Source organism: Pipra filicauda, unplaced genomic scaffold (assembly GCF_003945595.2).
Source record: "Pipra filicauda isolate LSUMZ 115617 unplaced genomic scaffold, ASM394559v2 scaffold18_size4552066_pilon, whole genome shotgun sequence".
Classification (NCBI taxonomy): domain Eukaryota; kingdom Metazoa; phylum Chordata; class Aves; order Passeriformes; family Pipridae; genus Pipra; species Pipra filicauda.
This window is the reverse complement of record NW_024104298.1, coordinates 1810243-1945337: the sequence shown is the minus strand read 5'-3', so window position 1 is coordinate 1945337 and position 135095 is coordinate 1810243. Positions and strand designations below refer to the sequence as shown.

At 39.9% G+C, this 135095-nt stretch overlaps 2 protein-coding genes across 5 annotated transcripts; one reads left to right on the top strand and one right to left on the bottom strand.

The window, feature by feature from the left end:
• Window positions 1–14140: 14140 nt before the first annotated feature.
• Window positions 14141–18237, top strand: RPL8 (ribosomal protein L8). Its single transcript, XM_027741990.2, has 6 exons — window positions 14141–14193; window positions 14343–14486; window positions 16171–16312; window positions 16541–16759; window positions 17733–17848; window positions 18037–18237. The coding sequence occupies exons 2-6, from the start codon at window positions 14349–14351 to the stop codon at window positions 18193–18195; spliced, it is 774 nt and encodes a 257-aa protein (XP_027597791.1). The 5' UTR covers window positions 14141–14193; window positions 14343–14348; the 3' UTR covers window positions 18196–18237.
• Window positions 18238–22782: 4545 nt separating this feature from the next.
• USP9X (ubiquitin specific peptidase 9 X-linked) lies at window positions 22783–129885 on the bottom strand. 4 transcript variants are annotated; one of them, XM_027741985.2, is made up of 46 exons: window positions 129154–129885; window positions 104216–104469; window positions 100257–100402; window positions 99861–99940; window positions 95699–95811; window positions 94742–94960; window positions 93475–93590; window positions 92973–93224; window positions 92757–92895; window positions 91074–91226; window positions 87480–87584; window positions 85762–85968; window positions 84784–84920; window positions 79628–79761; window positions 74989–75076; window positions 73079–73421; window positions 71547–71642; window positions 68328–68539; window positions 66389–66629; window positions 66030–66179; window positions 65803–65923; window positions 65205–65335; window positions 64666–64944; window positions 61912–62037; window positions 59444–59569; window positions 56094–56260; window positions 52818–52926; window positions 52665–52697; window positions 52098–52244; window positions 51835–51981; window positions 50837–51059; window positions 48219–48439; window positions 47630–47820; window positions 47013–47186; window positions 44736–44877; window positions 43814–44564; window positions 43188–43311; window positions 41698–41923; window positions 40483–40612; window positions 38510–38695; window positions 36599–36819; window positions 35438–35526; window positions 32843–32999; window positions 32210–32422; window positions 31665–31760; window positions 22783–30236 (listed from the first exon to the last, which is right to left on the bottom strand). In XM_027741985.2, exons 2-46 carry the CDS (start codon window positions 104309–104311, stop codon window positions 30102–30104), a joined length of 7692 nt encoding a protein of 2563 aa, XP_027597786.1. In that variant the 5' UTR covers window positions 104312–104469; window positions 129154–129885; the 3' UTR covers window positions 22783–30101. The 4 variants fall into 4 exon arrangements, with proteins under 4 accessions (XP_027597786.1, XP_027597787.1, XP_027597789.1 ...); XM_027741986.2 differs by having other exon boundaries at window positions 50852–51059; XM_027741988.2 differs by lacking the exon at window positions 52665–52697 and having other exon boundaries at window positions 50852–51059.
• Window positions 129886–135095: the final 5210 nt, after the last annotated feature.

The following is a 135095-nucleotide window of genomic DNA, read 5'->3' as shown; positions in this document are numbered from 1 at the left end:
CTACTGAGGGGATGCCCAAGCGTGTGAGAACCAACATAAATTAGAAATGTGAAGAAAACCCACACAAGTTCACTGTTCTAAAGCACTGAGCAGAGAAAATTGGGAAGACCAGAGTTATTGCATCCTACGACCTCGGCCTTCCGGACCCACATGCAGGTGCAGAAGCCAAGGGGGATGTGTGCTGTAGAAAGGAGCTGCGTGTTTCCCTCCAGAACAGCCTGAAAGCTGCTCAGGAATCCCAGCACTTAGGACATGTCTCAGAGAAGTCATTCTGTGGTTGACTGTGCCCAGCTCACATATGTTTTTAATAGAAGCATTTAAAATAATTTCAAGACTGAGGCGTATACAAGTTAAACTTTGAGTACAAGCTGAAGAACAAATAGAGCTGTGCTAAATTGGTTTCTGGTACAGCCTGACAATATACTCAAGACGCTACCTAATCCCAAGTGATCCCTGGTGTGTATGTAATCTTCTACCACCAAGTCAGTCTTAAATTTGTAGGTGAGGTTACTGCATTCTTAGTCTGATTTAATCTCTTTTCCATCAGGAGTTGGCAAAGCTGAGAAATACTTTATGGCTAAATTCATCTATATTTTACTTGTGATATTTGTACTTTTCTATTTTGAATATAAAATATAGGTAAATATAATCCCTATAAATGTGTAAAGTAATCATGCATTCATTATGAAATAATAATACTTACATTAATAAAAAAATTAATAACATTTCTCCATAACTTCATTAATGCAGAGTCAGCTGCACTAAGGGGCCTTGAGCTGGGCCAGAAGACAAGAAAGGACAAAATTCAACTCCAACAATCAGCGAACAAGGAGTTAAGGCATTACAAACTGAAGCTTCTGCAAATCCAGACTTAAATGCAGAGTTAAAAGCCTCTGCCAACTCTGGAACAGAAACTAAAGTCTGCTTCTACCACCAGGAAGCGACTGCAGCCAGGGGAAAATGGGAAGGGATAAAGGAACAGCGGGGTGAGAGACAAAGTCTAAAAGACCGTGAGGATGAAAGGTGAATTCACCGTCATCAAATGAATGCCCTGAGAGTCCTGGCAGTCCATCAGAAGGTGTGAGGTCCAGCAGATGGTTTCCTGGTCAGAGTTCTGCAGGAGGGCCAGCTGGACAATCTGGACAGTGTAGGATGTGCAGCTGGAGTTTGAGCACTGTCTGCTGCCTGCTTTGTGCCACAGCTGTAGCAGAGTCGGATGGTGGATGGGCAGGTGAGGGGCAGCATTGCTGTGGATGCACTGAGAAGGGAGGGACATGTATAATGATGGTGCAAACATGCCCTGTGTCAGCCCTGAATTGTAGGGGCACAGAAACAGGGAGCTGAAGGTACTGTCTGAGAAGAAATGTCTGTGGAAAGGGAAAAGGCAGATACCATTTGCATGTCTGGGCTAGTGTGAATTCATCAGGCTCTGTGTTTGAATGGGTGCCAGGTACAGCATACAAGTAACTCCTGTTTGCTGTGCCTGACCTAAATCCAAGTGTTGCTTTGTCAGGCTTTAACCAACACGTGTTCTGTCTCCCTACTGCGTAGTCACACTGCTGGAGACTGGGTGTTAGCACTGGGAACCTGATGATTCAAACACAAAGTATGAGAGGCTGTATTGTGGCAACAGGGAGGAAGCGGGGACATGTAACCTCACTGTGTATTTTATGGTGGTCAAAGGTTTCTGATCACTTTAAAAGAACTTTTATCTGGGAAGTTTCAAAGGACTAAATATAGACCAATTGCAAATGCTAGATGGCACTGAGGCTCCCCAAGCAACCCACTTCCCTGCTAACAATGCTTGTGGGGATGTAACATCTTGTTTGTTTGTTTATTAAATAGACCTTTTTCAGATCAACATCTATCAGAGCCCAGCCCTGCAACTCCATTTTTTCCCATTCCTTGGCAATGGGCCCCTGGCAAGAATGCACAGCCAGCACAAGTCCTGGAGCTGCCTCTGAAGCCTTGATGTTCAGTCTCACTTGTTTGGGGGGAAGACAGAGGAGGAGTGTTACACAAGAGGTCTTAGGGTGGTAAGATAAACATCTGGTATTTGAGCCTCTGCCTTAAACCACCACATCGCCATGAATGGATAAGTTTTCAGCAGCAGGAAGTCAGGAATTACACTCAGTAGGAAGAACTGCCAGCTCTTCTGTGATTCCTGCCTCTGGATAGGGCATGGGAGAAGTGCCTCTGGTAGGATATCTGTGTAAACACTGGATCCCACTCACTGCTGATACTGATGACGTGGTTGAACAGAGCAAATGCACTCTACCCACAGGTGATCCCAAGGTCCTCTTCTCAGTGGAAGAACAGCAGGTGAGCTTGGTGTTGAAGCAGAGAGGGTGAAAGTGTCATCAGTGAGAGATGAGATCACAGTCAATTGAGGTGGTTGCTGTGTAAGTCCACTAGGCCCCAACCATGGGATGTGAGATTTTTCCAGGAAGTGAAGACATTGTCTACACTGTTTCAAAGATGCATGTTTAAAACCTAGACAAACAAACAACTAAATAAAAAATAAGCAGTAATGAAAGGGAAAAGAAAATCCACAGGCTAAAAAAGGGGTGCCAGCAGGTAGCAGGGAAGGGAGCAAAACAACTTTTGGTCTAGTCAGGTGACAAATGTATAAAGTTGCTAAGAATCAGTGGTTTTGCTGCAGCAAGAAACTCTGTCTCAAGTCAAGAAGTAGTGCAGGTGAAGTGCAGTGAGCTCAGTACTGCACATTCCCCCTCATGCTATAATCACCACGTGTGGGGTACCATATACATCCAGTTGGCCAAACTCACACATCTGAATGCAGGTGTCACCACAGTGCAATGGTTACAAATGTTGTCACTCAAAGGAGTACGAGGAAATATCCGTAAAATTACCTTTTTAGAGGAAGGAGCAGGGGAGGAGGAGCAGGAGGTGGCTGTGACCACCCCAGCTCAAATGGCTATTTAGACCATCAGTATTACTCTCTATTCCCTTACAGGATATTTCAAGACAACACAACAGAAGTGAATTGATGAGAACATAGAGTAGTCCACACCTAGAAGCAGTCTTTGGGTTTCACTGGGACAGTACTGCTGTCCTGCTGGGGGGTCACCAGGGTCCTGAGGAGTTCAGTCTGGGACCCCCATCCCAGCGTCCTCTGGCCTGGATCTGCACCATGGCAGTGAGGGCACTGCCTGTTCCAGGGCTACCTGGGTCTTCCAGCTTACAGTGCCAATGGGAGCACCCCACTCCTGACATAGATCTGAAAGACTAAAACCAAAACCATCTCAAAAGCAGAGACTCTATTTATGAATGCTGTCATTCTTGCGAAGCAAAATCAAAATCAGTGCTGTTGCAGGATGACAGACGTGGAATAATACGCCAGGAAATGAAGGAAATATATGCCTACAGTACCTGAATCAAGATCTCAAAGTACAATGCCATAGGCAGAGAGGCTGTACAAAACCTTTAGATATTTAACCACTTGTATGTGTTCCTGTGGGAAGGGAAATGACAGATCAGTTTTCCTGTGGAGGATTCATTAGTATTCTGTCATTGGCAAGTCAGTATTTTTAGCTTAGTGAGCTCAAGATGTATTGTGGTTTAGGCCTCAGAAGTTATCAACTCTGGGTAAAGAATTAAAAGAAAAAAAATGTAGTGTTGTTAGGAACTGTAGAGTGATTGTCCAAGATCTTCTGAGAACCATCCTCCTCACGTGCTGGTTAACATTAAGCACCCATTAACTCCACTTCAGGAAGGTGGTGATTAAACTGGGTCAAATGGAACTGATTATGTTGGATTATCCCTGCCATGGAAAAATTCACAAGAAGATCTCAGAGGGAGACAAATTCTGCAGGAAGGTGTATGGCTTTCCTTTTCCTGCAAAAGAGCTTTGGGCCACCCAGGATCCCTCTGGATGCCTCAGACTCACTTTGAATTGAATTGTTTTCATCCAGGAGGTTCCTCAGGACTGGTAAGGAAAGCAGTTGCCCCAGCATCGCTCCCAGCTCTGTGTCTCACCCCAGGTCTACTTGTGCTGAATTTTGGAAGCATCCCTGACGACACTGAAAGGAAAAAAAAAACATGTCTTTTCATTTCTGGTGCTAGAAATTACTAAGGAAATGTTCAGATGGACAAGGAAGAATAACACCATGCCTGTTGGGAGGGCAAAATCTGCCAGGCCAGCAAGAGGGCCCAAAACAGAGAAAATAAATTTTGTACTTGGGACTGGACTGGGTTGAGAACTGGGAAGGCGTGAGGGAGCTTTGGATTTGCCCAGCCCAGGGAGCAGCCTGTCTCCCATAGCCCATGAGGTGGGTTTTGCACAGCTCCTGCAAAAAGGCAAGATCCAGCAGCCTGAGCCTGGATCTGTTGTGTGCTTACAACAGGCTCCTGAGAGCCAGGCTCAGGTGGAAGGCTCTGGAGCCCCAGATATTGTGAATGACATCAGCCCTGTGTGAGTATCCAACCTACACAGGCAACCTGTGTGTGATGCTGAGCTCTGGAGTAGAACTTGGAGCAGACACATACCCTGGCAGGCCCAGTTTAAGGCCACCCTCCACTATGTGATTCTGCCACAGAAAAACAAATATTTTGTGACTGCCACGGTTACTAAGAAATAAAATAGAATTTTATTGCAGAGACTGATACACAGGGTTTCCTGCTGGCCCAGGGGTGGCTTCCTCCTGGTGACATCCCTCGGTGCTCCCTGCATGCTTGGCTCTGCTGCTCTGCTTTAATGAGATTTTCAGCTGACACCAAGTCATCGACCCCTCTGTCATAACCCTTCACCTCTCATGCTGTCAGAGAACTGCCCTGGGGACACGGGGCTGAGTCCTGTGTGTGTGCACAAACATGGGTATGTGCATGCCTGCACTCACAGCTGTGTTTGGTTTATGTTGCATATAGGAGAAAAGAGGATTATTTATGTTCTAATCACGATGTGTTCCCCAAGCAAAATATTTCCTGCTCTGACTTATTGCTCACTTTAGGCCTGCCCTCAAGCATTGTTCTTATATTTGGAGCCAGTCACGTTTTTTTCCATTTGGAAATGGAAATCTTAAATATAATGACATCTTTAATGGAAAAAACCTGACAGTTATTTGGAGGGAGGAGGAGTTTTACTTCTCTATTTTACCATCTTATGTTTGTTTCCTTTCTCACCTCTTTCCTTTTATTCTTTCTCTTATCTCTGAAAAAGGAAGGAAAAACAGTATCTGGAGAAAAGGCAAGAGCAATATTTTGTTCTCATTTTCGGTTAAGAGATTAGAAAAGTTCAAAAGGTTTTACCCAGAAAAAGTCCACATGAAAACTGCCTGTCATTTTCTGATTAGCACTGTCGTACTATTGATCAAAAGTATCCAGCCAACAAACCTGTGTAAATTAAAAATGCTTTTGCACTATATGGAGCCAGCATTTCTTGGTAACTACAAAAGAAATGCTTTCTTTTTTTTTTTTTTTTTAATTCATAGAGCTTTACAAAGCTTATGCAAGTGGCCTTAGAGCTTGGGTTTCCTTTTTTCTCACAAATATCAAAACAGAGAGGTTCCCCAGCCTTCTTTTGCTAGAGGACTTCTCGGAGGACCAACAAAATCAAATTAGTTTTGTAGTCTGCACTTAGGAGATAGAGGAGAATGCAGATCTTTAACAAATTGAGATTTTGTCCCAAGTGTTTTGCAGGAGTTTTGATTCAATCAACCTCAGAAGAGTTTTTACACAGTCTGAATAAGAATTCTTTTAAAATCCTTTTTTTAAATCTTTCCCCCTTCCTCCATTCTTAATTCCCCTCAGTAGCTCAGGATTCCTTTCTGTTTTGAGGCATGAAATCCCTTTAGCTCTATTGCCTACAAGGCAAAAAGAGAAGAACAAAGCAAGAGAATATGAAAAATACCCCCAAGAAAATAAAATTTTCTTTTTTTCAACAAGCTCATCCATCATTATGCCATAAGAAAACAAACAAAAAAATTAATACCAAAACATACTCTTTTCCCCTCTCTTGTGGGTCACATCTATCAAGCAAGAGAGAATCCTGTGCTATTGTATTTGGTTTCTAAGCTGGATGCACAAACTACCCTGGCTGTAGCCTCCAGGGATGTTGTCACCAAACAAATGCTGCCAATAAAGTGCTGGTAGGAGGTCCTTTAGGAAATGCAAAGAGAAAAACAATTTTTTTTTTTTGGGGAGGGGGGGAGGTGCATAGGAAAAGTAACTAATAACTAAATGTGGAAGTACAGCTGGGTGCTCTTAAATTAGAAATCTTTGGGAGGTCTCCCACACATCCCTGCAAGTTTGCTGAAGAGTTTTTTGAGCTGTGCATTGCTGCAGATATGTTTCACCTCCCCCAGCTTTTCTATCTGTTTCTTGCTGAGCTGCTCCGTGGCTGTAAGCCTCTCTCAGTGAACTCCCCAGTGTCTCTCTGGCCAGGGCCTCACTTCTCTTCCATCTCTCCTTCCAGTTCTCTTAGTTCCTTGGTACAGTTTCAACCTCATATCTCAGCTGCTCAAGAGGACAGAAAATGAGCTCAGTGGATTTCTTCCCTTCTCCATCAGCTATCCCTGCTGATCTCATTAAGGAAAAAAAAAAAAAGCTGATACAGATGTATTAACTAAAAACCCACTCTTTTTTCTTACACATTTTCTTGCCTCACTCTTCTCCACAGGTAATTTTATTGTTGTTTTACAACACAGGCAGAAGGTAAGTTTTCTGTTGCTTGGCTCCCAGATCTGGTGGGTTGTCAATTTTTCCCTGTTTGCAGCTGAAAATAATTTTTCAGAAAACACGGTCATACTGCAGTCTGAGAGGTCTAGCACAGTATTTGAGCTCAGCCTTGCAAGGACTAGTCCACAAAGGCTGTGTTCTGCTAACACAGTTTAACTCACGTGTAATGCCTGAATCTTAAGCCCACATAACTTATATGCATGTAAGCAACCAGATTATCTCACCAGATAGGTGGGCAGCTTTTCCGGGATCAGTGATTAATTGAATATATTGTTAGAGATAAGGAAGAGAAGTAGTTCCTCTCTTACTTGACAACACACAAAGCAAATTTCTTGTAAAATGTGAATCTCCAGAATACCTACAACAGTTACTGTGCAGGCTTTGAAGCTGCTGCAAACAGGGAATGTGGGAGCCTTTCCTCCTTAGTGGGAGGAAAAGAATAACCATCAATTACTGTTCCTCAATACCTTCCCCGTTAAGGCTAAAATTAATCTTGGTTTGAAACTAAAATGAAGCAGAATTTCTGTGCTCATTATTCCAGGAAAGATCCTCAAAAATCAGGTGCTTTGGGCTCAAGGCCTCTAGAGGTCACCAGAACCTAATTAATGAACATTGCTAAACCCCATCTGTGAAGTGCAAATTGCTTTGTTTTGGCTGGGATTTTCCACCTCTGCAGCTCTGGGTCTCCCCTCTGCCAAGGAATCCTGGCTGTCATTAGCCAGTGAATAACAGAAAGCGCTTGCAAACCCATACCCTGCTGGAGAGCTTTGGCTGTGCAGGAGTCAGCTCCCTCTGGGGTGAGAAGGCAATCACCTAATCGGCTTTTTTCCCTCTGCATACTGTTCCAGTCTTAACCCACCTGTTTCTGTGATAAATCCTGCCCTAGCACAGCTGGAGTCTCTTGTGCACCGCTGGCAATGTCTTTGCCACACCTCTGTAAGCCCAGGGAATGCCAGGGGCATTACCAGAGGGAGGGGGGTGCCAGTTTTTTCCTGTGCTGGTGCAGTAACTCAGAAGGGAACGTGGGTTGAATGTGCAGGTTGGGTAATTGGCCAGGATTCTTCTACGTAAATTCTTGCTTTGCAAATTATAACCTGCAAACACAGGACACTGTAAACAAGTATGGTTTCCTTCCAGGTCATCCAGTGTTGTATCTACAGGGAAGGTTTTAGCTGCAATTATGATTAAGTGGTTGTCATGAAGTCAGAGACCTCATCTGCTTCATGCAAGACCAGAAGGGAAAGCTCACGTAATTTTCCTGGAACTCTCTCCAGGGTTTAGGAATGAGACAGGCTTGGGAGCAGGGATATGGGTAGAGTCGAGGGAGAGTGTTTCAAAACAGCAAACACAAGCAGATCCCTTCAGAAGGAGAAATTCCTCTGAAGAGAGCAAAAGTATTTATTTTGGGAGCAGTCAGTGAAATGAAGGCCTGTGGTGTCTCTGCAGAGGGATTTTTCTCTCCTCTCAAAAGCCAGGAGAGTTGAATACACACAAGTGGCCTGTGCTCGCCAGGATGCTGAGGGTGGCATGGGAGGGCTGCTGAGAGCAGATCCTCACAAAGGGCTCCTTTGCCTTTATATCCAGGATACTGCAGGCCCAGGACATTCCCCTTGAACAGCCTGTGCAGTAACTCCTTTCCGTGGCCCTTCCTTCGCCTCAGTGGCAGCAGGTGACCCACACCCCTTGTGCCCTGCCCTGGGAGCAGCAGCCTGCAGTAATAGGATCACCCAGGAGTGTGTTTGCCAGGGATTAGCAGGTGTGTTATTTTTGCAGACTGGAGCTGTGGTGCTGCAGCCCGGCTGGAGTGCACGTGTCAGTTCCTAATCCCACGGAAAGCCCCCGAGAGGTCAGTAGGACCATAAACGGAAGTATGTGCCCACCTGAAGGAGGTCAGGATTATTTCCCTTGTAGCACACCACTCCCAGAGAGAAAACACTTATATGAATCTTATAGCCATACTTTATTTCCTTCCCCTTCAAAAGATGCACAGAGTTTAGGGCTTCCTTTCTTCTCAGTTTCCTCCCAAGGTGGGGTCCTAGAGAAACCTTGCTGTTTCTTCCCTCTCTCCAAACAGCAATCTCATCAAAATTTCTTGGTGGCTGCCATCTGTTGCAAGCAGAACACCACCCCTTTTGCTATTTACAGTGCAATTAACCTTTAACAAATTAGCTTGTGACTGTCATGAGAGGATTAATTAAGGCAACACACCCTTGACTTGCTCCCACCGTGCATTTGCAGCAGCACACCCACAACTCTGCCAAAGCCTTTCCAGAATCTGGGGAACAGTTTTTATCCTTTCTGTATTATTCCATCAAATTTGGCAGCCCCAGGGGGATGCATGAGGAAGGGCTCCAGCAGACACAGTCCCGTGGAAGTAGCTGTGGGGATAGAGGACCTGGCCTTGCCCAGCAGTGTGGGTGCTTCCCTGCTGCTGAGTTGTTACTGCCCTGGTATCAGGATGTGGGTCCAAGACAGCCACCTCAGCTCAGTGTTGTACTTTAAGCAGCCAAAGGATAAAGCTGCTGCCAAAATATCAGGCTGTGATGTGCTGCAGCTGTGCTTTGGAAGCATCCCCTATGTTGCCTAAAATCACCAGACTTCCATCTGGATTCCCGTGTCTGGGAGGCAGGACGCATGTACACTGTGGCCAAGGCTTCCCAAGAGCCTTGGACCCCTGGACAGCACAGCAGAGCTGATCTGTGCAGATGTCCAGGATGTGCCTGGGTTATCCAGACAACCCTGTGCTTGCTGCCAGGCCTTGGAGAACCCTCAAGCAGGTGAGCCAGTTCCCCCAGCTCCCACACAGCCTGAGTACTGCTGGAAAAATAGGCCTTGGCCAGGGAAATCCAGTGTGCTGGCCCTGCCTCTGCTCCTCTTCCCATGTGGCTGTAACTCCTGGCAGAAAGGCAGGATGGCTGGTAAAGGCTGTAATGTCTTAAATCAGAACAGCTTATTGTTGTTTAATTCCAGCTGGCAACTAAGTACCATACAGCAGCTCACTCGCTCTTCCGTGCTACGAGGAGGAGAATTGAAAAAAAAGGTAAAACCCACGGGTTGAGATAAGAACAGTTTAGTATTTGAAATAAAGTAAACAACAACAACAATAATAATAATAATAAATAATATAAAAAAGAGTGTGAGAGAAAGGGGAATAAAACCCAAGAAAGACAAGTGTTGCACAATATAATTCCTCACCACCCACTGACCAATGCCCAGGCTGTCCCTGAGCAGCAATCAGCCTCTCCCAGCCACCCCATCCCCCAGTTTATGTACTGGATACGACACACTGTGGTATGGAATATCCCTTTGGCTAGTTCAGATCAGCTGTCCTGGCTGTGTTCCCTCACAGCTCCTTGTGGACCTTCTCACTAGCAGAGCATGGGAAGCTGAGAAGTCCTGGATTTAGAGTAAGCTCTACTTAACACACTGATGTTTTAGTTGTTGCTGTCAACATTGTTCTCATATTGAATCCAAGACACAGCACTGTACCAGCTACTAGGAAGAAAATTAACTCCATCCCAGGCAAAACCAGGACCCAGGTGCAGTTGCCAGATATGATGTCCTGAAGGCAAAATCTCAGGGCTCAGAGCTGCACCAGAGAGCAGCTGCTGCACAGCCGTGTGGATGGTGGGCAGTGCCAGGCAATACCTGTATTGCTGGGAGCTGCCTTTGTTTTACCATTGGCAGCCCCGTGTCTCACACTGTCTTGCCCAGCATGGCTTGTCCTGCTGTAGCTCTGCCACTGCCACCTCCTCCTTCCACAGTGAAATACCCCACAGGGGCGTTCTGGGAGATGATAATGGCCCAGGGGACGGGGGCTTAGTGAGGAGGGAAACAGCCTCTTTTCAAACCACAGCACCACCTCCTTTCCTAAAACTCTAATAGAATAATGATCGCTGGTGGTGCCCAACACTTGCATTTTTTCAGCACCAAGATGTGAAGGGCACGACCCACAGCGACACTGTTCCGACAAACCTTGGACAGGATTTTTTAATTGCTGTGCTGGTTTAGAGTTAACCAGCAGGGGAAATGAACTCAACTCAAAGGAGAGATTATAAGTCAGAATAACAATTTACTACAATAATACAGTAAGTACAATCATACAGACAAACAATTGGTGTTAACCCACAAAACCCAAATGTATAACCCAGTACCCTGGGGCATGAACAAAGTGGTGTTCCTTGGGCCCCACTTGAGTCCAAAGTAAGGGGAGAGGGGAAGAACCTGCTGGTGGGAGAGCGGTTGCAGTCTGGTCAAAAGTGGTGATTGCAGTGAGATGCTGGGGGGAGAGCTGTTGCAGTCTGGTCAAAAAGTGGTGATTGCAGTCCAGTGATGGTCTAAGTCTGGTTGAGAGCGATGAGATGCAGCCTCCCTCTGGATCCCATGAGGGGTAAAAATGTTCCAGGACTCCAAGATTATATATCCTGCAGTTCAGGCAGGAATGCCCAGCACTTCCCTCAGGGCGGGGAGTTCCACAAAGGGTGTGAGGACAAGAGCATCCTCCTATCTCACAGGCCTCTTAACACCTAGTTTATAGCCTGAGGAGTCAGGCTCTATGGGCAGATGGTGTAAATGGTTCATTGATAACAGTTTCTGGGAAATGGCATGGAGGCTATAGAATACACAGTTTTGGGTTACACCCATACCATGATGAACTGGTCTCAGTTGTCCTAACTAGGACATTGCCATCAGGTGTAAACTACTTGTTTACATTTCTTTGGATCCATGAAATTTTGAAGGCACAGCTAAAGAAAATAATTAACCTTATTGTGAGTTCAGTCCATGCTTGGCTGGGTCAGGTAATACAATGCTGTTATTCCTTGATGAGGAACATGTTAACTAACGTCTCTTATATAAGGAGAAATCAATTATAAAATTATACCATCATTGATGCAGTTCTGTTACCTATTTGCATGTCTTCTCTGATTCCTAAACTCCATCAAGGCCAGAAAACTTGGAGGCTTTCAGGGTTTTGCATCCATGTATGAATCCGAAAGAAACCATGAGCACACAGAAACCTAGATGGATACAATTCCCAGCCTCCTCCTGGTTTTCTCCGGTGGAAAAACACTTAATAATCAGCTTGGACAATACCAGCACTGGAACCCTGGGTAGCAGCATGCTCTGATCCTGAGATGTGCATAAACACAGCCTGAGGTGATACAAATAGGTAACAACCTTCAGCATTACTGGGAGGAAAGGCTGAAACAGCCTCTGTTGTGATGATGAACTCAGAACTCTTCACACTGTTAGGGAACAGACATTTCTAACCACATTCAGGACATCCCAAAAGCTGTCAGGGAGGAGAGAGAGGTGATCCTGGTTTCATCCTTGCCCTCCATGTTGCAGCAGTACCTGAGCAGGGAGGCAGCTGGCCAAGCCCACGACAGAACCAAGAGGTTGCAGCTTCACAGGTGGTGACAGCAGTGTGCAAGACTGCACCACGAATTAAATAATAATAAAATGAATGCAAAGGCTAGTTAATACAGGATAATAAAACCAATGAGTGTACTAAGTCATTACACAACTACTTCTTATATAATTGATTACTAAGTCCTTACTAAGAACGACAGAGAGGAGTGACCACTGTAATTTGCTGGTTATATGGGTGTTATTTGGAAATTGAGGTAGTTCCTCAAAGATCTGACTCTTGTCAGATTTAGCAGCAAAAACAAACAAGACTCCTGCTGCCACAGCTGAAGCCAACAGGAACCATAGAATCATAGAATCAGACGGGTTGGAAAGGACCTCTGAGATCATCAAGTCCAACCCTTGATCCACTACCACCACAGTTGCTAGACCATGGCACTAAGTGCCACATCCAGCCTCATCTTAAAAACCATAAATCAAAGTCTCTAGATACTGACATTCAGTGTGAATGTAAACTCAATGTAAACCAAAGTACATGGCAGTTTGTGATCCTACACTGAGCTGTCACGTGGGGCTCAGCCCGAGCAGCTGTCACACCGTCTGCTTGTTGGAGGGATGGTGACCTCCAGCAGATGGGCAGAGGGGACACCTGGCTGTGCTAATCTCTTTACCTGTGCAGGCTGAATCTGACAGGGATCACGGCTCAGAGCCCTCGGCATCAGGGTTTTTTACCTCTTAGGGGCATGTGACTTCCATTTGTCCTGGGAAGATTGTTGTAGGAAAGCTTATCTCTCAAGATGTGGTGGATGCTCAGGTTCTTCAGCTGAAGGCAAGGAGCAAAGGTGGGCCTACACTGATGAGCTTTTCCTAATTTCCAATGAGTCAATCTAAAGTCAAACAGTCTGTCTCCAGGGAATTGGGTCATCAGCAGTGACCTGTGCTGGAAGAACGGCCTCTGATGCAGAAAACCTAGTGGGCTGTTAAAGAAGTTAAGGCACTTTTCATTTCCCCTTCCAGGGCGTAGCACAGGTTGATTAGGAACACTAAGACGATTACCTCTGCTTTGCTGTATCTCTCAGTTATGCCCTAATTAATATTGATTAAAATCTGGCAAAGGCAGCTTAAAGCAACTGCATGGCTTTTATCTTCACTCGCTTCCTTGCCCAAAACTTGCAGCTCTTAAACTGCACGATGCAGTCTGATTATTACAGATCCAACTGTACCTGTAATGGATGGAGCCTCATCCTGCAAACAGCATCTTCAGTCCAGCTAATTAAGAGATGTTTTGGCAAGGCAGCTCTTGGGGGTCCCTGGTTGTTTATGCAAGATCTCCAGGCAAGAGGCTGTCAGCCCCCAGGGTTTTTAAACTCAATACCTCTCCCCCTGTACTTGGCACTGGTGAGGACAAGCATCGAGTGCTGTGTCCAGTTCTGGGCCCCTCAGTTCAGGACATTGAGGGGCTGGAGCAGATCCAGAGAAGGGCAGTGGAGTTCGGGAAGGGTCTGGAGCACAAGTCTTGTGAGGAGCAGGTGAGGGAGCTGGGGGGACTCAGTCTGGAGAAGAGGGGGCTCAGGGGGAGACCTTATTGCTCTGGACGACTCCGTGTCAGGAGGGTGTAGCCGGGTCGGGGTCGGGCTCTGCTCCCAGGCAACCAGTGACAGGAGGAGAAGACACAGCCTAAAGCTGTGCCAGGGGAGGTTTAGGTCGGACATTAGGCAGAATTAATCCACATAAAGGGTGATTAGACATTGGAAGGGGCTGCCCAGGGAGGCGGTGGAGTCACCGTCCCTGGAGGTGTTCAAGGAAAGACCGGACGTATCACTCAGTGCCACAGTCTGGTCGACACGGTGGTGCTGGGTCACAGGTTGGACTCGACGCTCTCAGAGGTCTTTTCCAACCTAATTAATCCTGCGATTGTGTGAAGAAAACCCCGGAGGAGCGGAGCCAGGAGCTCCGATACCCCTCACCCCAGCCCAGCTCCGTCCCTTCACCTTCCCCCGGCGTGACGTCACCGCGCCGTGACGTCGCAGGCGGGGCGGGGCTCTTTCGCAATCCACCAGCGCCGGAAGCGGCGCCGCGCGGCCGTGACGTCGCCACTTCCTTCTTTCCGGTGGAGGCCGCACTGAGGTAGGAGCGGCCCGGCCGCGATCCCGATCCCGATCCGCTTCCATCGGTCGCCCCCCGCGCCCGGCCGGCACGGGGGCTGCGCGACGGGCACGGGGAGGGCAACAGGGACCGGCTGTCGCTGACGGGGCTGTTCCGGTGTGTCCCCGCAGGGCGCCATGGGACGCGTCATCCGCGGGCAGAGGAAAGGCGCGGGCTCCGTGTTCCGCGCACACGTGAAGCACAGGAAGGGCCCGGCCAAGCTCCGCGCCGTGGACTTCGCCGAGCGGCACGGATACATCAAGGGCATCGTCAAGGTACGGCCGGGCCCCTGCTCCCGGGGTGTCCCTGCTCCCGGGGTGTCCCTGCTCCCGGGGTGTCCCTGCTCCCGGGGTGTCCCTGCTCCCGGCGTGTCCCTGCTCCTGGGGTGCCCGTTCCGGGATGCCCATCCCTCTGCTCCTCTTGTGCGGGATCCCAGCCCAGCCCATCTCTCCGCTCCTCCCGAGGGGTATCCAAAGCCTTTCCCGCTCTCCCCAGTGCCCTGCGGCTATTCCTTGTCCTGGCCATACCTTATTCAGGCCGTGCCTTGTCCTGGCCATACCTTATTCAGGCCGTGCCTTATTCAGGCATCTCTCTTTTTGTTAAATAATCAGGTCCCTCTGGAAGTTAAACTACTTGGGATTTATGGGAGCACCTAGGTAAAGGTGGCAGCACGTAGCCAGCAGTAGGATTTTTTTGTTGGAGCTTTGCTAGTGTAGAAATGTCAGATTTTATGTAGGAACATCAGGTTTTCTGTAGGAAATATTGTGGTTTTATGTTGTCTTCAGAATTCCCTGTGCCTGGGAAAGACAGGTGGGGAGAGGTGTCCGTGTAGTTGATTTCACATTAAAAAACCCAGTCTTTGAAATCACTAAGAGGTGTCCATCCTCTTGGTCTTGAGCAGTGGGGGCAGGGCAGTACTTTGGGGTGTGATAGAGTGGTTCAGGTGTGCTGCAGGTACTTTTTGGGTGTCAGTGACTGCAAACAGTGCCACAGGTACCTGGTTGGGTGCTCTGAGCATCCCTTCAGCTTTGTAGGGCACCGTCATCTCCAGGCTGTAGAGAGAACTTCATTCACTCTCACTGTAACTAAGGTGGTGATGAAAGGTAGGCAGGGAAGCTTGAAAAAAACAGAAAAAAGCATCAGTACTGGGCACCAACAGCATCTGAGCTGTCCTGGAAAATAGGCACATCTAAGAGGTGTGTCACAGTCACTTGTCTGTAAATACATGGTTGTGTGTTTTAATCTCAATGTACTCCGGGAGCAGAATTGACTTGTTTTTCCAAGAGTAAAAGAAACATTAAGTCATTAAGCCTTGTGCTTCCTGATTTAGGAACTTCTGTAACTTTGTTGTACCTGATATTATAAAGGTTAGAAACACTTTCACTCTCAAAAAAACACATGGAGAAATCCCTGCCTTTGCCCAGCTCTGTCTCTGCCCAGAGGTGACTGGGCAAAGTGAATTTCTCAGTAGGAAAATAAGGAACAAAACTGTTCAGACAGGATTAGTTACAAGCAGCACACTTAACCAGGGTCATTCTTTTGTGATCACACAACAGTTTGGGTTGGGCTGGAAGGGACCTTGAAGACCATCTTGTTCCACCCCCCTGCCATGGGCAGGGACACCTTCCACTATCCCAGGGTGCTTGGAGCCCCATCCAGCCTGGCCTTGAACACTTCCAGGGATGGGCACCCACAGCCTCTCTGGGCCAGCTATTCCAATGCAGGACCACCCTCACAGTGAGGAATTTTTCCCTGATGTGTTGATGTGATGCAGATATTGGAGGTTGCATCCTTACAGATGTGAATCTTCAGCTCATTTGTGTCGGGAGGAATCCAGACCCCCTTGAAAAGTGACAGTTATGTTGGAGTACTCATCTCCAGTTTTCCGAGTTCTTTGATTTGTGCAGAACCCATGGCAAAGCCTGTGTCCTGCTCTGAGGCAGCTCTACATTCCCACAGGACATTATCCACGACCCAGGCCGGGGCGCTCCCCTGGCCAAGATCGCGTTCCGTGATCCGTACCGGTTCAAGAAGCGCACGGAGCTGTTCATCGCCGCCGAGGGCATCCACACCGGCCAGTTCGTGTACTGTGGCAAGAAAGGTGGGTCTTGGGGGGGCTGCCTGGGCAAGGGCAGCACGTTGAGTGTCCCAACACCTTTCTCCACACTCGACATGGAACAGGTGTTCCAGGTCGAACCCTAAAATGTGCCCCGGCCGCTGCCGGAGGCTCCGTGCAGTGCCACCCTCTTGTGCACGAGGCCTGTGTTAAATAGAACTGGAACTCCAAGTACCCAAATGAAGTTGTGGCTGCTCTGGTTGCTCTTTGCAGCTCAGCTAAACATCGGTAATGTCCTGCCTGTGGGCACCATGCCAGAGGGCACCATCGTGTGCTGCCTGGAGGAGAAGCCCGGTGACCGTGGGAAGCTGGCACGTGCCTCTGGGAACTACGCCACAGTCATCTCTCACAACCCTGAAACGAAGAAAACCAGAGTGAAGCTGCCCTCTGGCTCCAAGAAAGTGATTTCTTCTGCAAACAGAGCTGTTGTTGGTAAGGAACAGAGCTATGAACTTGTCTGGTCACTGAGCTGCTTGTCACTGCTAAGGAACCTTTCAAACTGGGTCCCAGTTTGTAACAACCATCTTGAAAAAAAGGGTCATTTGCAGGCTGGACCCAGGGTTACACACCAGTATAGTCTGTGCTCAGGGCCTCCTTGGTTTGTATGTTATACCTGCACTGCCTTTGGGTAGTGGTGACCTAAATTTGGAGGTGGTGTGACCTAGTGAGAGGACAGAACAGTAGATGCTCACTGTCCTCCGTTGTGGTGGAATTGCTCAGTCTGTAGAATCTGCAGTCCTTGGGGAAAGACTTCTGTGAAAAGTGGCATTGATGCTTTTGGTACAGAGCAAGCCTGCAGGGCAGTGCTGGAGGTGGTGTCAGGTGGGTGGAGTGTTCTGGGAAGTCTGACAGGGAATGACAAGACAACTTCCAAAAAGCAGAGGCTTTGCCAGGTTTGTTGTACACCTGACTGACAGCTGAGGTGGCTGCTGGTGTCACTGGCCTGCTTCTGCGTAGAAGACACCTAAATGAGGAATCTGGTGCGTTACTCTGGTAAAATTGACTCAATAAATAATGAAGTAGGTATAAAACTCAGAGTTCTTCATAGTTCCCTGAGCTCTTTCGATTCATGCATTAGTTGCAAAACTGTTAATGTTGCACAAGAAATTTGAGCAGTAAAACTGGCAGTGCTTTAAAAACTCTTAAACCTTTGTGAAGGGGTTGAAAAGCAGTATCTAAAGAGTGTGTCCCCTTGCAGAGCCCTCAGTGTGTGGCTGTAGCTCGACTCTGATCTCACTGGCGATGGCTGGAACTTACTGGGTTGAACCCAGCTGGGATGGCTTGAGATTGGTCTTCAGAAACTCAGTCTTAGAACTTGAATGTCATTAGGGATTAGTGTTAAACACTTTATTTTGTTCTCTTATGTGTTCTATTTGTGTGTTACCATTCCTGCTGTTCCCTCCAGGAATCGTTGCCGGCGGAGGCCGTATTGACAAGCCCATCCTGAAGGCTGGCAGGGCCTACCACAAGTACAAGGCCAAGAGGAACTGCTGGCCACGTGTCCGTGGTGTGGCCATGAACGTGAGTCTGTTTGCAGTCACTGTCCTTCCTTGCACTTTGGAAAGGGTTTGTGTGATGCAGGGACGAGATAATCACTGCACCACGTGAAAAGCGAAGCAGTTAAACTTCCTGTCCCCTTGAGTTATTGCTGTTAGACACCCTTTACTTGTTACATGGTTACATTGCTGGCTTGCCTTCCCTCTCCACAGCCTGTAGAACATCCCTTCGGAGGGGGTAACCACCAGCACATCGGGAAGCCCTCGACCATCCGGAGAGACGCTCCCGCCGGGCGCAAGGTCGGTCTCATCGCTGCCCGTCGCACGGGCAGGCTGAGGGGAACAAAGACTGTGCAGGAGAAGGAGAACTAAACAACCTCTGTGGAGGTTACACAATAAATTCGTCCCAACAGAGCTTGTGTGAAGTTCGTGGTGTCTGCAGCTGCAGTGGGGCTAAAATAGGGATGATAAACAAGTTGAGTGGAGATAAAGGGTTGTTTTTCCCCCCTTGCCTTGAAGAGTAAGGGGATTCTCTCAGCCAGCAGTTTGTCTGTGCGCTGGTCCTGCAGGCTGGAGTAACACTTGGTGTGGATGCTCTTGTGCCCTGGTGTGATGCTAACACTGGCCTGGTTACGGGGTTGCTTAGGCCTGACAAAGCATTACAGACCAGTCAAGTTATCCCTTGGTTACCTGGCTTAACTTGGGAATTTGGATGAAGTGGTGAAAGGGTGCTCAGTTTCCCAAGTTCATAGTCTCTTAACATAATGGTTTTCCATTTTTATCTGCTCTGTTTCTTTGGAGAGCTCCTTACAGAGGTAGTGTTTCAGCTACTGTCACTGTAAGGTTTGGGCTTCCTTTTGGAATCATCGGGCTCCAGTCAAATCAAAGATGCTTCCTTTGAGCACAAACTCAGAAGTTTAAGGTATCACACAACCTGCCCCTTTACTCATCAGTGTTTAGAAAGGGCAGACAGCTTCAAAATTCTCCCCTGTGCAAGCTGTTCATGATGGCATGTTCCAAGGTGCTGTAGTAACATGGGCAGTAGCACTGAAGTCCCACTGGGAAGCTGTGTTCTCATAAGAACAGCTGTCCTGTGAAAAGTCAGCTTTTTGGAGGGCGGTGAGAGAGAAGTGATGGGGTTTATTGCAAAATGGCTTTATTCACAGCTTTTCTGAACTGGCCTTTGGAGGGAAAAAAAAGTACAAATCTCAAAGCAGCTGAAGCTCATTCACATCTGAGCACAACTAAAGCCAGGGCTCCTGCTGATCTGCAGCAGCTCTGGCTGTGCCACAGGGGTCAGTGCTGAGGGCACTGCAGCCAGACCTCACACGAGTGTGACTTACATTGGTGGGAATCCAGTGGAATGCAAAGCAGGAAAAGTAATTTCCTATATCCACCCACAAAACCAATAGTGGAGCTCGTCACATGTCTATAGAGAAGGAAATACCCTAGGCCACACACCTTGGAAAAAGGCATCAGATCCCCTTTGGGGGAAATAAAGAAAGCAATGACAGGTTTTGTTTCTGTTTATACTCTCCCAATACCATCAGAGTTTGTAAAGTTCACATCTCATGTTTTTGCCACGAGAACAGAAGCTGTTCATGTGCCTGTGTTCTCCTGACATGGACCTAATATAACATACCCTCCAAACACCATCTGAAGAACAGGTGCAGTATTTAATATTCCAGAACAATTTGCATTAAATGACCTAAAGGACTCGCAGAAACAATGGTTTCCAACCACGCTTGGGCCCCTTAGACTCCATATATTTTCTAGGGAAGGGGGAGATGGTTACTGACACTTGTCACCTCTGCTGCTGATCCCAGGCTCTGACAGCGTCCCACAGGTGTTCACAGCCAACAGCCAGGGGATCAGTGCATTAAATCAATGGGTAGGGAATAATTGCACAAATAAATAAACTAGCACTTTTTGGTGCTGAGGGCAGCTAATACATTTAATGTAAATATACAGGATGCAATGTTCAGTCTCTTTAAATTCACAGTGGTATGAGGATTTTGGAGATTTTGGTACAATCACCAAACCCCGTGTTGTGAGTAACTATAACAGTACAGTCTCCTGTTACAAACATGAACATGGAACTTAAAAAAGCCACAGTGACACTGGAAAACAACCACAAGATAAACACTCTCTCAGGGCAAAATTCTGTCCCCTAGCACCTCAGTGCTAAAAATGTATGAAAAATAGGAGGGAAGAGCAAATTAGATGAAGTGAATGACTGAAAAATCAGAGGCTTTAAAGAAGCCAACCTAAAATGAAAAATTGAAGTAAACTGAAATATATTTTCCAAAGTGAGGGTCTCATTTAAGCTCCAGCAGGTTACCTGACAGGGGAAGTTAAAGAGAACTAACAATGCAACAAGAATAATAAAAATATACTGTTGAGTTCCTAACAAGCTGGGAGGATCTGTGGAAGTACTGAATGTGAAAATGGGACTGAAGTGAAAGTCAGTCCTTGGCCTCTGCGAGGGCTGAGTGGAGTGTCAGGAGGTTCAGCTGAGCAGGGCAGTGGATCCTTCTGAATCCAGAATTTCTGTAGAAACCAGAAATTCAACAGGACAGGGACACTGCAAAGGAGCAGGGAGCCTTCCTCTCCAGCCATGGCTGGTGAGGTGGGCGGACGTCTGAGCTCTACTGAAGAAACACAAAACCACTTTTGAATGTCAATTAGCAAAATAAACAATGTTGCATACAAAACACATGGGACCTTAAAGATGATCTAGTTCCAAGCCCCCTGCCATGGGAATAATTGTATAATTGCAATTATACTTTAATTATATATCATACCCAGGAACCTCTGGCTCAAACGAGCAGTTCTCATCAGCGTGACAGAATGCAGTTGATTTGCTTATGTAGTTTCTGTCCAGGATACTTCACAGATGATTGTCTCCATTCCCAGCCCTAATGCTGCACAGAGGACATGAGCTACTACATGAGTGGTCAAATACAGCCGTGCTTATTATCAAAATAATAATAAAAAACTTCTTGTAAGGATTAGCATGGTTACAAGGACATCAGAAATCTTGAAATGAAGCCAACTCTGTTTTAAAGACAGATGTGAAGTGTTCCTGCAGAAATTTCAGAGGTTATTTCCAGTATAAGGCTTTGTTTGCTAAAAGAAAAAAATTAAAAAGAAGGAAAAAAAAAGATACATACCAGTGAAGCACTAAAAGGTCTTCCTTTAAAAGGGCTTCAAATTCTCACCTACGGAAAGACCAAACAGCATTTTCTTTACACTTTTTTAAGGGCGTATTGAGGAACACGAAGTGCTACCTAAGCATCAACACTTATCACAAGATCTTTCACAGTAACAGAACCCTCTCATTAACATCATTATCCCCTTCCAACACCTCCGCAGCCCGACGGCTCCTGCACAGACCAAACATTTCTACCTTGTGCTAAGACTCACACGGCAGGAGCAGGAATTCACCCAGGGATGGGGAAGGATCCCTGCTCCAGGGCTTTCCACAGCACCATCTCCCAGTCCTGACTGCCCACCCTTGATAAACCAGAAGGGGGGAGAAATTCTGGAGGATCCACAATCTGCCACACCTCTGGTGCAGGGAGGGAGGAAATGCAAAAGGAGATGAAAGGAAGCAGTGTGAGGTAGAAAAAAGTCAGAGTAAACACATCCAGAGAGTTTCTGCAAAAAAGATCAGAGGCAAACCAGCTTCAGCAATAAGATAACGATGCTGTTATGCTGAAGTTACCAGGTAAGTATCTGTCAAATCTAAGGAAAATGCTTTGGGCTGTATTTTCAGCTAATGTAAAAACCACAGGAGCCCAAATTCTGAAAGGTTTCAAGGAGTCTGGTGATCAATAAATCATTATAGCCTCCATAGAAGTTAAATTAAAAAAAGGCTTTTTTTGTCCTGTGGCATTAACAGTTTCTCAGAGAGAAATGTGAGAACAGAAACATTTGTAGGAGTCACTTTGCATTTTTGCTGCCTTCATCAAAAGCTTTCTTCTCCCATTTTACAGCAACCCCCCAACCAGCAGTGACCGGTTGGGATTCATCCAGAGTGTATCCTGAATTCTCATTTTTGCTAACACGTGGATGTCCAGGAATTCACAGGCAGGTCCCCTCAGATGGGTGACACTGACTGAACAGACCCACAAACTCAGGTGTTACAGAATCACAGAACTGTCAGGGTTGGAAGGGACCTCTGGAGATCCTCCAGTCCAGCCCCCCTGCCAAGGCAGGGTCACCTGGAGCAGGTGACACATGACTGTGTCCACGTGGCTTTGGAATGTTTCCAGAGAGGGAGACTCCAGGACCTCCCTGGGCAGCTGTTTGAGTGCTCCACCACCCTCAACATGAAGTTCTTCCTCACGCTGAGGTGGAACCTCTTGTGTTACCTGCTTCCATGATGTCTTGTTCAAACAGGTTTATTTAATGTCAGTACTACAGTAATTTGCATTTTCATTTACAAATCTTCAAGGGCAAACACAGAGAAGCAGAGGTTTCCCGTAGCTCTTTCACACCCACCTCACATTCCTTTAGGTGATGGCCTTGGCAGAGCAAAGCAACTGGGCAATGGGCACCTTGTGGAAACAGGGTAAGAGCAGCTCTGCAGCAGCTGCAGCAGCTTCTGCCAGCCTGGAATGTGAGAGGATACCTGTCCCTGGAATAACCCCTTGTTCCGAGGAGAGGCCAGTGCCACTCACGGAAGCCTTTGGCCCTCAGCAGGCACGAAGGTGGGATGATACCCAGGAGCATTTCCATGCATCCAGCTCTTCTCCAGCCACTACAGCACAATCAAGCTGGTCCTCAGGTGCTACAACAGGTTCAAAGGCAGCAGCAAAACCTGGCTACTTTCCCAACTTGAGGACATCCCAGCTATTATTTCCCTGTCTTCATCACAGCGAGTCTCCTCCATCAACAACTTTGTTAGATTGTATTTTAATAAATTCAACACAAGAGGCCTCCACTAGCCCATTCTTCAATTAAGTCCACATTTTATTTATGGTTTGCTGTTGGTACTTCAATCAGATTTATATATACATAATCTAAAACCTACATCAAAACCATGTTGACTGCTCTGAAGACCGAGAGAAGTGACACGATTGAAGTTTTCTTCCACAGCTCTATGGTAAGTCTACATTCCCACAGCAGGTTTTTGGTTCAGGTTGCAGAAGTGTTCAGAAAGCCAATGCCAGGTCTCTCTCAGACTCGGAGTGGGAGGGTTACACAGTCCTCTTTCAGCATTTCAGTCTTACACACAACCACAGTAGCAATCAGAAACATTTTTTTATTCTAGATAAACACCTGGGTTGATCTGCAGAACCCTGGCTTTTCACATTCTCACATCCCTCCCTTTCTAAACCCAGCTGGAAACCCAAGTTCCTCCCTACAGTTCCATTATTTGAACATTAGTTGTGAACGGATTTGATGCTACTCCACACGGGAACTGAGGCAGCACGAGAGGCTGAGTAAGGAGTGTTTGTGAGTCCATGTGGTGCCACCTGAAAAATGCCAGTTCCTCCACTTTGATGCAAACACAGGTACCCCGAATGATCCCGTACATCCCCAGGGGAGGCAGGGACTGCCCGTGCCTGCCCAGCAAACAGCCCCACCAGGTCTTTGTGCACCTGTGTTGGCCCGACCCACAGCAGCTCCCGCGCTGCTGGAGCCGCTCCCGGCGGAACAGCCGGCAAAGAACGTCAAGAGGTAGAAAGTATTCACAGAGGCAGCTGGGGAAGCCCCTCGCTCAGCCCACTCCCTGTATTTGCTCAGAGGATTCGACTTGGTACAGATCTTAAGAGGAGAAAAAGGATAGAAAATGCTTTTACATGCTACTTAATCTCAAGTTCCTGCCAGGAATCAGCTCCTCGGTTCCCGGGGATCCTGTGGTTCAGGACAGTTCACACCGGGAGGGCTCACAAGCTGCTGCCAGTGGGTGTGTGGGGCCAGAGAAAAGCCCATTTCCAGTTCCCCAGGGATTTCACAGAGCATGACCTCTCCCTTCAGGGAAATACTCCCATTTCTGCTATTTCACCTGTCCCTAACCACGCACAGGGGAGGCTGATAGAATTTCTATCATTAAATCCTGAAGACCTAGTCTTCACATTTCTAAGCTTTAGAATTTGCTTCCAGAAGACCTTCTGAGGACTTTAAAGCACCTACCAGATATTTAAATACAATCAAGTATATTGTGTCCACATTTTCAATCAGCCTTCTTTTCCAGAGTAGATTCCAGCAAAACCTACTGGTTTTGTTCATCTGTACAAACCAACTGTTCAAGATAGAAAATGAAGGGGGAAAAAAACCCAACCAACTAATCAGCCGAAGAAACCCAATAAGCCACGAGCTATCAGAATTCCTGGCTGCCATCAGGAGCACAAAGCCTTCCAATCCCACACAAATTACGAGGAGATTTGAGAGATGACAAAGCCCACCTGGGTCAAGGCTGCTGCTACTGCACAGTAAAAAGCTCTGCTTTGGAGGCTGCCTGGCAAGCACTTTTTTTTTGCAGCAGCAGCAGCAAACAGCAGGACAACAGGTGTAAGTAAAAAAAAAAAAAGGAGGTAAACAACATCATGGCAAGTGAAGGGATTTGATTCCAAGAAAATACAAAAATATTAAATATAAAAATGACCTTTACAATCCAGAGTGGAAAAACTCCGTAAGAAAGAATCACAAGAAATGATGGACAGGAATTTGGGGGTGGAGGGACAAGAACTGAGCAGCATTTCAATAAATAAAGCTACAAAAAGAAGGCTGATACTTTTAAAAGCTGCACCTACAGAGGTGTCACTACAGCAAGGGAACAGAACTGCTCGCTTAATGGCTCAGGTGAAACCACACTTGGAAAGCATTCTTCCAGCCCTGGGCATTGTATGGAAACAGAAACAGCACATCACAATGGAAATGACGATTTGGGGAAAAAACCCAAACATTTAAAGGCTTTCCTCTGGTGAGGACTAAAAGGGACGTCACTGCAAACCCATCAGGACGCTGCAGGCTGTGCAGCTGACACCACCTTGGGCAACACAAACCAAGTTACTGGGATAGCTGTTGCAAACTTAAGAACAAAAATTAACACTACCAGACATTTTGAATAGTACAGAGACAGAGAAGAAGGGAATGATCTTATTTTTCTATGATTAGATTTTGGACGAATTCACAGACCCTTTTTTCTCTTATTTCCATTCCTCAAGGTTAGCTCATGGTTAAAGACTAGGAGACATTTTTTGCACATTATTTTGACCACTGAAGAATGACCCTGTCACTTCAGAATTGTGCTGATGTGATTAAGGCTATATTAATTCTTCCAAGGAAACAGCCTGTAGGTCAGTTTTATTATCAAAAAGTGGCTCTAAGGAATTCTAAAGCTAAAAAATACGGAATTGGGTATTTAAAAATCCAATGAAAAGTTAGCCCTTATTCAGGAGAGTGTTTTTCTCCTTCAGAAACTCATTCCCTCGTTCTTGTTTTGATTTCACTGTCTGCAAACAAGAGAGAGATCTGTCTTTTGTGCCACCCACTGACTGATCTGGCTTGACCCCTGCAACACGTCACCAACTTCCACTCCTGCAGTGCTTAAATCAACTGAACTCACACAAATGCTGTTGAAATCCAGGGATCCATCACAACTTGCATTAGAAAATCAGATTACAGGATGAGGATTTCTGAATTTAATGGCTGGAAAATACATCAACACAATTCCACGAACAGCCTACCCTAACACACACTGCAGGAGTGGGACTGAGCAGTTGCTCCAGTAGAAAAGGACAAAGGAATGGCTACTGGACACTTTAAAACAGTCACCCCGAGGGAGCTGACTCAGAAATAAAAGGGCATTTATGCTGTGAACCTTACAAAGCTCCACAGTGTGAAAAGTGACAGTGCTGGGGTTGGTTAAAGCCCTTCCAGCCCAGCACAGCTGTCCAGGCTGGAATAGAGGGCAAGTCCCAGTGTAAGTGACTGAACTGACATGACAATCCCCAAAGACCACGAGAAGGTAGGGACATGGACACCCTGGAATGGCACAGAGGGCACACACAGGGAGGTCACTGCTCCAGTGTGCTCTGATCCCAGCTGCAAACCAGGAGAAAGTGCACTGAGCCTAAAAGAGGGGCTTGCTGTTGTCCTCTTCATGAGACCACCTGGAAGAGGATCAGAAACTCTGCAGGAGAAAGCAGCTGGGTTCCTCTGCCCTTGCTTTGTTCCTGCAGCACCACTGTGCAGCACACAGCACGTACAAGACAGCTCCTACTGCTCCCCAGAAAGCCTGTCTTGCCTGGCCCTATAGAAGGCAGGACTTTGTTCCCAAGACCTCATGGCTGTGAAAAAAGTGGTATCATGAACATGATGGAGAGCATAGAAAGTAAGAAGATGGGGAGCCAAAAATTACTGTTGTCCTGATTACACTGTGCTGAAGCTGGGCCACAAAAGGGAAACTCCCTCACCTGTCTTAAGAAATGTGAGGTCAGCATCAGCATCTCACCCTCCCAAAAATTAAGGTGTGTGTCTTTGATCACTAGGAGGAATTTGCTTTCAATGTGTATTCGCAAGTGTGAACTAACAAGGTTTAGTTAAGATATTTAAACACTTAATTGGTTACTCTTCAAATTTACTAACATGCCACTTGTTCCCCTAATTTCTACAGTCAGTCTTTAGCTTTCATTTGAAGTTAAATCCATTGCACTGAAAGCCTCCCTGCAACGCCCAGTAACTGCAACTCACACCAACAAAAACATTGAGCCACTTTGCCATGACACAGTTTATCAGCCTTTCTGGCAAAAGACTCAGAGGTAGACAAAATTTATTGAAACCAAAAATGGAGGAAATTGCTACAGCAGCCAATTTTTGCCCATTTTAGCTTTGGCAGAATGGCTAATCTCATTCTCTCCTGGAACTCAGGAAATATATAGGAAGTTTTGGAACCATAAGTGCTTTTTCATGATACATATGCTAAAACACACAAGCTAGGCACAACAAAGTGGCTGAGAAGGCATAACAGCAATTATGATAACACAAATCTCTCATGTTGTCTGAAGTTTCACTTTGGGGAAAAAAAAAAAAAAGAAATGTCATTGGGGAATTTATTTTCTTTCTGGTTCCATTTCAGTAAGATACACCAGCTTGAAAAATAGAGAACTCAAATTTTCAGAGCTGGCAGTCAGCAGGGAGAATAATGTGAAAAATTCCAAGTCAAGCAGAGTCCTGTTCTGCTTGTCCATCACCACGAGATGGGGTCCTGCAGGACAAACAAGCTCTGACTGAACCCTGAGCCCTCTCCTTGTTGTCAAAGGGTAACACAGGTGCAGGTGACCAACTCTGTGACTGAAACGCAGCACATTTACTGATACGCCAACAGTGACTGAACTCCTTTTATATATGGCTGTACTCTTTTTAACACTGACAAGTAGCAAGTGTTAAAAAGCTTATTTTAGTCACTAAACAACCACAATCCAAACGCACAAGAGAAGTAGTTAAGAGGGTTAAGTTTGACCCTCGAGGTCAAACTACACATTAAACCCCATTTAACATCACCTATGGATTTTCAGTTTCTATGTATTCCGTGTCACACTGCCAGGAACACGAGTAATTGCTTTACTATTTATTGGCTCGTTTTATGGAAGACCAGAGATTCCCTAGAAACTGTTCTGAACAGAAAAACAGGACTGAAATTAGTGAGGGGGGAATTAAATCTTTAGGCACTTTGAGGACGACTGCTTTAAAGTGTGTGCCATCACCAACGAGGTATCACCAGGTGTGTCGCCTGAAAATCACCTGCCAAGATGCTGCACCAGTAACATGCATATCAAACTTTTTGCTTGTACAGTATTTGTTAAGTACAATTCAAAACTGTTTTGCCCAGAGTGAAGAAAACATTGCACCTTACACCTGTTCTAAAAGCAGCAGCTGCAGCAAACAAGACGGGCTTATCCTTCTTCACGTCACAAAGATGCACAACATTCTCAATTTGCTGCCTGAAAAAACAACTGCCACTGCAGCCATTCCCAGTTCAGGGACGGGGTGGGTACGGCTGAAGAAAGCCACAGCCTTAAAGTGTCACAGGTTTGACATGTCTCTACAATCATTGCACTATTAAAAGCAAACACATTTGGCAAGGCTGAACTAGCACATTATATATTTTACCTATATCGTAAAAAATACGTAATAATTGCCTCTGAGATAGCTTGTTTAACAATTACTGGTCCAAATAAATATGAACTATTTCAACTTGAGAACTCAGGGTAGAATTTTTTTTTAGTTAAAACCTCCAACAAGCATTCCCAAACATAAATGGGAACACTTTATTCAAATTTACTAAGTCCAGGTAAAATGGTGTTACTAAAAAACTATGAAAAAATCTGAATTAATTTTAGCACTAGGAAAAACATGGAAGCATAAAAGTGATCATCACTACACAAGCATATTCAAAAATCTTCTGTGTCCCTCCCTTGTTACACTAAATGCCTAAGAATGCACTTGCAACTGGATTTGCCATTGTTCATTTCAAAACTACAGACCTTTAATTTGATAAGCAGCTTTGTTTCTATCAACTCATTTGTAAAAAACACCATCAAGCTTGTGCTCTTAAATATATATATGTATATATAAAAACATACAAAAAGTACAAGATAAATCACATTAAGAAACTTTTACAGTGTAATTGTCCTGATTATTTTATTCTTAAGGGCCAATTTTTTTTTTTTTTGTGCACAGAATCTCAATGTGACTGTTGTTCCAGAATTCAGCATAGTGCCACTGCACAGAATTCACCTTTCTGTGCAGTCCATTAAAAAACAAAACCCCAAAAAACAACACACACCACAGGACAAAACATTCTTCTTAAATCAAATCTATTTGTGAATTCAGCAAAATAATTTCTATAAAATAAAACAGCAAAATATTTAAATAGTATAGGGTGGGCTGTATCTGTTTTGCAGGGGTATTTGGTTTTTAGACAGGTTCCAAAAAAATTACACACATTCAAGTTACCAATTTTCATTTAAATACAGTATTTACTGATGCGTTTCTTTAAGTCTTTAAACAAATGTTTATTCTGGAATAGAGATACCTCAGAATTGTATTTGACTAACCAGTAGTTTCTTTTATCTTTAAACCCTGCTTCTAATGTTAAGATTTTCTGTATAATGGATAAAGAGCTAAGACAATTCTCGCTTTCAAGTAGAACTGTGAACGAGCAGAAAACCAGCAAGTTAACTTGGTGCAGTGGCACTCACAAGTACTCTGTGATTTTGTTGACTTCCACTTCACTGGGATGCAGTAGAAGGAAAGTGTTAGAAATTTATCTAATAAGCTCTACCAAAGAAACAAAACAAGCACACCAAATACAGTCTATTATGCTCCAGGCATCCTGGCATAGCAAATTTTTGCATATTTGTTTTAAATCTTTTAAATTCCTATTACTGAAAACTAAGTGTTCTTTATCCCACCCAGAGAGAGAACTGTCAAACATCAGATGTGAGGAACATATGTGAAACTGAAAACCACTTGTTTGTCACATTTTCCCTCCCCATTTTATAGTCTAGGTGTAAGAAGAAAAAGTTCTGAGCAATACAGTTGTCACATTGGGACAACTGCTGTCACGTTTGTTTTTGTTTTTTTTTTTCCCCTCATTGGCTACACTAACTTGGTGTGAAGCCATGCTAAATGTTACAGCATAACTATAGCTTCAAAGTGATTAACCTAATACCAGAATGAAAAAGGCAATGAAAAAAGATCTAGAAACAATGTTACATCACCAATTTTCCACATCAACCAAATAATTAAAAGGTTACCAGCCATTACGTTGCTCATAGTAAAATCGACTCCAGTGGCAAAGAATTAACATGAAACTATTTTTGTGGTTGACATGGATAGGCTTTTTCATAAAGGAGTTGATCCAACTGCCATGAGGCAGGCAACACTGGTTGCAGAGCGCAGCAGATATATCAAGAAATTATTTTTTTGTTTTTGTAGATCTGTGAGTCTCATCAAGACAAAAAAAAATGTTTCTTGCTCAAGAATTAACAGTCAAACATTAATATACTATATACACCTTTGCCATTTACACATTAGCATCAGGCCATTTATTACAAAACACTATACACTTTCCACTGCAGGCGGGTTATATATTGACAGCAAATTTTCTGCAGATAAGACAGTGAATAGACTCTCCACTCCATGTTGATTAGGAATAGTTTTTCTAGTTTTAAATATTAGCCAGACACAGAGAAAGGTTGGACTGTAAGGCCTGGGTGCACAGTCTTGATGGAGCAAGTTAATTGATTATGTGCATTTCACTAATCTTTTGTCTGAGGCGGGGAAACTTCTTCACTGCCTTCGTAGTTTTCTTGTGCTCGTTGGCCAGTTCGCTGAGGGTTGTTCATATGATGTGCTGCCGGGCCCGTATATGGCTGTCCATGCACGTGGTTATTCTGCAAGAAAACAGAAACAGTTTAAAGGGGCTTTAAACCTGTGGGATGTTTCCTCACTCGTTTGCTTTCCCCCTTTCCATTCAGACCACTGAACCGTATCCTCAAGCACACCGAACTTCTCCTGTGGCAACGTCTGCATGAACACACATCCCAGCTTCTTCATTCCTCTGATCCACACCTTTCACTTACCTTTCTGATTTACACAGAAGGTAAACAAACATTCAACTGTAAAGGTACAAGATCAGCTGAAACAGCAATCTCAGCTTTTGAATAACAAACAGTTACATGCAAAGCAAAAAAGCAGCAAAAAAGAAAGAAAAGGAGACGAAGAGAGGTTGCCTACGTGCTGCCACATTAAACTGTGCATATATTTTATTAACAGATTCAATCAGCTTGATTTTTTTTCCTAAAACAATGGAAAAAGCATACCTGTATTTATGCAGCACACTTTAATTTTTAAAGGGGAAATTCAACATTACAGAACTGAATGAAATCTAGACCAGCAGTCTTCTGCAGATGCTCTGCCCCAATTTAAGAAGTCGTACACAGATCTGGCCAACAAAAACACCTCATTTATCTACTGTTTTGCAGAGTTTGTGGAGAAACCAGGAATATGAGGATTGTGTGTGTTAGTGAGAAATGCCATCTCTTGCAAGAAAGTGAACACATCACACGGATAATGGTGAGGTTACAGAATGTGTCTGAACTTGGGAGCTCAGAAAGGAGTGGGAAAATCTGCATGACTTACCAACTGCTCTGCTGAGAACATCAAGTAAGGAAAGCAAGATGGAGGGGAAAATGGATTTGGGCAGGAAAGGAAATTAAATTAGCAGATTTGGAATATATAAAATGAATTGGAACAAAAATGGCAACTAAGTGCAGGATCTAATAATTAGCCAATTCGATAAAAAAAAACCTTGGTAAGGATTTCTTTCAGATCTGGCTTTCCACTGGAAAATATTAACAAAGCAGGCATTTAACGTAAAAACAGATTTAGATTTTGTATGTACTTAAGATTTAGACATCATTGTTCATAGCACAAAGCCATTTGCTTTTTTCCAAAAGCCTTCCAATTATCCAAACTGAAATTCAGGTTTTGAGGCTTGATTTTATATTTGAAAACGAGTAAGCAACTCACTAAATATTATCAATGTCAATAAATATGACAGAATCAAATACAGTCACTGTGATGACATCAGTCCCTCAGGTCTTTCTGTGGATGATTAATCCCTGATCTGATAAAATTCTCATATGGTGTAACTGCTCCTGGCAAAATGGAGATGTACCTTTATCTTTATTCCTCCAAGTGTGATATTTGACAATAATATGCTTCTGGCTAAATGCCTATAATTTAAGTTACCACACATGCTAAAAAGAACACAAACAAACCTGAAACTCTGAATAAATGGTTCAACTCAGAGCTTTTACCTGTTGATACTGGGAACCAGGTGAATGGGGATACAGTGGGGCATCTTCAGGTGGAGAAGACTCATGTTCATCTGGGGCATCAGGATCATCTGGTTCCTAAAGTTTGAAAAAAAACATTTAATTTACTTTGGTAAAACATATTACAATTATTCTACCCAGAACAAGTCCTACGTGGAAGTGATTGTTTCAGACATGCCTGGAGAAAAATTCCACTCCACGGTGTCACCTACAGCTTGTACTGTACTACATAAAAACTCCCTGTCAACATATTACTGGAAATACAGACCCATTCATAATCTACTTTAAATGTTCAATTCCAGTTCCATATTGCTAATTCTCCAAGTGACAGATGCCTACAGAAACACTAATAAAAGCTGAAAAATACACAGGAGTATGTAACTGAAGTCAATAAAAATAGAAATCCGCATTTAGAAAACACTTATGAAATCTGTTGCCTCTTCAATGACCAGAGACTGTTGCTAAGGTTAATTGTTTACAGAAGCATTTTACTCAATTTTTTTACTGAAGTCAAATTAATTCTTTACCTCCTCTGGGCAGAGTTCACAAGCCTTTGCAAGAGTCATTCTAGCACTGTGTGACCTCTCTAGGAAGTAGCCATTTGATGTTTCATTGCTCTGTATTGGTGGAGACCAGTTATTGTAGGTGTATTGGGGATTGCCAGTGTATGGTCTACGCTCGAGCTCATCTCCAAGCCATTCTACTGCCCAGGTCCATTTTCTCTTCAAATCTCCATTGCTCTGCAGATGGAAAAGAAACAATTCAAAATTATTTCCTTTAATCTTGAAAAGAGAAATAGTTTTCCTTTCTTATACATCAGCTATTAGAGAACAGGCCACCAACCCATCTGCTGCTGTTTTGAAAGAGTCCCCGGATATCCTATACTGCACAAAGAAAACTTCAAATTTGAAATGAAGTCTGTGGATTTGCAGCTGCATCACAGAATCATGAGTGTGAATTTAAACAAATTGCTTTCAACCCCATATACTGACTTTCTGATACAGGAAGGTTCAAATGAGTTGTACTTCAAAGTTGCAATTTCATCAAAGTGATAAAAAACAAATAATGGTGGGGTTTGCTTTTTTAATTGTTAAATTTTTTTAATTTTAAAAACCACAGAACTAGGAAAAAGCAGCAAGAAACAGAATGAAAGGTATCACCTGAAGGATCTGGTAAGCTACAGGACAGTTGCTGAAGAGAGCTACCATGCACTTTATACACTGGTAAGCTCTTTTCTGATAATGATTCTTCGAGCGCTGAATGGTGTCAAATAGTCCATCCCTGTCATCTGGGATTCCCTTAAGTGCATTGTGAATCCTACAAAAAACCAAACCAAAACAACAACAACACTTCAGGTGTTAAAGAGTCTCAGTGTTTGAATTAAGGCTCCACTTATATTGTAATTATAAAAGGGACAGCTTGTGTTCTGACTTCTGGTGTTAGTCGAGGTTTTTTTAAAATAAGACAAACTTGACATATCATATATGTAACATTTTTAGCATGTTTGGTAGTATTTAAACTAACAGAGCAAGACATATATAAAAATGTAAGTATGCTTAATTCTAATCACAGTAATCAACTGTAACTGGTTAATTTTTACTACTTATTTTAAAAGTATACTGCACTTACAAAACAGTCCTGTTAACCCTTACAGTCCTTACAGAACTAGAACAGTTAAATCCTCAACAGAATGGTTACTTACACTTAGTTATGCTTCTCAAAGATGCACTCTTTTACATGCAGTTCCTCTGAAGAGGAACTGGTACATATTTGTCCCTGGGAAAAAGGGACTGGGGCATTCCCTGGAACTAAGCCCAGTTTCTCTGCCTTCTGCTCTCAAACAAGGGGTAGGGAAGTTAACTGCCACCCTGAAACTGTGCAAAAACCGAGAACTGACATATTTTTGGCTCTGAAAAAGAAGTCTCAAAGAGCTACGCTCATGGTAGGAAAAGCAACTGCCCTCTTTCCTCACAGCCCTGGCACAGGCAGTGAATAGACTGCAGGCAGCTGTGAGCCCAGGCTCCATCCAAAAGCCATGATGAGCTTTACTTCAGCTACTTTAACTTAACGGCACTTGGAACATTATTATCCCAAACTAAGCACTCGAACTTGTCAAATCAAGAAAAATTTAAGAGAGTGGGTCTGACGCCAAGGAAGGGCAGCAGCGACCTGGCAGTGCCAGAAGAGGAGGAGCACTGAGGGACACACACACTGCCTGAGGTCACATGATGTTTGTTTTCCAGGAGTTACAAGACCCCATTTACCATGGACAGTTTTGCTGTTTGTTTGGTGGTGGTTTGTTTTTTGTTTGTTCTTTTTAAAGAGAAGACAAAGATCATTTAAACTCTCTGATTATCACAGCAAAACCAAGAACAGCACCAAACCAGTATTTCAGTCAGGGGATGACTGTAGGTGGCCATTTAATACCCCTCTGCTGAAGCCTAACACAATTCCATACAACAGTGCTACTCCTCAGACTGCAGTCTTGAACATGAAGTGATGTACTTTTCCAGGGAAGCCACACTACAACATTCAACACCCTTCACACCCTGTTACTTTAAATGTAGCATTATCCACAACAACCATTTACTGATTTCTCACCTGCAGTTCAACCCTAAAAATATACTATTTTACTTCATATCCACTTAAGTACGTCCATCCTCCAGCATTCTGTGGACTTAAGACACATCCTATGGAAGTATTTGTTTATCAAGAAGAAAATATAAGCAAACTGCATACTATGTGCATTACATACACATATACATGCAAAACTGGAAAGCCTGTGTGTAAAAGGTATTTCTGTCACTTTCCTAAACTGTAATTCCTCTAAAGAAAAAGAAGAAATTCCTACAACTCAGTTGTCATGTTCTGGAGTGTGGTTAAGCCAAACCACCACCCTCCCTGACTCCCTTCTAAACTAAGGCCAGGCAACTCATAACATCCTAAAGGAGCAGTCTAATTCCACAGGTTAAGGACAGGAGTCCACTTCCATACCTTCACTGCACACAGCAAGTGTGCTCTTATTTCAAGTCTTTTAAATGTCCTATGAGACACAGTTGGAAATTATTTAGTAAATTCAATACTACCTATAACCACTTATTATGAAACAGTGACACTGAAATAATGACAGGTAGCATGTTGATGACATTTATTTTGTGTTATCTCACCTATGTCTTTTACATAAAACTTTTGAAAAATGGACTGTTATCACAAATAGCCAGTATTTTCAATAATTACATTTTTTTAATCTCAGTTTTGAAAAGCTTTATTCTGTACACATAAAAACTAGGTTTCAAATTGGATTAATATATAATATGTTGAAGTTAAAATTCTCTTGAAATGTGACCACACAGAGAAGACTTATGTAGGAATGCTCTGGTCCCACGTTCACACTTTATAGATCCTCTGATATCTCTCTTGCAACTGATGTGCTCCTTAGCAAGACCAGGCTGGGACTGTTTCCAAGAATCAATCTAGGCACCAATAAGTTTAGCCTAAACTGTACATTCTTTTCTATATGAAAAATCTTGGCTTTATAGGACTGCACAGCAAATGTCTCAATAGTAAGGAAGGTCAAGGTGAAAAATAGTACTTATCTCAAAATTTGTGAGAAAAACAAGAAAAAATGCTTTATTTGTGTGTTTTGATTTAGGATCTATTTAAAACAAACCTCTTAAAGGATTAGCAACAGAACCACTGGAAAAACAATCTGTACAAAACAATACTGAATTATAAAAAGACAGGTAAATACTGACCTGTGAGTTTGCCAAGAGTCCTCAATTAACAGGATTTGCAGAAGCAGATCCAAATAAGGTCGAAGCTCATATGTATATGAATATGCAACCTTAAAAAGGGAAAATGCAGAGAACATAAGAAAGTATTTCTTGAAGCACTTCAGTGTACATGGTGCAGTACAAGAATAAAATTAATACGAAGATTAATTCAAGATACAAGATACAAGACTTTTTTTCTAAAAAGTGCTGATTGTGGCAGGAATTTGGGGGGTTGTGGTTTTGTTCAATATTTGTTTTGTTTTTATATATATTTAGTTATGTAAAGGACAAAATGTTTCCTCATGACTTCCTTATACAATTGATCTGGTGCCCCAAGCATGACATACTGAAGAAACTACCTTTAAAAATACCTTTAGAAAAGCAAAATTGCAAAATGGCATTTTGCACTGGTATTGCTACTTTTAGGCAATGTATTCAAAGGTTATCTTCAAAGGCTATCCTAAAATGTAAAATATATGGCTAGCAAAATATCAGTAAAGTGATTTTTATTATGATTCTTTCAAGTGCCAAAAAAAAAGTAGACATATTGAAATGTGATGTTTACATGAAAAAAAAAAGGGGTGAATAGAAAGATGTCCTAATAGAAGTCAGAAATTTTATTGGGAGTGGAAAAGTGTGACTGACCTCACAGATATTAGAAAGGAAATATAACACAGACCTTGCTGTGTTATATTTCTTTGCTGAGGTTGAAGCCAAGTATGTTCTGCAAAATTGTACAAGAGAACCTTAAGAACATACTTGAAATAAATACAAGGAAGATCTTAAGAAATTATTCTAGCTTTCCAAGTAATTTAAGAAGTTCTTTTATGGATAATGACAGAAAGTCTTTAGGTGATACTCTTGGAATACATAAAGGCCCCACGTTCTACTTTCCATCCTTAACACAGCATTCCTGACTCATTAAAGGTTGACTGCTTTCCTAAACTCACAAAAGGACTTCTCTTAGTACTTCAACATGATGTACAGACCTAAGAGTGTAAATACTGTCAGAGGATGCCATCATAAGGAACATTTATTTATCAAGCACCCGTTCAGTATTCAATACAACACTCACATCTAAGTACAGAATCTTATATCGTACACATTTATATTCCCATCTTTCTCCTGGCTTTTTATTTTTACCTGCCAAAGTAGTTCACTGAGGACTGTGGAAGAGAACTGAGGGTTCTCCCAACAGCAGAAACGAAGCAACTTGATGGTCTCTTCAGAGTTGCTGCAATCTTCAATAATTTTCTTCACATAACTAGTTCTCACAAACAGAATGTCTGCTACGTTCTGCTGAAGTGCCATTATAGGCTGAGATAAATTAGGATCACCATAAGGGTTGGCAAGTGGGGGATTACCTAGAACAAACAGTTATTACAGATTAAAAGGTACTGAAGTACTCTCAAGTGTAGTCACTCCAAAATATAAATTGGTGTAACTCATCAAAAACAATAGATGGAGAAAAAGCACAAATCCTCCCTTCACAGATGATTTTCTTTGAAAAAAATATCATATGAAATAACTAATTTTCATGATTGTGAAGCTTGACACTTGCTGCCTGAGAGAGCTACTTCTCCCTCTTTGATAAGATTATGCAGTGACAATCAAAGCAGAACAGCTGGAGACATGTTCATATGCCAGAGGAAAAATCATTAGTTTTTCTCAGTGAAATCCTCTTATCTCCTGAATTTATCTACTTCAGTGCTTGTGTAACACAGCCCAAATCTGTCATATTTTAAGGACACAACATCTATTTACTCCACAAGACAATGCAAAAGTGTTCAGAGGAATATCTATGTCAGAACAGTCCCATCTGAATCTCTGGAGTGTACAGAAGTAATATACTTTTGAAAGAATACAAATTAATGCATCTTATTTAGTAAGCTTTGTTTTGTGTAAGGAAAGACTGTTGATTTGCTCCTGATGTTTCTGAATTTCACAGTGTTTTGAATTATTGTTTGAAGATGCCCATAGTCCAAGGGAGAACTTCTCTATCTTAATATGCTGAAGCAAAAAATAACTTTATTCTGCAAACGGTAATCATAATTAGTAGTCAGAATGATGTTCAGACAAAGTAAATTTTTCCACTACAATGTCATGAATACAGTGAATATACAATTAATTTTCATAGGCAGAATATCTTTTCAGTGTAAGCTTCATATAGTGCTCTGGAAACAAACCCAATCAAAACTGCCAAATGATTCTGAAGCTTATTATAGCACAGTAAAATTTTCAGTTCATTAATCTCACTATAGCACATTCTAGCCTATTGACTTTATAGCCTGACACATCAAGCTGTAATGAGTTTGCCATTAAATAGCTTCTCTACAGATTTCTAATTAGGTTTTCTAAAATATGCTTAACAGAACATGTACATATACAGGCTATAAAGTCCACATGGCCCAATATTCTGTCACCATTTCTCAAAAATAACTGCACTCTATTCAGCCACTGGAGATATTAACGATTTACACTGTGGTTAATCAATTTCTAGGTGATTCTTTATCTTTCATAAATTAAAGTGCTGACTTCCGTTTGTCATCTTGAGTGTGAACAAGCACCAAATCATATTCAAGAGCTACCCACAACATTGCAACATCTCTTCATGATAAGCATTATTAGCTATCTCAGAGCCTACTACGGTGGTTTTCCTGTACAGATTACTTTTATAATCTATTTTTTATTGCCTACTTGCAATAAAAGTATCTTTATGCAACTCTTTACAATGTGCTTAAACTATTCTAAAACCATTATTATTTTGTAATCAACAACCTCCTGCTTTATGAATCAGTTATTTTCCTGTATCTTTAAGGAATAAACCATGCAGCATAAAATACAGAACAGATTTCTGTCCTGGGCTTTTTAGTACAGCAAATCAGTTTTGCTTATGAGAAACAAATTTCTGCCTTTAAATGAAAGGAGTTGCTAAAACACAAAAGGAAAACGTTTTTCCAGCTAATCCACTTTACAAATAATAGCTAACTATGCACAAAAAGATATTTACTGATCCAGTCAGTTAATCTAAGGAAAACTTAAAATCCACTGTACCATTGATAGAAGACTGCATCCTCGATGACACGTTGCAGCAACGGATCAGTTGTGACACGACTGTGTACAGCTTCCCCAGTTCAGCATACTGGTATTTAATTGGAGGGCCTGGACCTTCATCCAGAGCCACAAGCATGAAGGTTGCAGGAACATTTAGTTTCAGAAGTTGTGTCTTCTCTGCTACACCTTTACGGGGTAGGGAGAAAGAAAAATACCTTGTTTCTGGCACTGACAATACTTGATTTTCAGAATTTTTTTAAAAGAAAAAGAACCAGTGTCTACACGACTCGCAACTTTTCACTTCATGGGTTTTATTAAACCATCACTTATGCTTTCTGAGGAAAAAAAAAATTAAATCAATAAAGATGCACACGAAAATTATGTTCAGCTGAAAAATCACATTGAAGCAGAGTTGTAAATTACTATAATTTCTTCACAGTGCTCATTAGCACTTAAGTAACTCACTAGTAGCATCTGTGTTAATAGCAAAACCTCAGAGAACTCTTTTGGACAATGAATTCATCCTTTTATTTTGAGGGCCAGGATAGGATAAACATCCCCCCCACTGTATGTTATGTTATTTTCCCATCATGTCCTCGATAGATCAATTAGAAATGTGTGAAGTTTGTAACTGTGCCATATGCTGCAATAAGTGTAAAGAAGCAAAACCAATGAGAAAACCTCCAAAATTAACCAATATCCAAGCCCACCAGAAAAATCCAAACATAAACCTAGTTTAACTGCATGAATACCTTGCACATACTACACAAGTACTTACCAGGAAATTCCCTATGTCCCTTCTGATCCTATATTGTGTTTCTTATTTTGGTTAAAAGTCACAATTTTCCATACCTTTCCAAGCTTTTTCTTATTCTAAAATATAACTAGACCTTCCCTTCTATCTTTCTGATAAGAAGGAGGAATCTAAGAGCTTTTATTTATGGTATTTTTTTGATTATGCTAGATAGTTTTGTAGTTACATCCTTTGTAGAACTGAGCTCTTGCTTTGATGTAATATATTATTTGACTTCTCAAAATGTCAGACAATTTAATCTTTTACACAGAACTTGGGATACTGCAGGAATGATGTTATTGTGGCTTTTAATGAATGAGGTCTACATCAATACAGAAGCCTTCAGGTAACAGTAGTAAGACAAGCACAACTGCTTAGCACTGTATTTCCAGGTTTATCTTTGCAGGTAGATTGTGAAAATTATCAGACCCACAAATAAAATTGTATTTTCCCTGGGTTCTGAATGCTCTCCTGCTTGGAGACCTCAACTGTACTGACTATGAAAACCTAGTAAAGAAGAAAAGAGAAGGCAGAGCAGAAGAATTGCATCTTTCTTCTCTGTATTGACTTGAAGTCCACTCTGGGGGTCATGGTGGAACCTGCCTGACAGAGAATGCTTTGGTAGACAAAGTATATGAAAGCAACAGATGTTACAGGTGTAATTAGATTAACACAATTGTCCAGATTAATTTTACAGATAGGAAATAAATTCCTTTTAAAAGTGTCTACCTACTTGGAAGAGCTTCCAGAACTCTTGTGTCTGCGTGGGACAATCCCATGTGGGAACTCTGACATAGCTACCTTTGGATTGATACACTTGATTAACACTTTAGCCACAAAGTAATCCAACATTTATAACTTCCTGCAGGAGCTGATAAACAGCAATGGACAAGCACTTAATAAAATGTTACCTAACCCCACCCTCTCTCAGAAGGACACAGTCTTATTGCTCCCACCTTCCCATGTTTATCTTCCAAGGATGGCAGGAAGACTAAAGCCCCAAGCTCCAAACTGGAGGAAGACAGACGCTCTAGGGAGCATTTATACGACATATAATGATAACAATCTACTCGAGGATGGAAAACTGGATTCTCCTGCTGTTACACTTCTGTAAATGGATCATTAATAAAAAACCAGTTTATTACAGTGCCATGAGTAAAAGTGTGTGCAGTGTCCTTACCTAGATTGGCATACATCACAAACAGGTTGAAATACTGCTGCAAGTGGCGCCCGTGTTCAGATACTTCCCTTCTTAGCAGATTTAGTACCGCTCTCAGTAAATGATCACTTAAACTTAAGTTATCATAAGCCTATTGAAAGAAGAAGTTTTCGTGTCAGTGGTTGAACATATCTGTATTTAGTTTATACTTCCTACTACGACAGAAAACAGAACTGGTTTAAAGGTATGGGATTCAGACAAGCTCCAAAATACCAGCAGCTGGTTAATCTTCTGTATCTCACACAAGACAAACAGACATACAGGGAACAAGACTCCCATCACTCAATACCATGTTAAGTCCAGGAAATTATACAAGTAGAGAAGCTTTTAACTGAGTTTTTTCTCCAACAGCAGATAGGCTGAAATACTCAAGAAACACACGTGCAGTTCCACTGTCAACTTCACACACTTAGACAACTAAATCACCCCTACAGGTGTATCTCTAACACTTCACGAAACAAAACACTGCTAAAGCCTATGTAACTTTAACTTAAAACAAATTCTTTAGCTAGATATAGCAGTGATAACATTCTGAGAAGGTAAGTGGAAGCGTACAAATAAGAAGTGTCTTGCTGTAGACAGTAAAAAAATGATTGAGAAAAGGCTCAAAAAGGTTCATCTTTTAAATTTTAATAGAGTCCAAACAAAAACATTGTTATGACAAGTATATTAAGTTATAGGCTTTTTTTTTGTTTGTCAGTTCTAGGTGTATAAAACTAGGCAACTCATTGCCTACTCCTCCTCAAAGTTACAATTTTAACTGTTGCAGGATACAGGATGAAAACTTAGGGAACTCCTGCAGGTTTTCAGTTATATTATTTTTGTTTGCTTTTTTGTGGGGCTTATTTATTTGTTTAAAATTCTAAATGCAAAGCAAGGGTTCACTTCTCTACACATTACTTTAGTAAAAAAGTCACTACTTCTATTTTGCAGATTTCACACTTGCAACTCGAAGTTCTCACTGCTGAGTCTTCACAGAGATTTACAAATGAGGGGAAACTGAACCCCTTTGACAGCATCTCTCTCACAAACTCGCGGAGTTACATCCTGCTCTAGTGCAAAATGGCCTGCAGAGATTTCCAGTCAACATTGAACCAGAATTTATTTAGCATTAAATGCTTATAAATGAAGAAGTAAGAATAAGTTGAAAAACCTTTTTGTTTAAAGATTAAATACCTGACTAGAAGGTCCAGGAGAGGCAAAAGGTGATGGACATGGTCCGTCTTGCAATGAAAAATGTGCAATAAATACTATAAGTTTTGCAAATGCACCCCTCACTTCTGCACTAGGGCATTCCAGAAGGTACTCAGAGAAGCGGTTTGAAACATTAAAAAGGACATTGTGTGCAAACCAAAAGCGTACATTCTTGCTGTGACGAAGGAGGATGCACAATGCATCATACCTGAAACAGAAAATGGCACAACTGAGATTATGACCAAATGTAGATATTAATGAATTTGGCAGATGTGTTCTTTTGCAGAATTTCAAGAAATCACACGTTAAAGGTGATTCCCAAACATTAATGCTTCCAATTACATAAACTGTACTTTCTATAGTGATGTTCTGTTATGTGCAATCACAAATTAAAGATACACTCAATTAAAACCTAACATTTAACTGTAGCATTTTATTTCTGTCAACTATAAGAACTAACTAAAGAACCCCCAAAGGGGGTTCCTGCTCAAAGGAGGTCCTATTTTGGCAGCCACTCTTCCCTCTGTACTAGAACTGGGGTAGAAGGTGAGCAGCAGAGAAAACAAGGTGGATTTTATGAGCTGGGTATGAGACAGGTAACTAAATATGTAACCTAACAGGAATTCACACTCTCATTTACAGATCTAAAAAACACACAAGCCAAAAAAACCAACACCCAAAGAGTAAAGTATCTGTTTCAGACAGGGCCTTGCATGAATCTGTCCTCCTTCCTGCAGTAGTATTTGAACTCTTCCTGATGTCTTAAAATAACTGGAGTAACTCAGCTACTCTGGAATTTGCTATTGGAGATATGTATTTGCCCTGTATTACAAAACTACTTACTAGCAGCTGGTAAACTACTGGTCACCATGAATACCAGATTTTCTCTTGAGTTTGACCAGTAGTAACCCACACTTCTCCCCCTAGCACAAAATAACTGAACTTAAAGACTAATATGTTGTGGTGCAGTGAGTATAATTTGTCTTGTTTGTTGTACTGTGGCTTTGAATTACAGGCCCTGTAGCAATGTACACAAAGCTCTCTGCTAACAGGGTCTCAGAGACAATACACATTACACAAACAATACAAATATAAGCTTTGTTCAAAACTACTCAAACAATGAATAAACTATTCTGAATTTGTCAGAAAACATAACCTGTTAGTTTTGTGCTACCGACAGCTTCTAGTCCTTTATTCGTTTTACAAGACATACAAAAGGCAGATTTAAGCTGTGTCTGAAAATGAATTTTGAAGCTGGTCACCTCAGCAAGCTTATTTTAAGGTTCGGTTTCTTCCCAGTATTTTCTGTTTAAATTTTCCCCCCTTTTCATGTGCACCTTCATCACATATTTTGTGAAGAGGAGAAAAGAAGACAGACCACATACACTTTTTACTATCATAAGTATCTAAAAGAGATCTTTTAACAGATATCAAACTTCCAAAATTGTAAGTGTTGTTAAAAGACAAGATACCAATCACTAGCAGGGCCACGGACTATTTTCTTTGTATGAAATCCTGTGGTGAAGAGAAATCTAGCAGCAAGCTGAATACTAATCATAGTTATTTCTTCTGCTTCAGGCAACAGATGATCTTGTCCTAAAGAAAAATCAAAATACTCACATGTAGACAAAATAAAAGCAACTTATAATAACGTAACTGATTTTGTCTAACATGGTGTTCCAATTTTAACAAGAAACTTGATCAAAACAGCCTCTATCTTCTATAATGCATCATTTGAAAATGTAAGCTTTAAGACAGGTACCTGGATGTTAACATCTCTCTGATTTTAGAAATTCAGCATCTCACCTTGAGAACTGCTTTCAGCACAACAGCCCCCAAACTTCAGTAGTTTAACTTGACTTAATACATAAGCTGAGTAACAGCTGATAGCTTATCAAAGTATTTTTTCCTAAATATTCTGGCAACTTATCCCTTATGCACAACTCAACAGCGGATGTTTAACTGCAGAAGTCCAGGAGGACAGAGTATTCAAAGCAGAACACACAAAATTTTCATTGGCTTGACAAAATATTGACCACACGAATCAAAACTCTTCTTGCAAGAAGTTAATCCATAATTATCACAGTAACATACTAACCTGGAGGAGGATTTAGGTAGACACTATTACAAGTAAGCAACTTCTTTATGAACTGGAAATATTCCAGGCTGTACTGCATCCGATTGTGCATGAACTGCACGTTCTGCTTCCTCACACTTCGCTCGATGGCTGATGGCATTTTAATCTGATGGGGTTTAGTGGTGATAGCTATTTCTGAAATATATTTTATTAGTTCATTGTCTTTGTCTATTGTGTCCATACGTTCATAAAAAAGGATGTAAGCGTTCCACCACCTCTTCTGGCGCCTGTAGGACATGCGCTTCATCATGTGATCAAACACTTCTCCCATGTATTCTCCACCAAAACACTGATTTTTCATTTCTTCATCGTCATCCATTTTACACTCTGTCACATCTCCGTCATCAAATTTATACCACCGGTTCTTCTCACCGTCTCCACCGTTCCTCTGGATAATATAGGAATAGTAATGTCCGCCGCTGGCCTGGCCACTGTGCACAAGCACACCCACAAGCCTGTACTTTGTGCTCCCAGAGTGTTCGTTTTCCGACTGTTCATTTTGTATTATCTGATTTTCAGGATTCACGTCATCCCCTTCCAATTTTGCTACACCTGCCACCGTGTAAGGCTCCATGTCCAGTTCTCGTGGAAATTCAAAATAATCATTGAATTTGATTGCACATTCCCTTTCCCAGTCATAATCAAATCGTTTCAACTGGATGGCAAGAACTGGAGGCAACTTCTTAATCAACAAGCGTTTCACTGTATCAACCTAAAAAAAGACATGAACAGCTCTTTAAGTTTCCATTCATATACTCTCAACCAAATACCAAATTCAGTAATCAAAGGGTGACTTTTTCCCCCTGAACACGAACTAAGACTGAACTTAGTACAGCTGTAACATCACAGTTGTACACAAATTCAAAACATAAGGAATCATTACCTTTTTGTTGCATTTTTCACAATGATACGCATTTGCACCTTCCAATAAATCTCCTTTGACGTACTGTTCCAAAGAATCAAGAAGGTTTTGGTGATTTCTTATATCTACATTCAGAGTTGTGAAGGATTCCTCACATTCATACCTACCAATGAACAGGCAAATGCATGAGAAAGATAGAAATATGTTCTATTTTCATGTTTTACATGTGCTACAGTGTGAAAGCAGTAAAAAAGGAATTGAACTCTCTTTTATTTCATTCTTCCTACAATTACATTACAATATGTGCACACTGTATTTTTTTCATCTGCACTAACTATAGTTACTTTATGAAGATCATAAAAATGACTTGTATGTCTCAAGTTCACTGAAAAGATCATGGAAGTTGATTTTTTTAGCACATCACATTTTTAAAGCAGCTAAAGTAGCGTGACAGACTCTTGGCAAACGAAGCGAGTAGGAAAGCACAGAGAGCAGAGCAGAGCACTTTTCCATTGCTAATCTTTACAGTCAGGAATTAGACTGATAAACACAAATATTGTATCACATCTAAAGACAACAGTTCAAAACAGATTCCAATTAAGCAAACAAACAAACAAAAAGCCTTTGTATTTTCTATCTGAAAAAAAAAATGAACAGCTGTCTTCATAAAATCACTTTGCATATTTATGACTGCCTTTGACGTACTGTGTTCTAATATAACCTTCAAACAAATGTCTAGCAATGAATCAGCAATGCTTGAGAGACAACCAGTTGATACATCTTGGAAATATTTTTTTGTTTTTAAAGATAAAGAAGTGATGAATAAATTAAAAAAGTGGCATCTATTCCAACATAATCCTGAATGGCTTGTTCCTCTGACATGCAATCAAACATTCAAGGATGAATAAATAAATATTTAGAAACACTTCCACCAACAGTAATATACATTCACCTATTAAATTACTTACAAAATACAGAAATGCTTTTAAATTTGTCATACCCAAATCCACAGTTTACTTATCATCAGTTTTCTCCTCCCTAAACTACAAGCAGGGTAACATTTTTATTAGTAAGTACAATCATACATCCAGTAGAGTTCTAAAAAGATAGGCAATACTTTAGGATAGTACATAATAACAGGAATGATTGGTAACTCTTGTTGCTTCAGATCTGTATTTGCCATTTAATTACCCACTGCATATGAAGTAAAATCAGTGCTTTCATTTATCTTGCAATATTTTCAACTTAATTCTAGTCACATTTTAACCCATGAAACTGAAGATGTGCCACTTATAAATTCTTCTAATTCACACATGAGCTCAACCAAAGCTGAAAGATTACCACAGTATAATCCATTTGTATCATTTTTCCCCTGTATTTTAATTGCTAACTGAAGGCTCTAGTAAATAGCAAACTTTCACAATAAAGAGGATTTGCAACAGTAATGTGCAGAGATCTATATTTTTTAAGAACCACACATGATCTGAACAGTAAGGAGGCCAACTGATAGTGAAATGAAATCAAACACAATAATATAAAAGCAACTGCTGAAAAAGAACAAGTTCACCATTAGATCATCCTGAGTCTTGCATGCAATTTTAATCATCCACCTGAAAAGGGATATATGATGGGATATATAGGGATAGGTGAAAAAGTCTAGGGAATTACAACTTTACAATGTCTGCTTCTATTCCTTCACTAATCACCATCACCAGTGAGCTACAGACTTGCAGTTGGATTTGGTATGAGTGTGTTTTTACATATCCTGTACGAAGCTGAATTTCAGTATTCACATTTAAAGTTAAATACAAATACAGCAGAAGTCTTAAGAAAAAGATTAACCTTCTACACCATTCTTCTTAATTACAGGTTACATTGTGAATATGAACAGTTTACTCATTGGAACTAAAGACTCACACTTGGGTCAGCTCTAAACACACAGTATGGAAGACTGAAGACAGTGACAGTTGTTGGCCAGGTCTTAAAATTTTCTACATTGCATTTGGTCCCTAAATTGTTTTCACTTTTAACATGAAAAAAGCATTATCTTTTTCTGCCCTGATCAATACACAATGCTTCACATACAGTCTGCAAGGTAGAAGCAATAATAATTAAGAAGGCACTTGAACACAAATTAAGGCTATAAAAAAATAAGAAATAAAAGTCTATTAGCTTTAAAAAAAAATCCAACACCCAAATCACACAAAAACCCCACTCTTGACTCTAATCACTTTTATAAGAACACAAACATAGGTGGTTTTCCTGTAAAAAAAAAAGAGAAAAATCTTAAACACTTACCGATGTGGGCATCCTTGACAAATCTTCTGGTCAGCAAAGGACCCTCCTAAAACTTTACTTAACATTGCTGGATGGCCCAAAGCTTTTAAAGCTTCATCTAAACTGTCCACCAAGGAATTAAAAAATTCTAAAGCATCATGTTGTTCACGTAGATTTACAGGTTCACCCCAAAGTCTGAAAATGAAAGCACATTGTTGTCAAGTATTTTTTTGTTTTGTTCTTTTTCTGCTTTTCTAAAAAAAAAAAAAAATTATTCAAGCTATTAATCCCTTCTTACTGAGGGAAACTATTGGTTTTTGATGTAGTATATCACCTGTTACTCTGTCTCTAATACTTTCTGGTAAGTAAAAAAAAAGCTTTTGTGTGTAACTTTACACTTAATTCAGTCTCAATATCAATGTCAAGAACTGCTAAAATTCAAAATAACCATCCTGATGTAAACTTTGGTTTATTAACAGACTTTTACAGAATGGTGAGAAGGTAGGGTAACAAATACAATGCTGCACAAGTTCTGCTAATTTACACCTTACATCACTGTAAATCACATATGCTTTACATCACCACCATTTCTGCTACTGATGCAGTGAACAAACATCAATACTAAATTTTCTACTTACCTAAATTGTTTCCAAAACCCTCTTGGTACATAGTACTGTAGCCTGGAAGCTGCTAAATGACCAAAAATTACTTGGAGATGCCTCAAAACTCCAATATTGTACTCTTTCCTATCTTCTGTTTTACTCAGTGCTGGTTTGTCTTCATACTGATGTGGGTACCCAAACACATCATCTCGTGGGTCAACATTGCTCTGAAAAGCAAAAGAAAATTTGTGCCATTAACACTGATACGTAGCTGGCTCAAAGCTTGTTGTACCTCTTGTTTAATTTGACAATCTAGGGTGTTTCATACTGTCAGCTGAAAAATCAAATACTGTCTTTGTATGCATTAACAGCGTTCTGGTGGCAGCAATAAGACACGTTCCTTTCCAGTACAGATCCATGAGGAGGAATTCTGCAAACCTTGCTGCTTGGATCTTCTGAACGGCCCCTCTGGTAGTGAGCCTAGTCAAGTAAGAAATATTATGCTATTTTCCCCACTGCTATCAGTGGAAATCAGTGATTGATTAACAACTGAAATTTGCTATAACCTTTTCATCAAAAAAGAGTTACTATTAAAGATAAGCCAGTTCTACATAACTAAATTTACCTCATTGTCCTGCTTTTCATCCCCAGACATGTCATCATCTACATCACTGCCTGTGCCTTCAATGGCAAGAATCCCATTCCTGATGGCTGGAATCATGTACAGCTGCTGAATGACAGAATTCATGTAACAAGTGGCACCAGCATTTTTTAGCCCTACAAATCCCTTTGGTGGTCGAGGCCCAACAGGTGGTAGATATTCCCATTCTGTAAGAGCTTCACAAGCTAGAAGAAAAAAGCAGAATATGATTAGGGAACTATTTTGTCATAAAATAAAGAGAATATCAATGCAACATAAAGGGCAGTTGTATAGAATTGTTATTAGTCTGTATCACACTGCAGTTTATTAAAACAAATGTTTCACCAGAAAACTTAACTGCTAAAATCAACACAACTTCTATGAAGGACAATTCTATCTGCAATCTTAACATTATATAATTTTCTTCTATTGCATAACTAAAGAGGTGTCCAGGTAAAAATTAAAGTCTATTTAGATACGAAACAGAAGTCTTTCCTCAATACCACCAAGCTTCTTAGCTGAAGAATTCAGCTGAATGAATCCAGAATATATAACCAATTTATAAGCCTTTAAGAAATTTATAATCCTTTTAAAATCATTTAAAATTATTTCACTTAAGCCTCACTTTCCATTGCCAGGATGGGAAACAGTTTTAGGAAATGCTATCTTTATGACTTGTAAGGGATCTGAGAGAGAAGACTCAGGAGGAAAAAATATGTATCACATCTCTTCAGAGTACATTTATGATCACAATTTCCTAGCTAACCTGTAGTCCTGTAGTTTTAACACAAAAAATTCTGACATAAGAGAGCATGCATGTTTGCAAGCAAACTTGGTATATGAATCACAGAGCATGCAGAGTTCATACATGTGTTGTCTCCTCTCTCTGACCACGGAGATGTGGTGTTCTGTCGTGCTTATCAAATACCGGAGTAGAAGGAAATGTAATGAAATCCTTCTAATTGTGAAGTGACAAGAAACACACTACTTCCCAATAGAAAAGGGTGAAGAAAAAAGGATGAGGTAGAGGGGAACACCATAAAGCTGCCCTGTTCATTTACTGAGATGGAATTAAAAATAAAGAGACTGAAAAACCTCAAATGACTCACTGATAGCACCATCTGAGCAAGTAGCACTGCCACTGTGAGGGGTAACAGACAATTCCCTCCTTGGGACACTATTTTTAGTTGCTCACAGTTTGGTTGAACCCTCTGAGTTTAAACATTCTGTTAAATCACACAATGGCTTGGGCTGGAAGGGACTTTTAAAGATCTTTTAGATCCAAACCCCTGCCATGGGCTTCTACCAGACCAGGTTGCTCAGGGCCCCATCCAACCTGGCCTTGAACACTTTCAAGGATGGGGCATCCACAACTTCACTGGGCAACCTACTCCAGCATCTCAGCACTCTCATAGTGAAGAATTTCTTCCTTGTGTCCAACACAAATGTACTCTCTCTCTCAGTTTAAAATCATTGCCTCTTGTCCTGTAACTATAGACCCTGGTAGAAAACTCTCTCTTTCTCTTTCTTATAAGCCATGTTTAAGTAATGGAGGCCACAATAAGGTACCTCAGGAACCTTCTCTTCTCCAGATAGAACAACCCCAGCTCTACCAGCCTTTCCTCCCATATGAGTGTGGGCTTGCTTGGTTTGATGGTGTTTGGATTTTTACTTACTATCGGTGTTGAGGTTTTTTTCTTTTTTCCCTTTCCCTGTTAATATCACAGCCAAAATGGCTTCGTTATCCCACTCAGGGCTGGAGAAAATATTTTCCTGTTTGTTCATTTCTAAGAAAGTCTTATATACTTTTTACTGACAACAAAAATCCGTGTTAAAGTATGAGCCTTTTGCCATCCTTGTGAAAATTAGCTCAAGTGTCACCTGACTACTAGCTTTTGAAGCACTAATCATTATCATGGCTAGGCTTCGCAAACGAAGATTTGGGGAAGCACTAATATTGGCAGGTTTTTGTACATACTGCAATTGCTATAATCTTTCTCCAGTGAGAAGGAGAAAGCTCCTTCAGTGCAGAGGAGTGCTGAGACAAGGCCAAAACTGAGGGAACAAATGCTTGAAAAAGGACTATGACAAGCAGAGAATGAGTTCAGAACTAAAAAGAGAAACAGGACAGTGGACCTGTGTCTGTGTGTGGAAAACGATGACAAATTAGGTGAGCAACCAAGAGACTGGCACTAAAACTGAGCCAAAGATACCTGATGAGGTTCTGGGATTGGTTAGGCAGAGCCTGAAACGATGAGACAGAAGTAGAAGATAGAGACAGAATGAGGTTCCTGGGAGCTGGCATGGACAAAGGGGAGTAGTCAGAGATTGGGATAGGAAGGGTCAGACAGTGTAAGTGGCTGGGGCTGGAATTTGGATGCAACTATGTAACGCAAGTCAGTACATTTACTGCATAAAGAAGAACAATAAAGGCTACACTGACAAACTTTCCTAGATTCTGACATCCTGATTTTGCAACATTAAAAGCAGACACAAACCACAAACTAAAACACTCGACATTTGCTTCAGTGCATAATAAACAAAACCTATACATGATATATATATTAAAAAGTAGAAAATAGATAATTAAAAGTATTACATACTAGTGATTGCTGTACCTATGTAATACATTTCAGTCAACGTGTCTACTATCTGTTTGAGATTTCGCACACATCCAACTGCTAGTGCAACTAGGAGCTCAAAGCCAGCATTAATAGTAGCTGGTGAACTACAGACTGGTATGGCCTGCTCAGCAGGCAATTCTCCATTTCTCATGTATTGTAGGTAAACGTTGGATGCTGGGAAGATGAAATCATCTATCAACTCCTGAAAAAAAAAAAGAAAATAAATCACCTGTTACCACGGAAATGCACACAATTTTATAAGAGTGTAAGAGTTATTATGTTAAATGAACGTCTGAGAACCAAAGGGGTACTTAAAAAAAAAGTGAGTCAAAATTGAGACCAACACTATAATGAGCTTTTAAATTTAGAACTGAGTAACTCCATTCTAAAGTGGTTCCCTGCAAACTCACCTCCCCACTGCAAGTTAAAAATAAATTTGTACTATTCTTGATTGGTAAAAAATTTCTCTTGCCAAACCAGTATTATCTAAAAAGCTCTCTATCAGTTACTGCTGAAAAAACCCAACATTCCTGCTGTATAATATCAGAGGTACAAAGAAAACAAGTCTGATTAAAGAGGCATTCACATGTGATGCATTTGTTCAAACCTGCTATAAGCATTAATAGCACTAATTAAGAACATGTGCAGAAAAGACAATAGGGGGTAATGAAGGAAAACAGTCCTGTATCCAGCTCACTATCCTAGTGTGATGTTTGTCAAGTACTGGAATACAGTAAGAATGAGAAAGCTAAGTACAGTTTATGAATGAAACATGTAATTTTCAAAATTATTTTTAAAGAAAACATTGAACTCCAGAAGCACTTTTATGGATACAGACCACAAGATGCAAAGCTTTCTTTTTACTTACTTTTGGGTAAAAAAAAACCTAACAAAAAACCAAACACCTTTCCTCTCCCCCCTCAAAAAACCCCACCTAAAGACAAAAACCCCTCACTGGTCAACAAACTTCAACTTACTTTAATGAGATTAGCACCTCCTTTTTCACAACCAATATGGTATTTCTTTTCAGGTGTCTGGAATGCTAACAACTCTTTTGTTACTCCAAGGTGACCCTCTAAAATAGTTTCTTCAACACCTGTTTCCCCTGTTCTTTTTACTTCATCCTGCCAATTTAAGAGAAAGGATACTCCAAGTAACACATTTACCAAGCTTAAAACTGTACTTTACAACAAAGTAGCAAAAAGCTAATTATTGGGAATAAACTGATCCTAAGACTTACCCTAATCCTCTTAAGCCAGTCAATTTCATTATTGAGAAGAACTTCAGCATTGGGTACATTAATATTACTGTTGTAAGCATAGTTAAGAAGATGTCTTAGGAGAGTGAAGTAGTCTCCAGAATGCTTAGCTCTCTCTCTTGCAGTACTCTATGTAAACCAAAAACAAATGATAGAAAATTCATACACTCTTCTACTTACAGTGCAACACCAACACATCTTCCCTAAACCTGGCAGTAAACATGAAAGAAAAGTAATTTTTAACCCTTCAGAAGTTTACAATTGTATTTAGCTGTTAATGAATGAATACTCGACTATTTTAGTAGCAATTTCTATACCTGAGTGGGAAAAAACAAACAGTGAAGTGATCAAATTCAAGAGGGCCACAAGCATGTGGAACAGAAAAGCCCCAGCAGGCCCAGTAAGAGAAGGCACTGACTGTAGGTATCTCTCTAATCTGCTAATGATTTTTACTTGAAGGTCAGCATTCGTTAAAGGTCAAATGCAGATATTAAAGCTTATTATTCAAGTTCTTATCAGAAAATACAAAAAAGTCCCCTTTCCCCTCACCTGGTTCAAATGGAAATCAACTGTGCTGCTTGCCTGTGGGTCAAAAGGAATCTCTATTTTAGTGACTGCTGCCAATAGCAATTTGTCTTTTCTTGCAGATATTTTCTCCTGTTACTTCACGTTGTACTGAAGCCTTTATCTCTAAAAACTTACCCCTAGAACAGTAAACAGCAGGGTAATGAAGAACAGGAGAGGTCTCTGTCCCATGCAACACCTGGTAGCCATTAAAAAGAATTGCTCCTGTGCCATCTGACGAACAGTTCTGGAAAGCATTTAATAGAAATATTAAATTCAATCTCCCTATCCAAACAGGACATTAAAAAAAAATAAATTTGTGCTTATCTGCTTAATGTCATTTCCTAAAGCTGAACATAATGTAAGAAATGGGAATATTTTAATTATTCACGGCCCATCATATTGTTCCTCCTTGAAGTGAAATTTCAGACGTGAATTACTATTACAAAACCTGTTCCACAAATCAAATATTTAAAGGTAAAAGAAACTTGGAAGCACCCAACCATTACACCTTTGCAAATGTCAGCAAATATTGCATAACACAACAAGCAATTTGCAACACTAAATAACTCTTTCTTTCTAATCAAGCACCAGTTGTACCCCACGGACAAACCGAACTACCACAGTAAAACTGCTCTTATGTACCACTACAGCATCTCAGCATTTGCTGAGCATCTCTGAAGTGATCAAAATTTATCATTAGTAAGAAAAAAGATGACCCTCCTGAAAATTCAAGTAGTTTTAATTAAAGGAAATTTTCCATCTCAGAACTTAATCTAATCACAGGAATGGATAAGCTGCAGTAAAAAAAACATATTTAAGGCAAATCCTATTCTTTCAAGCTGTAAGATCAATTGTCTGAGCATTATGTCTTGCAAAATCTGTTAGGAACAACTCTGCTTGTGTAGGAAGAGAATACACATGAATGCCATGCTTTATGAAAGTATCTCAACATATGAAAAACTGGATTTTGCAGTGTCTGGTGTGGCTGCCGTTGTTTTCTGCCCAGGAGGTCAGTGTGGAAAGCACACCAAAGAATCCCATTCCCTTGAGAGTTCTTTCAAGTGTGGTTAACTGTGTTTCAAAGATACACAAGAATGACCTTGAGGTCAGAGCAAAGATGCACCTGGCTGAGCACCCCATCTCTGTTATCAGCCACAAAGGAAAGTGCACAAGAAGGATGAAGATGCAGCAACACTTCTCCAGAATCTTCTCTCTGCTTCTAACAGTTTGTGGTTCAGGAAGACTACCAAAAGCAGTATTTCATAGCCTTCACTGGACAAGTTCATGAAAGAACCCCTCAAACCATTTCCAAACTGAAGGTTTACACTGCTTAAATGTTTTGCTCAAGAAGGTCTTACACAAAAAAATAATGTTCTCTATTTGTTCTCCCTTTGCTACTTCTGATTTTAAGGGTCTCTGTGGTATTCTCCTCCCACCATTTATCTCTCCTCCAATATGAAGTGCCCCCAGCTATTCAGCTGTTCCTCAGATGGAAGTAATTTCAGAGCTTTGATCTCCCTTGTCACCCTTCTCTGATCTTTACAAGTTCTCCTCCACTGCTCTGAGTTGCAGAGGACCATGGGGTGGGAGAGCTCTGTTTTGTTCTGAACAATAACTGACATTTCATGGGACCCCACTGCTGAGCTGACGTTTTCATAGAACTTCTCACACAAGTTTATTTTAAGATACAATCCTTCAATTGCTTTGGACACATCACACAGACAGTCCTGAGGTCCATGCATGTACATGCAGAATGAAATAGATAAAGGTGGCATTTTCCTAAAGTGAGAAATGTGACCTAGCAAACACATACCTCTGAGGAGTATGCACTATTTGAACGCAAGTATTACATTTTTGTGAGGCTACAACAATCTAAGGGTTCTTAAGGAATCATGAGTGGGAAGCTGCTGCCTGAACACAGGCTATATCAGACACAGGACAACAGCAGAGCTGGCACACAGCACACGAGCTGCAAGATGAACTCACACTCACCCAGTGAAACACCTGGAGGTCAAGCACCTCCCTCCTCAAGGCAGGTAACCTGAATCCTGTCCTACTGAAAGCTCCAGGACACAGATTTCTGCTTAGTTAACAGAAATCAGCCTCTTCAATAGGTCTAAGGAGCATGGCTTTACACTGGCACACAGAATTTTTATTTATTTGGGCCACAAATAAATAAGCACTTTGCACTGAGCACTTTGCAGAGATCAGTGGAATACTTCTGGGTTCCATGATTATTTAGGACTAACTGTTCAACAATCCACTGTTGACTAAGCCAGTCTTGCATTCAGGGGACACCATTAAAAAATCAATTACCCTGGAGAGGAAGAACAGCTCTAGTATTTAATACCAAACATGCTGCACTGTTTCTCAATGGTTATGCTCTGAGGAAACAGCAAAAGTCCCAATCTCAATCTCTGAAAAACAAGCAATCCATCTGATCTTTTCCAGAAAGATCCTATTTGTGAGATCTGAACTTGATCATCTTCCTTCTCTTTTATGGTGCATTTTCTCACATGTGTATTTTTGCTCACATTGTTCTCTGATTGAGCTTAGGAGATTAGAGAACAATAGTTGAAAATGGAAGGATATTCAGAATTCTGTCTGGTATTTGCTAAATTTTTTCTCTCTGTAAATATTAATTTGTTTCTGCATTAATTCAGAAGAGGAACTTTTTAGCAACTTCGTTCAATTTCTCCATCTTCAATCACAAGCAGTCTCCTGTTTCTATCATGTTTATGCTATTCTATCATTTAATAATGAAGAGATGCACTACTCTAAATGAGATTATCATATGTATCACAACATTTATGAGCATATGAGAGAAAAGAGCTCAGTGGTAGCTTCTTGTACTGACACAATGAACTATTTTCCCAAACAATAAGTGATACTAGCAAGGTTCAGTGAAACTGAAAATTCAACACCCTACACCAGAGGCTGCAAACTGATAAAGTTTGTGGTATTCTGGTAACATTCCACAGTTTCACCAATGTGTGCAAATTGTTCATTGTAAAGAGATACTCTGATGATCCTTTTGTTATGGTGAATATTCCTGAATCTAAGAATTTTCAACCTGTTTATCTAGAAAAATCAAAGCTCCAAAACATGGTGCTGAAATTCTGACCCCATTCATCTGAGAGCACCACAAATAATTTGTTCTAAAGCCATCAGTAGCACATTATCAGACACCCATCCATCCGGCTTGACAATATCCTCCTTATGAGTACAAAGAAAATGGGATTGATATTTAGAACAGGTATCCAAATTAGATTTACAGTGCTAAACAATAATTAAAGACAGCTGCAGAGAAAAATCACTTAAATAAGAAGTCACTGCTTTGCATTTAGGCTTCATATGAATTTTGAATTGTAAAACAGTAGATGTGATTAAAAAAAAAGAATCAAAACTTACTTGCTGTGACAGTGCAGCAGTAAATCAATGATAAACGTCTGCCATGCCTTTTCTTTACTGAGTGCATCCAGTGCCGTTGGAATCAAAGCAAAACACAGGGTCATCACCTCCAGTGCTTCACAGCAAACTTGTTCATCTTCTAGGTCTGGTTCATTTCCTGCATTTGTCTGTGAAAACAAACAAGAGTGCACAAAGTGGGTATAGAAAAAAATCCCAAGAAACCCAACTGGCTCCAAGGTATATCCACTAAATACAAACACAAACCACAAATTTGTACACTAAGTGATTATCATTGCCAAGTATTTTATGCACTCCACTCAGATCTGAGTCAAAGCACTATGTAGGATGACTTGAACTTCCAGTACTGTGCTTCTCAAAGGAGGATTCCAAGCATGAACTGAAGGAGCCAGAAGTTAAATAGGAAGCTTGCAAGCAGAAGTTTCATCAGTTAGTACTGTTGGAGTTGTTTGTTGGTTTGTATCTGGGGGTTTCTTTGCTTTTCTTTTCTTCTGCTTTTTTTTAATACTCAGAACATGGAGTGTAAAGCATGGAAAACAGTTACTACTTAAGCACAGAAAGGCTATAGTGCTTTATAATTCATCATTAAATCCAGTTTTACAAGGCTTTGACACTCACAACTTATTTGACCAAAAGCTTCTTAATACTGCTAGAATTTATTCATCACTATTTTTAAGAAACATGAGAGAGCTGAACCAAGTTTCAAACATAGCTGTGTGGTGATTTTTGAAATAGAAAGTAATATTATTGCTAATGGGCACAGAAGTTACTCCTTTAACTGAATTCTTGAATCAAGTGAGTTGATTTTGGTACATTTCTCCAAAATAAATACTTTGAGAATAATGGCAAGCCCTCTCCTCCACCTAAAAGTAATTATCTTCAAGAAGTTCTGAAGAAACTGAATGTGAGCAGGTCTCCATTCACCATTTATAAATCATGCAGGTTAGCAACATTAACTAGAGGCATTAATTATTTGTTTTATATGTGGGAAGGCATCAAGACTAAGTAGGCAGAAAGAAGGGACTGCATCACAGGAAAGAGAATTAATTGTGAACAGGCCAAAGGATGCCTCAAGTCTGGCAACAAACACTACTTAGTCTTTGCACAGCAGCTAAAAAATCAGAGACAGTCACCACACCGCAGTGGGAGGATGTGGTCACTCTGACACAGCTCAAGATCCTAAAGCAAACAGAGGTGCTTTCAACAAGTTCAGGATTGCACCTGCTCTGCACTGCCCCCCTGTTTGAAAAGGACAGTTATTTCTGCATTGCTGCAGGGCTCCAGGAGAACAGCAAAGTGCATTTTGTACTCAGGGAAGTACTTCCCTACACTCAGGCACCAGGAGCTGAGGGGTCTGTCCAAGTAGCACATCTGGAGTATTTCTGGTATCCAGGATCCTTCTCTGAGCTAATGAGGCAAAGGCAGTTGGACACCACTGGTAGCTGCAAAAAGTCATCTTCAGCCACAGAGAGGATTCTCACACCAGAACTTTTGGAGGCAGGAGGCAGAAGAGACTCCATACAAGTTATGCTCTCAAAATAATTTAACTGGGCTTTAAAGTTTAATTCAATTCACCAGTTAAGTTCAGAAGCTTCTTTAGGTGCTCAACATTCTTTCAGAAGTCATTCTTGAAGGCACTAGTCCGAAATGCCTCTTAAAAAAATAATTTTCCATTGCAGTCTTTGATGTTTTCGGGAATCCTGACATGTCATTCTTGATTCCACAAAAATGAGTCTGCTTTTGTTCTTAAACTAACATTTAATGATAGATCTCTATTCCACACACTTAGCAAAATACTTCTAGGACCTATGAGTTAAAGTCTAACGTTTAGTGGTTAACTTAGGAAACTGAAAGCATTTTCCTTAAAATACTTTTTCCTCTAAAAGCCATCAGTATATTCAATCTTTATAAAACCATCATAAAAGTTACTTCCTGTCATCTATAAGCAAACACAATTCTCTTAAAATAAGAATGTGACCTTTCTTCCATGATGTTCCTCTATTTCCAGGATACTTTCCTCTTTTTTATGTTACACTAGCAAAGAGTACCTTATTCCTCCTCCTTATTACCTCTGCAATTTCTTCCTCTTTTTAATTTCAAATTTTTCCCTTCAATTTTTATTCCCCTTTTGCCTAGCATAAACCAAATGCAGCTGCCATTTATCAAAAATGTCCATATAAGTGTCAATAAGAATAAATAAAACAAAAAAACCAAACAGAAAACCCATAAAATCCTTTGGAGGATGACTGCTTTCAAAGTAATTTTACCAGAACTTAACTGCAAAATTTTTAGCCAGAAAAATGTTAGAAAAGCACACTTAGCTTTATTTTCTTTCAGGTATATTTTCTCCAGTGCACTGCTGTTCTTAAAACATCATATGTGTAGATACAAGAGCATATGTTTGTGTGCTTGGACTGTCACACTAACAAAACCATGTTTTATATGCCAGTTTATCACCTAAAAAACCCCCAAAGCCCCAATTTCTTTAATGAAGAAGTCATGCTCACAGCAATAGAAGCAGAAGCCACCATACCACTACATAAGGTAAATGTAAAGGTGTTGCATTTTGCTGAAGTAAATGTTCTTCTTCTGACTGATCACTTAAGCACAGCAGCTAATCCTCCAAGAATAAAGCCCCCTTACAGATTCCTTTCTTTTCTACTCTTAGACAAGCATTGACAAGTCCTAAACATGACTTTTTTAAGACAAACAAGATGCTCAGAGAACAAAAAGATACTTTTTAAAAAATCACTGTCAAAATACATATTACTATTTCCTGTAACTGCAAACAACATTACACACAAAGTGTGTGATACTGCACCGATGCATAACCCCAACTCCAAACTATGTGTGTAAACCATGTGTGAAACCATCAACATGTTTTACATATCTACCTAAGAAAAAGAAAAAGGTCATACAGGATTAGCAATTAATTTTTTTCCAGTGCTAGTTTCACATAAATTAGCTCTTGGTTTTCATTCTAGACCGCACATGTGTTAAATCAGCTTTTGTAGAACAGACCTTTTAAGTTTGAAGACTAGAAAAACTAGCATTGTAAGAAATACTTATTCCTTATTTAGATACAGAATCTAACTGGGCTGAAAGCATGTTACAGCAGTTTACAGAACTGGTGCACTTTTGAACTGACACCAGATTGAAGCTACAATTAAACAGTTACTGAGAAAAGTAATCTGGAATAGAACATCAAACTGTGGTATGACAAAAACCTGTACTGAACTCTGAAATATATCACCACCAGGGTATACCCACCTAAAAGCTCATCACACTCCAAGTCTGATTTTACAAAAAAGCAGTTACTTAGGAATTCTTACCTTTTCATAGATTTTACTAATTTCCTCATTTGAGCTGAAAACCAGCTGAACTGACCCACAGCCTGATGCCCAGACAATTTTTTGTACTGCCCTGATAACACAGATATCAGGGATGTATTTTGAAGCCTGAAAAAAAGAGAGAAATAAACCAAAGCAACATTAGAATGCAGCTGTATTCTCACAATTCTCACAAATGAATTTTATAGAAAATTTAACGCTTAAAATTTCAAAATTTAATAAATGCTGCTTTAAATAGAAAAAAGAGAGATGATGTATCTTGAAAAATATTTGTACTTCACTTAAATAAAATTTCATTTTTTAACAGAAAGTAGGATTCTGATACTGAGTAAGGTTTAGCAGAAACTACCAAATTCAATGCTGAATTTCTCAATTTGGGAAAAAACCCCAAGAAACCACCAAACATGCATCTGGAAGGCAGCCAGCCTCTTAAGCAATGCAGAAACTTATTTCAGGGTTTTTCCTCATCATGGTATTTATTGTGCTGGCTGATAGCTAGCTCCACAAATCGACACTTATAAAGTATGTGATCATTATATAAAGGGACTGTTCTACATTTCAGATATACAGGTTTTAACGTTAATAAAAACACAGCTCATGCATCTTATGAACGCAGAATCACTCTTCAGTATTTCGTGCATGGACTGAGTTAGCACCAATAGCTTCTACACATTACAAAACATACTACAACTTACTATTTATAGTTTGCATCAAATTTAAAAAACAAAACACAGCCAAGGTCTGTATTCTACACAGAACTGTCCAAAAACTAGGCAACCTCTAAAAGCAGATGGCAGACAGTTCTCAAAAATGTCAAGTTCCATATTTCTAATGTTCAGACTTAATAAAAAAGGGAGGCTGAACTACTAAGCTCTCTGCATCAGGAAACCTGAACAATGTCCATTTGAGTACTGATACGAACATCATCTGGAGTTACAAGAAAAATAACAGGCATTTCATCTTTGTCACAAGCTAAGCAACCTCAGAGCAACAGCATCATAAGAAAAGGGAGTGTTTTTTTATCTCATTGGAGTTTTAAAATCTTCAAGTATCAACATTTTTAAAAAAAGTGAAAGATTCCTTTCTCTGCAGTAGTCTTCTCTTTGGCCTATGGAAATCATGTTGGATTTATTTTTTAAAAAACTGTGAGGGCAGTTAAAAAGAGTCAGTCTTTTGGATGGAACATCAAAACATGAAAAAGAGAAAGAAAAAACCTTTCAAAGGCAAACTGTGATACATATGAAATTTAGATCTACAGCAGTTTTCATAATACCAGAAATTTGCAAATAAAACTTTAACAGCAATACTGTTAAAGAAATTCAGCTTTTGTTTGCTTTGACATGCCTGGTGAAAGAAAAATAATGTATTTATTTATTAGAAGTCCTCCAGGAAAGACAAAGGCACAATTAAAAAACTTGCTTCATACCTCACCTCAAAAGACATTTTTTCTATGGGAGCAGTTTAATTAAATTGAGTTCAACTGGCTGATTTCAGGTACAGATGTGACACCACCACTGATCTAAGGCAGATGGGTCAGCCTTGCAGTCTAGTACATGGTGCTTTCCTTACACACAGTCCTTTGTTCTGCAGGGATAGTGCCCTTTTCAACACCAAGGTGATCATACAAGGCTACTTCTACCTAGGTACCTCAGAAATGTTTTGGAGATGGTTTTGCAGATGTGCTATATAGCACAGAAACACCATCTTCACTGCTTCCACACTGGAAGGGACCCAATTCACTGTGGAAGAGGAAGTTACAGCAGTTCTGATTTCAGCTTCTGCTGATTTCAGCAGAATTCACTAATATATTTATTCACTGACTCATGATTCCACATCTAAATAGGGTTTGGCCATTCCATATGGATAAGACTAGTACATTTTCAAAGCACATTCTTTAACATTGCTGAGGTCCACAATCCAATTTCTCACTTGCAACATTAATCCATTTTCAATATATAAAGATACACTGGCAAGGATTTGAGACTTTTATCTCTCAGCATTTAAAAATCATGCTCAATACTTTAAACTTCCCTTCCCCTTTCTGTTTTTCTCCTCAGGAAGAGAGTGTTACTCAGAAACCAAAACAGAGAAGACCAAAAAAAGAAGAAAGTGTCACAAAAAGTGTTTTCAAAATACCCGTTAACTTCTTTAAATCTATTACATCCATTTTCTAAAGTCCTGATCTAAGGATAACAATATTCACAATCCATTAAAGAACCTCCCTCTTCACTAAAGCCTCTTTACGGTATTAGACACCAAATATCATTATGCATATGGAAACAAAGAAATACTTTTAATTAATAGCTTATTGAATCATATGAAGACTACCTAAAATGTTTCATGAAATTTTAAAAGGAAAATCCATGTTTTATAATGCAATAAATTTAAGGATTAAAAAAAGAGGAAAAATGCTATAGGAAAAAAGGTGAAAGAGAAAGGAATTCACCAACCTCATCAGATATTTGCTGTGCAAGACGTATTGCTACATTTCTTAGCATGCATTCTGAAGTTGGATTAGGAATGTTTTGTAGGGCATTTTGTAGCACCACTGCCTGGTCATGCGTAGCCTGGTTTATCTGGAAGAAAGTACTTCTTATACTTACTTTTACATAGGGAAAAAAGCAAAAAGATATGAAGATCTAAAGTTACTTGGAAAGGTTTGGCAGAAGTATGCAAGATCGTGGAAGGAAAACTACTTACAGAATCTGCAAACACCAAGATAAATCTCATTTTCAAATAGATATCACATTTGAAGACACTTTATGCTGCAGTGTATGATCACAGAGTACAAGCAGTTAAGAGGAGAGGCACTTGCTCAAAATTTATTAGGTTTGGAAGCTTGTTTATTGATCAGATTACTGATCAAGATTATTCATAACAGAATGTTTACAGTTACGCCTCCTTCCCTTTCTGTTGATGTAGGAAAGAAAGGGTTTGGTAAAACAATTGGCTCTCCCTCTGGATTAGGTAATAGTGTCCAGACAGTACATGGTTACAGTGTTCATTACACTGAAGTACATTTTAAACATCTGAGTTAGAGCACTACTGAAGAATTCTGTTCTGAATTATCCCTCCACTTTTTCTATGCTATTTCCATAACAAAACAGTAGCAAGACAAGTTTTTATCTTTTCTGTATTGGTTTGAGCATACAGTTCCCTCTCCCTGGGCTGCAAGACCTTCACAGTTTTGACAGTTCAAATCTGAAACAGTTGTTTCCTTCTCACAGACAAACAAAAGACTGTGGGCTGTGGTTACAAGCTAAAACTTCTTCAACAAAAGTTTCTTCATTTTCTCTGTACCATTTCATTCAAAAAAGCCACCTCAAATGCTGCTCAAAAGACACACTGTGAAGTTGCTGTGTAACACCTGCCTTTGATCACACCCCTTACTTTGTCAGCTTCACTAGGACAGTTGATTTAGGGAGCAAAATTACAGAACCCCCACCAAAGACTAAGAGAGCTTCCACAGTCAATTAATTATTGGAAGCGGGCTGGAAGTGATCAACCACAATATACACGGGACAAATCAAGTTCAGAATACTGTGTTTGACAATGTTTTTAATTCCACCTCCTATGAAAACACAGAAGAAAAAAGTAAAAATTTAAAAGGCACTAGTGACAGCAACAGACTGATAACTGAAAGACTGCAGACACATAACCCTGGTTACCTCATTCCTCTCAAGTACTGATGGAAAGCCAAGACAGAAAGCTACGCTTTGGTACTTATGCTTTAGATAAGGCAGATGAAAGTTATTAACGAATCTCACCTCTATTCCAAGGTGTAAACTTGTTGGTGCTGCAGCAATAACAAAAAATATCAAAGTCCTTCAAACAGGATGATGATGACAGCAAGAATAACCATGTTTGTTCCAACAAATCAGTTAATATTATTAAGTTAGATGTTTGCAACACCAAACAGTGAATGCCAGCAATCATGGACAAATACTACTACCTCTTAAGTAGTCAGCATAAATATATTTTAAACAGTACTTCAAGACTCAAATGATGATATCTGTGTTCCAAACTACCTTTTAAATAATTGTTGTAAGAAATTATTATGTTGTGAGGGCAGTAAAACTTACTCATTTAAACAGAACGAAGGATAGAGTGGCAAACGTGTCTGCTTTAAGATGTTTCTGTTATATTCTAATACGAGACATGAAACAAGATCTTCACCTCTGGAAAAAGAATTAATCACGTATCTTCCAAGAGATGTAGCTAACCATAATGGATATTTATTTTTCAGACTTAAGGGGAATGTACTTGTCTGCTTCAGAGATGGATCTTAGTCAATACTGTGGAATAAAGTACCTTGAAGTGGGACTCTCTATGTATTCTTGAGTACAGGCTGAGAGCTCAAGCAACTATTTGGGATGGAACCTCACAAAAGGCAAAAAAAAAATAGCTAAATAGCTGGAATACTTGTGAAGTAAATGTCCAAGACAAACAGCAGCAAAGTTTACTTTTTGGGCTCTATGCTGTCCATCTACTGTAAGAGGACACAAATAAAACCTTGACCCAGAACATACTTGTCTAGATGTACAAAAACTAACCTGCCATATTAAATACCCATAAAATCTACTACAGACATGTAAGATCACAGTTCAGAACACCTGTGTCAGACTTTTCCCTTTCTAACTCTGAGAAATCTTAGGGTAGGACACCTTTCAGCCATCAGCACTTAACTTTGCAATGTACCTAAACTGTTCTCTGCAAGAATCTTCTACAAACAACACACAGAATTAGGACTTTAGCAATCCAAAGACTTGTCTTTATGTAGACAAAGGGCTGGCATGACTCAACATCAGTTCTGTTGGTTTCTGCTCTAATAGATACAAGAAATTTAGAGGCACATCCTTCAATAGACTCAGCAGCTCAAAAGGATCAGAATTCTTTTTGTGAACTGAATTTATGGGATAATGTACTTAGAAATTAAAAGTTACCTGCACTGACAATCATGCAAACCACTGAAAATCACATATAGAGCAAGTGCATCTCACACTAACTTTTTATAGTCACAAAGAAACAGGATTCTTTTAGCAAGTTGATCTCTTTTTTAGACAACATTATCTGAAAGTAACAGGAGTTCTTGGCATGCAATGCACTAAAAGAATAGACTGTTAATGAAGAGTGGAGAGAAGTTGCTGCAGACAACATAAAAACCAGAGCACATTGGTATTTGCAGGAAGGAAGGTTCATATTACCGGTGAAATTGTACTTGTGCCTTCCACAACTGGCTGACAAGCTTCTGCCACAGCTCGAACGTGGCCATATCCAATGGCTGTTAGCAACAGTTTGGCTATTTTCAGAGCGTTAAGGTAGGCACCCCTCCGAGTTTCCATATCTGCGTTTGGCAGGAAGTTATTTCTGGTCAGCATGCTCAACACAAGAGGCAACCCCCCACTTTTTAAGAAGTTGTATTGGAAGTCACTGGCATCTTCTCCCAGGGGTGCACTGGCAGGCATTAACAAGGCATAAACTACCTGTAGAACAAAATACAGAGTTAACTAACAGCAATGCACCAGCTTGGATATAGATACTGAACATGAGAATATGTAGGAATACTACTTAAACAATGCTTTTGACAGCACTGGTCATACACATGTTTATTCCAGTAAATTGTTAAGTACTTTTGATTGCTAATTTCAAACCAGAACTTGACCTTAGACTTCTATAACATTACAGAAAGGACTGCCACAGGGAGAGCTAAAGATTTTTAAAGAACAGGCAAAGCATCACAAACCTCTGTTAGGTACAGCACTTGTGAGGCAGAAGGACCAAAGAATAGCGAATCAAGGGATGGACTAAGGCTGCTTTCCCCAAGCTTTGCGTGATCTAAACAAATAGCTCTTAGTTTCTCAACTGTAGTGTTATCTGCAATAAAAACACGACTTTTAAGTGTTTTGTAACAAAACTACTCCACAAAAAGCCAGTACTATTTACAAATATAAATCTGAAAAGTTTTAAGTGTATCAGAACAGCTGCAAAAAGCTACAGACAACATCAGACTATGAAGTGTTCTGCAATGATTATTACAGTCAAAAGTGATCCTGTTAAAGCAATGCTACAACATCATTTCAGAATACAATACTTCTCTCCATTTTCACTGCACTGTGGAAATGAACCCCAATACCAATGGTAAGCTATGCAACTTCATATAGCAGAGAAGAAAGAACTATTTGGGAAAACATTTATAGTCCTAATTAGGATCAGTCATGAATTATAATATCAATAAATTACCAGAAAGTAGAAAATATTCCCCTATCTTAATTTTTCTATTACAGGCGAGAAATTATTATAGAGGATATTACAAGATAAAAAAAGGATAAAATAAGTTTTACCTGGTGGCATGAGCTTCATTAGAACACGAGCTCCATCTCTAAGGGGTGGCATATTTAGGCTACTGCCCAGGTCTGCAACTTGCCAAAGAAAAGAGATGTACCGAGGATGCAGTGACATGATCTTAAAATAAGCAAATTTTAAAAAAAAAACACACATTAAAATTCCTAGTTAAAGACAAAGTATAAGAAAAAATGCATTTAAACTGCTAATTTCAGAATAAGCTTACCACTCCAGGCAAACAGCTTTCAACTTCTGGATTTGGCCCATCGCTGTAGTGATTGCCGTGGTTGCCCGGAGAACCAGTTGAAGAGTCAGAAGAACTATCTGGACTTGAGGGCATATTAGAATTTATCTGTGTGAGCTTAGCCGTAATTAGCTGAAAAATACAGTAATAGTTTTAATACCATGCATAAATTAAGATTCCTTAATAAATAAGCACCTGACATCATGTTAATGGCATAATACAAGGAGGAAGAATGGAACTATTTCACAAGAATAAGTGATCCTGTGCACGGTACTTTTCAAGCATTTACAAAAGGGAAGTAACATCTGAATTGAGGTAAATAATCAGCCTGCAACACTCACCGTTTTGTCTTTGAGGTTCAGCTGCCCAATGAGTTTTCTGTCATCTGCAGGGTCCACCAGCTCCCCACCAATGAACAGCTCCACTTTCGTGTGTGCACTGTTGGCTTTGATGCGGTTGAGGATGCAACGCCGCACTTGGCCAATGGTGTCGTTTGTGTGAGACCAGATGTCCAAATCTTCCACCTGTCGGCCTTGGTTGGGAAAACGAACTACCAGGGTGATATGTTTACCACGGAAAGCTCTGAAAATAAACACACCAGAAAAAGTTATTTTTGCCCTCACGAAAGGGATTCTTTTCCCTGCTGTATTTTGTGTTGCAGGTATTTCAACACTGAATCTTTACGTATGATGATATTCTCCAGCATGAGATTTTCTGAAGGCCCCAGCAACTATGCAAACAATACACACAGAATCTTTCAAGAAGCCAAACTTGGCACAAGTACGTTAATCATATGGTCAAACTTACAGTCAGGTTACGAACATCAACAGAAATTTTAGAATTCTCTTATAAAGTTTAGATCTTTCCTCTGTCTAGCAACTTCCTGACCAAAATGTGCAAAGATCAATCAGACTGGCAACGACATTTTGCTCTTTTAGCAAAGCAACTCAGCTTTGCTTTTAAATACACTAAGATCAGAAAAGGCCTTTAGGTCACCAAGTGTTAATGACTTCTGTCAAAAGCTGTTAGAAGTTTTACATTAGAATTCCAATTTTTAAAATCACAATTACTAAAAAACCAATAAAATTGAAAGGGATCAAAAAAGGAAGAAACAGTTTCACATTAGCAGTGATCACACTTCCCACAATGGCAGGGAGCTCATTAGGAAAGATGTGCCCAGATAAGCCCAACAAAATAATCCCATGCAACAAAAAGAAAAAACTCCTCAGAAAGCTCCTTGCTAACAAGGCCTCTGAAAGATTAGTCTAATCAAACAAGCAGCCCATATAAAAAAAGATGCACCCATAACGAACAAGAGAACTTCGTTAGGACTAATCAATCAATCAACAAATACAATAAAAAAGCTGTAGGAACACTGCAAATTACTGACACACCATGAAGAAACAGCAAAGGACATTTAAAATAAGGGATGACAAACCCCTACCATGTCTAAAAATATTTTAGTTTTATCATAAATCTATAGCAATCACAGTGTATTCCTGATGTACTTTTGAGGCTTTCTTTCCACAGAGAGCAACTATTAACAGTGGAACATTTAAACAGTTTTCTGTTCTGCTTTTCTCTCCTCTTCTCAGGAAATATTTTGCTTATGAACATCTACACAACACTGGATTTAAGTGTTTGCTTTTTCTTTATACCAAAGACAAAGTTAAGGAAGAGAGCGAGGATTCAAGCTGAGTTTTCATTGAAGGACAAATACAAGAAGAGTGAATATAATAAATATACTTCAAGGTACTGTTTTCTTCTTCCCCCTCTTATGAGGAACTTACACAGACTATTTCCCTTAGAAATAATCCCAAATTTAGGCTTGCAAAGTAAGATAAAAGATCTCTGTAAACAACTATGGAAGGTGAAAATATACATTGACATGTTTTTTGTAAAACAGGAACATGAAAAACAAAGCTTTGACGATGTTAATGTAAAGAACAGTATTGCTTTCAAGTAATTATCTGAAAACAGAACTATACCCAAAACAATCGAGCATCAAGGTACATTGTGCTAGTTAAAGAACAAAACACCAGCACAACAGGTTTACTCTCAGGTCTGCTGTCCCTTCCATGTATATCTGTATTTGCCTGATCTTTCAAATTAATTTTTTTAAAACACAGTTTCATGTATTAAAAAAGAAAATGGAATTCTGAAACTCTGTAAATACCACTCCCTGAATAGAAACCCTTCAGAATGCAAAAATCACAAAGCTATTAGTAATGTTTTAGTTTAACAAAAATCAAAATCACAATACTGCTTTTTCACACATACCTTGACATAGGTAGAATAGTTCTCTCTTCATGGTAATCACTGTCACATTCGTTTATATATTCTCTTAAAACAGTCAACACTCTCACCATCCGTATTGCTTCTTGTCTTGCACAATTTATACTGTCTTTATCTCCATCCAGCACACATAAAGTATCATAGGAGGCTTTTAGACGATCGAAACAGGACTGAATGAAGTCTTCATGAATCACTACCTAATTACATTAAGAAATTGGTGCAATTACAAGAAATATTAAAAATCATCTTTTCAGAAGGAAAATTCAATGGTAGAAGTAAAAAAAAATCCCCCCGAACAAACCATTTAACCAAATCAACTACCATTGATAAAATAGCTCTAATTTATTGTGGCTTCAAAAATCTTACATGTCATCAGCAGCTGTAACTGTACAGTGCAAACTTGCATGTAAATAGAAAAAGTGGAAGTTTGGACAAAGAACACTCAACTGGACTTTCACTTCATCATTTTCTCAGACTGTTAATGAATCTTTAGCTGACAATCTAGTACAGGTTGACTTACTTAACACTAAGAGTGAACACAGAACATTTGCAAATCCTCAGAACAACTACCCTGGCCCCAGCCTCCAAAACCACATAACCAAGTTCCAGATACACTCATTTCCTGCACAAACTCAGAAACAGATTTTGAGCTAGATTCAGCAGAGTGGCAGCTGTAGCAGCTCTCTTCATTCTGCCTGGTATCTAACATTTTATATCTGACATCTAACATCCTTGCTCCTGACCTAGACTGACACATAACCTAGAGAATCACTGTAAAAAATTCGCAGTGTCTCCAGGTAAGTCTGCAACCAAAACATGAACAGTCACAGCTACTGCAGCAAACCACAGTCCAGCAGCCACTTTCCTTAGAGGCAGCTCAGGAACAGAGGAGTTGCCAGCACACTGAATACTTGTGTGCATGTTGAGTCAATCCAACACTTCTGGAATTGTCAGATCTAACCACACGCAGATGCACAGATCGATGCACGCTCAGTAAGCCCAGACCTATTGCAAGAGAGAAGGCTCCAGCATCTGCCACTGCAGTCAGATACAGCTTGAATGGCTGTAAATGCACCACCTGGAGCAGCTGTGCTGGATCTGGCAAACAGGCAGCTTTGAAGACTCTGTGTTTTTGAGGACAAGTATGAAAATTGAAGTCTTAAGAAATACAACTGGCAAGCTATCAACTGGAGCTTGTCCAGAGGATTGACAGGAAGCTGAACATGAGCCAGCAGTGTGCCCAGGGGGCCAAGAAGGCCAATGGCATTCTGGCCTGTATCAGAAGCAGCGCGGCAGCAGGTCCAAGGAAGTGATTCTTCCCCTGTACTCAGCGCTGGTGAGGCCACACCTGGAGTGCTGTGTCCAGTTCTGGGCCCCTCAGTTCAGGAAGGACATTGAGGTGCTGGAGCGGGTCCAGAGAAGAGCAACAAGGCTGGTGAAGGGACCTGAGCACAAGTCCTGTGAAGAGAGGCTGAGGGAGCTGGGGTTGTTCAGCCTGGAGGAGGCTCAGGGGAGACCTCATCACTCTCTACAACTCCCTGAAAGGAGGTTGTAGCCAGGTGGGGCTACAGCTTCCAGGCAACCAGCAGTAGGATAAGAGGGCACAGTCTTAAGCTGTGCCAGAGGAGGTTTAGGTTGAATAGTAGGAAAAAAATTTTTACAGAGAGAGTAATCAGATATTGGAATGGGCTGCCCAGGGAGGTGGTGGATTCACCATCCCTGGAGGTTTTTAAGATAAGACTGGATGTGGCATCAGTGCCATGCTCTGGTAACCACGGCAGTGTTGGATCAAGGGTTGGACTTGATGATCTCAGAGGTCTTTTCCAACCTGGTTGATTCTATGATCCCTCCACCAAATCTGCGCAATCATTAAATCATACAATGTTTGTGTCAGAAGGAACCTCAAATATCAACTAGTTAAGACCCCCCATGCCATAGGCACACTTTCCGCTAGACCAGGTTGCTCAAAGCTCCATCCAACCTGGCCTTCAACACTTCAGCAATGGGGCAGCCACAACTTCTTTGTGCCAGTGATCCTCACAGGGAAGAATTTCTTCCAAATATCCAATTTAACCCTACCCTCTTTTCAGTTTAGAGCCATTTCTCCTTGCCCTATCACTACATGCCCTTGTCAAGAAGTCCCTCTCCAGCTCTGCTGTAGCCCCCTTTAGGTACTAGAAGGTTGCTCTAAGGTGTCCCCAGAGCTTTCTGTTCTCCAGGGTGAAAAACGCCAGGTCTCTGTCTGTCTTCACAGAAGAGTAGCTCCAGACTTCTGATCATCTTCGTGGCCTTCTCTGAACTCAATCCAACAGATCCATACCCTTCTTATGTTAGAGACCTCAGAGCTAGATGCAGCACTCCAGGTGGGGTCTCATGAGAGCAGAGCAGAAGGGCAGAATCCCCTCTCTCCTTTGGATGCAGCCTAGGACATGTCTGGCTTTCTGGTCTGTGAGTGCACATCAACAGCTCATGTTGAGCTTCTTGTTCCCCAGTGCCCCCCAAGTCCTTCCCCTCAGGGCTGCTCTCAATCCATTCTCCTCCCAGCCTGTACTTGTGCCTGGGATTGCTCTGACCCATGTGCAGTGCAGGACCTTCTACTCGGCCTTGTCCAACTTCAGAAGGTTTTCACAGGCCCACCTCAAGCCTGTCAAGGACCCTTGGATGACATCCCTTCTTCTGACCTCACAGAAATTCATTCTCTCTTCTCTGCCCACTGAAATGCAGCTCCCAGCAAATATTAAGGCAGGGAGATAATATCTGATTTGCTAGAGCTCAGCTTGACCATTATATAGGGAAACTGTGACCCTTTGTAAGGGACATGACAGAAAAAAGAGATTACATTAGCTTGTGACAACACTCCACAGACCCAGCCAGGGAACATGCTGGTATAAATAAGTGCCACAACTGAAAGTCCCATAAAAGGTCTTCCTAAGTATATGACATTAACTGTTTTCCGAGTAGAAGGGTCAAATACAGCAGACAAACTTAACACGAAAAATTTATCAGAGTTCAGTCTCCAAATAAGAGAAAAAACTCTTTAATTCTGCATCTGACCAGAAAATGATGGCTGGACTCAGGAGTATACTCTGCAAAACACGAAAACTATTCTGTTTTCGAATCTTTCAACTATGAAAATATCACCAAATTGAATTTTATTACTGTTTTTCTATCATATTTCAGTTTTCTTGTTGCTTTTTTTTTTACCTGATTAACTTGTAACCTTGGGCCAAGATTAGTATAGATCTCTTTAAGAAGGTCTATTGCTCTGTTGGCGATGTCGTCATTTCCCTGAATCACAACCTAGCATAATTTAAAAAAAACAAAACACAAAAAGCATTAGAAATCTTAAAACTTGCTGGTATAAAATTTAAAAACATAAATACTACATAAGTATCTTTACATAACAGTATGTTTAATGATTTTATCAGGTGAAAGTGATTAAAATGTTTAGATACAAAAAATAAAACAACTTACACTAAAAAGTAATTATATAAAAATCATGGTTAAGAATTAGCTATTTTTAAAGGAGTTCAGACCAAAAAAAAAAAGCTGATGTTTTATAAACAGAATAGAATTAGTGTCTATATATTCATCTTCACATAATATTCCAATTTTCTCTACTTTCAGAGAATAAGAAAACTATTTTTTCAGATGCTTGAACAGCCTGCATCACCAAAGAGAATTTTCAAATATGTAAATGGCTGTGAGCGGGTGGAAGGGGAACAGGCAAATGAATTCTGCTTCTAATGTGATAATCTAAATTTTAATTACTAGTCACCAGGTCTGAAAGCAGGTTTTACAGACAAACCCTGCAGGATACTGAGCTGAAGCTTAATGAGTTTTGTCATGCTGACCAGAGTAAGGTGATTCCCAACACTAAAACATGCTATCATTATGTGGGAACTCTGTTCACAAACAGTGTGAATTTATTTGTATACAAATTGTGATCTATTTTGGTTTTAACTATTATCACCAGGATTAAAATACCTAATCCTTCAAAAAGCCACAACCAAAATTACTGCAGACAGTTGCTGTACATGTTTTACAAAAACACAGCCATGATAATCATGCCACAGTGCACCACTGTGGGTTTTAACGCAGCTCTTGAGAACCAGGAACACTCTGAAAAAATTACACAACAGATTAGATACTGATGTTTTTCCCCAACAGACTTGGCAAGCTTCAGAAAGCAACAACCTTCCTATTGAAAAGGCAGATTTTATATGTATAGAACAGGTGGCTATATAGAACCTGTGGATCCTGCATAACCACCAGCTTTAGGCAACAGGTTGTGGCTATAAGAGAAAGAATCAGACCAGTGGTCATATGGTCTAATGTAGAATCACCCCAGTTTACCACACCACAAGGAATGCAATAAAGTAGCTTATTAATGCACGGAACAAAGTTTAATTATAATGTGCATGTGAAAGAAAAGAGAAATCTACAGGTAAATCACCTGGAACAATCCTTTCTTCTTCAACAGTATAGGCAAATTTTTAATTTCATGTGCATACATAACTCTACTTATGTTTCAAACAACTTTCCATCAAGTATCAGTCTGCAAAGTTACCAGCTTGTACACTTGCTGGGAAGACAGTGGAGTCAAAAGTCAAGTATTTACTTTGAAAAAGTAGATTTTTGTAATTTCAATATGAAATCACACATTCCTAAAAATATTAAGAGACTGAGAAAGACTCAGCAATTAAACTTTCAGATGTTTCCTCCAATTAACTCACCCTCCAAAGGTAGTCTAATCCTATTAATTCCAGATCATCCATCATGTAGGCTCTTCTCTTTGCTACTAGCTTTCCTTCCCGACAGTTCACAGCTTTGAAGAAACGTTCAAAACATTTCATTCCATTTTCTGTTAATAGGGAAGGATCCAGCTGAAGCACATTATTTTCAAAGAAGTCCTTATTAATGTCAGGGTCTAAGTCTGGTTCATCCCCCATTAGTTTGGAATACCATTTAAAACAGGCTTCGCGATCACAAAGATAAACCGCATTTTCAGCTAAACACTTCCATATTTGCTTCGCCTGAGGGGCACAGAGCCACAGCTGACCATCCTTCAATAAAAATCTTGAGCAAAACAGAGAGACAATTAACAGCACTTCTAACACACATCCAGGGTTACAATTCAGTAAAAAGCACAGGCACAAAGGTGAATATATATATGTAATTCATTTATGTATCATAAGCATGACCTTGAAAACTTTATTTACATCATGAATACGTTTATTTACATCATAATTAGCCCCATGATTTCTTAGTAAGTTTGAATGAATCAAGACTTTATATTCCAAATAAAAAAGAAATAAGATTCAGCAAAAAATGTCTTGCACAAAAACATCAAGCATTATTTGCATTTTATACACAAAGAAATGCACATCTCCTAATGCAAACTATTCAGTTTAAAAGTCAGAACATAAGAGAATAAATTAATTCTGCGATCACTCACAATGTTTTAACACTTGCTTTAGCAAAATTGCAAAAAAAGTATCAACTCTACAGAATAAAGTCAATGAACTGGAAATTTTTCCTTTTATTTAACCAAGGTTTTCATTTGTGTTAAATTATTAAGACAGAATTATTAAGAACTTCAATTCTGAGAGCTAACACTAAGGATCTTTCAGGAGGAACAAATGATAAAGTTCTTTACAATAATTTTTCTGATTCAAAATCTTTTCTATGTAAAAGAAATCAGGGCCTAAGTTATGGCACTGTTTTTCAGAAATTGCTACATATTCTACATTTGACAACCATGGGACTTCATAAATTTGTGTACATAGTGAAGTTAAATCTAAGGAAGTTACAATATTTAACACACAGGAGTGATAAATTAAGCCTATCCATATGCTATTGTATAAGTTCATTAACCATTTAACACTTAAGATTAATTCATAAAAATTCTTGGTAAAATTTTAAAAAGTAAAAAAATCTCCCCTAGAAAAAAAGTAAAGAATACTTCAGAACTTGACAGTTCAAGTATTTTTACTTGTCTAAAAAAAAAGGTTAAAAACAACTAAGAAAAAGTCAAGACAGCCTAAAAAACATCAACATACAGCAGCTCTATGATGAGCAGAGATCCTTTGTTTTCTCAAACAGCAGCTGGCCAAAAGTCATCCAAATAATTTTATTCCAGTGTCTTTCTATGGCTCAGCTGCTGACAAAACAACATCAGTGGCTGACAAAAGTATATGTCAGGTTATGATTGTGGATTTAAATCTGGTGTGGTGCAAGAAATAAGGACACACGGCCATATCCCTACTGGGAATGTTTTAAACTTTCAGATAAGTTACTCCAATAGGTATGTAACTGTATCCACCTGCACATTGTATTCAAGTCAGTAGGGTTCTACACACAGATAGGAAAAACCCACACAAATCCTAGTGCAGAATGAGAGCCTCAGATTGCAAAGATCCTAATAAACTTTATTTGAATATTCCAACAGTAGCATAGAAGCCCTCTGGGAAAAAAAAAGAAACCAAAACAAAAACATTCAGTGTATTTTTGCATCTGAGTTTTGAAAGAAGTAACACAACAACTTAAAGCTGTAGAAGAAAAAGAAATGCAAAGGGTTTCTTTTTCTTTAAAGTATTCAAAGTATTCTTACAGAAGTCAAACAAATATTCAAGTTAAAACTTACCGTAAGAAGTTGAGTCGCTCCTGTACTTCCTGCACGTGACTGTATCTGCTTCCTGGCCTTACAGTTTGAGGATCATATTCCCCATGCTCTGCAAATAAAAGACAAGACATTCAGAAAAGGCATGCTTACTCCACAAGACAGGGTGTGTTTGAAGACTTGTTATTCTGAATATAATCAAAACCACTCAAAACCCAGAAAATTTTCGGGAAGGTGTATGAAAAGTTTTCACCAAGCTACTACCTGTTAGTATTTCATCCTAGATTAAAAAGAGTATAGGCAAAGACCACCGAGGTCTATAATCAAATCCACAATTAGGTGCAGATACAAGTGCTCACTGTTCAATGAAAGTATTACAGAAAAATTAGGAACCTGCATTCTTCTACTTCAAATCAATTTTTCCTAATTTAGGTAGTCAGTTTGAAGCCAGAATTCAGTTAAAAATGAAAGTATACCAAGCATATAATTCAGATTATCCACCAGGTTTTTTTTCCTGAGGATGCTTTAGTTTCCTTACAGAACATCTTTTCCAAAATTTAAATTTTCCATTTTTGGACTTTTTTCTCTCCAGAGGAAATAATTTCTCCATTTCTTTAACACCTTTATAAGTAGTTATGTACACGACATCACTCAGAGGAAGAAAATAAGACAACTTTATCTACTGCAAGTTTCCAAATACAAGACCCAAATGCCTGGAATACTGACAAGCTTGAAACAGAAGTAGTAATTTTAAAATAAGGCAAGAAGTCAAACTTCTACCTGCATTTTGTCAAATCTTAGCATAATATTTTGCTTAACAAACAGCTGCTTGCTTCACAGGAACACAGGTGTTAGTGTGGTTTTGTTTGGTGTTAGGTTGGTTGGTTGGGTTTTATTAATTAAAGAGATACAATCTAGATCTCTGCACATATTACTTTCATCTGTACTAACAGTATTTCATCATGACACATGTTCATTATGACAGCTCCCTTATAAACTAATTAATGCTGTATTTCTTATTTGCAAAGGTGTACAAATTGCCTTTAGCTAAGATGACCCAGCCATGACAGACTGTATCAGGACAACATCAAGACTAATACTAGAATTTATCTTCTATTATATCAGGGAGGGGGAAAAAACCCAAACCAAACCAGTCTAACAGCTGAAGTCCATCAATGTTTCAAAATTAAGATAAAAATTATTGTCATATTGCTCTCTATATCCAAGTGTAAAAGGTACATTATCTTAAAAATAAAATAAAAGGGGAAACAGAAGACTAGTAGTTAACTGATGTCTGCAAAACTGGAGACATTATGTTCACTGGAAATCCTTCAAAAAATTTGAATTATAACCCTAATGAAGTAATCATAAATGGGTAATTATCAAAAGAAGAAATGTGAAAAAAAAAACAAAACAAAACAGAAGAAAGAATATAAAGGTAGCCAAACAAAAATTACTTCAGTATTACAAGCAGAAAGATGGTAAAATATGCTGTGGGTCCAGAATAAGAAACAATTAGGGTAGATAAGCATATTGCAGAGAAATTAAAACTAATTACTTGAAGTGTTGGGCGTTCTGGGTAGGTTTTTTGTTTGATTTTATCTTGTTGAGGGGGAGCTGGTGGTGGTGGTGTTCATTTGTTTTCACTATGGGGACTATCTGGGATTTTTTTTCCTGACTGGAGTTTAATTCACAGACACAACAACATCAACACTGGCAACGACAGAAAAAGTCAAATATTCAAACCCAGCCAGTTGCCCAAAGGCAGTGTGGATGCACTTCAGAATTCTGAAACACTCTGAACTACAAAAAAATTCTGTCTCCCTAAATATTATCTATATCACATTCTTTCTACATCTGCCAGATTTATTTTCTAATCTGTGCATCCCACAGCAAGTCCAAGTGTGATCTCCTTAAAAATTGTTTTTACATACTGGAGCAGAAGAATGAACAGAGAAATTAGCGATCAAAAAACAACTGGTTGAAAATTTAAGTCTAATTAGTGATAAACACATATGGAAGATCATATGGTACAATTTCTACAAATAATTACATTTCATTAACACTTTGGATTTTTTTATTACTTCAGAAAAACAGAACATAAAGGAGAACTGACTAGCAATCTTCTAAAATTTTCAAAAGATCTTTGATAAATCATCGGAAAGATGAAACTGTGACCTCCTTCAGGACTACAAAATGCAATAGCAGTTGTCTCATCTCATGGAAGACTTTGCAGAGTTGGAGAAAAGGGTGAGTTCAGTAGAAGGGAAAATCAAAAAGCGTGGAAAAAATTCAGAAACATAGATTAGGCTTCTCTTTTAAAAGGCAAACATACAGAAGTGATTATCACAGAAAATACTATGCATCAGTGAATAACAGGAGAATAGGAGCATTGTTCTCCATCACAGAACGCAACTAGGGAAGCCTTCAAGGAAAATAAAAATATGGCAAATTCAAAATTAATTTAAAAATATCCAAAATTACACAATAATTGCAGTGTTAACTGCCAAAGAGATCTGTTGACAACTGCATTTTTCATTTCTATGGCATTTGTTTGACTTGTGCTGTCTGGACGTTTGCCTTGAATTTTTTCCCTCTGTCTCATTCACCTTCTCCAGCCAAGCTTAATTCTACAGCTTCCAGTTCTTTCTGTCCTCACATGCATAATCTTTTTTCTCCTTTCATTTATTCCCTTTCATTTATATGCCCCCCTGGCATATTCCTCCTCCTCCACTAAGGCATGGAAGACAAACTTCACAGTGCTCTATGTTCTGCTCTATTTAGTATATAAAGCTGAAAATTAAAGAGTTTTTGCACAGGAACTGTGTCTTATTTAGTACAGTATCTGGAACATTAGGAGGTATTTTCTAGTTGCCCTCAATAATGTAATAAAGCATCTAATAAAAAAAAAATCCACACTATTATTCATCTGTTTTTGTTCTCTGATGCAAATGAGAAGTTCTGCAACAGCTTTGTCTCAGGAAAGCATAATTTAATTGCTTTGTAATTAGATTAAATTTAAACCCTTCACACACATGTAATTCCTCTCACACTGAAGATGTTCATATTCCCGCTTAACTGAGTCATTATAGCTGGGGAGGGGCAGGGCAGTGGGATGTGACTGAAATGAATGAAAAATAGTTCATACACCAACAGCATGTGTAGGCTATTTTTGGACAAAGACAGCATTGCTTCAGAATACAGCTGTTCATGATGTTTCCCTCCTAACCCTGTGGCCAAACCCCAGATTTCACAGCTGGTCAAAGCCCAAGAGAAAGAAGAACAGAATCACAAACTATAAGATATCAATATAGTTAAAATGTGAAGTTCATTGCAAATAAAATGGCATTTTTGCATCATGTTAGCAAAGTTAACTCCAACAGCTTACAGAAGTTACATCACTAATACTTGTTCTATTCCACCTTCCTGTGAAGACTAAGGCTAAGACACTATGGCTTGAGAACAGACCAAATAATTTAGTATAATTCTAACACTAATTAGTGCAAGGCTATCATTAATTAAGGAACTTAAATTAGGGTAATAGCCCCATGTATTCCTGAATAGAGAAATGTATTTGCAGTGTGCAGATTTAACTAAATGTCATTCTCACTGACCTATACCTGGCAGAAGCGACCATCTTCACAGAGCACCGCTATTCACACATATCCTCAAGGACATATTTTCGGTATCTTTTATATAAAATATATATATTTAGTACTCCAAAATTAAATGAAATCCAAAATTAGAGGTGTCTAGGCAACCTTTCCTAGTGGTGTAAGACACAAACTTCAGAATATGCAAATATCCTGTCCTCTCTGGACTGTCTACACTGAATTCCTCCACAACATACTGTGCTGTATCTGAGAAGCAACTGAAAGGCTGGCAGGATGTTATGATGCCAGGGTAGAAAACAGTCCCTGGTTCCAGTCAGTAAAGCCAGTGGTGGAGAAGGAGGGGTGTAAACCTCCTCCTTTCATTTCTGTTGGTTTAATTTTATATTAAAATACTGTGGTCTAGTCCAACAAGGAGTTTCCTGGTCCACCATTATCCTTCACTTCCACGCTTCTACCTCAGTAGCTAAAAGTTAATCCAGAGAATGAGGGTAAATTCATCAGCGAAGGGCTGAGTTTAGCCTAAAATATATAAATACTAACACAATGTGCTGCCAGTAACAACTGCAGTGAGAAAGCAACTGAACAGATACGGGAGTTACCTTGTAAAAACAAATGGTATCCCTGTGGTTTAAAGTCCTTCTCCCTGACAAATTCCAAATACTGGCTTCAAAAGGAGGTGATTAAAAAAGCTTCTCAAAGGAGCCTTCAAAAATTCAAAACTAGAAGCTTTACTACTAGGATTTTCCACAAAAATAACTACCCTAGCCTAAGTAGGGCAAGATGATGTTTATCAATCCACAGATAAACGAGAGCTGCCACTTCCACATGTTCAACTATAAAACACACATTTTCAATTATAAAAAAGAAAAAAATAGCATTTTAAGCTTTTCTTATGCAATCAGACACCACAAAAGCTTTCAACCCCACAGACACCTGAAAATTAAACAAATAAACTTCATAGTTATTTTATTATGGGAATTTGCTTTTAACTCCATTTTCAACTGGAGTTTTCATATACTCTCTGAGGCAAACTTTTTGTTAAAGCTTACCTTTAGCATACTGCCTCATGCTTTCCATATAGGCAGAGAGATTTTCTGCAACCAATGTAACGAGGGCGTGATTGTGCTGCAGTTGATTGATTAAGTCATGTCGGTAAAACACGTGGGGACTTCGCTGAGTTTGACTGAAAATAAAATACAAATGTTAGAGGAAAAGCAGAGAAGTCTTGCACCTAACAGTTCAGAAATCAATTTAAGCAAATAATCTTTGATGCAAGTTCTTAAAGGATCTTGAATAGAAATCATATTAAGTTTCTGACAATATTTTTCCTTTTTTTTCTTCTGACATACCAACAGTTCTTATCAGTTACTAAAAGCAGCAAATTTGTGAGGATTATACAGTTACAATATGTACGAAAAATATCAAAGCGATCTGAGCAGCTCAGTGTGCTAGAGGGAGAACATCTGCAGATGGTCTGGTGCAGACCAGAAATACCTGCCCACAAACTGCACAGTAATGACAGAGACCCTCAACTGTAGTGTAACTACAACACACACAACCCAGTTTCTTCCTCAGCCATCTGATATTTTCTATATTTAATATTAAAACACTAAGTAAAACCTGAGACCACAGTGAAAGAACACTAGCAAATAATCGCAGTAGTTAAAAAACCTGCAAACGGTATTGATTTTTTTTCTAACGATATCTGGGAAAAATGTTGGTACAAACAAAAAAAGCAGACACACAAAGCATAGAGGCAAAAAAAAATCCAGAAAAGTTCAAAAAAAGAAAAATCCCAAATAAATAATTAGATCATAAGTTCAAGACCTGGTAAAAAATGCTGCTCTTAAACAACACTAGACATATTTAGATTACAAAAGTAAACTGTAAAAGAAAATAAAAAGCTTGGGTCCAAGACCCACGTGCCATTAACACTATCAAATTCTAGAACCTGGAGACTCATCACCTCTGCAGAACACCCTCAAAATGTCTCAACTGCTGTAGCTGCAGATCAGAGCACTGATCTGGACTGCATAAACAAGGCAAACTAGTGCTGCTCTTCCATGGTAAAGAGAAAAAAAGAAAACAAGTGGGTGTCAAGGGGAAGAGTGAAATTCCTCATTAGCACTCAGCTGATCCCATAGCCTGCCCTGAGGAAAGAAAAATGTCATTTCAGAATTGTTCTCTTTTCCTTCAACACTTCAAAAAGTAGACCCTAGAATTACCTGAATGGATTACAGGTAGGAATCCTCATCCTTCCTAGGAAAGAGGGTCTCCACACTACAAGACTTACAGCACTCTACAGTATCCCCACACCTTTAGGGAACAGTGGGGAAGGCAAAAAATGCCAGTTCCAGCACCAGCTGACAATGATCTTGCAGCTGATAACCACATTTCACTGTAGATGTAACAACAACAGATAAACTGATTCACTGGACCAAAGATCATTGCCAATTTGGGTTTAAAAGACAGAAGCCATCAACACCCTGCCAATAATTTTGTTATCTGCAACCAACATAATTTGCCCTCCTAAGCATTGTGGTCTTCAGAAGATTGAATTTTATAATATGCAGAATTTCCTAAAACAGTTTGAAAGGGGCACTTAAAACACAAATTGTGTTAAAAAGAAACCCAGAGTCTGAGATCTCTGTCAGAGAGAAAACAGAATGGATGGACGCATAAAAGAAAAAACATACAGAACTTCATATACTCAAAACATTCTTTGTTTTCACTTCAAGAAACTTTCCAATTATGTTTCATTCCATCTCCACCAACCCTCCTTACTCAGAATAAACCAGCAGCAAACACAGGAAAAGGCTGGATGTCTCTATTTTAGTGACTACCCAAGATGTTACCTCTAGACAGAGAGTTGCATTCACGAAGGGTAACAGCAAATAAGAACACTGATAATTTGGGAAATACGTATTATGAAACAACTAAAGGAGCAAACAGAAGCAAGATGGAGTGTTTTGCAGAATCAAGATATTGAAGTGTATACTTATACTCATAATATTGAGCATTTGTATCAATCTCACAAAGTACAGCAACACAAAAGCTTTACCAGCAGAAGACTACAATATTCTGTGTTAGATATTATTTACTTCTCTCCTTTCTCAACTACGTGCACAAACAGTAAATTTGCACACAGATTCACCTTGGTTAGCAACAATTTCTAAAAGTTGAATAACTGTAATAACTAGAGTTATGAGCTATGAGTTGTGAGCTGTTGCAAATTCTACATGCAACTAAAATTCTCTTTAAGCATCTAAGGTTAGACTGTATTATGATGTTGCCATTAGAACACATTCATTTAATGTGTAATATTATTACACATTAGTTACTACACACTCATTAATGTGAAACAACTGAGGAGCACAAAAAGTTGAAGCTAACAGCAAAACTCAGATTTTCATTGTGTTTCTACTAAATGGATACCCAAAGCCAATGTATAAAAAGAAAAAACAGCATTTTGAAATGCATGAAGTAGTATTTTGGCAATACAACAAAGGACATTTCATAGCCAGAATGCTTATTTGCTAGAAAAATAATGGCAAATTGACAAAGGCAAAATTCCAAACAACTTAATTTAAACAGATTAAAAAAATTATTTATCTGCACATATATCTTACCCAAAATAATTCTGCCCATATAACTCAGCTTTTGAAGATGAGAGTTGTTTTGCTAAATGAACAAATCCTATGTACCATTAAAAATCCAAAAGCAGTGACCGATCCCAGCAAATTCTACTACTTAGGCTAAAAAGTGACTTGAAGCATCATTGTTGCCCTAAAGCACTACCAAAACCCCTGAACTGTTAATGCTCAATTAATTCTTCTGGGCAAATAATTTAGGAGATGGATCTCTTACTGCTCAGGTAGATACAGGTCAAGATTAAGTGCTTGACATTAGTCTACAGGAGGCTCTACCTCCATCAGCCAACACAGAGAAAATTAAGATGATTAATTATCTGTACTGTAAAGATCAGCATGTTGAGTAATAGACTCTCAGTATTAAAAAGCATCCTTGCACCTGAAGAGTCCTTGAACTTACATAAGAATTATTTTGTGTTGTAATTCTGGTTAAGCTGAACTTCCCCACACATGTAGCATTTCTCTGTGGTCAGGGAGCTAAATTTTGCCAAAGCAATTGTACAACCAATTCATCACTTTGTTCAACTGCATGAATAACTAGCAACAATTAAAACCTCCCTCCCAAAAGAATTTCAACAGTGCCAATGGCAAAAGACAATTTATACTTAGTTTTGCCAAGGATCAGCAGCCTTTGCTGTTGGACTGAACCTTTCATTGCCACTGCCAATCAACTGGACCACCCCAAAAGAGCACCATAAAGAAAACGGGACTACTGTTGCACACAGAAAGCTCTCAGACATGTTTTTCAGACAGCAGTCACATACACCTACATTGACTTGTTTTCGATCCAAATGCTAGAAGGATGTTAGGTATTAAAGTTTTAAGTCAGATAAGGTAAGGTGATAGAAAGAGGTATGGGAGGCATAGATTACAATATCCAAACCTTATCAACAGTTATCAGAAAACAAGGCGGGCTGGAAAGTCAGTGATTATTTCAAAATGATGTTTTCACTCAGTAGGTTTCCCAGCCACTTGGGCAGTAATAATATCTGACTAAAAAAACTCCCTCAACAGTATCTTGCTAACAAAGGATGCTCCACAGGAAGAGGTCTTTGAAAGTCCCTTGATTAAAACTTTCAATTCAAAGTTTACTTTCCTGCCATATTTGTTTTCAAATCCTGCATAAATACGAGGTGTTATTACATACCCAACGCAGACTGCCCGGAAATCTGAGGATGAGATGGTCTGATAAACAAAGACGAGAGACATTCGAGCCATCTAACTGTACACAGACCATACAGGAAACCTAAACTTCCACAATCAAAAGAAGTTTGGTTCCTCCCAAGATTACTTCAGAGCAGAAACCTAAATCGGTGCCTTGAAAGAGCTCCGCTTCAATAATTACTTAAAGCAAAGCATCTTTGTTAAAGGCACTGTGTTAAAAGCATTCAAATTGAACAACCACTCTGCATGATCAGGTAGCTTGATTTGCCTGGATCTTACAGCACGAAAAAGGTTAAGGACTCCAGGACACAGAAAACAAACTTTTCTGCTAATTAGCAGGTGACTCTGTGACCTTGTAGGATAAACCTCAAGCAATCATTAATGAGAAACTGTAAAGGATTAAAATGTTATGAAAAAGTTGAGAAATATGTTGCAAACTAAATGAATAAAGAAAACGCTAAAAGCCAGGAATGCAGTATTATCACAGCTCCTGAATATGGTATCAGTAAGAAGATAGTGTTGTGCAAACTGAGGCTTATTTTCTTTAACTTTCCCTGACTTGATCTTTGTTGTAAACCAACTGTAACAGCAACACTGATTTGAATAGTTTATCTGCTCACAAGTTTTAAGACAAAGCAATTATGCACCCCTGATAAGCAAATAATATTTTTCAGGAGTCTGTAAAAATTCTGATGTGGATACAAATACTGTTAGGGGTACGGAATTTCAGCTATTTCTGCAGTGAGAAGACATTTAAAATAACTAAAACAAGCACATACACTTTAACAAGTCCAAACAGACAACTGCTTTTCATTTTTATTTCCTTTTAAAAACAACCATCAAATGAACCCCCACAAAACAAGTAAACTCCCTCTCCCCAGTAAAACAATTCCGTTCAGGAGAGAAAAATCAGTAGAGTATTTTTCCCAGACCAAAAAGTCACCTTTGATTTCAAGCATATAAACTAGATGACCTGCATGAATTTGTCATCAAAGAACAGGGATGGGTGGGTATGTTTGTGGTTTTGGATGTGCGTGCATATATCCATACAAAAACATAAAATATACTTATACTTAGTAAGCTAATTCCATTGTTAGGCAAGGAAGTCCATGAATAACAGAAAAACAAACTCAGATTTTCCACTAGACTACAATTATAAAAATTAATAAAAGCATGTTTGAAGAAGTAGTTAATGGTCTCTTACTGAACTTAGGTGCCTGAATTTTTAGAGGTTATTTATACATACTAAAACAAACTCAAGAACATCTTCCAACACAGGTTATGGTTTTACCTAAGTTTTACTGACCTTCTGTAAAAAAAAAGTTAAATTTGCCTCATTCCAACCCATCTGCCTTTTGGCAGAGGAAACTTCATTTGCATTCAATTCTTACCTCAAGTTCTGTGGTGCTTCACCAAACAAACTGCAAATTTCTCTAATTTGTTTCAGTGCAGGAATGACCCATTTATCATTTGTGCGAAGTTCTTCTATAAAACGATCTATCCACTGGATCTTTTGTGTATCTCGATCCTTAAAGAACAGCAGTTCATAATCAAAATCAAGTATATTGCAAAATTATAATTCCCTCACTGTTTCCAAGACAGAACACACATACAACACCAAACAAATGCTAGATCATCTGAGTTCTGAAGCATAAGGAAAGTATCTGAGCAGCACGATATGCTGGCAGAAGTCACCAGTGTGCTGAAAAGTCTGTGCCTTCAAGCACTCAGTACTTATTTCAGAAGTGCTTAAATAATCTGCTCTCTCTTAAAGCTTTCATTTATTTCTACTCACTGTTACAAAATACCAAAAAACAGTGACAAACTGCTTCTTCACTCAACAAGACGGACAATGGATTAATTTCGGACCATAATGAAGCACTGCTCTGGCAGACTTCACAGAAGTTTGGGTGGGGAAGGAGCGTGTGTAGTAGTTTGGAAAGGACCTTTGCTAGGTCCCTTCTAATATTATACAAGACATATAAGGACTTACTGGGAAAAAAAAACAAAACACCAAACCAGATCAGTATAATTGAGTTTGGGAAAAAGCAAAGACAGGAGGAGTGGGGCTGCTTTTCCTTTCTCCCTATTTACTTTGGCAGGGTCCAATTCCAGTTCTTCCAATGTGCTCATCAGCAATTGCACCAAGACAGGCAAACTGATGAATTTCACTCCCTCCAACTAAAACACTAACTGTGTTAATTAAAATATGTCCCATAACATTTTAAAAGTACCAGGCTGTCAGTACAATACTACAAATCTATGATAGGGAACACTTTTGCTAAATTACCAAATCCCTTCAATTTTTCATGGGGAACGGAAGGAAACTCAGTGACTTCTTTCACAGCAGAACATACCAGATCACTCACCTGTGAACAGCTGTAATCTAAGATTTTAATATGGGCACTAAGAGCCTGGTCCATGATATCAACTGGTACATCATCACTGTGAGCCAAATTCCACAAAAGGTTCAGCACTTTGTGTGCCATCACACCATCCTTGTCATCCTCTGCAAGGCGGCGAATTAACTCAAGCAGTTTCTCACGCTGTTTCTTGCTTGCATTCGTCCAACTTGCCTAATATTTAAAAAAAATATTATAAAAAACAGTCTTTTTTTTTTAAACTCCACACATAACCTGCACTGTTAACAAATGATGCAACAAAGAAGTGATGCAACTACATGAAGAACTCTCATTTCTTTCATTAAAAACAAAGAGCACATTAGAGCTCGTAGTACATAAGCCAGATACAACTGAAGAGCTCTTCTAGTATTTACAGCTAAAGTGTATTCAACTTGAGGCTTAGAAAAAGGCAGCTCTTTGTTTAAGATCATACATGTTCTTGTAAAAGTTAACATTACCATTGACAAGTTCACCAACGGCCAGAGTGGACTCAGCTGTTTCTTGCAAATGCTTTCACAAAACTCCTGTGCTTATTCTTTAAAAACTTCTTAGATAACTTATAATTACTATGTGAGTAAAATTTTAATATCATGTGTGCCTCTGAATCTGACCAAAACAAATGTCCTCTGAATTAAATTAACTTTTTTCTGAGAAAGTTTTCAGTATAACATCACTTTATATCCATCTCTCAAGGTCCGAGAAAAAAGTTTACGCACAGAATTTCTGAGCACTGAGTTCAGCATCTGAACTACAGAACATTAGACCCATATACACCAAACTACAGGACCCCATTAATGAGAGCACAAATTGCACATAAGCCAAAATATGCCCATAATGCATTTATCTGAAAAAAGAAAACAGAGACTACAAAGCTCATCGTGTCCTAAAAGTGAAACAGCAGATCATGTCCTGAAAGTGAAACAGTAAAACAAGCCAGAGAGCACCACTACTGGAAGCTGTAAATGTTAAACATAAAAAGCCCGTGAGTAACTAAACTTTCAGAAACAAGTTGTTTTGTGATTTCAAATCAAATCATTATATGTTTATAAACATTCAACTTCATCTTCCTGGGGCTGTGTCATTCTGTATGTGTGCTAAACAGAGAAAAATCGTTACATGATAAAGAGGAAGTTGGCGGAGTGTGGAACGGAAGTCCTTGATCTCCTCCACTTAAAGATCAAAAGTAGCACTGCCTGGTAAACCTGACAAATCCTACTCCAATGCCAGGAGAAAAAACATCATTTACTAAATCACCAACATTTATTAATTGTAAAACAATTGTAAAAAGGTATTTAGGATAAATAACTTATTTTATTTGGTATTCTATATTCCTAGGATTGCTAAAGGTAACTTTAATATTAATAGGTAACTTTAACACGTTAATACTTCAACAGATGTGCATGACCCCAAAGTGTTCAAACCAGAAAACAAAACTGTCTACTAAACAAGCATCACTAGCCTTTGTTTAGACAGAAAGTAAATAGAAAATGTCACAAGGAGTGCTCATTAAAGAAAAGCATTTCTAGAATTGAATATTAGAGGCTGTTGCTACACATTAAGAAGTCTTTTAACACAGAGAAAACAACTATCTAAAATAAGTAGAAAGTAAGACACTGAAAAAGCCACAAATCTCCATGAAACCTCACAACCTACTTCCTGATTACAGTCAAAACATGCATAATTACCTTAAAACAATCAAATAGGTGATCAAGCTGTTCAGGAGAGAAATCCCAAGCTAATTTTGCGAGGAGATCATGTACGTTTTTTACAATGGCTTCATGTTTTCCTGCCTGTCGAGAAGAGAAAAAGAATCCACCATTTGTAGCAATTCATATTTAAGTCAAGCAGCAAGACATCCAACACCATTTTTACAAGCAGACTGTCTGAGGTGGCCAGCAAGAAGAGCTGATGCTGTGGGAGCAGCATGGCAAACTGAATACTTGCTTCACTGGGAATTCACAATATTTAGATTTCCCTTGTATGTGTAAGTATTTAAGTGTCCTCTGTGTGTGTGCACACAAGTATTTATTTAGAATATAAATACTGCAGCATCACAATATTTATTTTTTTGTTGCTGTTACAAAATTGAACCGGGACAGTGAACAATAAAGTCTAAAAGGGTATTTTAACTTACAAATCAGTATGTTAATTTAATGTTGTTTTGTGTGGTTTTCTTTTTTTTTAACAAGAAAGGACTCAAAATCCATTTCTGCAATGAATTTCACTGAGGTGTTGTAACCTGTAAATCAATTTTTAGTATTTCCATGTAGTTTCTCAGGCTGAAGTACTTCCTTTGTGATAGTGCATTCACAGACAACTAAAGCTTTCTATTACAAACAACTTGTTGGCAGACCATATTTGAAAGTCCAGCAGCTTTTAATCTTAAAAATCTAACAATTAAACAACTAAGGACAAGATGTTCAGTATCACACTAGACATGATTTCAACCCAGAGTTTGGTGTACATGACAATTCTGACATTTAAGGAGGAGGGCAATAAGGGGAAAAAAGCATCCTGTACTTTACATCTGCACTCAAAACGAACAAATTTGGACTATGTGAATCAACTGATTTACTGTAGAAAATTTTCCCGTAAGCAAGGAATAAAAAAAATGCAAACCAAATACCTAGAATACACATTCTGATGTAATTAATCTTTGTACACTATTAAAAATACATGTGTAAGCAGTTTTGAAATTCAATTCCTCCTAAAAGCTTGCATCAGTAATTCACTTAAAAACAAAAAGGAGACTAATAGCTTTGTTACATGCTGTGCCTTAAACTCTTCATAGTGTGCCATAAATTTTTGTTTGAAATAAAGTGAATTTAAGTAGTAATGTTGGTTTTCATGTTATGGGTAAGATTATGAGAGGGGGAATTACTAAACCCATTCGATTCTGCAAAATATTGTATAATTTCTTTCTCTTATCAGACCATTTCCTGGATAGAAAAAACCTGAGAGCATGCAGGGCAAAAAGAGCATCTATAATATAACAAATAAAAGCAGAAGTATGCACAGCTCCTGGGGGGAGCAAGGAGAGCAAGAATAAGGCATGTAGCAACTCTTGTCTTGGGAGGTTTTTGACAGACATGGGGAAGCACTACCAGACAGTGGGAGGAGAGAAGGACATGGAGTGTGACATCCCAGCTTGCTGTGCAGAAACAAGGAAGTGCCTGTAAAGTTCCAATTAAATACTCCAGAATAATAAGACCTCAACCTCTGCCATTTTGTGTCTTGTCCTGCTGGATCTTTCCCTGCAACTCCAGAGGCTGCAACTTAATGCTTGCCTTTAAAGACTTCCAGCATTACTCTCTGAATCAAACACACTTCTATATTGTGAGTAGTGGCTTTGTAAGACACGAAAACACTTTAGTAAAATTAAAACTCAGGTTGCCTTCTAAAAGTAAAAGCAATGTGACTGTATTACTTTAATAAACTACTTATTTTTATTCTAGTTTTTAACTAAGATTCTCTGGTGCAGCAGCACAACAACTTGAGCCCAAAAGCAAAACCTCACCACTGCAGCAGAGGCCGAGCTAAAATAACCTGCCTGTTACATAAAGCTACACAGTAAATCAACTCCTCGCTACTGAATTTCATGCTCCAGCTGCTCTTACAACAGTCACTTAATAAGAACTCCTAAAAACTACTGTACACAGGAGTAGTGAAGTTGGTAAAAATCATTCTGTACTACTCTGTACTAGCAGATTTTAGTATTCTTAATTTTTAGTCTATTTTAATTCCATGGCTAAAGCCACAGTGAAACCATCTACCTGAATAAGAATTACCTTCTCACAAATAAATTTTTCCTCACAAAAAAATACACGGCAAAACTACTATCAAAAGTGAGGCTCTAATATAGCTAAAACAAGCCTACTAGCAGCAAACTAACCTCTCAAAGTTTCTTTTTTTTTGCCCCACAGACATCTTGTAGTCTGGAAGTATCTACAGATCACAAACTAAAAAGTAACTGTAATCACAGACCCTAATTCAAATAATCCGTGCATTGCTCTGCTACCTGATGCAATTTTCTGAACAGGGCTTTGGGATAATGAGAAAAGACTTTATTGAGTTTCAGCTTGTGCAGTTACTATCAGGATGGAACTGAAGTCTAGACATTATGAATTTAGTTGAACCAATCCCAAGTGTTTGAAGTGCAACCTGAAAGTAATACAGGGACATCTGGAAAAGTCCACTTAAGCCAAACTGTTACATTTTCAGAACAGCATGAACACATGTAAACTATGGATATAATACCACCCAACTCCTGTATTAGCTCTTGTCATGGTGTAACTCCAGCTGGCAACTGAGCTCCATGCAGCTGCTCACTCACCCTCCACCCACAGTGGGATGGGGAAAGAGTATCAGGAGGGTAAAAGTGAGAAAATTCGTGGGTTGAGATCAACAGGTAAATCTTTTGCCTTACTTACACAGTTATTACAAAAGCCACTGTGAAGAAATTTAACTCTGTCCCTGCCCAAACCAGTACAGCTCTCTGTGTTGTTAACCAGATTTAGCCTTCCCAGACTTGAAAGACTGGCCTGAGGGCTTACTCCTACAATCACTTTCACTACCCATTATTTATGAAAAAGGATCTATGTACTTGTGCCTGTTCTCTATCCTAAAATGACTTTTTATTTCTGTATCGTCAATAATTCTTAATGATTTTGTCTCTTCAGCTGCCCATTCTGTGTATTAAACTCATGCAACCTGCAGCTAGGAAGACCAGCTTCACCAATCATTTAAGTAAACAACCCAATACTGCAAAATTTGTAATTTTTCAAAAATAATCTTTACAAAACAAAGAAAAGAATTTGCACTTCAACAACTTCTAGAACAGTCATTATTATTATTATCATCATTATATTATTATTTAAGTCTTACTAATCACGCTCTGCCCAGGAAAAATTTACACAACTGTGGTGAACTCAGAGATTAGCAATACATAACTTCATATTTTAAAATGCATTAGGAGTATCGTGTATCACGTCCTTGCTCGACACTGCGGGTTCCTTAATACTTAGAAAGAGTGACTTTTGCACCATGTTCTGAACTGTTCCTTTAGACTTTACATATGTGTGTAGCTGATCCCTTCCGCTGAAGACATTTGAGAAGACAGTTTTGAGATCCAGGACCCCAAAAAAGAACACTATTTGATTTCAATTTTTTCTTCAGTTTTGTCTAACACTAAGCAAAAGAAGCCCAGGTTGTCTTCTCAATACATGACATGCAACAACATCCCTCTCGTGCAGTAGCAGACGAGCAGCTGAATTATTTACCTGTGCAGCCCAAATGTTGTCAAGATCCTGCAAAGTAAGGGCTTTCTCTTTGATGACAAAACGGAGAATTTTCTCTAACTTCTCTACATATTGAGGTTGATGAAGACTATCTCTCAACACAATTGATAAAATATTGTTCTGCTGGATCCATTCCTGAATATAAAAAAAAAAAAAAAGTAGTGCCATCTCAAATTATTCAGGTGCCATCATTGACATTTAAACTACAAAGAAAAAATTCAACCTGTTACAGATTAAGCAAGAGAAATATAGCACAAGGGGAAGGTTATTTATCCCTAACTTTAATTTCCTCCTAAAAAAAATATCAGCATTAAAAATAATCCATTATGCTCATCACTGTGATATCCTAAGGGGAAATTTTTTTCAGGCATATTAAAATCATGAACTCAAAGCATAAAAATGTTCAAACGACTTCAAACATAAGTAGTCAATGTGAAGAACAGTTAACGCCTCTATTCAAGGAACAAAATTTTTACATTCCAATTCACAGTCATTAAATATCAAAACCAAACTGTTTAAGACACTTCTAACTTTACTGCTATGCCTACAGCATATCCCATAAAAAGGACATAAGGACTGAAATATAAAAAAGATTAGATTATTTCAGTGCTGCCACTTATAGGCTTTCAAATCCTTCTAATTGAATTAGAGACAAATATTCAAGTCATATTTAGGAAGATGCAATTTTTTCAGTGGTGTCACTGACACGGTCAGACTGTTTTGTTCCAGCTGAAGTAAAGGAGGGTGTGCTGTGAACACCAAAAGAGAAAACAAACATCCACAGCACCACACCTTCCAACAGTCTCCTTGATTACAGACTTACAACATTCAATCTAGAGTTTCATGAAATACTTAAATCTGGAAGTTTTCATTTAAAAACACAGGCCTTGTCTGAGATGCCAAACTGTAGGGAATACGGAAAAAAGAGACCTATTTCCTCCTACTGCTTTAAAAAAATCACACTGCAGTTATTCTTTCTTGTCAGATGTCCTTCTGTAAATTACAAACCTCACAACAGGTGGTCAGTCACAGCAACGGGGCGGAACAGTAAAAAATCACTTAACATGACTAAATTTCACAAAGATGAAGAGAAAATCATTCTTAACTTTATAAATACTCATTTTCACAGTTCCCTATGTATACATTCAAGCAACAGTATTCAAAATATGTAAAGACTAAACAAAAAAAAATGTGGTATCTAGAACTTTCTGTATCACAGAATCCAGTTTCTGAAATATGAAAAGCAGAGTAGTCACTTGGAACTCTAAAGAGAAAAAGCTGGACCACAAAACCCAGACTATATCCTTTATTTAAATGACCATTAAATTTCCAGTTACTGTGGCACTGAAATTTCAAACGAATCGCACTTTTTTTTTATGTATGTTTGTTTGGGTTTTTTAAAACACTATATAAACACACAATACTCAAGGATCCATTTTCGAGGCATGTTTTTAGCAGCAGCTTTGACACAAATACAACCTTTTTTTCACAGAAAGGCTACTATTAAAATGACTTATTACCTTCACATGACACCTACTGTTTCTAACACTAGATATGAACATAAGCAGTGTGTGCTGTATCCACAGTATACAGCTACTTCTATAATTAAAGTAATAAGGAGAAACAAAATCTATTCAATGAACTTCAGTGAAAAGGAGAACTTACTGCCATTCTTTCAGCTGTAAGCCACTCTTCCTCTTCAGGATTACCATGTCGATGGGTATAGTATGACACACTGGATATTACTTTGTTAACTTCATTTAGTGCATTCATTTTACCATTGAAAGAGGAAATTTGTAACAACCTGTGAGAGAGATTTAATGTAAGAAGTGTGGAAAAAAATGTCAGCAGTGGCATATCATATTAGAAGTAGCATCTTACCTAAGTATCATTTTTAACCTAAATATTTCTAAATTTTTTACAGTTTCTTCTTGTCCTGGAACTCTTGAAGCTAAGTTCTTTAGAGATTTGATTATCATTGACAGAGCATCATTTTTGGCTTCATTCTTTGCTTCTTTTTTCAGTTCATCATCTGTTAAATTTTCTAAAAATTGTGGAACCATTTCTATAATTGGAAGGAAATATTTCTTCACTGTGTGTAATGTTAGAAATTCAAAACATTGTCCAAATGGCCTAGAAAAGAAAGAAAAAGGGGTAAGTGCCATAATCAGTACTTGTGTAATATCATGAGAGTACAGTGCAATTAATTCAAGAAACTCATGTCTACTTAGAAGTACATGAAACGGTGAAGGTAAACACAACCAGCTAAGAGATGGAGTGAGGGGAATTGCTTCAAAAAAAGACTAAGCTTTGTGCTAACTGAATATTTTACACTGAGGCCAACTTTTCCAAATGCATAAATTATTATTTTAAAAAAACTTACTTGATGAGAGCTGCAATGATCTGAACATTCAATGCTGATCCACTCATGAAGCGATCATGCAAGATCTGAAATCCATTTAATGTGCCAAACTTGTTGATGAGATCTACGAGCCAACCCTGCAATATAACAATTATTTTCTGACATTTACAAATTACCACCTAGAAATACTTACAAGTACCTGTTAATAACAAAAATTTGCTTTAAAAAAGTCTTTACACAACAGCTTTCATTTTTAAGGAAATGCTTAAAAACAGGCAACAAGATCTTTCCTGTTATCATGTCAAAGAACAGATGCTGTTCAAAGAAATTTATCAAATACATAGGAATAAAACTGACAATACTTCAGGTTCTGCTTTGGCTGCTGCATTACTACAGAAAGCATGACAATTTTGGTACTTTCTCTTGGCCCTGGATGTGATAATGCCACATATAAAGACATTAAAAATGCAAAATAACATTCTTCTAAACAGCACTAGCAATGCAAGGAAGTCCTAGTACTTCTTTATCTTTGGTTCTTACATATTAACAGCTGGCAGTTCTACTAAGGAAAAAAAAAAGGAAGAAAGCCAAAAAAATGTAATTAACTCCTGATGTCATATCAATGCCACTTGGAGCTCAATTTTGAAAAAGTTCAGAGCCAGGAACCAGAAAATTACTAATCTGCACTGCCCATTAAAAAAAACCAAAACAAAACCCCAAGAAACCACACCTACAGAAACAAACAATCACAACCAAACAAAAACCTCAAAATCAAACCTTCATTCATTACCCCCCCCAAAAACCAAACCAAACCCACCAAAACCCACAGACACTAGCATCCCATGTCCAACTAAAAACATTTCTCCCATCATTGGAAACTATTAGAAAATGCAGAGAAAATTCCTACGTTATCACATAATCCCCTCCTCAAAATGTGCCATCTACAAAATCATGTTAAGTGAGAAGGCAAATCCATCAACTGGCAAACCCAAGCAAGCCAATTAACACAGTGGGAATGGCATTCCAAGAGAGTTGTGCCAGCTTATCACAGAAACACATGGCACAATCTGATTGTGGACCAAAGGTGGGAGGAGTTAGAAGGGGAACTGCACCTTAAATCACTACCAGGAGTCATAAGCAGAGGAACATCTCAGAGATAAAGTGAATAAAGGCAGCTTTTCCCCTCCCCTTCTAAAAACACTTCTCTACAGCTACCGTGTCATTAGTTAACACTGCATTAAAATTAATGCACTGAAATTAAAACCACAGTCTGAAAAGGCTCTCATACCTTTGGTGATCGGGGATCAGGAGGACGGGCATAAAGTTCATCTTCAGCGAGCTGGACTCCTGCAGGAACTGTTTCTGAGGGACGAGTACCATTATATAGATGGAATTTGCAGTGAGGATTTAAGGCCATGGCAAGAAGTTCAAGAAGGGGAAACCAATCTTGGGACAGCTTGGCCACACATAGTTCCACTAGTCGATGAGTGTTGTTAATAATACATCTCTGTTAAGAAAAAAACAACAACTAAGAACATGGCAGGTGACTGTACAATGAATATGAACTATAAACTCTGAACCATCTGTACCTAGCATGCAAGAGTTGCACAAGAGATTTACAACACTGTATTTTAATTTGTACTTCCTCCAACAAAGGCTTTAAACAAACTTTAAACTATTTGATTTCAGCCAGAAATTAAATTTAGGGAAAAGAGACAAATGTTTTTGGATGAGACATTCACGCATCGCCACTGTACTATTAACTTTTCCTTTCTTCTCCTATTTTTCTCACAGATTTTAAATTTGCTTACAAAGATCTTTACGGTTTCTCACTCAGCATGTACCTAGCTGTCCAGTAGGTAATTTTTATGTTCAAGCAGCTGCTACAAACACTCAGGAGTCAGTAGGTTGCTAAAACCTTTATGTCCTAGCACGTACATAAAAATAAGCAGGTCTCCAGACATCTGACCAAAGACAGCCAGCCCAAAAAGAGCTGCACTACCAAACATACATGGTTCCATTCCTCCCCATATCATCTCTCATGGTTTTTTTCTTTCCAAAAACACTGGAGGCCATAAAGTGAAACAATGACAGAAAGGTGACTCCCCTCTGCCTGCCCCTATCCCTGCATACAAGAGTCTTCTTACAGTTCACTGCTGAGTTTCAAAAGTGAAATTCAGATTTTACAGTCTCCTTCCCTATTTAAATTACCATCCTTTTCAGAAACACAACTTTAAAAACTCACATGAATCTCAAACTTCCAGCCGCTCACTGCCTCATCTGTAAGGATTTTTGTGAAGGATATTGTTAACCCATCTCGAAAAAATCGCTGGCATGCTTCACTTTTTACATCAAGGCCTATTTTAAAACAGAAAAGAAAAACAACAATCAAAATGTGGAATTTCAGTAGTTGTTACATGGACTTTTTAAATGCTGAGAGAAGAGATCTGGTGTGCCGGTGTTGGTTTCTCCACAGTAGCTCCTACAGGGCCGTGTTTTGGATTTGTCCTGGAAACAGTGTTGATAACACAGGGATGTTTTTGTTACTGCTGAGCAGCAATAACAGAGCCAAGGCTTTTCCTGCTTCTCACACCACCCTGCCAGCAAGTAGGCTGGGGGTGCACAAGGAGTACAGAGGGGAAACAGCCAGGACAGCTGAGCCTTAGTGACCACAGGGATATCCCAGAGCACATGGGGTCACGGTCAGCACACAGAGCAGGGGGAACGAGGAAGGGGGGACACTCGGAGTGATGATCTTTGTCTTCCCCAGCCACCATCACCCGTGATGGAGCCCTACTTTCCTGGGGATGGCTGAACACCTGCCCGTGGGAAGCACTGAATGAATTCCTTGTTTTGTTTTGCTGGCACACACAGCTTCTGCTTTACCTCTTAAACTGTCTTTATCTCATTGCACGAGTTTTCTCGCTTTTACCCTTCAGATTCTCTCCCCCATCCTAGCAGGGGAGAGTGAGTAAGAGGCTGTGTGGGGCTGAGTTGCTTGCTGGGGTTAAACCACAACATTTGGACTTGAAAGGTTTGGTGTTTAAAGCTTCAGAATTAATTTTTAAAAAAGCTTTCTGTGAAGACAAACTTACATAAGCTTGAATGGACAAAAAATTTGATGGATTAGTGTTCTAGTAAAGCCATCTCAAAAAATTACACTCCTTTATATAATTTTTAAGTTATTTTTAAAAAGATGTGATGGGGGTTGGGTTTTTTCTCATGTTTGCAACATGCAGATACACTAGCAAAAATAACAGTAAGTACAATCTTTATCCTCCATTCTTCTTCATATTATCTCTTATTTACTTTTTAACAGTAAAAATCAGTGAGTGAAGAGGGGTAAAAACAACCATTTCAAGGAAATGCAGAAGATACAGCTTCAGAAAGGAACTCGGAGTGGTTCCACAGAAATGCAGATGAATCATCTGGAAAGAGATGGAGATGGTCTTCAGTGGATGTTGGCAACAACTCCTATTATTGGGCTGCCTAATTTTTGGATGCACATGCACACACTAATTATTTTTTTTTTGGCACTAAGGCCTCTCTTTACCACTCTGTAAAACTTTGTAATTCATCAAAAACACAGATCTGGGACCAAGTCTCAAGGTCTACGCTGTGCAGTGAAGTCTCTTTCCAGTTTAAATAAGCTACAAATTCCAAAAATTGCCTTGCATCTTGCTTGAGTGTGTCACATTGGAAAGTTCTGGCAGCATGTTAAACACTGAGTGCAAACACTAGGAGTAATAAAATCCTTTTGAAAGAGAGGTCTATAAAAAACAAAAACCCTAAAACAAACCAAACAAACTTTTTCTTTTCGCTTTAAAATTTATAGCGTCCAACTCACTATGACCTTTATTTCTGGAGCAAATCTCATTACTGAAAACACTCTGTAAGTGTTTCAGGATTGCTGTGAAGATAAACATCAGTTTTGCCATTAAATAGTATTTTCCAAATAGGTTTTCTTCTATAAGCAAATAACTCCAGACTATTATTTGATAGTCTCATGGTTTGTTTAATGACGAATAATACGTTGATGCCTACACATAAAAAGAGAATTTTCCATAAATAAATGCACCTGCCAAAAATAATGCGAGTCACAGTCTAGACAGGATTTATGCTACTCTGTCAAATTTGCTCCTTGCACTTGCATTTAATTCTCACTACTACCTTCAATTAGTTCAGTTATGTCCCTTTCAATTTTAGTTCCTGGAAAGATTTAAAGAGGATGCAAATATCACTCATTTTATAGACAGGGTCACAAAGTAGTTACCCAGAATCACTCCAGAATGCTGAGGGCCACTGGCTGTGTTAGGAATAAAAGCTATTCAAGAACCCTAATCACCAGAAAATGGTGCTTGACAAAAAAACCATAGTGGGCTCTTTCTAGGTTCTGTTGTTTCACAATTTAAATGAGATACAGACTGAAATACAGAGCTTATATATTTCAACAGCTGGTTATTTTTCTATTTCTCCTTTCATTTCCTCCTTTTTGAAACAGAATTCCTCGGAATATGAAAAATTCCCATAGACAGGTAGCAAGGTGTCCAATTTTAGATCTTACCCCGGTAATGGAACACATCTTCAATCTATTAAGAAATGTACACAACAGAATCACTTCTGTTACCTCTCTATACATACACTACTCTGACACAGGGTCTGCCAAGTTCTGAGCTACCAAAAGAGTGCCAGTTACACCAAGTGACGCCCTATCATATTCCTTGAGAACTGGAAGTTATTTAAAAAGAACCATCTTAGCCATCATGTAATTTCAAGTAGCAAAGAAAAAATAAAAAATCTAGGAGGTAACTGTAAAGATAACACAGTTAAACTACTTCTAACAGCTTTCCTTGTTTTCTCCTTATCCAATAATCCTTGCATACGTACACACATAGGAATTCATCTAGAGGGCAGGAGAAAACATAATTAAATAGCAACAGAGAAGTACCTTTTAGATTTGGACACCAACAACTTAATAAAAATTGAAGTGCATAAAGCACATGAATACATTTCCACTGCTTTTAACAACTTCAAAAGGAAAAACAAGGTTTTTGTTTGGAACTTTCAACTAAGCCAATGCTTTGGGGAACTAAGTTGATGTTAGGAGTAGCTAAAACTCTCATTTTGCTCTTATTGCTTCATTGCATTGACAGTTTTTTGGTTTTGATTTCTGTTTTTTTAAAGATGACTTAACAGCTGGCAGAAGATACATCTCCTCTCCCGCAAATCACAAGCAGAGAATTTCTCTTTACTGCACTGTTCCAACAACCCAGACACAAAGGTGGCTGCATTTTCTTTCGGTAAGTTGGCACTTCTTTTGCTCCTGAACAGCTGCGATCACTCGAACATCCTACACTCGCCTCAGGATTCCTGCCAGAACCAGCTACACATAAAGCCACCGATGACAAGCACAACTACGGCTGATAAGTCAGCAGCGATGTCATCATCCTATGCTGGATCATAAAGATGCACCCTAAGATTTGTTTCTCCAGAGAGTGCTCCAAAGCAAGAAATACTTAACAATCAAAATAACCCAGAATATCATGACCACAAACAGCAAACAGCTTTTCTGTCTTAAAATTGTTTTAACTTTTATTAACATGGAAATGAAGTCATCCTGGGCCAGCAGCATGCAAAAGTAGGAACAGACACTTTGTATGACACTATATTTGAGACACAACTAGATGGTAAGTGCAGATAACCTAAAAAATTATTTTTAACTACTGTCAGTATTACTCAAGCACTGGGGTAACAAACACTAACTGGAATAGGAGACCAAAGCCACTTCCCAGGAGGACAGAACTTTCCAGAACACACGAAGAACTCGTCAATCTGACTTGTACAATTTAGCAAACACATCCACGGTCCTGGTATGGAGCCCTCCTACTTCCAAATCAGACATAACAAGCACTGGTAGGACTATTAGCCTAAGCCATACTGCTTAAAATTCTAAATTTTCTCTAATATTCTCAAATGTAAGTGCGTGCCAAATTTGAACAAAAAATTACAGCAGGATATTTGAAAGTTAGACAAGTAACTTATATTAAAAAAAAAACAACCAGAATTCTTTGAGTTTCAGTACCTGTTATAAAGACCAAACCCACTAAGTCTGATATCAAAGTGAAAACAGAAAACAGGTATGACAGGAATGACAGGATTTTTAGGTCTATGAGCTTATTCAACTTTCCTACTCATGCTAAGGCACCTAATTTCTAACTACATTAATGGCTTCCTAAAATTTCTGATCTGTGAAGGTTTTGCATAGCAATCTAACAATCTTCAGGGCAAGAGTTGTAACAGAAACACTGAATTTATTAAGAATTTTTAAGCCTCCACTAGGGCTTCAAAAGATCAAGAAAAGACTTTACACACTTGTCCAATAATCATTAATTGTCTTTTCAGCTTACCTTTTTTACTTAGGTCAATAGCAGCTTCTAGAAGAACTTCTAATTCCCCCTTCGGCAATACAGGTACAACCCATCGAGGCCTATAATCAAAAACAAAATCAACCCAAATTTCAATTGTGCTTCTGAAAAATCAAGAATCCTTGACCTTTTGTAATGCTTTTAATATAGGTTAAGCATATACATTTTAAAGTCCTGATGAGTACTACACTAAAAAAATTCAAACCCGACCCAAAGAAAATCCTACTCTGCTTTGAGTCTCTTTCTCTTTACAACTTTAACTCAATTAAAAAAAAATATTTCAAGAAATCCAGTGAAAGAAAGATGTAAAAATCCTGATTCCACTACCAAGATATTTGCAAAAATAATCTACACCCTCTGAAGACAGTGTGAAAATACCTGTTGATCATGTCATCCAACTTTGCCAGGTCTGTGTGTGGAAATGCAGGCTCCTCATCTTCAAGCTGGGGTGGAGCATCAGCTTGGCCCTGCTCATCAGGTGGGGTAGCTGGGGAGTTCTCATTGGAAGAATCAGGTGAAGAAGTCTAAAATTGGAGGGAAAATACTTTAAATACTGCCTGCACTTGTTTTGGCATTTTTCCTTCATATTGTGTTTCAAAGATTCATTTGAAGTAAGCACGTGTCAATATAATATCCTTCGATTTCAGATTTGTTAACAAAAAATAGAGCATAAAATGTGCTATATATGCTTTCTATGCTGATAGTTTAAAAAATAAGCTACAATTCCCAGTGAGGAAAGTAGGGTATATTTTAACAGACTCCTACTTTCAGCAGACCACCTATCTAGAAGGTGAAATAAATACACGGGAGCTCCAGTTTGTACAAATCTTCTGCAGAAAAGATGAGTATTTTAGGCAGAAATACAACCTTGAGCAGCAGCACAGAGGAAAATAACAATGAAAAACACTTTCTTAAAAGTTTGCTAAAAATGAATGACCTACTACTGCAACTGTCTACTAACCAACCTTCAAGAACATGACTAAGTCAAGTCCATTTTGATGGGCCATGCAAAATACAATGTATTTTACAGATCTCATTTATTCACACATACAAATAGTATGAACTGACAATAATAAAGGTTCAAATCAGAATAGCAAGATTTAGGAGGACAAAACCTCAAGTACATTTTCCACCTGTTGTATCACATCTGGCTGGCACACAGTGTATTTTCTTCACAGCACCTTTCACACTGCTGGGTTTTGGATTTGTGACCAAAACAGCACGGAAAACACATCAGTGTTTTGTCTGTTGGTGAACAGCACTGGCATAGATTCAAGGCCTTGTGTTTCTCCTTGTTAACTCCTGTCAAAACTCAGACACAGGCAAGAGATAGGTGAGATGGAAGCAGGGAAAGGCTACCCAGGATGAATATAGAGATGTTGTCAGAGTACGCAGAAATGCAATGAGGAAGGCTGAGGCCCGTTAGGAATTAAATCTGGCTAAGGATGTCAAGGATAACAAGAAGGGCTTCTTCAAATACACCAAAACCAAAATAAATACTACGGAAAATGTGGTCCTGCTACTGAATGGAACAGGGATCCTTGCCAACAGAGGCTACAGAGAAGGTAGAGATACTGAATGCCTTCTTTGCTTCAGTTTTCACAGCCAAGGCCAGTCCTCGGGAATCCCTGAGTCAGGAGATCAGGGAGGAGGTCTGGAGGAAGGAAGACCTTCCTGCCTTGGTTGAGAAGACTGGGTTAGATAAAGACCATTTAATTAAACTTCACATCCACAAGTCCATGTGCTCTGATGGGATGAACCTTTAAGTGCTGAGGAAACTGGCACACACCACAATGAACCACTCACGATTATCTCTGGAAGGTTGTGGCCATCAGGAGAGGCACTCGAGGACTGGAAGTAAGTATCACCCCAGTTTTCAAAAAGGGCAAGGAGGACTCAGGGAACTACCAGCCAGCCAGCATCACCTCAATCCCTGGAGAGGTGATGGAATAGCTCATTCTGGAAGCCAGTTCATCTCTCTGGAAGCCATGGATAAAAGAAGGTGATCAGGAGTAGTCAGCATGGATTCTTAAGGTAAATCATGCTTAACCAACCTGATTGCCTTCTATGATGAAAAAACTATGTGGATGGATGAGGGGAGAGCAGTGGATATTGTCTGCCTGGACTTCAGCAAGGCTTTGACACTGTCTTTCACAACATCCTTCTAGGAAAAATGAGGAAGTGTGGACTGGATGAGTGGACACTGCAGTGGATCAAGAACGTGCTACACTGCAGATCCCAGGGGATTGTAATCAGTGGCACAGGGTGTAGTTGGAGGCCTGTCAGCAGTGGTGTCCCCCAAGGTTCAATACTGGGCCCAGGACTGTTTAACTTACTCATCAATGACGGATGAAGTGGGAGGTGCCTCCTCAGCAACTTTGTTGGTGACACAAAGCTGGAGGAGTGGCCGATACCCCAGAGAGCTGCACAGCCCTTCAGAAGGACCTCGACAGGCTGGAGAGATGGGCAGAGAAGAACTGACATTCAATAAAGGCAAGTGCAGGGCCCTGCACCTGGAGAAAATAACCCCAGGTACCAGGACAGGCTGAGTGCTGACCTGTTAGAAAGCAGCTCTATGGAGAAGGACTAGAGGGTCCTGGTGGACAACAAGCTGTCCAGGAGCCAGTAGAGTGTCCTCAGGACCAAGAAGGCCAATGGGATCCTGGGCTGCATTAGGAAGAGCATTGCCAGCAGGTCAGGGAGGTGATCCTGCCCCTCTGCTCAACTCTGGTGAGGATCACCTGGAGTGCTGTGTCCAGTTCTGGGCTCCTCAGCACAAGAGAGACATGGAGATCCTGGAGCAGATCCAGCAGAGGGTGATAAAGATAATTAAGGGACTGAAGCACCTCAGAAATGAGGAAAGGCTGAAGGAGCTTGGCCTGTTCAGCCTGGAGAAGAGACGACTGAGAGGGGAACACATCAATGCATGCAAATATCTAAAGGTGGGGGGGTGCCAAGAAGATGGAACCAGGGTCTTCTCGGTGGTGCCAAGCAACACAACAAGAGGCAACAGGCAGAAAGTGAAACACAGAAAGTTCCATCCGAATATGAAGAACTTCTTTACTGCGTGGGTGACCATTCACTGGAAAAGACTGACCAGAGAGGTTATAGAGTCTCCCAGATTGGAGATACTCAAAAGCTGCCTGCTCAAAATCCCGAGTAACATGGTGAAGGGGATGCTGCTTGAGCAGGGAGGTTGGATTTAGATGACACCAGGGGTCCCTTCCAACCTTAACTATCCTGTCATTCTCACTTTGCCCCCACAGCCGTAAGTAGGGCAAGAGGCTGGGAGTGGACACAGTGGGGAGAGCTGACCTGACCCGACCAAAGAAGTGCTCCATGCCATGTAATGTCACGCTTGACAATAAAACAAAGGGGTTTTTTCCCTGAGGTAGCTGTTGCTTGGGGATTAGATGGGCCTCCATGAGCTGGTAGTGAGTGACAGCACTTGCATCACTTGTTTCCCCCTCACCCCTTCATTTATAAAACTGCATTTATCTCAATCCATACAATTTCTCACTTTTTCCTTCTGATTCTCTCCCCCATCCCACTGAGGCAGAGGGAGTGAGCGAAAGGGTGGAGACTTCCTTGCTAGTCAGGGTCAGCCCACCACACACATTGCAAAGTACAATTTATTCTCAGGAAGAAGCAACCATTAAACCTTATGGTATTAAAAAAATAATGATATATTCATACTGGATTAAGTGACAAAGTGTCTCTCTTCTTTTAAACGCTTTTAGCTGCACTGTTTAAAAGCACCTTTTCTGGCATTTTTTTCCTCAACAAAAAGGAATCATCACTTTATAATATAGTATATAAAAGCTTTTGCTTGTCTTTTGAAAGCTAGATAACCTGTTCAACAGAAACACACAAAGCTGTTCAGGAAGTCTTGTACAATGAATGGAGACCTGGATGCAGCTGCTCTGGAAGAGCTGACACCTGGATGTAAGCTCTTGTATCCAGAAAGTGCTTTTGCAGAACTGAGCATGAACCGAACTCACAGAGAGTAGTTCTGCCAATCTGTGGCAGGTAAGTCAACAATGTGGTTCAGAGGAAGCTTCTGGTATCATTCCAAGAAGGCTCCTTATCCAAAATACATATGCTTGAAGGAACTATGCCACTGTCTGGAAAGAGAGCATTTTTTGCAATGCAGTGTCTAATTTGCCAGTAGAACTGCCTTCATCCCTCAAAATGTTTTTGTACTTCCAGACACACACACAAAAATATCTAACTATACTAGACATCTCCAGGAATATACAAATTCAAATAATTCAGAAACGCTATTTCTAAAGAGCAAAATCCTTTATTTTTAGACAACTTGATGGTTAATACCGTACCTGATTCTGCTGGAGGGGAGGCTGGGACTGTCCATCAGGAGCCTGGCCCTGGCTATCATTCCCTCCTACCGGAGAGCCACGAGTCGTGGCTGTCATACTCGACACAGGGCAGATCTTTGCAATTTTGTCTGCTTATGTAGTTGATGTGAGAGAAGAAATTATAGTCCACTTAGTTAAGTTGAAGTACCAGCATATGCTTGCCTTAAAAAGCTCCAACTCAAGAACATGACATCTTGCAGAGACCATTGCATAACCTGTGGGTGGAAAAAAAGAAATACGCTGTATTAACACATGCATATAAACATAATCCACACCTGGAAAAGAACACTATGAAAACAAGTACACTGCTATAGAGAATCTTTTATTTTAGATTTAGTGTTCCTTTTTATAGACTATAACTGACAAAATCACATTTGACATATTTAACATGATTTTAACATTCTGAGTAAAAATTACACTGATAATCACCTTTATACCTCTGAGAAACTGACACACATCCAAAATGCAGCTGTTTACTCTGACTTGTGCCTGAATCACTACAGTAGATTCTCAACTTGAATTCTTGGTGCTGCTCAAGGTCTGTGGTAGAAGTGACCTGGTTACAAGCCTAGAAAGCCAAATTTGTCATCTTTTCCAATATCTTCTCCTGACACTGCTTAACTGCAGATGTCTGAGAGTTAGAGACTGATTCTGCCTCAGCTGAGACTGAGACCCTGTAGCCAAACTTCCATTAGCACATCAGTATTCACCCAGGGAATTTGACCTGTATTCCCTTTCTCCAGCACCTGCCTACCAAAGCCTGGGTTCTCTGGCCTTGCAGCCCCACTGCAAAGCCCACCATATCACCACCAAGCACTTTAGCAGATTATGTGAAGAAAACTGTGACATCAGATTTGTTGAACTTGTAATCATGATAGCAAGAGTTCAGTATTTGTTATGTGTTTCAACTTCATTGCATTATATACAGACAAAAGGAGCTGAATTAAGTTATAAGAGCAATTTCACCCTATAACACCGGGCATTGTGTAATTCGTAGAAGATGAGATGTAATTTCCCAGAGCAACTCAGATTTCCAAGCACCACATAAACCAACAACAGTAGTCTGAAAGTTAAAAAGCCAAGTAAAGTGGTAGAAAGAGCTGTACGAGCTTTCAGCAAGAGGCATTTGGCAGTGCTAAGCTCCTGATTCAAACAGCAGAAATTCTGTTGTAACACTATGCATATTTATAAGTGTTTCATTGTGATGTCTCAAGTTAATTTTCAGTTGTTATCTTCCTCCAAGACACTTTAAAATCCTTTCTTAAACTGCGCAAATTCACAAGGCATTACATATACAATAAAAATTGACTGAACACACCGTACCTCCCCTGCCCAGTCTCCAATACTCACAGCACCAACAAATTTATAGAGCTCTAATAAGGTCACTAAAATAATGTTCACTTTTGAATAAAATTGTGTTCTTTGAAAACATTCAACTGTAATCCAACTCTAACCTTCAGAATTCATATTCATAGGGCTTAGTAAGTCTACTAAGTGCAGAACAAATGCATTACCAACTTGAAATTTTCTTTAGGAAGAAATGATTTTTTAAAGACAACTTTTAAAATTAATGTATTTGGCATGTAATTGGAGCTTTTTAAAAAATGCCTTCCTGAGTATTTAATTGTTTTTTACTGGTTTAGAAAGATCACTTGGTAGAAAGTACTAGCAAGACTAAGTTTCCTGTCACATATATCTATACACACACACACTGCAGTCTACTGCAGTTCAATGCAGTCAGTTCCCCTGCACTACCTGATGGAGGCTTTGAGGTACTTGCACAAACCAGTGAAATCAAACTGCTGCCAACTTACACTGCACTTTCAGCAGCTCTAAGCCAACCACCACCACAATAAACCTGCTTTAACCACCACCATTCTTCCTTAACAGATCTGGTTCACAACACCACCACATGAAAACTTGTGCTGGCACAAGGAGCAAGATAGCAAAGAACAGAAAAAGGGCAAAATTGCTCATTTCAGCACCAATCCTGGTCTAGGTTGGCTTAAACTGCAGGAAGAACTGTCCACAGACTGCTTCCATTCCACAGTTGCTTACACCAAGGGCAAGCTGCTCCATCTCATCCCTTTCTTATTCTAATGCTTTGGGCTAAATTATCATGAAGTGAGCTGGTTTGGAGTACTAAAAGAAACAACAACAAAAACCCACAAAACTTACAAAGACTGATTATTTCCAGTTTCTTTAATTGCTTGGAGTGGTACACTGCAAGGGCAGAGAGCATTCATCCCAATACCAGCCAGGGAGCCAGGATAAACTCCAGCTCTCCTGTCAAACTGACTGACACTAGAGTGGATTTACCTTGAGATTTGTCTCTGTGCTCAACTGAAGGGTGTGGGCAAAGCATTCTTGCAAATTCCATTCTGCTCAAGGCAAGTAACACAATTTAACTAGGAAATACATGAAAGCTACTACTGAAATATCCAACTTATTCAAAATCATGCAAATTCACAGAGTAAAGCAAAGCTCCGTATATTTTCCTTATATTTTGTTGATACTAGTAAAAAACGTTTACATAAAGGACTAACCTATCATTTTCTTCCTCTTATTTAGTGATTCTTTGCTTAAGAGTCTAATCATGACTCTCCATGTATATTACTTAAATTATATTCCCAGAAAACTGTACTTCAGGGCTTCCTCAGAATTTCACTTGGCTTGGCCATGTGCATAACACAAGGCCAACTTCAGGAGTTCATCGCTTGTCCCTCCTCAGAGATACAAAAGTAACTTCCACTCATTCTGCAGCTAACTAAAAACACTCCATCTCCAGTAAATTGATTGTTGTAGTACCTCCATATTCTAAATTGCAAGGATATCCTTGCTCAGGTATTTTCCTTCTAATTACAGAGAATATAAACATACTTCTGTAAGTGTAATCATAATCCAATTTATGCATTTTAAATGGTAGGAGAAGGCAGCAGTTTACCAGTCCTGTTTTCAGTCACTCATTTAACCATTTATGTTTCAGAGAAAACATCAAACTGCATGCCCACAGAGAACATGCTACTGCTTTAACCTCTCTAGCACTAATTAACCATGAAACTTTGAATTCCCATCACTTAATTCAGACTATTCAATTCCAATTTTTTGGATTTACAACACGCCAAGGCACAGTTTGGCTCAGCTCAAGAACACCCTTCACACCTATTTCTAATTAATTTGATAATGTATAAACACATGTAAACCGATGCAGTGACACCTTGGTTTGAAGCACAGAGACAGCCCAACAGAAACAATTCAAACTCCCTGTATCCAGCTGAATTCTAATGGACACTCTGCATTAGTTTTCATATACATCTCATTTCTACTATTCCTGATTTTGGATTCAGCGCGGTAAGCCACATTAAAAAAAAATTAACACCTCTACCCAAAGCTTTGAATAGATGTTTTGAAACAGGCTCAAAATGGAGACAGATACCTGTTAAATTAGAAACTAACTACTCAATTGCTAATCAAGCCATGTACGAGGCTATGAAGGCTGAGTCAAATGAATCCCACTGACATTTGCTTTTTGATTGCCAGCTGAGCAAATTCCCATTTGCTATGCTTTTGCCATCTCCTTGTGTCACCCTGATTTACCAATAAATTATAAGTGAAAGCCAGTTTTTGCTTCACGTGACTCCTTGGAATTTTAATAACACCAGGAAAAGACAACTACAGTTCTTCTGACTCCCCATTTGGAAGGCAGCACCCAGTGCAAGCAGCACTCCAAGAGAGTCCCAGCAGCCTGAGGACACTGAGCACAGCCTGTCCTCAGGAGGGGCCTGTGCTTCCACTCTCCAGCACCCAGTACAGCTGCACACATGAGCCTCACCTCAGCTTCCACAGCCAGCAACCTCATGCCTGTGTGGCAGAAGAGGTTAATCTTGTTTTGGGGAGAAATCAAGCACCTTTTCAAAAGCCAGAAATAAAAAAAGGTCAGACCTATGTTCCTGGGTAAGTGCTAGGTCCGAAGCAAATATGGGCACATTATCCTGTTACAGGATAACATGTCACAGCAAACAGAAAGGATGGCATTTTAGCATATAATGATGAAAGAGCAAACATAATTTTCTAATACAGTTGACTTCTAGAACAGCTTTCATTTGAGTTTCTCAAAGTCTCCTCTTCAAAAACAACTGCGATACCCCAATACTTACAGCCTTTCTCCTAGATTGGTTACTTAAAATATAGAGCCTCAGAAAAAAGCAAATGCCAGGTGACAGAGGCAGACTTCAAAATGCACTTTATTATTCATGAGCATTACCTAAGCCCTATCCAGGGTCACAGACCTATTCTGCTTTTATTTGAAGTACTCTGGTTACATACAAATGAGGACATATGCCACAAAATCTACTTTGCCATGTGGTAATGGTGAATGCCAGAATACAAGTCTACCCACCATGTAACAACAGAGCTTGTTAACAATCACACAACTATTCATTTATAGAATGATGTTTCTCTCTAAACAGGATCTCACTGATGTGCTTTTTCACCACAAGTGCTGTACTGCAAAAAGGCTTAATGGCAGCAATACAGTTTTAGGGTGAAAGGTATCACTGATTGGTTTCATACAGGATTCTAGGAACTGCCTTCTTAAAATCTTAATAAGTACTGACTCACCACAAGGATTATGACATGATTCTAGCCTAAAATTCTAGACTTGGGAATCTAACCTTCTACCCTACTCCTTTATTCCAACCAGAACGCCTTCTCATCTAGAAACACCTCCCCCAAATCTGTAACACTGACCTAATTCAGTAGTTACAATCTATACACACCCCCACACACTTACCATTTTCTTTCTTCTCTGTCTTGTATCTTTCAGGAAGGAGGAAATTATATATATAATCAGAATAGAGCACTGCTGGTCCCAGCAATTTGCTCATTAACACTGACATGCACTAAAACTGAAATGCATTCAATGATTAATGAAAAACTTGTCATTAAGCTACTATTCAGTACAGCAAGAAGTGTCTAACTTCCAATGTCTAAAAAATACCTGGTAAGCAGCAACCAGAAAATGTTATCTTGAATAGCATATATTACAAAGAAATGACTTAAGGTTCCTTCTCCTAGTAAAGAAGTGAGTATACATGACACTTAGTCAGCTGCATCAGGTTCCAACACATTATTTCAAAGCAACAATTGTCTTAGTCTTACAGTAAAAGACAGATTTTGAGTAACTGTAACTGTTATGATCTAAAACCATTCTCACTGAAAACCAGGTTACTTCCAGTAACCTTTTGCAGTGATCCTTCCACACCATATATCTGAAATGAAGACACTTGGCAGCCTAAGTTTCTGGAACATCGAGTACTTCCATGCAAACATGTAATTCTATTTGCCCTCAAACTCATATAACAAAATAAAGGGGGACTGTCCTGAAACATACTGCAGTTCCTTCAGGATTTTTTTCTTTTTAACTTCAAAGCTTAGGGTTGAGACTAAGCTTAGCTAACCTACATCTGCTTAACAGTATCCAACTACACTTCACCAGAAATGCTCCTACACCCAGCACTCATATGAATTTAAACAAGCAGTAAAAGTACAGAAAGTGAACTTCCAAAACTGAAGCCCAAGAAATTCTAATCAAATCTAACAGCATTCAAGTTAAGGCTGACAACAGTATTTTGCTCTGCATGTCAAGGCAACAAAATAGATGTATTCGAAATGTATTAATTTTTTCTTTCACAGCATCATCGAATGGTTTGGGTTGGAAGGGACCCCAGTGATCATCCAGTTCCGACCCCCCTTCCATGGGCAGGGACACCTTCCACTAGACCAGGTTGCTCCTTTGGCCCAACCTGGCCTTGAACATTTCCAGCAATGGGGCAGCCAGAACTTCTCTGAGCAACCTGTTCCAGCGCTTCACCACCCTCACAGTAAAGATTTTTTTCCTAATATCTGATCTAAACCTACTCTCAGTTTAAAGCCATTCCTCTTGTCCTGTCACTACATGCTGTTGGCAAAAGTCCCTCTCCAGCTCTCTTCCAGCCTCCCTTTAGGTACTGGAAGGGGGTCTAAAGTCTCTGAAGAGCCTTCTTTTCTCCAGGCTGAACAGCCCAAACCTCTCAGCCTGTCTTCACAGGAGAGGTGTTTCCACATGGAAGGACCTCCCAAAAGACTTAATGAATAAAAGAGGAAATCCTTTTTATAACTCAAAGGACCGTCTTACTTCAAGGTAATAATCAATGAAGGCCCGAAAGGGAACTGGACAGCACAAGTGTCTTTTTCCAAAAAATCATTCATCTGCCAATAATTCTCAGGGTGTTTACCAGTCAGACAGTGCACCATTGGTTACTTAAAGTACATGAAGCTTTTCCACAGATAATGTAACAAGAGGACAGGTCTTCAGATCACACACTTGCTTCTGGCTACCAAACAGAAAAAGCCAATTTCAGTTCCTGTTCTGAAGAAGTGTTTTGCTCATGTGACCGTAAACAGAGACGAATGCCAAAGATACAGCACCAAGTCAATGCCGCTCATAAAAACCCAGCAAATGGTAAGACTGAGTTCCCTCCAGGGAGCTGTGCCCTTGCTGCCACGCTTTTCCATAGGTGCACATCCCAGGCTGCTGCCACGGACAGAGTGCTGAGCCAGACTGTGCCTCTCACCCAGGACAACCATTCCTTCACTCTCAGGAGTTTTCAGGTTCAACTGGTTGGAAAATGCATCTTCAATGATATTCAATACATCTCAATGACAGAAGGAAGAGGGACATAAAACTTACAGCCCCTACAATTCTGTTGTTTAAATTAATGGTTTAAACATTTCCAAGCAGTTAAGAAACGACATTCAAGGCACTGGTGAGTAGCCAAATAATGTGGGGGTTTATAGAGAGATGGAAATTTTGGTCATGATGGTAAAACAAAGCAGACTTTCCATGAACAGAATGAAACCTTGTAAATATAAAGAAAACTGGTAAATGCATGCACTATAACCTAAGAAAAGTAAACTTACCAAGTCACTTCAAGCTGGAAAATGCAAAAATCTATTTTAAAAGATGTTCTAATCTATTTTAAAAGATGTTCTATTTTAAAAAATGTTTTCGACTTTCACTTACTATGCAGCTCTTTTCTTGACTACCGAATTAACATGCAAAGAAACAGGCAAGACTTCCTTTTACCTTGTATTAACAGAACGAGCTAAAACAGGAAACAACTTCAAAACTAAAACAACATTAAAAAAAAAAAAATCAAAGAACTTCAGTATGTTCGTTTGTTTCAGTCAAACCCAATCTCATGCTGTTATGCTACACTTGTTCCCAATTATGCTGCAGTTTATGCAGGAGGCTGTCTTTCTGCAACCCAAAAACTCTGTTCTTGGCCATAGAGCCAATTAGGATTGAGTTGACTGGACTGCAGGTCCAACCACAACCTCAGTCCTTCAGAAGCAGCTGCAGAACACTATAGGCAAGGATAAATCATGGCTTAATGTCTACATTTAAGTAATGTTCTGGATGAAAAGGAATGTACACATTTGCAGTTGATAATTATCACCTATGGAGTAGTTATTATTATATCACATATACTTATCACTACTTCAAGAAGTAGTTATGTCTCAAATTTGCACCAAAGACTGATTAAATGCCCTTGGTCCCTTATTTCGGATTATTAAAGCCCTAGTTTGGTCATGGTCATATCAAATACTTCAAACTGTTCATCCAATTCTAAGATGGATGTGACAGCTACACCTCTCCAAGCTGCACAGCAAAGTTCACTGTCCAAAACACTAAGAATCCTGTTTGTTCCCTAAAGCATTATCCAAATGCTAATAATTGCAATATATTATGCTATTACACTTTTTAAAACAGATTTCATCTTACTTAATTTCAAAAAGGGATAATTAACTGTTGAATGTTATTTTACATTCAATTTGACTGCTCTGCCTTTTTGCTCCAAAGAACATTATTACTGGATCCGCAAAAGTCAAAGGGAAAAATCACAATTCTCAGTATTACAATAGCAGAAAAATATAGCCTTAATTTCGCTTCAGCAATAAAGACCTTTCTCAACAAAACATGAATTTTTACCACAAAGTGCTAGGAAACAGTAGACGTTTTAAAATTTCTGAGCATTGAGGTATCAATGGCTTCCTAGTAGGAATGAAAAACTTTGGGAATCTGCACAGTGAGATGTATTGCAAAGCCTGAAAAAAACAACAGACCAGACACCCAACTTTACACAGTAGTGGTCATCTCAATGTTTTCTCTGGATGAGAATGCAGACAATGAAGCCAACCACTCTTGCCAATTAATACGATCCCTAAGAGCAGACAGACATAAACTATATTCCTGTACTGGCACTGAAAGCTTTCATTTTTATTATAACAGTATCTGGCAGTGGTTCAGAAAACAACTGGACAGTTCAACAGGTTCAGCTTCCTAATGGAATGAGTCTTAAAAGCTGTTACAGGAGAACATACAAGTTTATATGCTAATGCAGATAGAAAACAGCACCTCAGTTTTTCTTGCACTTAAAAATCTAATTTTGGATAAACTTACTGTAGTGTACTAACAAAACAGAACGATATTTTTTATGCAATTCTTTTAATACATGGTCTCCAAATTTATCCTAATTGATTATCCTTTTTCTTTAGCTAATATGTATTTCCTAGTACACACATATGATTATAGATCATAATTAATATATTTTTAAAATCCTAGCAACCACCATATAATATTAAACAAACATTAAAAATCTCAGTCTCTTCTGCCATGGTATTAAGTAATATCTCTGCTCTGAATTTAAACACAAAAAAATACATCAGTTATAACAAAAAACTCAGTTTCTAATAATTACAATGTAATATATTAAAATTTATATTAATTATTTTTAAATCAGAAAACCCTGATAAGCTGCACTCAAAGAGTTTTATAATATGATCAAGAATCCAGAGAAATCTGCTCACTAGACTTGTAAAAGATCTTGAAAAAGGGGATATAGTCCAAAACAGCATAAAAAGGAACAGGGGGAAGAGAAGGGGAATGAAGAAATCCAACAACCATCTCTGAACATAAACCCACTTAGTGAATGTCATAACCACTAATGCAACTTCCTGCAGTCTAGTAGGATCAATTTAATACTTTCCTTTATCATTAATGTGAAAGATGTTAGAGACTACCTGAATTTCTATACTTGTCTGACTAAATTCACAGGGGGAAAAAAAGAGGTTAAAAAAATTTAATCTCTACTGAGTGAAAACAGAATTATTAACATGATTTTAACAACCAAGGACAACATTCCTAGCCAAACACTTCATCTCTCAATTGTCAACTCCATACTATTCAATATTACCAATTACTAAGACGAAAGTAATTAATAGTAAAATTACTAATAAATCTTGCACATGGCACCCAAACTAATGCGGTGAAAAACAATGTGACCACATCACAGAGTAACGGATCTGGTAAGCTTGGAACAATAAAATGTGCACTAACACAGGCAAGTGTCAGGTCACTCCCAAAACAAAAGGACTTAGAGAAAATTTTGTACATATTGGAGAACATGACTAGAGTGTGGCTACTGTAGAAAAGCAACTACACACAAACACCACAATTGCAAGTTCGTAGCAAGAATAAATCTCAAGACTATTGTGTTTTTTACAGAATCATACAATTCTGATTGCAGAACTGGTAAGAAGCTTGTGAATTACAGCCTTTTACATCTAGAAAAAAAAGATGCAGCTGAAAAGTTACACCAATTAACTGCCCCAGTGAGATGAGAGTGCAGTGTGATGACTCAAATATCTGAGCCCATTACAAGTCTAGCCACAGGACAGAACATCAGAGATGATCCACTTCCGAGGCAGCCAACTGTTCTGGGAAATAAGAAAAGAAATAAGGATGTCCTTTAAGAGTAGTATTTCTACTCTCTTTGACTTTCGGGCCTATCGAAGAAGAAAAAGAACCAGCAGGCAAATACTATACAAACTGTACTTGTAACTGGCATTTTCTTTTCAAAAACACAGTAACTGCCCATCAGGCACACACACAAAATCAGGAACAGTAGGGAGGACCTGACTTTTCCTCCAACTTTTGAGAAGAGGAACCCTATTTTCTGCACATGACACAAGATCTCCTCCTTGGTTCTGAAGCCCCAAGCTATAAATACAATAAGGCATTATTTCATGCCAAGAGCTTTTAAGCTGAAGACTTCAAGAACAGAACCAATACATCTAAAATGTGTGTTTTGTGGATCTTTAGCCAGTCATGCAGGAAAACAGTCCTTGCCTGCTTGAATTAGCACATAGAGTTAACAAGAGCAGCTGATACCACTATCACTTATATATAGCTACATTTTCAATTAGAAGTAATGTACATACACAGAAACCACATTTAAACATAACTCTTGAAGCACAAATAATAAAGAGCAACACATTCAGTAACAGTGTTCTTCATACCAATGGAGAAGGGAGGATGCTGAATGCATTCCCAGAACACTGGGTAACAATGAAGTAGTATTTCCATCCATTACAATTCTCCCACTCAAAGGGGTAAGAAATTCTATCTTCTAACATATGAGAAACTGAGTCCTGTGACATTGTTATGGTTTTGTGTTGGAAACTAAAGCAAACACTAGATATAAAATACAGAACTAAATAGGAAGGAAGGTCTAGCTTTTCTAGGTTTGAAACAAAATCATTCCTGTAGGGTGCAAAAAAATTACTACCAGTTCTACACAGGAAAGAATAGTGATGAGTTCTCCAGCACTAAAACACAAAGCCAAAAAAAGTAACGCATCACAGGCTCTTAAAAGGAGTTCAATCATGCCAGATAAAGAGCAGTAAACACCTTTTTCACCAAAGTCTAGTTTTCTTGAAAGCAAGAACTCAGAAAGAAAATCAGCTTATACAACCCAAGAAGTATACCAGCTCCTACAAGGTAATGTTAAAACAAAATCTGATTCTGTTACCATGTAACCTTTTACACAGCTTCAATAACCTAAGAACATTTACGGTTTTCTGTTGACCAGTATCCATTTCTGAAATACTACAGTCAATTAAAACAAGGACAAAAATCTTATTCATAAAAAGCTGCCACTTTGACTTTTGTTTCATCTTTGAGAGGAATGTCATCAATACTACACTTTGCAGTAGCTTAAGCCAACTTGATTTTGTGTTAGAACATTCCATATGTAACAGCAAAGAATGTGGGGGTTTTTTTCCATTTTATTCAGATTTGCCACAGGTCTGCAATATTCACATCTGGGCTGAAAAATTAAACAAAACGTTGATGCATCTACACAGATTTTTCTTCCAAAATGCAAACTCCAATTTCTTAACCACTCCAGAAGTTCCTTCGATTCTATCTTCAGGAATGGATGCTCCTTTCTTCTTTCATGATTAAAAGCTTTGGGGTTTGTATTGAATATTGTGAGGGTAGTGGTGAAGCCATTCATACACACCCTGAACTTCTGTTCTGCAACTTGTGCAGGAAGGTGTTGTTGTTATTTCAGGCTGTGTTAGATTCTATGGTTTCTCTCTAAATTGGGTCCTATGGTTAAATAGATAAGAACATGAGTTTTGTAAATTCCAAAAAGTGTCCACATAGCAACTCGCTTCTTTTTGTGAGTGATGCTCAAACCCTTAGTAATTGCTAAGAACTTTTATCCACTAGATCTAGCAGAGGATAAACCTCTGAAACTTCCTTAGAAGTTGTTTCTTCTTTTGCTGCAGGGCTCACAAAAAAATCTCGGACTTTTGAAATCACAATTTTGTAGGCAAGACTGATGAAGTTAAAATTATGAACTATCTACTTCCTCCTCCAATTATAAGACTATTTAAGAATGGAATTATTTTTTTCAGCTGCAAGGGACCTCCAATAATTATCTAATCCAACTGCTTCAGGATTACAGATATTAACTGCAGACAGAAATATAAAAAACTTAACTAGAAAAGTTTAAAACAAAGCACTCCCTTTGATCTGCTGTACTGGAGCATTTAAATGTTGTTCACAACTTCAATTCTTCCCATGGAACAGAGTGAAAAAGGAAATTACACTTCAACATTCCATCCTTGGAAGATCCCACCTAACCATCCCAATGTCCAAACCATCACTTATCTTCAGTGGCATCCCTGGCCTCTGTTCCCCCGTCAGAGATATAAACACATCATGGCTTCTGTAATTTCTGATGAGGTCCATACAATACCAGGCCTTCATTCTTTCCAAAGCACCTGAAGGGAAGTGAAATGGCATCTTCCAGGTTCACTCTACTTGTGGCTTTAAAACATGAAATTATTTATAGTATACTGCACTTCAGGCTTTGCAAAACTCAGCACGATAAATACTTGAAACGTTGGCTAAAGTCATTCAGCCAGTGAATTACGGATAGTACTCCAATGTTATTTTTACATGTTATTTGTGCACTATTCTTTCCTAGATCATCTCTTGCACAGCACCTGATGTCTCACATAGTGAGCAGCACCCAACACCACCACTGCAATCACACTGTAAAAGACTCTGTACGAAAAGTGAAATTTAAAGCTGGCCTGAAAAAATCCAGCCCTTCTGGTTCCTTAAATTCTCCTGTGGAGAATTTAATGCCTTCTCTAAACTACGTTAAAACACTACACTGAAGAAAATTATTTAATTTATTATTAGTAGTCTTTACCTCTGGTACCCTGGGACATTATCAATACATCATAGAATTTTCCCCTCCAAGTATAAAATCAACACAACTTATTGCTCTGTTAACTGCAAATAATTAAAGCAGGATACAGCATCTAACACTGATATTTAGTTGGAAGCAGTTCACATTTTTGAATCATGACAAAAATAACTGAAATATCTAGATATTTTGAAATGTGTGTAATAATCTAAGCATTCCCATTACTGTACTAGCATTAATTTCACTTTTTTTTTTTTAAAACTCTGCTTTTCACGTGATGTTTAATCAGCACAAACTAAGCACAGGAATTCAAACTCTACCATCATCATCAGCAAGAGTAATTTAAAATATCTCTAAAACAGAAGAAAGTGACAACAGCATTAAAATTCACATTTCAATAAGCTTATTCATAACTGTTCAACAAACTTAGCCAACTAGTTTTCAACGTACCGACTGCCCAGCTCAGCCTGGCAATTTCTGTACTGTTCCCTGCCAGCTCACTGCATGTAAACATTTTGCCATTTCCTGTTGCTCTATAAGAATTTCAGTCAGAAGATACTTGGTTTGAAAAGTCAAGCTTGCACAAGCTCCCTAGAGGTGTTATAAAGTGATAGCTCATTTTTTTATTATTGTCTGCCCTAAACATGCTCCTCCATTCCAACCAGATTCACACAAGCCACCTGCCTAAGCAGTCTGAATGCTCAAGAAATCACTGAACACTACCTATCTGATAGATAGGGAGAATTTGTGTAACAACTCCCCATAATAATCCAGGCCTCTCTACAGAGAAATAAGAAATTGCAACAGAACAGTAATTTTGTCTCTTCATGCTCCTCCTGCCAACACAAGGAAGGCTGCAGTTTCATGTAAATGCAGAAAGGTAAACAGGGAGGAGGTTGGACAGGAACAAATAAAGAAGGCCCTAAAAAGTACATTAAGAACAAAGCAGGGTTAGAAAGAGAATTACTTCCACTGTACCCACTCCCTCACCAATGCAAAATGTGACTCCATTGTCCCAGAAACATAATATTCTTGGAGCCATAAAACCCATCAAAAGGCATGCCACAACCTTCTTTATTGAGAAATGCAGGAGATAATGACCAACTACTACCACATCCTAAGGACTGAGGATGGGTTTAAAAACTCTGTTGCAGCTCTGTGTAAAAACCAGAAAGTCATTAAAAAAAAAAATCAACCCACCACACACAAAATAGAAAATCCAAAACATACATTACTGCTGCTCTCCCTGAACTGAAAATGGTTATCTGCAAATCCCATAAACTCCCCTGCTAAAGAGCCCTCCCTTCAGTCACAAAACACACTGTAAAGATCCCACCAAAGGGCCAAAAGAGACAGAAGGAACGTTTTAATTGTTCTCCTCAGAGACAGTGCTTAAACCACTAGCACCAAGTGACGGTGACAGAGCTCTAATAAGGTAGTTTTGCCACCACAGTGTGTACATGGATCTCTGCCGCTTCCATCTCACTGAGAAACAGCAATCTCATTCCCCACTAACAGTATTATATCTTGATAAATTCTAGAAAGAGACTTTCATTTTAGAAAAGGAGTTTCATTGTATTTCTGCATGTGGACAAGCCTTAGCTGCAGGTACACAGTCCATTTGAAACCAGGGATGTCTCCACTGTGAGGAGAAGGGAAGGAAGGTGATCCTGCTTGCTTCCACCCTAACCACCACCATGGAATGAGCCCCTGCATCACATCTCCAGCCAGATCAAGAAGCCAGGCTGGCTGAAAGGTAACTGGAGGAAAGGAACAAAAATCATTTTAGTTTTCAGCTGCATCACATGCCCTATGAACACTAAAAATGGCACAAGAAACAGGAAGAACATATATATAACCATGGATAGGAACCAATTTCTTCAGCATCAGTGCAAATCTATCATGGAATACACCCTGAAAGAGGAGGGAAAGGGAAGGAAACAGAATGTGGATAATCACAGTTAGCACATGTGATCGAACCAGGGTTCGCATACATTATTGCACAGATGAGTCTTGACAACACAGAAGAGTCATAAAGACCAACATTTTTCTCAAATATAACGGGTATCACAGGAAAATGTACAAAGAGAAAGCTGTTTAGTGTATGATAAATGCCAGGAATGTCAGTTCATGAACAGCACAAGTTCAGTCATGAAAGAAATATTAAGCAGCCACAGCAAATAAGGCCAAGTTCAAGAAGTCTAAGAAGGCAAAGGCAACAAACTGTCTTTGTCCTGGAAATTATGATAAAGCCAGTGGAATACTCAGGAGATGACAATGAGTCAGGAAAATTAATTTAGCAATAATACTTTGAATAATCTGGCTACAAGCACACAAATTAGTGTGACAGAGCTACAACAGTAATACAGAAGACATAAAACACAGAAGGTGACAAAGATTTTACTTCTCCGACAAAAAAAAAGGCCAGTTATGAAACTGTAAACAAAACTGTACAATTTGTACAATTCAAACATTACCTGGAAATTCAGGTTAAAAAAAATGGAACTAGAGATGACAGAGAATGAGTAGCTAAGTACAGCAGCTGTACCCACTGTGACAGTCAACATCATGACTCCTTCACAAAAGAAGTTTTCATTTAACAAAATTCTATGTCTGCATGACAGACAGACAGAACATGCTCTCTGCATTTGTCAAAGGCTCAATTTGTCATTTTTCTCCTACCTAATTGGAATTTTCAGAGTAATCCGGTTCCCACTGTAATTTCATTTCCATCAAACTAAGTCCCCTGGGTAAACAGTAATCAACTGAGGCACCAGGAAGAAAAATTGTCCATTCCTTATATGTTACAAAAGTTAAATAATGTTTTATAAGGAAAGAAACAGAACTGCAGAAGTGAAAGGGAAATCTCTGGGTTATAAGGCAGTAATATAGAACTCCCAAGAAGTTAATTTTGTCTGTGTCTTGTTCATATACGTTGCTGGAGAAGCTACAGGGTTCTTTTCAGATTAACCTTTTCATCCTCCTCTCATTCTTCCGGGTACCGAGACAAAGACAAAACCGAGGAAGAGTGAGGGAGCACAACAGCAACCTAAGCCAGCAAAACTGTGTCTGTAACACCTGAACATCCAACAAAAACCCACTGAAAAGCTATGACAAGAGGTACTTCTGAAGTTTTCAGCCTCTGCCCCTCAGTTCTTTCTCAGTAAAAGACAACACAAGCCTTTTGATTAATGCTTGGGTAATGTACGGGATGAGAATTAGAGGAACCTAAAGAACCTATCCAGTTTATTAACAGAGGAATAATTCTACTCAGTACACGATTTAGAGCGATGTAACACATGCATTTACAGAAAGAATTCCAAAGATAAAATACTGAATGACAGGGCCAGGAATTGGGCTCAATGATCCTGATGGGTCCTTTCCAACTCAGCATATTCTATGACTTTATGACAATTCAATTCCATCTTTCTTCCAGACTGAATAAGTCAAGGATCCGATAGAAGGAAGAGTTCATAATCTGGGGGGGTGGGAAGGGGCAGGGAAACACTGGTTTAATAATAAGTTTCATTCTCCTATTTCCCCATTTTCAATTTTGATGTGAACTTAGAGGAACTTGGAGTTCAACAACACCAAATGCAAGGGGCTGTATGTGGGTTGGAGCAATCCCAAACATAAATACAGCCTGGATGGAAAATGGATTGAGAGCAGCCCTGAGGAGAAAGATTTGGGGTTGCTGGAGGATGAGATGCTAGACATAACCCAGCAATGTGCACTCACTGTCCAGAAAGCCCATAAGATATAGGTCAGGGGAGGTGATTCTGCCCCTGTTCTCCTGAGACCTCACCTGGAAGTGCTGCATCCAGCTCTGGGGCCTCCAACATAAGGACATGTTGAAGTGGGTCTGGAGAAGGCCATGAAGATGATCCAAGGGCTGGAGCACCTCTCTTGTGAAGAAAGACTGAGAGCTGGGGTTGTTCAGCCTGGAGAAGAGAAGGTTCAAGGGAGACCTCAGAGCATCTTTCAGTACCTAAAGGGGACTACAGGAAAGCTGGAGAGGGACTTTTGACAAAGACATGTAGTGACAAGGGGAATGGCTTTAAACTGAAAGAGGGTAGGTTTAGGTTACATATTAAGAAGAAAATCTTCACTGGAGGGTGGTGAAGCACTGGAACAAGTTGCCCAAGTTGTGGATGCCCTATCACTGGAAGTGTTCAAGGCCAGGTTGGATCAAAGGACCCATCACTCTCCCCCATAAATGGTAAAGTGTTTATACAGACCATAACTTGCTGATTTTTTTTCCAAGGCTCTTTGCCTCATTTGTTTTTCACTACGCACAACTTAAAAGTAACTTCACTGAGCCATCTGATAATTTGACTCAAAAATGAGTAACAGAAGCATTTTAAAAAACAAGCACCTAGTTCTGCTCAAGAATCCCCTCTAAAATACTACAACCCCCATGTCCTGATGAAAATATATGTACTTTAGCTGGGAAAACCCAAACTTTTCAGTTGCATTTATCAAGAAATCTTGCAAGAATAAGGTACCTTCAACATCAACCTCACATTTAAATCTGAGCAAGCAAAGGAAAACACCCAACTGATTACACACGCCCTGAGATAAGTTGTTGTCTGTCAAGATGACACTTTCTTCACAGCAAGAAAATCTCTCCAAGGTATACACCTAACCTTACCAATTCTGGTGAAACAGAACATTAGCTACCCAGAAATAGGAGAGGCAAGGCAAGTCTTCTTTAAAGTAGACTACAAACATCAGACCAACCAGGCAAGTACGAGCAAACTACAAAAATTTAAGCAAACAAACAAAAAACCCCTTATTAAGAGAAAATATCAGAAAAATAACGAAAGTATCTTAAGAGAAAACAAACATTTCCAGAGCCTGTGTAAGAAGCAAAGTTTTTTATACCTACAGAAATGTACCCCCAGACTAACATCTTCACAATTCCTTTCATGGGAAAAACAACTGCGACCTAACTACTTAAACGTTAACACGGTGGTTCAAGCTTTTCTTCCCCTCCCCCCTATTCCCATTTAAGGTACCAAGTTCTGAGAAAAGAACTTAAATTCATCAAACACATCAGAGAAACCGACAATGTCAAGGATATGGAATAGAGAATTCTAGTGGACAACTGCCATTTAGAACTTAAATGACATATATCATATAAACTCTCATTTAAAGCAAAATTTTGCTGTTAGACTAATCGAAAGTAAAACTAAAGGCTTGGTCTTCATTTCACGTGAACTACCACTATTTATCGCCTTTTCACACCCACAAAGAACCGCAGGGGCTCCTCAACACTGCAAAACCCTCAAACTGTACTTCAGGTGTAGCACAGTGTAAGCACACACTTAAAAGCATGAAGCAGGAGAGATTTTGATTCTCTGCTCTCAACTCTTACTTGCTGCTGGGTCTATGTAACGCACATAACTTGCACAACATCTCAACCTTCCAGTGTGATACTCAATCTTAAGTAAATATAAAACATATAAACATACAGTACATAAGTATCAAGTACCATTTCAACTTTAGAGAAAGATGATCTTCTGAAGTACTGTCTAAGGATCAACCAACACAGTGCAGTTGAGTCTCCAAATCAAACTGTTATTTTGGCTACTACTTGCCAACAACAAAACTAAACCAACCACTACCCTTCTCCAGCTGCCTCCAGGCAACATATCCAAGTTGCTGCTGGTCCTAAATATTCATACCATTATCAGCAGAGTGATATGAACTAAAAGGAAAATTCATGACAGGATGGCATTACCAAACCCTCTTTCATGTGGTCAAAAATCCCAGAAAGGTGCAGGTAAGTGAAAAACTTCAGTCATACACCTGCTGACCAGAGGCTGGTACTGATCACACTGGGGTTTTTCCATGGCTGAAGACACATCAGCTCATAGCAAGGTTTCACTACCACAGAGTTCACAAAAAAATAACTTTGTTTTTCCAATCCGGGAAATGGAAGGGGGAAAATGCCACAAGAGAAATTCATGTTTCAAATTACATCTTCACTAGACACATAACAAACTGTCAAACACAGCAATCTGGCTGAACTGCTACAAGAATACGAACAGTAAGAATTTTCAGGCAATCTGGAGGTTGTGTTCCTGCCTAATTACCAGAACTACCATGAAGACACCCCAACACAGCTAGAGAGCTATAAAGCCCTTAAGAAATCTGACATTACACCTCACCTAGGGAAAAGTCAGTACATCATCCTAGAAAAAGGCCCCTTGCATGAGTGTGTGCCCACGTGTGTGTGCACATACACAATTAGAAGCATTCAGGGAAAAGCACCTGGGATTTTAAGGTCCCACTGTGATTAATAAAACACTGTCTGAAAGACAGGTCAAGACATATGCAGGCCTGTTCAAAACTCGAGACTGAAACTGTAGAACAAGCCACTAGAGTTTCATCTTCAAGCTCCAGAGGATTTATGTCACAATTTAAAAAAAAAAAAAAAAAAAAGGAAATCCTCACAGGTCAATAATTCAGGAAAACACATTAAAAGGAAATATTGGAAATCACTGAACAATTAACATTCTATTTCTAAATCAGAAATCTACAAAGTCTAATATAAAATATAAACTATAAGGTTTTAGTTCATCAAAATTAAGCTAAGCAGAGACACCTTTTTTATTTGACTTTAAAATTCATGAACTTGTCCTGTGAAAACTTACTCAAAACCACAATGAAGCACTTTATTGCTAAGACAGCAGACAAAAATAAACACCAAAAGATTCAATGCTCATTTACCAAGATGCCAGTATGTTTTGACAACAACGTTCACTCTCATCTTACATTAGAAAAGTAAGAGACTTTTCTTTCCCTCACTGTCAATTTTAATTTCTGGACAAGAAACCTGAAGTTCCACCCACAGCCAAAGGCAGGCCTGTTCCCACTATCCCACTCCACCGTGCCAGCAAGGACACTCCCCTTCAACCGAAAAGCCTCCCTGGTAACAGAGGGATCACACCTGACACACACCACTGTTTTTTTCTTACTGAACACATTTCTAATCATCTTTTTTCCTCCTTTCACCCTTTCATATCACTACAGCTAAGACCACCATAACACAAAACAAACGGTTTCCTCTTCCCACAACTAGTCCTGCTGAAGCAGGTTAAGCACCAATTAAGTGACTTAAGGACTGAAGCCCGTGGAATTCACAACATACATTTTGCTGTCATTCCATGTTGCCATTCAGCTGTTAGAAAAAGTGCTGCTTGTCTTAAAGGCTCTTCTAGGAACAATTTTCCATTACTTGAGCTTTGGGTATTTTACATGAAAGCTTAATGAAAAGATAGCCCTGAAATTCCCTCCAAGTACTTTTCATTATTTTGAAGCACTCATTTGAACACTTCTGTTAAAAAAGTATTGGGGAAGCCTTTTGCAATTTACAGCAGAAAGAAGAGGATATGAGGAAAGAGTCGCATGTTTGTGTCTTGTCTTTGATACAGTCTTGAATCTCAGCTTAAGAACAGAATTTGGGAAAAAAAGCACAGATGTACATCCCTGAGGAATGATGCAATGTGGAATTCCCCTCTTCTGAGTAAATCCACAGATAAATGCTAACTACCACACAGTATGATTTGCTGAGACGTCCATGAAAAGATCTATGTGCATGAAAATCACATTTTTCTGTTGGCAGTTACATGTGTAAGGAAAACTAAATCACCAGACAGGGTTACATAGTGGTTTTGCAAGCAGATCAAGGATGCTACAAATAAAAGCTTCCCACAGTAACATTCCTGATAATTATCCATTACTTCTAAAGCAGTCTTCAATTTAACTTTATGGGAAAAAAAGGTTGAAAATACTAGCATTCAAAATACAACTAGATCTTAAATCTACATCTCATGGATCTCTTCAGAGACACACTAACACAAAGTTAACCAAAAGCAAGTAATCATTCTCACAGTTCATAATAATAACTAATACTTTAAGAAAACTATACATCAACAATGTTCCTTTAGAAAGCAAGCCTGGGAGCACACCTGCATCCAAATGGTTTTCATTCCCGGCATTATGATTTTTATTTGAAAACACGTCAACAGCTGGCAACCAAAAAAGTTTTGATGACAAGCAGACTGAATTCACCTCTCAAATAAAACGAGCAATTACTGGCTTCTTGTAAAATAACGCAAATATCAGAAAATTCACGACAGAAAATGCAAAAGGATTTTATCCTAAATCACAACTGGCCACTTTAACACCTTCTTTTCCCTCTCCTCTCTGGGGGGAACAGTCATTAACAGCTCTCCTGTTAACATTACCAACACTCCATTTTAAAGTACTTTACCAAACCAGATCTACAGAACGTACTCAAAGCACCAGTGGGCTCAAGTGGATACTGTAATGTTTCAGAAAGGCAGCAGTTGACATTTTGAGGGTGCAAAGCCGTGACAGAACAGTTTTCTGCCACTGTCTATTCAAGACTCTAAACAAGAATATCCAAGTCAAAACATGGTTCTGTCCCGAAGTGCAGAGGGAACCTCTGTTAGCCACGTCCTCAAGTCACGTTCTAGCCTGAAGCATAACAGAGACAGCCAACACAATATAACTGTTCTAAAAAGATAACTCACAATGAATTACAGTTTTGTAATAACAGTGTGAGAATTTTAAGATGTCCTTACACTAGCAAGAAAACAAAAACTAGATTTAATACATGAAAATGTCACTGCATTTCTCTAACATCTGAATCTAAAGTAGCTCAAACTTCACAGGTACAAAAATTCAAGTCCCACTGCATGCAAACAAATGCTTATGAAAGACTTTCTTTCCACCCCTCACCTCTACTATGGAATAGCATAACAATGCTCAGCTGTGTCAAAAAATAAAAGGAACTCTGTATTTATACACCACAAACATTATGTGTGATATAAGACAAGTCTACAGGAACAGCACACAACATTGCCAGCTTTGCAAAAGACAAGGACTACAGCGAAAGACAAACATGACCAAGCTGTATTCCCAAAACATACCCTCCAGCACAGCTTTAAATTTTGAACTCTGATTTTAAACAAGTGCGATACAGGTAATAAAACTGGATGCAGGTACACAGAGGTGGAAGAGAAGACAGATCCATGCTGTAAGAAAAACTTAAGATACAAGAGAAACATGTCCACGTGTTCAGATTAATATTAATGCAAAACATCCAGGAAACAACTGTCTAAAGGACACAAAAGCTTTCACACGGACAACTTTCCAAATGAGCAAAAAATTGAGCAAAGTTTCTTACATCTTCAGACAACCACCTCACATTGGTCTCTGCAAGTGCTGGATAAGCAAGGCTACCAGATTGATTAAACAACTGCTTGTGATTACAAGAGAAAGAACTAAAGGAAGCACAGTAGTTTCAGATGTTTTGTGGGATTTGGCTTGTTTAAAATCCTGTTATAAGTTAAAAACAGTAAGGGACACCTTTGACTCATTCACTTCACAAAGGAGGCTATCCTGATCAGGATGTTTCCAAAATGTACCAACAGCTTTTAGGTCTCTTGGAATATAAAACAGTATTTCTAAATTAAAAAAAAAAAAAAAAAGGTGTGCATGTAAAAATATGTATCTATATGTATATATAGATACCTACACTCGGAGTACTGCCTAACACAAAAGTACTTTCCATTCAAATACCTGAAATAAGTTCTGAACTTGTCTAAAACAGAAGGCCAGAAAAACTTTCCATATATTTTCAATACACACCTGACAGAGATAAAACTTCAAAGCCATTTAAAAGTATTTTGTTCAAACTGATAAATAACTGAATTCCTATCCAATTTTACCCGAGGTTGCACTCATATTGGGAAGTCCTAAACTAATTGCAATTTCATGTGTAAGATGTCTTAGAACTAAGGTATTACAGGCACCTTTATTTTCTCAGAAGTCTATTTAATTTTGCAAAATAGACACTAATGCACTATTTTAGTTTACTCTGAGTCTCTCTTCTAAGAATTCCAGAATATTAGTAAAATGCATAAACCTAAAAGTGTGCATTTAGAACAGAGAGCAGTTGCACTGGTCTATCTCTGAGTACAAATGCACCACAATGTGGGGAAGAAAACGTTTATGTAAGGGTGACAGTGTTCCACGGAGACAGAAAAATAGCTTTGCTACCACTATCCTTATTGATTACCACCTCCAGATGTAGTCTTCCTGTCAGTTCCATGGGCCTAAGCATTGCCAAAGGGCAAATTCTGCAAGAATTTGAAACAGCAGCCAGGAAAGATTAAGAGAGAAGATACCCTACAGAATACCATTAACACAAACTACACAAAAGAAAAGTACAAGATACATTGGAGAGGGAAAAGTTACTATGATATAATCTTACATTTATTTCTTGTTAATTGCCCCCTGCCCACCTCCCCATAAACATGCTGATAACTTGAGTTTCTTCCACTGCAGCTTTATGATTATGTTTATGTTTTTGTTCACAGCTATCATTAAGCATCACCGTTGTCCAGAGTATTGCAACAGAATAATCAATACAGGTATTTTATACGCCTCCCTGAAATTCTTGGTATTAGCTACTGTAGCTTGTCAGTTCAAAGAATAAACATTACTTCACCTCCAAGAATCAAAAGCATTATTTTAAAAAGCAAAACAAAAAAGTCCAAGCAAACAAACAAACAATAAAACCCCAACTCCCTCACATATGACTTGGGTTTTGCTGAAATAAAAAGGTTACTAGATCAGCAACATCTATGATGGGAAGGCCTGACAATTTCTCTAAGTAAAACCTTGTCATATCAAGAATAAAGTCAGCTGCCTACAGATTTTAGTTACTCCTAAATCTTTCTTACTAGGGACATCGCTCCAATTCCTTAATCAATAAAGGTCAATTCCCCAAACACCAATCAGTAGTCCCTTCCTAAACAGAAAGATCTTACCACTTATTTGTCAGGTGCTTGAGGAGCTGCTGAAAAGCACAGGTTACCCAGTCCCGTCTATCACAGCAAATGTTGCCACTGGTATACTAAAGAATGCATAATAATATCGATATCCAACAACTTTTTACAAAAATATAGGCCCCAGTTCTGCAAGTAGGTCAGCAAAAGTGGGCCTTACGCTGGCTTTGAGCCTGCGACTTCAGAGGGTCTTTGGACTGATACAAACACCCAGTGACACGAACACAGCTACAGAACTGTGAATATAAACCGAGTTGTACAGATACCACGAAGACAGCTGAGACAGACACAATATGTCTGCAGTGAGCCTGGGAGTCCTTCGAGCATTTAATTAGAACAATTCTTTTCTGCAAGATTTTTTTTTTCTCCCTGTACAGTTGTGTGTTACTGTGAATCTTCAAAACACTTAACTCGACTTCTGAGGGAGCAACCTGAAAATGAAATATGGCACCTTAAAAACCAGCTCAAGATTTTTGGATGCTCCTAAGAGAACAAAATCACTTAAAAATAAAACAGATAATTTTCAAAGGCTATTCCCTCTGTATACAAACAAAGCTGCACGAAGTGGAACGGCACATGTTAACACAGCGATAACCAACACACAAAAACCTCAACAACCCAAACAAGTGGTGAAATCCTGTTTTCTCGAGGACAATAACAGGGAATCTCCGCGGCCGAACCCCACGCAACTACCCCTGCGCACACCTTGGTGAGAGGGCTGTAGTGCCTGGAATAAATCGCTACAGACAAGCCCTAAGACACGGCTCCGGGGAGAAGCGGCACGGCGGACCGGAGGGATCAGATGAAAAAGCCACGAACGCTTTCTTCGTGCACGGCAGCAGGGCCGCTGGAAGCCGAGGCCAGAGGAGTGGCCTACGTGTTCGCAGTGTTTACAGCGGGCGTGAGCGAGCTGCTTGCTGGTGGTTTTCATTGAGACCGCCGGGAAAGCGCCTCGGCAGGGCCTGATTTCCAGGCGTCGCCCGGGCCTACGCGGCCCCAATCACTCCACCTCAGTAATGGCGTTCGGGGCGAAGGGAAGCGAGAAGCCGGCGAGGCGATGCCGGTGCAGCGCTGCGGGGACGCGCCGGGCCCTCCTCCCCGCCGGGGGGGGGCACGGCCAGAGGGGCCCCGGCGGGCCGGGCAGAGCCCCTCGAGGGCTCTGGGCTCCCCCCCGCCGGCCTCGGGCGATGAGGAGCCGTCAGCCATTTTCCCTCGCCCTCCAAAACACGGCGGTGCGGGGCCGACCCGCCGGGGCTGCGAGGGAGGCGCCGCCGCCGCCCCGCACCCCCGCGGGGCCCCGGCAGCCCCGTCCTGCCCCTCCCGCCGCGCCCCGACCCGCGGAGCCCCGTCCCCGGGGAGCGCCAACACCGCCCGGCCCCGCCCGGGCACCGCGCTCCGCACTCACCCTCGCACCGCTTCCCCTCGTCCCGCGGCGGCTGCAGCGGCGGCCCGGAGCCCTCCTGGGCGCTGCCTCATGCCCGGCGGCCGGCGGGGCACGGGCTCATGCCAGGCCGCGGCTCTGAGGGGGCGGCTCCGCACTGCCCCGGTTCCCCCACTCCGGGTGCGCTGCGGCGCGAAGCGGGAAGGGGCGAATCGGCCGCCGCTGCCCGCGCTCCGGGTGCCGGCCCTGGGCGCTCCGCTCTCTCTCTCCGGGGCGTTTTTCCTGCGTCACCAGCTGCTGCCCGGCGGCGGCGGCGGCGGCCCTGCCTGTGCTCGGGCTGGGGCTGGGCCGGGGCCTGCGCGCTCCGCTCCGCCCCGTCCGGGCACCGGGCGCACGAGGGGGGGGTGGGCGGACGCGGAGCTCAGCCGGGCGGGGGCGGCGGGGCCGGGCCGGGGGAGCGGGAGCTCCGCGCTGAGGGCTCGGCGGGGCGGGGGAGGGAGCGGGCACGGAGGGAGGGAGGCAGCGGCGGCTCCTCGCGCTCGCGGCGGCAGCGCAGCCGCGTCTGGCGGGGGCCCCGTGGGCAAGATGGCGGCGCCGGCAGCGCCTCCCGCACCCGGCCCACCGCGGCGGCAGCGGCTCCGCCACCCGCGTGTGTCCTCCGGGGCTGCCGCTCACGGCCGGAACCCGCTCCGTGTGTGTCTGTGCGGGCAGGGTGGTGCGGGGCTGGGTGAGGGCGGTGGGACGGGACTCTCTCTCCCTCTCACACGCACAGAGAGGCAGCGACGCGCGCGCGCGCCGGGCCCGTTTCGCGTCGGTTGGGCGCGCGCGCGCGCGCGCGCTCCCCATTGTGGGCCCTCGGCGGCGGGCGCGCGCGGGGGCCCGGATGATGACGTCAGGGCGGTGACGGTGACGTCAGCGCGGTCGCCTCTCGCCTCTCCCGCCGGGATTCGGGATGGGACCGGGACGGGGAGCGGGACGGAGGCTGCGGGACCCCGCGGCTGCCGCGGAGGTGACTCCATCCCTCGCCTCCCGCAGAAGACACATCCCCGTTAGGGGACACCGGCGTTGCTTTTTTAAAAAGCGGAATGGATCTTTTGTTCCTCTTCACGGGCTCCCCAGGGAAGTGGTCACGGCACCGAGCTCCGGGAGCGTTTGGACAACGAACGCTCTTGGGCACATGGTGTGGCTCTTGGGGATGGTCTTGTGCGAGGGCAGGAGTTGGTCTCGATGATGCTATGAGTCCCTTCCGCCTCAGAATGTTCTGTGATGCTTTTTTCTTTTATATGATACGTTTTCATTTTATGTGTTCATCTATGACTAGAGTAGGAGGTCAGTAGAACCCCAGCCTGTGTAGATGCAGCTGTGGAGACTTAAAACCTGGATTTAAAATCTGGAGAAAAAATTGGAAAGGACGCCTTGTGGAAGGACAGAAGTTTGGCAGATATGGAGAGCTCGCTCTTGAACAGCACCTGAACTAGTGCTTAATGTCTTGTTGGTCCATATTCCAAGGTCAAAGTCTCATTTTAACAACATCATTCAAGAATGTCAGAGTAGGAAGTGAAAGACGCAGCATCCAGCTGAAAACACAGGAGGAATTTAGACTCCACAGGTTGGAATTTGCTTGAGAGGCTCAGGCTAAGAGCCCTAACTCACGTGCAAAATGTTTTTATCTTTTGGACCATTCGGTGGCAAAAGGCTAAAATACCAGTCACTCATTGCAGGAGTTTGAACAGCACTGAAACTGGATGGGTGTTTTTCAGTAAAAAGCTAGAGCTCAAAGCCAAGTGGTGATAAATTATGATATTTCCCAATTTAACAAAGTTAGAGCTAGTAATTTTTCTTGCTAATCATTAGATGGTATTATTTGGGAAGGAAATCTGAAGTATGTTTCTGCATTAACCACTCAGTAAAACAAAACAAGGAATGCAGCTGCTTCATCACTGTACAAATGCAAGTTTGTTTACTGAAGGAATAGCTTTGCATGCATCTTCTTCAACAATAAAACCAAGCCACAACCATGGTGAAAATCTGCAAGTGTGAGCCTGTTCATGTTTGCGTTAGAAATATATGTAATCATATAAAAAACCAACTCTTTTATCTCCAGGATATTCGTGCCTCTGAGCATGTTATTGTAGCCTCCTTTTTTTGTCTCTTATCAATTACTTTGAGCTTTTCCTCTTATTTCCAATTTATCCAGTTTGTTCTCCAGGGGAGGCAGTTAAAATTACTGCACCTAAAATGCATTTAGCTTTCCTTGCCTGGTGCAGTGTTCTCCCTCGAGCTCTTCACTGTTTATGACTTACAAAGGCACAGACACCTCAAACAATTGGAGTTGTCTGTATTTTGACACCTACCCTTAAAAATAAACTGCTGTGTTTGTTGATGGTGATTTCTTTTTATTGTTAAGTGGACCCTTGTTTTAATGACAGGCCAAATACTGTGCTCCTTGTAACTACTGTGGCTTTCTTGGCAGAACCAAAGAGTGACACATCAGTGAATTTTTATAATGTGGGCAATTGTCCACCCAGAAGTTGACTGTCAGTTCACATAAAAGTCAACAAAAAAAAAAGATAGGAACAATACTTGTGGAAACAATAGTGTTACAACTTGTAGCAAGTATTCCCTCTTGTGAAGAAGCATTCCTTCAGCCAAGAGAAAGAGTGGAAGCTTTGATTATTTTAATTGAAACCTTAGGTTTGGAACAAACTAAGAACCGATTCCTCTTCAGCTTTCTGGCACCTTTGCTGGTATTTTTTCTGATTTTGGATTTTACTTTATGTACAGTTTGCAAAAGCACAATGAGATACAAGAGGAATTTTGCACTTGCATGGGAAAAGAAACTATTCATGTTTATATTTGACCTCCTTCCTCGTTTCAAAGTATATTCTGGAGTGCTTTGACAGCCCAGCAGTTGCTTGTAGCCGTGCTAATCAAAGGTCACAATAGGCTGGAGCACACAGCTATTTATGGCACCAAATAAAAGCAGATATTGGGACAGCAATGGCACTGTGTGGCTCCTGAACAAGCAAACTGCACACAGACTTCTGGCTGGGGAACTCTTCCTGTTCTCCCCTCTGTGCTCAGGCTCCTGCTCTTCTCTGGAGGCATTGCTGTGGCTCATCTTGAAGGACACTCCTTTACCTTTGGAAAAGATGTGTATACACCCCCCCAATACTGCAAATAAACGTTACTGGTTTGTCTTTGTGCAGCAATAGTGGAAACAAAAGGATATGAGCGAGAAAAATTGCTGATTGAAGATTATCCATGAGGTGAAGACAGATGTTAGTAGGTGCTCACAAAACTCACTGATTGCTCCAAAGTAAGAGTCCACACAGAACTATGACAGAATAATTTATTCCTTGGTAGTCATTCTGGCTAATTCCCTGCTGTACACAACCGTTTGTGTGATTACAAATGCTTTTGGGACATCTTTAGTTCAGTGTGAAAATGTGGGGAACAGAAGTGTTTCCCTGCAGGCCGCCCAGCTCCGGCACTGCAGCCAGCCCATCAAACAAAAAGTGAAACCAGTTGTGAACCAGCTGGTCATGTTGTTCATTAACTAACCCAAAACCAATGAAAAACAACATTCTGGTGATGGAATTATTCAGAACTTAGAAGATGTTAAGGGGTGCATTTATCCCCACTTCTTAAACTCTGACACCGCCCTGCTCCCGAGGTAGACAAAAGTAAACTTGTAACACTGCTGGTGCAGAGTAAAGCTACAGGGCTTTGCAAAGGGGTAGCATAAAAGAGCAATAACGGATGAGAGAAAGCAGAATTTTACCACAGACCCACGAAAGACAATTTTTTTTCCTTCTGACTCAGCCCCTTGGATGCTGTGTTACACACTGTCCACCAACACTCAGAAAACAACAGGTTATGTAGCAGATAGGAAAGTTCCTTCTAAAAACAAAATAAAAAACTGCTTGAAAATCAAACAAGGCACTTGGACATTGAAATTTGTTCCAAAGGATCACGTCAAGGATCAATCTCACACCATTTTCAATAGTTTTGGGCCCAATCCAGTAATTCATTTAATGCACATCAGTAGTGCTCTTGGGTTACCTAATTTTTCATTGACTTATTTAAGCCTGTGTGTGAGTTCCAGTAAGGGAAAGAGTACTTTGCACTTGTTCAAGTCTTTGGTTTATGCAGCATATATTTTGGATAGTATTTTGGCAATAATGATATGCATGTAGATGTCCCTTTGTGCAACACTGGATCGCAGGATGACATCCCTTCCAGAAAAGAGCTCCTGTTTTTCACAATTGTCATTTCGAAGGTAAAGTGTAACTGTATCACAGTAGTCCCAGAACATTGCATAGATGATTAAGTGGTATTTTCATACTGGGAATAACGAGTCCCAAATACAACACACAAGTGGTGGACAATGTCTGATACTTTCACACTCGCGCTTGACACACGAGTCGTTGTGTACCGTTGGTTGGGTAAGATGTGATGGAAATGAGAGATGGTTCCAGAGGTGTTCCCCATGGGAAATGGGTTTCATCTGGGCACCCCAGGAACCAGCTTTTTCCCAGGGCCCAGGAGCATCGGGAGCTCCCCAGGGCATCCAAGTAGGCCCTGGCATCCAGACCCATCCCACCACCCCAGCCAGGAGCAGCGAGAGGCACTGAGGCAGCCCCAGCCCCGGGATGGGCATCTCCATACTTGGCTGGGCTGACACGGTATTCTGGGCAGGCCTGCTGGGGAACCTGGTAATGCCCTCAGGGCCCTGGCACTTTGGTGTTTTACAGCTGACACAGCAGGTGACTGTTGTATCTGATGGGAAAATGCCAAGCAGGGGAGAACTTTGCCCTCTGTATCCCTTAAATTGATAACCAGAACCCAGTAAAGTTATTCAGATATCAAACAATTAAGATAGTTTAAAGGTGTTTAGCATATAATTACTTTATCTAGACACTATATATTTAGGCTTTTCTATATGGTACAAAGGCTGAATCCAAATGCAGTAAATTCAAAAATTTAGCTATTGTGTACTGTTCCAAAACTCAGATGCAATCTCTACCTTCCATACTATCCTGAGTTTAATACCTTTGGGGGAGGGGGCATGTCACCCTGAGGTATCAGACAGTACTTAGTGTACATATTAATTAACCTTCAAAATTAGGTAAAAAAAATTCCCATAGGAATAATATATCAAGGAGTTACAAAAACTCTTCTGGAGGGATGCTATATCACTTTCTGTTACAAATAGAGACCAAATATAGCCACTTCATTTCAGTTTCTCCTGAGATGGCTGCTTTAATTACCATTCTTCACATCAGTGTAAGACTTCTCTTCATAGTAGTAACTTTCCATCTTTCAACTTTTGATTTCTGATTGCATGAGATGTTAACAGTGATGTTGGAGTGGGCATAATGTCACTCTTAAAAGACTCACAGAAGCAGTTAAATCCAGTTTATGCTCTGTACTTACTGGTGCAAAAGAATGGTTGCTTAGTTAGAAATCACAGAAAAAAAATTCATGCAGACCTGTATTCTCTTACATTGAAGAAAAGATGGTATCTGATTGGGAACAACTCTTGTGATATGAAAAATATGGTGTGGCATTTTCCTGTTATTCATTTCATTTTTCACATACAGGGTGAATGAACAGCATGAGCAGAAATTCTCAGCATGTCTACCAATTGCACAGAGGATGTTGCAGAGACCATTTGTCAAAAAGTCTGTTTACAGGCCCAAAAGTGTATCTCGTCTATCTTTTGGAGAGGGAGCAATTCAAAATATTTCTCCTATCTGGTTCATTCCTAGCTGAACTGTCCTCAGATAAACCATGTGGTGTCCATGTGAAACTCATCCGTCTCGTAGGATTTGGACAGAGTTCAACAAATTGATTTGACAACCATATGGTCCTCTTCATCCACGTGAACCTTGAGCAAGTTTGACTTCCTTCCAGCCTTAAGAGTAAAGTGAGGGAAGAAGGGAGCTGTTCTTAAAACTGTC

Excerpts from the sequence above, each read along its gene's own strand:
- RPL8 (XM_027741990.2), top strand. The coding sequence starts at position 14,349 with ATGGGACGCGTCATCCGCGGGCAGAGGAAAGGCGCGGGCTCCGTGTTC. Across the intron at positions 16,313-16,540 it reads CGTGTACTGTGGCAAGAAAG|CTCAGCTAAACATCGGTAAT; the intron begins GTGGGTCTTGGG and ends TGCTCTTTGCAG. Across the intron at positions 16,760-17,732 it reads TGCAAACAGAGCTGTTGTTG|GAATCGTTGCCGGCGGAGGC; the intron begins GTAAGGAACAGA and ends TGTTCCCTCCAG.
- USP9X (XM_027741985.2), bottom strand. The coding sequence starts at position 104,311 with ATGACAGCCACGACTCGTGGCTCTCCGGTAGGAGGGAATGATAGCCAG. Across the intron at positions 85,969-87,479 it reads ACCTATTTGATTGTTTTAAG|GCAAGTTGGACGAATGCAAG; the intron begins GTAATTATGCAT and ends TTTAAATATTAG. Across the intron at positions 33,000-35,437 it reads GACTCTTGGCAAACTCACAG|GATTCACAATGCACTTAAGG; the intron begins GTCAGTATTTAC and ends GGTTTTTTGTAG.